The sequence below is a fragment of the Mastigoproctus giganteus genome, chromosome 9 (assembly GCF_048544385.1).
Source record: "Mastigoproctus giganteus isolate SK-2022 chromosome 9, ASM4854438v1, whole genome shotgun sequence".
Lineage (NCBI taxonomy): Eukaryota > Metazoa > Arthropoda > Arachnida > Uropygi > Thelyphonidae > Mastigoproctus > Mastigoproctus giganteus.
In genome coordinates this window covers 58,807,913-58,952,091 of record NC_143583.1, presented here as the reverse complement: position 1 = coordinate 58,952,091, position 144,179 = coordinate 58,807,913, and the positions used below count along the sequence as shown (strand labels likewise).

At 38.8% G+C, this 144,179-nt stretch overlaps 1 pseudogene across 1 annotated transcript; it reads right to left on the bottom strand.

The window, feature by feature from the left end:
- Nucleotides 1-25,567: 25,567 nt before the first annotated feature.
- On the bottom strand, nucleotides 25,568-135,068 carry LOC150080270 (ras-related protein Rab-11B-like; annotated as a pseudogene). The gene is made up of 5 exons (XR_016547424.1): nucleotides 134,850-135,068; nucleotides 87,732-87,927; nucleotides 61,922-62,115; nucleotides 52,781-52,862; nucleotides 25,568-26,492 (listed from the first exon to the last, which is right to left on the bottom strand). The product of XR_016547424.1 is annotated as a ras-related protein Rab-11B-like (transcript).
- Between the last annotated feature and the right edge of the window lie 9,111 nt (nucleotides 135,069-144,179).

Here is a 144,179-nt window from a genome sequence, read left to right as displayed (position 1 = left end):
TCTGTAGAAGAGGCATGCAGCAGAAACAGCACGTATATGAGAAAGCGAGTGGAGAGACTCTGTTAGAGATGAATCATTAATTAACCTAACTGCCCTCTTCTGAATGGAATCAAGAAGCCTGAGAGAGGTTTTGGGGGCACCACCCCAGATATGGGAACAATATTCCATGGCAGGGCGGATTTGCGATTTATACAGAGTGAACAGCTGTTTGGAAGAAAAGTAACGCCGAGAGCGAAAGAGAAAACCAAGTTTTTTAGATGCAGAGGAAGCAATATTTGTAATGTGCTTGTGCCAAGAGAGATTAGAAGTCAAGGTAATCCCCAACAGAGATATATCATGTTGCCTAGAAATCGGAGTGTCACTAAAGATAATCATAGGAGCAGAAGAATCCTTTTTGCGAGATATAGGGAATAACTTTGATATTATATACTTGGATCTTAGAAAGGCTTTTGATACTGTTGCACATGGAAGACTGCTACACAAATTGGAGCAGTGTGACATTGGAGGCAAATTGCTGCTATGGATAAAGGGGTGGTTGAGGGGGAGAAGACAGAGAGTGGTAATCAATGAACACTGCTCAACCTGGACTAATGTTATTAGTGGAGTCCCTCAGGGCTCAGTCCATTATTGTTTTCTGTATTTATAAATGATACTGATGATGGTATATCAAGCATAATGTCCAAGTTTGCAGATGATACAAAGGTTGGCAGGGTTGTCAAGGACACTACTGACACTATGCTGCTGCAACAGGATCTGGAAAGGTTGAGCAGATGGGCTGAGAGGTGGCAAATGAAGTTTAACATTGACAAATGTAAAGTACTACACATGGGAAACAGCAACCCCAGAGCAACGTATCAACTCTGTGGTACTACACTGACAGTGGTAGAGAATGAAAGGGACTTGGGGGTGATTGTGCAGGCAGATATGAAGTTCTCTGAGCAGTGCAGACGGGCTGCAAGAGTAGCTCATGGAGTATTGTCAATGATATACAGGAATTTTTCCAGCAGGGATAAGGAGGTGATTATTCCATTGTATAAGGCAATGGTCAGCCCACACCTAGAGTACTGTATACAGGTCTGGAGGCCTCATTTCAAGAAGGATGTAGAGCTGCTGGAACGAGTACAGAGAAGGGCAACAAGATTAGTGAATGGAACAAAGGGGTGCTCTTACGAAGAAAGGCTTAAGTTTTGCAAATTACAGTGTCTGGAGACTAGGCACCAGCGAGGTGATCTGATAGAGGTGTATAAAGCCTTGAATGGTTTAAGCATGCTCAATGCTGAAGGGATTCTTCCTCTAGCTCAGAAAAATCACCTGAGAGGGCAAAAATTCAAATTGAGGAAAGACAGATGTAGGATAGACGTGCGGAAATTTGCCTATAGCCAGCGGGTGGTTGGTTGGTGGAACAGACTGCCATCCCTTTTGGTGGAGGTTGATAGCCTAAATAAGTTTAAGGCTCAGCTGGACAGGTATTTTGAACGAACAGAGGGGTGAAGTGGAAGTGGGTTTTTTTTTTTTTTTTTTGGCTGATGCTGCATAAGCTTGCTTTCTTGCATCAAATGCCTCTACTAATGCTAATGCTAATATAAGACAAGACTGAGTTTTAGAAGGGTTGAAATCAACTAAGTTGTCTTTGCCCCACTGGAGAATTATCTGGAGATCGGCATTTAAGGAATTGGTAGCAGATTTTCGAGAAGTTGAAGCTGATTGAGCAGGATAAGGTTTCTCAAAATAGAAAGTTGAATGCAATGTGCTATCATCGGCAAAACTATGGACAGGATTTCCAGTCAATGGAAGAAGGTCATTGATATACAAGAGGAAAAGTTCTCGTTCTCAAACCTTTTGATATACAAAAGGTTTGAGAACGAGTGTAGCCTGTGCAGACGTACATTTTTGCCGCTCCTTGAACAGAGAAATTTTTTCTGATTTATTTTCTGTTTTATTAGCTTAAATTGGCATATTAACTTATTTTCTAGAGTAGTTTAATATTCCTATTTACGATACTTAGATTGAAGTAACTTAGATAGAGATTTTGATGGTATTACTTAGTATCGGAAAGGGCATCAAATCCACGTGTTTACCGTTCGTACTTGCCGCCATTGTTACACCATACAAAATATCTCGAAATGGATAGCATAAGCTTAATATAGTATAGTATAGTACATAATATTGTCAATTAATCAGATAATTAATCTTCTTGAACTTCATTGTCAATTAAATTGTACTTTTAACTATACATATAACAACTTGGGTTATGTAATATAAATAATTAGTAAAAAATAAAAAATTAATACTTACTTGATACGGAAGTTATATAAAGGGATTTAATAGATAACACACGATAAAAAAAAAAACGAAAGGTGCAGCCATTATCAACCCACTGCAGGATGGAAGCCTCCTCAACAATTCATGCTAAGGGGAATGGACCATAATCTGCCACGCTGGTCCAGTGCGGGTTGGCAGATCGACCGTATTCAGCAGTCAGGGGCTTGAACCCGGTCTACTCAAAGAGCGTGTGCTACTGCACTCCCGCCCCTGACCATTCGGCTACGGAGGACTTACTGAGATATAAATATAGCGTTGTAACTGTGTTGAGATATAAGTTTAGGGTTTTAATTGTGTACTGAAATTGAAATTTTATTGAAATTAAATCGAAATCATGACTCAGACCAGAGCAGCAAAGCAAAAGACTCAATTTAATGGGAGTGCTATGGCTCAGGGAGTACTGAGGGGGGGGGGCAGTTGCCCTCTGATTCACAGCCTATTAAAATGCACTACTTGCTTGATGTTTGTGGAGCACTCGGGTACGGGACATGATACTGCCGTGGAAGATGTCTTTGTATGTGCGCGATGCAAGGAGTGTAAGGAAATCAGGCGACAACTCAACGTTGTTATGGGCCTATATGAGAGCTTGAAGGATGGTGGATGCCCTCGAAGGATTAAAAGTGAGGGACCCATCAAGCTCTCAGCTGCCCACACCAATGCCAGAGTTTGCACTTGATTATCACGCGACACAACGGCAGCCCCCAAGGCAGAATGTGCTGGTCCCAAAGGAACTAGTAGTTGTTGGTGACTCTATTGTCAGGGAAACGGGAAACATGCTTTCTAACAAGGATATGTGAAACAGGACCAGGGTATCTCTGCCAGGGGCAAAGGTTGATGACGTTGTAGAGCGGATATCATCTTTTAAGGGCACAAAAGGTGATATAGTTGTACACGTTGGCACTAATGATATTAAGAGTAGGAGACCGGCGGAATTACTTAACAAGTAGAGGTCACCGTTGAAAAAAATCCGTGAATTAGGGTTGAATTTGAAAGTGTCTGCAATTCTGTCCAGACACGATACGAGGGAGTATGTGATGAGAGCCCTGTCGATCAATTCGGCCCTGGAAAGATTGTGCAAGGCTCAAGGGGTAGAATTTTTTTCAGCCTGGTCTGTACTTGTTAACAGGAGAGACTGCTTCTACAGGGATGGGATACACTTAAAGAGAAAGGGTGCAAGAATGTTTGCTGATGCTATCGAGGCAGTGTTAGGTGGGTCGGAAAACTGCTAGATTGGGAGGATACAAGGACTAATAGATTAACAGTATACACTGGCAGAGGTGAAAGTGATTCTCGCACTGCTTCTATTGGAATGAGCCGCAGCCAGGAACATAAGATACAGGATATTTCAGAGACTGCTGGGAATCATTGGGGTACAAGTAAACACACGGGTTGTGTTAGGGTAGCAAAGAAAAAAAACAGGTGCATGTATACTTGCGTGTACACCAATGCTAGGAGTTTAGTAAATAAATTTGATGAATTTGAGGTATTGCTCAAAACATCAAAGGCAGATATTGTGAGGATTTCAGAGACGTGGTGTCACACAGATATTAGCATTAGCATTACTAGAGGCATTTGATGCAAGAAAGCAAGCTTATGCGGCATCAGCCAAAAAAAAAAAAAAAAAAACCCACTCCACTTCACCCCTCTGTTCGTTCAAAATACCTGTCCAGCTGAGCCTTAAACTTATTTAGGCTATCAACCTCCACCACAAGGGATGGAAGTCTGTTCCACCAACCAACCACCCGCTGGCTAAAGGCAAATTTCTGCAGGTCTATCCTACATCTGTCTTTCCTCAATTTGAATTTATGCCCTCTCAGGCGATTTTTCTGAGCTAGAGGAAGACTCCATCAGCATTGAGCATGCTTAAACCATTCAAGGCTTTATACACCTCTATCAGATCACCTCGCTGGTGCCTAGTCTCCAGACGCTGTAATTTGCAAAACTTAAGCCTTTCTTCGTAAGAGCACCCCTTTGTTCCATTCACTAATCTTGTTGCCCTTCTCTGTACTCGTTCCAGCAGCTCTACATCCTTCTTGAAATGAGGCCTCCAGACCTGTATACAGTACTCTAGGTGTGGCCTGACTATTGCCTTATACAATGGAATAATCACCTCCTTATCCCTGCTCGAAAAATTCCTGTATATCATTGACAATACTCCATGAGCTACTCTTGCAGCCCGTCTGCACTGATCAGAGAACTTCATACCTGCCTGCACAGCCACTCCAAAGTCCCTTTCATTCTCTACTACTGTCAGTGTAGTACCACAGAGTTGATACGTTGCTCTGGGGTTGCTATACAGGGTGTTTCAGTTAAACGTTTCAGAACTTCTAAGAGGGGTAGGGTACATCCTGGCAACTCGAAATCATATAGCAATGTGGGGTCGGAAATGCTTTCCTGAAGCGGTGTTGTACACAGAAGCACCATAAAGAAAAGAGACCGTAAGTAAGAAATCGTTTTAATAATACATGAAAAGAAGCAAAAGGTACATGGATTAAAGTAAGTGTTCGAAGTTTCTTCCACGGGCTACAATGCACGCCTCACATCTCCGACGCATGGACATCCGAACATTCTGGAATACTCCAGGCGAATTTCGAATTTCTTGAACAAGAACGCCAAGTTAGTAGGATGGATTATTACACGAACGCAGAGTTAGCCGATATGCATTTGGCGTACGGGGCTGCAAATTGTAGTGGGCCAGCCGCACAGCGTTTGTACGTGGAACGATATCCGACGAGGCGTATTCCCAGTCATAATTTCTTTGCAAGACTGCACCAGAGGTTAGCTGAGAGAGGTTCATTTGAAAGAGCTGACAGGGACAGGGTAAGAACAGCACGGACTCCAGCCGTCGAACAGAATGTGCTGCAGCATGTACAGGGGAATCCAAGAACGAGTACACGAAGTCTAGCAAACGCAGTCGGGGTTTCCCATTGCAGTGTCTGGAGGATTTTCCGAGAACAAGACATGCATCCGTTTCACGTGCAGCGTGTCCAGACACAGCAACCGGAGGATTATGCACCTCGTATTGCTTTCGCACAGTGGTACCTTGGAAAATGTGCTACAAATCCCCTTTTTCCTGCTGAAGTGTTGTTTTCCGATGAGGCATCCTTCACAAGGGAAGGAATTTTCAACACGCATAACGACCATATCTGGGCGGTCGAGAATCCGCATGCAATACGACGTCGTGCAGCACAGATTCGATTTTCGGTCAATGTATGGGCCGGTATTATGGGAGATCACCTCATCGGACCTTACCTGTTACCGTGTCGTCTAACCGGACCTATCTACTTGATCTTTCTGCAGCAAGTATTGCCACAACTTTTGAGAGATGGACAGATTTCTGCATCGACGCAACAGACAATGTGGTTCCAACACGATGGAGCCCCTGTCCATTATAGCGGAGATGTTCGTAACTACCTGGATGTCACATTTGGTCAACAGTGGATCGGACGTGGTGGTCCCGTGCGTTGGCCTGCTCGGTCACCCGACCTATCATGTCTTGATTTTTATTTCTGGGGTCATATGAAATCCCTAGTTTATGACACCCCTGTTGACAATGCTGAGGAGCTGGTTGCAAGAATCGCAGTAGCTGCCGAAGAAATTCGAAATTCGCCTGGAGTATTCCAGAATGTTCGGATGTATATGCGTCGGAGATGTGAGGCGTGCATTGTAGCCCGTGGAAGAAACTTCGAACACTTACTTTAATCCATGTACCTTTTGCTTCTTTTCATGTATTATTAAAACGATTTCTCACTTACGGTCTCTTTTCTTTATGGTGCTTCTGTGTACAACACCGCTTCAGGAAAGCATTTCCGACCCCACATTGCTATATGATTTCGAGTTGTCAGGATGTACCCTACCCCTCTTAGAAGTTCTGAAACGTTTAACTGAAACACCCTGTATAAGGAATGCAGAACTGGAATTTGGGGAGTACAATGTCTACAGAAAGGATAGACAGGATGGGAAGGGAGGAGGGGTTATGCTATTAGTTAAGAAATACATAAAATCCAAGGAAGTGAAGCCAGTCGACATTGCTGGGCAATGCAGTGTCGAGTCAGTTTGGTGTGACATAAGCATTGGGAGATCAAAATTGAGAGTAGGAGTGTGCTATATGCCTAATAACTGTGATGAGTATAATAAGAAACTGTACAGGGAAATAGAGTGGGCCACTAAATCAGAGTGTCTTATAATGGGAGATTTTAATTTCCCAGATATTGACTGGAATTTGGGGGCTGGTTACTCACACGTTAGCAGGGCTTTTGTGGATTTATTGGATGATTGTTTTCTACATCAGCATGTTCGGGAGGCAACTAGAGGGAGTAATACTCTTGATTTGATTATCAGTAGTGATTCTTCATGCATTAAGAACCTGCAGGTAAATGAACCACTAGGTGGCAGTGAACACAGTGTGCTGAAGTGGGATTTACTCAAAGAGGTAACTACCATTAGGGGTAAAGGGAAGGGTTATTGCTTTCGTAAAGGCGACTACGATGGACTGAGACAGTATTTAAATTCTATACAGTGGGACCAACTGATGATGTTACCAACAGCAAATTCAAAATGGGAAGCATTCAAAGAACTTATCTTGGAAGCTACTAGGCTTTATATACCAACTAAGAAATATTGTTCAAAGTTTAGGCTTAAGTGGATGTCAGATGAACTAATGAGACATATGTCAGAGAAAAAAAATGCAGGGGATACATACAAATTAACACGTGAGAAGCCTATGATAGATACAAATTGATCTGTAACAAAGTTACAAAGGAGGTTAGGCAGGCGAAGGCAGATTACGAGAAATCATTGGCAAGGGATGCAAAGAAAAACAGCAAAGAGTTCTTTTCTTATGTAAACTCTAGAAGGAAGGGGATGAATCAGATTGGTCCACCTGATATCGATGGGTCAACTGTTGATGATCCTGCTCAGGTAGCTAACAAACTAACTAAATGAATATTTTGCATCGACATTCACACATGAAGAGTTATTCAGCGAGGGGAATTCCAGAGGTGTATTCAACTCTGGCAGTAAGCTAGAGAATCTTGTAATAACTGAGAGTAAAGAGGAGAAATTGTTGAAGATAAACACAAGAAAGGCACCTGGAGTGGATGGGATCTATCCAGTTATATTAAAGGAGGCAGCAAAGGAAGTAAGCAAACCCTTAGCCATAATTATGAGAGCTTCCTTGGACTCAGGAGAGGTACCATAAATGAACGTTGAAATTTTGATCCGCCTTTGATCAAAGGAGGATCGAAGGCCGACACAAGTAATTATAGACTTCTCCGTTTAACTTCTGTTCTCGAAAAATTAATGGAGGCACTGGTTAAAGAAGCACTGCAGAATCACCTAGATAAGACTTCAGTTATAGCTCAGACACAGCATGGTTAAGGGGATGTCTTGCCTGACCAATTTGATTGCATACTATGAGGCAGTCACAAAAGAACTGGATGCAGGGAATAACTTTGATATTATATACTTGGATCTTAGAAAGGCTTTTGACACTGTTGCATTAGCATTAGTAGAGGCGTTTGATGCAAGAAAGCAAGCTCATGCCGCATCAGCCAAAAAAAAAAATGAATAAATGAACATAAATAAAAAATAACCACTTCTTCACCCCTCTGTTCGTTCGAAATACCTGTCCAGCTGAGCCTTAAACTTCTTTAGTTTATCAACTTGCAGGAGAAGGGATGGAAGTCTATTCCAGCAACCGACCATCCGCTGGCTAAAGGCAAATTTCCTCACGTCGATACTACATCTGTCTTTCCTCAATTTCAATTTTTGCCCTCTCAGGTGATTATTCTGAGCAAGAGGAAGAATAACATCAGCATTGAGCATGCTCAAACCATTGAAGGCTTTATACACCTCTATCAGATCACCTCGCCGGTGCCTAGTCTGCAGACACTGTAATTTGCAAAATTTAAGCCTTTCTTCGTAAGAGCACCCCTTTGTTCCATTCACTAATCTTGTTGCCCTTCTCTGTACTCGTTCCAGCATCTCTACATCCTTCTTGAAATGAGGCCTCCAGACCTGTATACAGTACTCTAGGTGCGGTCTGACCATTGCCTTATACAAGGGAATAATCACCTCCTTATCCCTGCTAGAAAACTTCCTATATATCATCGACAATACACCATGGGCTACTCTTGCAGCCCGTCTGCACTGCTCAGAAAACTTCATATCTGCCTGCACAACCACCCCCACGTCCTTTTCATTCTCTACCACTGTCAGTGTAATACCACAGAGTTGATACGTTGCTCTGGGGTTGCTGTTTCCCATATGCAGTACTTTACATTTGTCAATATTAAACTTCATTTGCCACCTCTCAGCGCATCTGCTGAACCTTTCCAGATGATGTTGCAGTAGCATAGTGTCAGTAGTTTCCTTGACAAACCTGACAACCTTCGTATCATCTGCAAACTTGGACATTAAGCTTGATATACCATCATCAATATCATTTATAAATACAGAAAACAATAGTGGACCCAATACCGAACCCTGAGGGACTCCACTAATAACATTAGTCCACGATGAGCAGTGTTCATTGGTTACCACTCTCTGTCTTCTCCCTCTCAATCACCCCTTTATCCATAGCGGAAATTTGCCTCCATTGCCACATTGCCCCAATTTGTGCAGCAATCTTCCATGTACAACAGTATCAAAAGCTTTCTAAGATCCAAGTATATAATATCAATGTTTTCCCTGCATCCAGTTCTTTTGTGACGGCATCATAGTATCCAATCAAATTGGTGAGGCAAGACTTCCCCTTAACAATACCATGCTGTGTCTCAGCTATAACTGAAGTCTTGTCTAGATGATCCTGCAGTGCTTCTTTAACCAGTGCCTCCATTAATTTTCCAGGAACAGAAGTTAAACTAACAGGTCTATAATTACTTGTGTCGCTCTTTGATCCTCATTTGTGAATTGGCGTCACATTTGCACTTCTCCAGTCCATGGGTACTTCCCCTGAGTCCAAGGAAGCTCTCATAATTATGGCTAAGGGTTTGCTTACTTCCTTTGCTGCCTCCTTTAATATAACTGGATAGATCCCATCCACCCCAGGTGCCTTTCTTGTGTTTATCTTCAACAATTTCTCCTCCACTTTACTCTCAGTTATTACAAGATTCTCTAGCTTACTGCCAGAGTTGAATACACCTCTGGCATTCCCCTCGCTGAATAACTCCTCATGTGTGAATGTCGATGCAAAATATTCATTCAGTTAGTTTGTTAGCTACCTGAGCAGGATCATCCACAGTTGACCCATCGATATCAGGTGGACCAATCTGATTCATCCCCTTCCTTCTAGAGTTTACATAAGTAAAGAACTCTTTGCTGTTTTTCTTTGCATCCCTTGCCAAAGATTTCGCGTAATCTGCCTTCGCCTGCCTAACCTCCTTTGTAACTTAGTTACAGATCAATTTGTCTCTATCATAGGCTTCTGTGTCAAGTATTAATTTGTATGTATACCATGCATTTTTCTTCTTTGCCATATGTCTCATTAGTTCATCTGACATCCACTTAGGCCTAAACATTCAACAATATTTCTTAGTTGGTATGTAAAGCCTAGTAGCTTCCAAGATAATTTCTTTGAATGCTTCCCATTTTGAATTTGCTGTTGGTAACATCATCAGTTGGTCCCACTGTGTAGAATTTAAATACTGTCTCAGTCCATCGAGGTCGCCTTTACGAAAGCAATAACCCTTCCCTTTACCCCTAATGGTAGTTACCTCTTTGGGTAAATCCCACTTCAGCACACTGTGATCACTGCCACCTAGTGGTTCATTTACCTGCAGATTCTTAATGTATGAAGAATCACTACTGATAATCAAATCAAGAGTATTACTCCCTCTAGTTGCCTCCTGAACATGCTGATGTAGAAAACAATCATCCAATAAATCCACAAAAGGCTTGCTAGTGTGTGAGTGACCAGCCCACCCAAATTCCAGTCAATATCTGGGAAATTGAAATTCCCCATTATAAGACTCTCTGATTTACTGGCCCACTCTATTTCCCCATACAGTTTCTTATTATACTCATCAGAGTTAATAGGCCTATAGCACACTCCTGCTCTCAAATTTGATCTCCCAATGCTTATGTCACACCAAACTCGACACTGCACTGTCCAGCAATGTCGACTGGCTTCACTTCCTTGGATTTTATGTATTTCTTAACTAATAGCATAACCCCTCCTCCCTTCCTATCTTTCTGTAGACATTGTACTCCGCAAATTCCAGTTCTGCATCCCTTATATCTGTGTGATACCAAATCTCTGAAATCCCAACAATATCTGCCTTTGATGTTTTGAGCAATACCTCAAATTCATCAAATTTATTTACTAAACTCCTAGCATTGCTGTACACCCAAGTATACATGCACCTGTTCTTTTTCTTAGCTACCCTAACCCAACCTATGTGTTTATTTGTACCCCAATGATTCCCAGCAGTCTCTGAAATATCCTGCATCTTATTTTGCAGGCTGGGTCGCATTCCAATAGAAGCAGTGCAAGAATCACTTTCACCTCTGCCAGTGGCTACTGTTAATCTATTAGCCCTTGTATCACCCTAACTAGCAGTTTTCCGACCCACCTAACACTGCCTCGATAGCATCAGCAAACATTCTTGCACCCTTTCTATTTAAGTGTATCCCATCCCGGTAGAAGCAGTCTCTCCTGTTAACAAGTACAGACCAGGCTGAAAAAAATTCTACCCCTTGAGCCTTGCACAATACTTCCAGGGCCGAATTGATCGACAGGGCATTCATCATATACTCCCTCCAATCGTGTCTGTGCAGAATTGCAGACACTTTCAAATTCAATCCTAATTCACGGATTTTTTTCAACAGTGACCTGTACTTGTTAAGTAATTCCGCCGGTCTCCTACTCTTAATATCATTAGTGCCAACGTGTACAACTATATCACTTTTTGTGCTCTTAAAAGGTGATATCCGCTCGACAACAACATCATCAACCTTTGCCCCTGGCAGACATACCCTGGCCCTGGTCCACCTATCCTTTTTACAAAGCATATTTCCCGTTTCCCTGACAATAGAGTCACCAACAACTACTAGTTCTTTGGGACCAGCGCATTCTGCCTTGAGGGCTGCCGCTGTCTTGCACGATGACCAAGTGCAAGCTCTGGCATTCGTGTGGGCTCCTGAGAGCTTGATGGGCCCTCACTTTTAATCGTTCGAGGGCATCCACCCTGTCCTTCAAGCTCTCATATAGGCCCATAACAATGCTGAGTTGTCGCCTGATTTCCTTACAATCCTTGCATCGCGCACACACAAAGACATCCCCCATGGCAGTATCATGTCCCGTTCCTGACTGGTCCACAAACATCAAGCAAGTAGTGCATTTTAATAGGCTGTGATTCAGAGGGCAACTGTCCCCCTCAGTTCTCCCCTGAGCCACAGCACTCCCATTAGTTGCACAGGAAGACTGCTGAACAAATTGGAGCAGTGTGGCATTGGAGGCAAATTGCTGCTATGGATAAAGGGGTGGTTGAGGGGGAGAAGACAGAGAGTGGTAATCAATGGACACTGCTCATCGTGGACTAATGTTATTAGTGGAGTCCCTCAGGGCTCAGTGTTGGGTCCATTATTGTTTTCTGTATTTATAAATGATATTGATGATGGTATATCAAGCTTAATGTCCAAGTTTGCAGACGATACGAAGGTTGGCAGGGTTGTCAAGGACACTACTGACACTATGCTACTGCAACAGGATCTGGAAAGGTTGAGCAGATGGGCTGAGAGGTTGCAAATGAAGTTTAACATTGACAAATGTAAAGTACTGCATATCGGAAATAGCAACCCCAGAGCAACGTATGAACTCTGTGCTACTGCGCTGACAGTGTTAGAGAATGAATGGGACCTGGGGGTGGTTGTGCAGGCAGATATGAAGTTTTCTGAGCAGTGCAGACGGGCTGCAAGAGTAGCTCATGGTGTATTGTCGATGATATATAGGAATTTTTCTAGCAGGGATAAGGAGGTGGTTATTCCCTTGTATAAGGCAATGGTCAGGCCACACCTTGAGTACTGTATACAGGTCTGGAGGCCTTATTTCAAGAAGGATGTAGAGCTGCTGGAACAAGTACAGAGAAGTGCAACAAGATTAGTGAATGGAACAAAGGGGTGCTGTTTCGAAGAAAAGCTTACGTTTTGCAAATTACAGTGTCTGGATGCTAGGCACCAGCGAGGTGATCTGATAGAGGTGTATAAAGCCTTGAATGGTTTGAGCATGCTCAATGCGGATGGGATTCTTCCTCTTGCTCAGAATAATCACCTGAGAGAGCATAAATTCAAATTGAGGAAAGACAGATGTAGGATAGACGTGAGGAAATTTGCCTTTAGCCAGCGGATGGTTGGTTTGTGGAACAGACTTCCATCCCTTGTCGTGCAAGTTGATAAACTAAAGAAGTTTAAGGCTCAGCTGTACAGCTATTTCGAACGAACAGAGGGGTGAAGTGGAAGTGGATATTTTTTATTTATTTATTATTATTTTTTTTTTTTTGGCTGATGCTGCATAAGCTTGCTTTCTTGCAATAATGCCTCTACTAATGCTAATGCTAAAAGAGTGGGGGAAAGATCTGAACCTTGAGGGACAGCGGCATTAGTGGAGAAGTTAGAAGACAGAGAGCCATCTTCCATCACCCTCAGTAAGCGAACAGAGAGAAAACTGGATAACCAATTACTAAAAACAGTTGGCAAACCATAAGATGGAAGCTTGTTTAGAGGACTTTTATGCCAAACACGATCAAAAGCCTTTCAGATGTCGAGAGCAACTACTTGTGTTTCACCGAACCTTTCCATTGAATTAGTCCATAAATGGGTAACATAAGCCAGAATATCACCAGTGGATCGACACTGACGGAATCCATACTGATGATCGTTGATCAGACGGAGGGTTTCTAGGTAGTTGAAGAGTTGGCGGTTAATTGATTTCTCCATTACTTTAGAAAGAGTAGAAGTAATTGCAATGGGACGATAATTGGATGGAAGAGATTTGTCACCCTTTTTAGGAACTGGCTGGATATGAGGAAATTTCCAAGCAGAAGGAAAAACACCTTTGGAATAAGAAAGGTGGCAAAGAATAGGAGTAAGTTCAGTAGCACAAGTTTTGAGAACAAGTGGAGAAATACCATCGGGACCTGGAGCTTTCTTAGCATCAAGATTTATCAAAATCCTTCTGATATCCTTTTGGCGGAAGACCACAGGAGGCATTGAATGGAGCGTGTGGGGAATGGTGGGAGGTCTTTTACCAAGATAATTAATACATGAGCTGAAAGAAAAATGGGATGTTAGCAGGTCGGCTTTATCCTTGGCTGAAGTCACAACAGAACCATCTGGTTTGGACAGAGGTGGGAGCAGAGATGGGCAAAAGTTGCGGCCAATAGCTTTGGCAAGAGACCAGAATGCCCGGCTACCATTAGGGCAAGAAGCAAGGTTTCTACTCTTAGCCTTTTCAAACTCTAGTTTGGACTGATTAATAACTGGTTTATAATTGTTGCGAGCTTTGGTGTAGGCAGAAAATGGAACTAAAGAATTAGAAACAAGCCAATTACGATATGCAGCATTCTTCTCTTGAATAGCCATAGCACATTTATTGGAAAACCGAGGTTTAGATAAAGGACGAGATTTTAAAGTGGAGTGTGGGATTAAGTATTCCATTCCTGCAAGAATAATTTCACTGACACGATCTGAGCAAACGTTGACATCAGAATTTTTGAAACAGTAATCCCACCAAGGAAAAGAAGATAAGAAGTCTTGCAGGTCATCCCATTTTGCATTCTTGTAATGCCAAAGTAATTGCGACAGGTGGGATTGGTTATAGCCATGAGATAAAGGCTCCAATTAAGAAGAGACAAACAGCAAGTTGTGAACTGGGGTACCTAAAGGACCACTCACTGCGACCGTGTACTTAGAAGGGTTGTTTGTGAGAAAAAAATCAAGCATGTTGGTTAGGATTGTCCGGTATTCTTGTAGGTAAATGAACAATCTGCAAGGTCGTTAGTAATTGCAAAAGCATCAACATCTCAACGAGCTGGGTCCGTGTGACTAGAACACGGAAGCCAGCTCGAGTTTGAACATTAAAATCACCAAGGAAAATTACCTCACTGTTAGGAAAGTTGGACTGGAGGAAGTCAAGTTGCAAAGAGAGGAAGTCAAAGAGTTCCAGGTGATTAGTGGAGTTGGGAGAGCGGTAGAGACAACAGATGAATTTGACACAATGAGGTAGAGAGATTTTAAGCCAGAGAAGATCAAAGAGAGGAGATTCCAAATTGCCAAGTCTCTGACAGGGAATATCAGAACGGACATATGCACAAGTACCACCTTTGAGTCGAAAGGAATCATACAACGAATAATTTGGGCATCTGAGATAAGCAGTAGTTGAATCAACCCATAACTGAGATTCTGTCAGAAAACGTACATGGGGGTTTGGGAGACTACAATTGGAAATGGACATCGTTGAGATTAGAATTGAGACCACGTATATTTGTGAAATGAATTAGGAAGTCCTTGGGAGGTTTAGATCTTTTCGCAGATAAGCTTGTTCTATTAGTTTGACAATTCGTGGTGTATTCAATAGTAAGAAAAAGTGGGTGGGATATGCTGTATGAAGTAATGAAATTTTTGGATATGGCGTACACGTGGCAAGAATATGCCCAGATCCTTGACATAACGTGGCCTCGACGATGCTCCTTGCATACACACTACTCGGACTCTCTCCAGTCCCTATCTGGCAGAGTAGAGGTAGCACGATTATACACCAGCTGATCCGGAAACCTCCTAGAGTGTTACCAATAGGTTCGGTCCGGTGTACTAACTAGCGGCCGGCCTGCAAACACCGTTTTAGAGCTGTACCCTCGAAATGTAAGGAATATTGGATCTCGCCACGACGTTCATCATAACCTCAAAAGTCACCAATCATAGTCCATGATGGAAGAGATAGGGAAGGGCTGACCGGAACTTAGCTCTAGAGACTAAACATGGGTTCCACCACTTCAAGCCTCCAATAAGCAAAGTGGTAGTATTTCACCGGTTGATGTGAGTCATCTACCACCTAGTACTGCCTGGGAACAGAGAGGGGCCGCGTTCCTCCACGTGGTATGGGCGCCGCGGTCCATTTGACTTGAGTGTCACCCGAATATCAGTTCCATCAGCGTTTTAGACTCCCAGGTAGCAAGTACAGCTTGTCTGTGACAACCTCAAGGACCAGACATGCCGTTTTCCATTGTAAGGCTAGTAATGCATCAGGTGTACTATCCTTACAAGATGCACATGCTACGGCAGCTAAAGCATAGTGATCAGATATTCGTTTCACATACGCACTTCAGTTTCTGGCGCGAATGACAGTGGATATCACTTGGCCATGGAACATCCTATAGAGTGATGAAGCCCACTTCTTATATTGACAAGTGAATACACCCAAGTGTAGCATTTGGCAACAGAAAACCCTTGAGTTATCCAAGAAGTCCCGTTGCATTCTCCAAAAGTGACAGTGTGATGTGGATTTTAAGCCACATTCATGATTGGGCCATATTTTTTTTTAACAGGTAATACCGACTGGACCCTGCACCTGTTCCATCACTGAACAGCGATATGAAACGGCAAATAACAAATCACAATACTGGGGGGCTGCAACAACCCCAACCCCTTCAGGATACCATATCTGTGCAAGATGGTGTGCCACCTCACATCCAACATTGTGTCCAAAGATTGCTAGGGCAACACTTTACAGACATCTTGGTCATCAGCTGTTGTTTCCAGACATCTTGGCCACCCCCGTCACCGGACCTTACTCCATGCGACTTCTGGTTGTGGGGTTTTTTGAAGAACCGCGTATATCGGGAAGGATGTCAAACTCTGGCAGATCTGATGGACAGCATTAGACATCATGTGCTGGCTGTTCCAGTTGACATGTTACGTTCTGCTGTAGAAAATGCTGTTCTTCGAACGGAAACCGTTGTTGACCAAAATGGAGGACACATTGAAGAATTGTAGTGCTATTCGAGTTATTTGTATTGCCACAGCATTATATAGTGACAAATTTTGTAACTAATTTTTTTTTCCAATAAATGGCAAGCACATACTTTATTGTACCTGTTGTCCAAATTTCTCTTCAGTACGAGCCTTAAAACTCACTCCAGAGCCCTCTACGTGGGGATGCTTTAATTTTAACAACTGTGTATATTGGATCAATGTGTTTTAGACAGTCTGACAACACAGAGAATGTTTGAAGCCCCACAATTTAGTATTGGTACTAAACAGTGGAAAATAATGTAAGCACATGTGGCTTAACCATGCCTTATACAGTGGTATAATCACCTCTTCCTGCTGGCAAAATGCCATGAGCTGTTCTAGCAGTCCAACTGCACTGATCAGTGAACTTTGTCTCACTGTACGATTAACCCAGATCTTTTTCATTCCTCGTTACCCATATGTAGTACCCTGCAGTTGTCCACACTGAACTTCAATTGCCACCGAACCTAGTTTTTCCAGATCCTGTTGTCATATCATTAAATACCCTACAAACTAGTAAATATAGAAAAAAAGCAATGTGCCCAGCAGTGGAACGTGGGAAACTCCACTAATAACATTAGCCAAAGAAGAAGAGCAGAAGATTCCCATTAATAACCATTCTTTATTTTCTCCCATTCAACCATTCCTTTATCCATAGCAATAACTTATCTCAGTTTGTACAGTCTTTTATGTGGAACAGTGTTAAAATCTTTTCTGAAATCTAAGTATATCTTGTGAAAATTAATTTTTGCATCCAATTCCTTTGTTACATACTGTTATCATAGTATCACCTTAACCATTGTCTCATGAAGATCGACAGAATGAGAACTGATTATACAGTTGGTGTAAAGTGTTTTCAGGTCAAATGGCACCAGGGGTTTCCCTCATCTCCATGTAGTATACATTGTTATGCAATACAGCACACTGTACAGGCTAGAGATTTAAGTGTATGGATATTGTGATGTGTAATGTTTTTGTACCGTTGTTCATCTGGGCTTTAGCCGTTGGACTCCTAATGGGACCCCATAGAGGCAGACCAGGTGCACCAAGTATACTTATATTTACTGTGGAAGGATGTCACCTAATTTCCTGAGATTTCATTGACCTATCATAGGACTGTCAGGAGAAATCTTGTAAATAGACCTGGGTGGAACCAGGTGGGGCTCTAGGATACATGAGTCTAACTGTAGGCAGGAACTTCCTGTTAATTTCTTCTTTTGTTGAAGCAGACCACCTTTCCTGCTGCACGTAATTCTCAAGTCTGGTCCTTCCTGAAGGAAGTTCAGGCTTCCTTTCAACAGTATAGATTTAGTTTTTGTAGATGATATTTTTAAGAAGTGGACAGTGGCCCACAAATTTTAAAGGAATTTTATACGGAAATGGAACGTGCCCGGGCTATAAAAGACAGCTTGACACGTATTCACCCTCCTTTGAAGATGGTATTAACGAAAAGCCCCTCAGGTTTCAGGACATCATCTACCTTTATGCCTACAATTACTCCCCATGCAAGGATTTAGGACAAAAGCTGGCTTTTTCCTTTGTCCTTCTTCCATATAAATTGCAATTTCAGCACTTTCTGAATTACACCCCACCCAGATGCAGCTGTTACTGAAGGAAACCCCAGGTAAGAGTATTCTTCTGCCCTAAAATAAATTATATATTCCTTTAAAATTTCCAAAAATAGCCTATACTATCCTTTTCAAAAAAATCCAGTTTATTTCAAATCCACAATGAGGTCACAGATCCTCTACAAGGAAAAATTACAATAAATTATTAGCATTTGCCTGATTTTATGAAAATTAGCGGGTCTCGACTACTGTTGTTTTTTTTTTTTTTTTGGTAGTTGTTGGCGCATCAGCTTCTGTGGCCATAATGCACCTCCCAAGGTTTTTGCAGTACTTTGATCCAAGCCCGAGGCGGGATTCGAACCCGCGACCTTTGGGTTTCCAGGCAGGCACTTTACCCACCCGGCTAGCCCGATCGGCATACTGAAGTTGTCTGTCAAATAGTTTCGGGGTCTGCGCGGGTAGCACAGTGGTATCGTCACCGTCCTCCCCACACCGGGTGGAAAAGGCCTGGGTTCGAATCCCGTCGATGATGCGAGGAACTTTAATGGGCTTTTTTCACTCCGTGGCTGAGTTAGTCGGTCTCAGGCGTAGATAGCAAGGTTTTTCTCCCCAGTAACTGGGGTTTTTTCGTCCAGCAAAACAGGCAAATCGAACATAGAATATACGCAATTTACAGACACAAATACGGGTTAATGTATTTAATTACGGGCAACCCTAAAATAATAATAATAAATAGAGTTTCGGTACTTTATTACCTCCACATATTTTTTTACTCTAGGTGATTAATGGCTTGTGGATAACTGCACAATACACAATATGGCTCACCACAGTCATTACATGTACTGTGATCAACCTGCATTCCAAGTGGACAATTTTTTTGGACTCTCCTCTCAAAGGAGTCCAGCAAAACCTCTGCCAAAACTGTCACAAAATGACCTAGAAAACTTCAAAATTCTCTGGTTTTGGAGATTCACCATACAGAACAATTGCTTATGTGGCATCCTATTACCATTCCGTGCCAGAAATCTGTCGATCATGGCATCTTGCATTCCCAGTCATACTACTGTTTCCGTTACTTGAAGGCATACGGTTATAACACATGATGCTTTGATAGGACATGACCAACTATCAACAGGGAAGTGTCCAGACACTAATGGTAGAGCAGTGTACATTAACATGAATAAGTGTATTGCCCTCGATTCGAAGACTTTTTTTAGTAAACATATTTTCAAAAAGGCTGGACATTGTTGAGGGTGGATAAGTCGAAAATCTGGACCAAGGCTGATATGAAGTTTTACTCCAGTGCAAGACAGACTTTTAAAACAGCTAAGCATCATACAATATCCACAAACCTAAAAGCCATGCTGTAAAAAAGGCAGAACTGTCCGACAAAGATGTGAAATGAGTAGATTGAAGGCATACCAATCTTGTATGAAGGCCTTATTAACCAAATCCACAAGGGGAAAAAAATGCATGTTTATTCAGTTCACTGGTGATAACCAGATGAAGAACAATTTTGCCCCTTTTACTCTCCATAACAGGAATAATTTAAATATTAACAAAAATAAGTCAAGTTGATTCCGAAAATTTACCTCACAGATCAAGTTGCCAGTCAAGACTTCCAATCAATAAGCATTAATATAGAAATCTTCCATAGAGTTGTAGTCATATCAAAAATACTCGTCATTGTGAAACTTTCCTTAACCAGTGTTTGGCACCAAACTGTATTCTCCTGAAATTGTGCATTGCACACAGTCTTCCAACACTATGTGGTAAAGGCCTGGGTTTCAATCTCACTGATATGAGGAATTTTTCATGTGAATGAGTAAGTCTTAGACAAACACTGCATTTTTTTTTTTTTAAATCTAGAAAGTTGGTCCCCACACCCCAGCAAACAGACCATTACAGACAGTATATTGATGGCCTTCACTGCTCTGCAGCTTAGTGCACACACACACCTAACATAAGATTGTTCGGAATCAGAGTACTGATCTTACTGCAATGTTATTGTTTTTAAATCTGAAGCACAGATGGACACAAACCATGCAAAAGTCTTCAGGGTGTTCCTTGTACAAATTACTTGATCCTATCAAATAAAAATTTAGAAGGCAGAACTACCTAAACTACTCTATACTAATACTTGTACTGTTCATCATTGGTCCATGAGGTTGTCACAGACATTCTCTCAGATATGTCCAGACAAGCTGTAATTGCTATCTGGGAATCTAAAACGCTGATGGAACTGATATTCGGGTGACATTCAAGTCAAGTGGACCCAATTTCGGCAAAGTCCGGATGGACTCTGACAGTCAAATCCTCTGCTTGCACAAGCACACTGTGGGTGACCACCCAGCTGTGAACCAACGTAAGCAGGGGTCGAGGTGTGGCACCTACACGGAGGAATGCTGACCCTCTGTTACTAGACAATACTAGGTGGTAGATGACTCGTCAACCGGTGAAATTTTTTTTTTTTTTATGAAAACCCCAAACACAAAAGGTATCAAAACCTATAGTACTTAGTACCGTGCATGAGGTGAAGGAGAAGTATTGGGGGGGGGGGGGGAGAGATGCCGGAAACTTTGCTCTAGAGACTAAACATGGGTTTCACCACTTCAAGCCTCCAATAAGCAAAGTGGTGGTATTTCACTGGTTGATGAAAGTCATCTACCACCTTAAGTACCACCACTTTACTTATTGGAAGCTTGAAGTGGTGGAACCCATGTTTAGTCTCCAGAGCTAAGTTCGAGTCAACAGTTCCATCATGCATTATACGACTGATGACTTCTGAGGTTATGATGAACATCATGGCGAGATCCAATCTTTCTTACACTTCAAGGGTACAGCTCTAAAATGGTGTTCACAGGCCGGCCGCTAGTTCGTACACCGGACCGAACCTATTGTTAACTCTTTAGGATTCTTCCGGATCAACTAGTGTATAATCTTGCTACATCTACTCTGTCAGATAGTGACTGGAGGAAGTTCGAGTAGTGTGTATGCCGGGGGCATTGTCAAGGATCTGGGTATATTCTTACCATGTGTATGGCTTATCCAAAAATTTCATTACTTCATACAGAATGTCCCCCCCATCATGAATACACCATGAATTGTCAAACTAATAGAGTAAGCTTATCTGCAAAAAGATCTAAACATCCCAAACACTCCCTAGTTCATTTTACAAATATACGTATGCACATTTTCTGACAATCTTAGTTATCGGTTGATTCAACTACTGCTCATCTCAGTTGCCCAAATTATTTGCTGTATGATTCCTTTTGCCTAAAAGGTAATACCTGTGCATATGTCCGTTCCAATATTCCGTCAGAGACTTGGTAATTTGGAATCTCCTCTTTTCGATCTTCTCTGGCTTAAAATCTCTACCTCATTGTCAGATTCATCTGTTGTCTCCACCATTCTTCCAACTCCACTAATCACTTGAAACTCTGACTTCCTCTCCTTGCAAATTGACATTCTCCAGTCCAACTTTCATAACAGTGAAGTAATTTTCCTTGGTGATTTTAATGTCCACAACTCCAGTTGGCTTCCGTTTTATAGTCACACGGACCCAGCTGGTCGAGATGTTGATGCTTTTGCAATTACTAACGACCTTGCAGATTGTTCATTTACCTACAAGAATACCGGACAATCCTAACCAACATGCTTGATTTTTTTTTCTCACAAACAACCCTTCTAAGTACCGGTCGAAGTGAGTGGTCCTTTAGGTACCCCAGATGACAACTTGCTGATTGTCTCTTCTGATTTGGAGCCTTTATCTCATGGCTATTCCCGATCCCACCTGTCGCAATTACTTTGGCATTACAAGAATGCAAAATGGGATGACCTGTGACTTCTTTTCTTCTTTTCCTTGGTGGGTTACTGTTTCAAAACTTCTGATGTCAACGTTTGCTCAGATCGTGTCAGTGAAATTATTCTTGCAGGAATGGAATCCTTTATCCCACACTTCACTTTAAAATCTCGTCCTTTATCTAAACCTCGGTTTTCCAATAAATGTGCGAAGGCTGTTCAAGAGAAGAACATTGCATATCGTAATTGGCTTGTTTCCAATTCTTCAGTTTCATTTTCTGCCTACACCAAAGCAGCAGTTATTAATCAGTCCAAAATAGATTTTGAACAGGCTGAGCAGAAAACTTGCTTCTTACCCTAATGGTAGCCGAGCACTGTGGTCTCTTGCCAAAGCTATTGGCCGCAACTTTTGCCCATCTGTCAAAACCAGATGGTTCTGTTGTCACTTCAGCGAAGGATAAAGCTGACCTTCCAGCATCCCATTTCTCTTCCAACTCATGTATTAATGATCTTGGTAAAACACCTCCCAACTCCATTCAATGCCTCCTGTGGTCTTCTGTCAAAAGGATATCAGGATTTTGACGAATGTTGATGCTAAGAAAGCTCCAGGTCCTGATGGTATTTCTCCACTTGTTCTCAAAACCTGTGCTCCTGAAGTTATTCCTGGTCTTTGCCACCTTTTTGATTCAGCTTGGCAATTTGCTCATAACCAGCCAGTTCCTAAAAAGGGTGACAAATCCCTCCCATCACAATTATTCTACTCTTTGTAAAGTAATGGAGAAATCAATTACCTGGATCAATGATCGCCAGTATGGATTCCATCAGTGTTGATTCACTGGTGATATTCTGGCTTATGTTACCCATTTATGGACAAATTCAATGGAAAAGTTCGCTGAAATACCAGTAGTTGTTCTTGACATCTCATAGGCCTTTGATCGTGTTTGGCATAAAGGTCTTCTAAACAGGCTTCCATCTTATGGTTTGCCAACTGTTTTTTGTAATTGGTTATCCAGTGTTATCTCTGATCGCTCACCGACGTTGATGGCTCTGTCTTCTAACTTCACTAATGCCAGTGTCCCCCCCCCAAGGTTCAGTTCTTTCCCCCTTGTATATTAATGACATTCTTCCATTGACTGGAAATCCTATCCATAGTTTTGCTGATGATAGCACATTGCATTCCACTTTCCATTTTGAAAAACCTTGCCCTGTTCAATCAGCTTCAACTTCTCGCATATCTACTTTCAATTCCTTAAATGCCGATCTCCAGTGGGACAAAGACAACTTAGTTGATTTCAATCCTTCTAATACTCAGTCTTGTCTTATATCTCGCAAAAAGGGGCACCTCCGTAGCCAGGAGCAGCAGTGCGTAGCACACGCTTCTTGATTAGACCGGGGTTCGAGCTCGTGCCCACCAAATACGGAGGACGCGGAAAGCTCAGAGAATGACCACCGCATATCCTCAGAGCAATATGGCCTTAGTTGCTAATGCTCCAAAAAAAAAACCATAACAAACAGATCGCAAAAAGGATTCTTCTGCTCCTATGCTTATCTTTGGTGACAATCCGATTTCTAGGGAAAATGATATATCTCTTTTGGGGATTACCCTGACTTCTAATCTCTCTCTTGGCACAAGCATATTACAAATATTTCTTCCTCTGCATCTAAAAAAACTTGGTTTTGTCTTTCACTCTCGATGTTACTTTTCTTCCAAACAGCTGTTCACTCTGTAGAAATCGCAAATCTGCCTTACCACAGAATATTGTTCCCACATCAATTTACTTCTAGATTCCATTCAGAAAAGGGCAGTTAGGTTAGGTTCTCTAACAGTCTCTCCTCTGTCTGTTTCATAGACATACTGTTTCTGATGCATGCCTTTTCTACAGATACTTCCATGGGCAATGTTCTTCTGAATTGGCTTCTATAATTCCTGCTCTCTCTTTCAAAACAGTCCGAACCCATGCCACCAACATCCATTTAATGTCCAACTTCAAACTTTTCGTCGTCTTCGTTTATTCATTCAACTGGCGTTTTCTTGAACAACCTTCCTTCATACATATTTCCTGAAAATTAAGTTTACAGAAGTTCAAGTCTAATCAAGTCAAGAAATATCTCCTTTCATCTTCTCAACCTCCAACCCATGCACATTACTATAGGTTCTAATTCCTCTCGTGTTTGCGGTTTTCATAAAAAAAAAATAAAAAATAAAAAAAAATCATAAATTAACACTTAGGATTTAACAGAAATATTACTAAAGTATAATTTGTACCAGACTATAAAATAATGCATTATTATAGCACTATTCATATTCAGTTTAAAAAAAATGCCAATAATTCCACTAAGAAACACTTAACAATGATGCTAGGTGTTGTTCCCAAAAGCCCTGCTCAATCAAACAAGTATAACTTTTGAAAAACTTGCATGAATTAAAACAAAACAAAACTATATGATCAGCACAAAAAAACAGGTTAAATTCAAATTTACAACACAATTAAATGAAAAGACCACAAAAATTTACTAGAAGCTTACAAACTTATCTGGTTCTGGAAAACATTGTGGTTGGTGTACACCCAGTGATCCTGTCACCCTGAATCTACAGTGACGTTTCCATTGGGCAAGAGGCACAAGTAGAATACACTTTGTAAATGTACTGTTAGTATTAATAACTGTAAATAATGCAAGGAAGTGGATTCGTCCCGAGGTGGGGGGGAACCACCTCATCTGCACGAATCTTCTAACAATTTTATTTACCCCATTCAAACTGCCCATTTCCACAACACTAGATGGAAGTTTGTTCCAACGATCAAGCAAATTTTCACACATATATCCTGCAACCATATTTTTTCAATTTACATTCCCTTAGTGTGTTGTCTAATATTGAGTAAGGACACCATGAGCATTTAGTTTACTCAATCCATTTAAAGCCCTGAACATATCAAGCACTGCAATTTGCAAAACTGATCTACCTTGATAAGAGTGCCCTTTTATGTCCCTGATTTGTTGCTTTCTCTGTAGCAATTCCAACATATCAAAGGCTGGTATGCAGCCTAACCATTGCTTTATATTTTATACAAAATTACTTCATATCAATCAGAATCCCATTAGCTGTCCTAGCAGACTGTCTGCACTTGTCAGAGAACTTCATGTCAGACTGCACAACTAATCCTAGGTCTTTGTTGGGTGATACTACCTTGACTATGTCCTGGATCCTGAATTTTCTAAAGCAGCATCCAAGGGCACCATTAAGCTTTAATCATCATTTATGAATAAATTTAAAAAAAAAAAAAAAACATTATTTTGATCATAATGGGAGGGCTACTGACACTTTGCATTTATCAATGTTAAATCTCAATTTTCACTTCTCAGCCCATATATCTAATTTTTCTAGGTCATGTTGCAGTAATAATTATGTCTAAATAGGTTCTGTAACTTATCAATATAACACAGTATTTAATATTTTTGGCCAGTTTATACAAGGAAAATTACAGCTATAGGAGCCAGTTCTAATGCCTTGATTTGTGAAAAATTTATAGTGATTGCAATTTATGTTGCTCCTACCACATTATTTTGTATAAATGTTCAGCTATGCAATTAAAATTTGTTTCAATAAGTAGTTTGCTACTGTTCACTCTATAATATGTCAAAGGTTTGGAATTTACATAGAAACTTTAGAGTGATTCAGGATCTGTGTGGCAGAGGTGCCAGAGTGCAAAAATATAAGGGTTAAATGTTAGTGAGCTCAGCCAGATTGGTGAAAAGTGCATTTTAAATTTCAAGTTATCAGAATTGTCACAGTGAAGATATCACAATGATACACACAAAATACCTTTCACTGCTTTTGTTCTAGTTCCTACAGTAATGAGAATAAGAAGTGCTAGTGAAAGTATCAAGTTTTATTCTACAATAACAATTCTAGAGGGTGGAAAGAGGAAACATAAGATTTTTTTTTACTATCTTTTACATGCAACTTAATTCTTACAAATTACTGAAACATTTCTATGAAGCATAAACATAATCAATATAAAATATTTTAAATCAATGGTCTGAAATACAGTTTGTGAAACCTTGTCATTAGACTGGAGGTAGAAAAGTACATATTTATTTAAAGAAACAATGACATTTCTGATTAGCACCATCTTATTGAATATACAAATATTTAAAAGTTTATAAATTCTAAATAGATGCTTCCTATAATTCTGGGAGCTATTATGGGTAGGATTGTTAATTTCAAACTGCATCATCAATCTAATAATGGAGTTATTACATATTTGTTTCTGAAAGTTTATACTAAAAACCACACACAATATAAATAGGCTCCGGTTTAAAAAAATAATTTTCTCTTTGGCTGGAAGGTAATCAACATCCTAGGGCAGTATTTCGCAACCTATGGTATTTACACTGAAAATAAAAAAAATTTACCCTATTACACAATAAAAAAAAAATAAAATCATTCAATAAATCAAAATAGGTTGGGATCCCCTGCCCTAGGGCATTCAATGATAATTTCTTATTACCCAAACAGAATAATTTTACAATCAAAGAATGCTTTAAAATAACTTTATAAAATATAGAGCCATTTCCTATTAAAAAATTATAATCAGATCATCTGAAGTGCATATTATTTTAATAATTAAGGAGCGTCAGGTGCACATTTCCAATAGAAAAATTACTGACAACAAGTTTTACGTCGTGTGTCTGCATTTTCTGTAGGAAGAATGGGGGTAGGCCTAATGATGTCTCCTGCAGGATCGTCTACATCATTCCTGATTTGCTTCTGCGATACTATACGATAGATCTCTAAAAATAAATATATATCATATTAAGAATTTGAGTTGTAAGCCATTTAATACTGTTTAAATAACTTGATTATATAATTTTAACCCTTTTTTGCAAGTTAGTTTCCAGACACTAAATTTTTGAAAATCAAGGAATTTGTGTTTTGTAAAAATTGGGAAAACTATGTAAATAAAATGTTTTTAAATATTAATTTTTCCTATTTTGACTTAATAGCCAAACATTTTATAAATACTGGTAAAAAGGAAATAAAGGTTAAAAAAAAAAAAAAAAATATATATATATATAATATATATATATAAACTAGTTTCATTTGATTATCTGAATTATAGAGAATTTCTTCAATTTCAGCTTGTTAACCTAGTTTTGATCTGTTTTGTTGGCACTTCATTGAAACTGCCTTCTAAATATATAAACATGTTCACATCTACAGTGTCTACATAGGAAATTCTATATGTATATTTACACTTATGGAAGTGTTAAAGAAATATCTAAAGGAAAGTGAAACTACATAAACAGATTTTAATGGCATACATTTTACTGCTGGACTTCTCAAGCAAAAATTTGCAATGTTCACAAAGTTTTGAATGATTGGTGGGACATAACACTGCATTTTTCTTTTGAAATAATTTAGTATGCTCATCCTGGTATCGAAATATTTAATCAAGGGTGGTTGATAAACATAATAGCTATGTCCCTGGTGTAACTCACCAAAGGTATAGCTCTCCACAACAACCAGAGTTACAGTACGTTCAAAACAAAGATTTTTTTTTTAAAGTTTAGAAAGGACTGCGAATTCCTTGTAATACACTTAAGTACATTTGTGAGTTTTGTCAAAATTTAGTTTATCACAGAATTAATCTAATGATACAATATTCTAGCAAGCACATTCTGTGGAAAAAAAATGTGCTTTAATGCAGAGTGAACTGTGAAAACACAATGAGCCTCTACTGTATAAACTGCTGGTTTGGTTAATTTTGATTCTCTGTAAACTTATAATTTCATATTTGCAGAATAGATTTCCTTTATTAAGCTTTAAACTAAAATTGAAATATACATCTAGCTTCTACTGTTAATAATTGTTAGGCCAAGATATCAACTATGAGCAATTAATCAATTAAATTTATAAATCCTTGCAATTTTTATTGTTAATTAAATTGTATTTAAACAGAAATCATGCCTCAGACTAGAGCAGAAAAGCAACATGTGCAAAGTAGCAAAAGTGCTGTGGTTTGCGGGAGAACTGTAGGGGACACCTCTCCAATGCATCACAGTCTAAAAAAAATGTGCAAAATGAGACATGTTTGCAGATCTATCTCAAAAAGGACATGAACTAGCCATGGAGGATGTCTGTGTGTGTGCTAGCTGCAGAGAATGTGAAGAAATTAGGAGTCAACTCAGAGTTCTGATGGGTGTCTATGAGAGCATGAAGAGTCAGGTGGATGCCCTCGAAGAAATTAAAATGGAGAGGGGGGCATCAATCTCTCAGCTACCCAACTCAATGCCAGAGCTTACTCTTATGCACCAGACAACACATGCATCCTTCAGGGCAAAATATGCTGATCCTACAGGAGCTAGTTATTGCTGGTGACTCAATTGTCAGGGAAACGGGAACTATATTGTGCAAAAAGGATACGTAGAATAGAACCAAGGTACGTCTGCCAGAGGCAAACGCTGATGTCGTAGTAGAGCAGATATCATCTTTTAAGGGCACAAAAGGTGATGTCATTGTACATGTTGGAACAAATGACATTAAGTGTAAGAGATATGCAGATTTGCTTAGCAAGTATAGGTCAATGTTGAAAAGTCGCGAGTTAGGGTTTTGAAAGTGTTTGCAATCCTGCCCAGACACGATATGATGAGAGCCTTGTCAATCAATTGACACCTGGAGAGACTGCGCAGGGCTCATGGGGTAGAACATTTCTCAGCATGGTCTGTGCTTGTTGACAGGAGACTGCTTCTACAAGGATGGGATACACTTAAATAGAAGGGTGCAAGATTATTTGCTGATGCTATCGAGGCAATGTTAGGTGGGTTGGAAAACTGCTAGCTTGGGGGGGGTTTACAGAATAATAGATTAACAGTAGCTGCAGGTAGAGGCAGAAATGATTCTTGCACTGCTTCTATTGGAATGAGCAGCAGCCTGGAAAGCCAGTTGCTGGGGATTTCAGGAACTGCTAGGAGTCATGAAACAAGTAAATACATGGGCTGTGTTAGAGTAAACTAAGAGTAAGAACAGGTGCATGTACACCAATGCTAGGAGTATAGTAGATGAATTTGAGATGCTGGTTAGGACATCCAAGGCAGATATTCCTGGTATGTCAGAGACGTGGTGCCAATCATATATAAGGGATGCAGAACTGGGATTTGGGGAGTAGAATGCAAACAGAAAGGACAGGAAGGGAGGTGGGGTTATGCTGTCAGTTTGGTGTGACATAAGCACTGGTAAAGGAAAATTGAGAGTAGGACTTTGTTATACACCTAATGACTCTGACGAGTACAATGAACATTATAAAGAGAAATAGAGTGGGCCAGTAAATCAGTGTCTTATAATGGGAGATTTTAACTTCCCAGATATAGACTGGAATTTGTGGGTTGGTCACTCGCACACTAGCAAAACTTTTGTGGATTTATTGGATGATCGTTTTCTACAGCAGCAGCATGTTAGAGGCAACAAGAGTGAATAAAAGTCTTGATCTTAATGCATAAATAATCAGCAGTGATTATTTATGCATTAAGAATTTAGAGATAAAATGAACCGCTAGGTGGCAGCGATCACAGTGTACTGGTGTGGGATTTACTTAAAGCTGTAACTTTACCCATGGGGTAAAGGGAAGGGTTTTCACTTTCATAAAGGAGAATACAGTGATTTTTTAGGTTCTATACAGTGGGACCAATTGATGATGTTACCAACAGCAAATTCTAAATGGGAAGCATTCGGGGAAGTAATTTTAGAAGCTACTAACCTTTTTGTTCCAACTAAGAAATACTGCTCTAGGTTTAGGCCCAAATGGATGTCAGATGAACTAATGAGAATCGTGGCAGAAAAGAAAAATGCATGGGATGCACAGGAATTGTCAGGAAACACAGAAACCTATGGTAGATACAAGCTGGTTTGTAATCAAGTCACAAAGGAGGTTAGGCAAGCGAAGGCAGATTATGAAACACTTTGGCAAAGAAAAACAGCAAAGACTTCTTTACTTATATAAACTCTAGAAGGAAGGGGATCAATCTGGTTGATCTACTTGATATCAATGGTTTGACTGTAGATGACCATTCTCAGATAGCTGCGAAACTAATTGAGTATTCACACATGTAGATGCAAAATATTTAAGGAGGAGAGGGCCAGAGAGTTAAATAATTTTGTAATAACTGAGAGCAAAGTGGAGGAGAAACAGTTAAAGTTAAACATAAGAAAGGCACATTTGGTAGATGGGATCTATCCAGTTATATTAAAGGAGGTGGCAATGGAAGTAAGTAAACGCTTAGCCATAATTATGAGAGCATCCTTGGACTTGGGGGAAGTCCCCACAGATTGGAGATGTGTAATTACTCGTCACCTCAAAGGATGATGAGTAATTACAGACTGTTAATTTGTCTTGTGTTCCAGGGAAAATAATGGAGTCACTGGTTAAAGAAGCACTGCAGGATCATATAGACAAAACACAGTCATAATTTAGACAAGCACGGGTTTGTCAAGGGGAAGTCTTATTTGACCAATCTGATTGGATACTATGATGTGGTCACAAAGGAACTGGATGCAAAAAATAATTTTGATATTTACTTGGATTTGAAAAGAAAGCTGTATACTGTTGCACATGGAAGACTGCTTTACAAATGGAGAGGTATGGCACTAAGGGTAAGTTACTACAATGGATAGTTGAGTGGGAGATGACAGAGTGGTAATCAATGGACACTGCTCTTCGTGGACAAATGTTATTAGTAGAGTTCCCCAGGATCTATGCTCAAGCACATGGTGGGTGACCACCCAGGTGTGAACCAACGTAAGCAGAGGTCGAGGTGTGGCACCCACACCACATGGAGGTGTGCTGGCCCTCTGTGTTACCAGGCAGTACTTGGTGGTAGATGACTCATCAACTGGTGCAATATCATCACTTTGCTTATTGGAGGCTTGAAGTGGTGGAACCCATGTTTAGTCGCCAGAGCTAAGTTCCGGTGAACCCTTCCCCATCTCTTCCATCCTGCAGTATGATTGATGACTTTTGAGGTTATGACCACCATCGTGGGGAGATCCAATCTTCCTTACATTTCGAGAGTACACGGTGTTCGCAAGCCGGCTGTTAGTTAGTACACCGGACCGAACCTATTGGTAACTCTCTAGGAGGCTTCCGGATCAGCTAGTGTATAATCTTGCTACCTCTACTCTGCCAGATAGTGACTGGAGGGAGTCCGATTAGTGTGTATGCAGGGGGGCATTGCCGATGCCACGTTATATCAAGGATCTGGGTATATTCTTACCACGTGTATGCCATATCCAAAAAATTTCACTCCTTCATGCAGCATGCACCACCCACTTTTTCTTACTATTGAATACACCATAAACTGTCAAACTAATACAGTAAGCTTATCTACAAAAAGATCTAAACCTCCCAAACACTTCCTAATTCATTTCACAAATATACATGTTTCAATTCTAATCTCAACGATGTCCATTTCCACTTGTAGTCTGCCAAACCCCAGACACGATAGGAGGGAGTACATAATGAGAGCCTTGTCGATCAATTCGGCCCTGGAAAGATTGTGCAAGGCTCAAGGGTAGAATTTTTTTTCAGCCTGGACTGTACTTGTTAACAGGAGAGATTGCTTCTACAGGGATGGGATACACTTAAATAGAAAGGGTGCAAGAATATTTGCTGATGCTATCGAGGCAGTGTTAGGTGGATCAGAAAACTGCTAGTTTGGGGGGATACAAAGACTAATAGTTTAACAGTAACCGCAGGCAGAGGTGAAGGTGATTCTTGCACAACTTCTATTAGAATAAGAAGCGACCTGGAGCGAGGGGTGTTGGGGGTTTCAGGGACGGATGGCAGTCATCATGGAATAGTTGGGTATATGGGATGTGTTAGGGTAACAAGGAATAGGAATAGGAGCATGTATGCTTGCATGTATACCAATGCTAGAAGTATAGTAAATAAATTTGATGAATTTGAAGTGTTGGTCAAGACATCAAAGGCGGATATTGTTGGGATAGCAGAGACGTGGTGTCACAAAGATATAAGGAATGCAGAACTGGAATTTGGGGAGTACAATGTGTACAGAAAGGATAGACAGGACAGAAAGGGAGGGGGTGTTATGCTGTTAATTAAGAAAAACATAAAATCAAAGGAAGTGCACCCAGTTAATATAGATGAACAGTGCTCTGTTGAGTCAGTTTGGTGTGAGATAAGCACTGCGAAAGGAAAAATAAGAGTAGGAGTGTGTTATAGGCCTAATGACTTGAATGAGTACAATGAACAATTGTACAGAGAAATAGAGTGGGCCAGTAAATCTGAATGTCTTATAATGGGTGATTTTAACTTCCCAGATATTGACTGGAACTTGTGGGTTGGTCACTCACACACTAGTCAGACTTTTGTGGATTTATTGGATGATTGTTTTCTGCAGCAGCATGTTCGAGAGGCAACCAGAGAAAGTAACACTCTTGATCTGGTTATCAGCAGTGATCATTCGTGTATTAAGAATTTGCAGATAAAGGAACCACTAGGTGGCAGTGATCACAGTGTGCTGAAGTGGGATTTACTCAAAGAGGTAACTACCGTCAGGGGTAAAGGAAAGGGTTTTTGCTTCCGTAAAGGGGAGTACAGTGGTCTCCGACAGTTTTTAAGTTCTGTACAGTGGGATCAACTGACGATGTTACAAACAGTAAATTCTAAGTGGGAAGCATTCAAAGAATTAATCGTGGAAGCTACTAGACTTTATATACCGATTAAGAAATATCGTTCAAGGTTTAGGCCTAAATAGTTATCAAATGAACTAATGAAACTCGTGACAGAGAAGAAAAATGCATGGGATGCATATAAATTATCAGGTGACGCAGAAGCCTGTGGCAGATATAAGCTAGTCTGTAATCAGGTCACAAAGGAGGTTCAGCAGGCGAAGGCGGATTATGAGAAATCTTTGGCAAAAGATGCTAAGAAAAACAGCAAGGATTTCTTTACTTATATAAACTCTAAAAGGAAGGGGATGAATATGATTGGTCCACTTGACATCGATGGTTCGACTGTTGATGATCCTGCTCAGATAGCAAACAAACTGAATGAGTATTTTGCATCTACATTCACACGTGAGGAGTTATTACAATTTGAAAATGGAAGAAGGTTATCAAATTGTAGCAGTGTGCTTAATGATTTTGTAATAACTGAGAGCAAAGTGGAGGAGAAATTGTTGAAGTTAAACACAAGAAAGGCACCTGGGGTGGATGGGATCTATCCAGTTATTTTAAAGGAGGCGGCAAAGCAACTAAGCAAACCCTTAGCCATAATTATGAGAGCATCCTTGGACTCAGGGGAGGTTCCCACGGACTGGAGATGTGCAAATGTGTCCCCAATTCACAAAGGTGGATCGAAGGGTGACACGAGTAATTACAGACCAGTTAGTTTAACTACTGTTCCGGGTAAAATAATGGAGTCGCTGGTTAAAGATGCATTGCAGGATCATCTAGACAAGACTGCAGCAATAATTCAAACACAGCATGGGTTTGTTAAGGGAAAGTCTTGTCTGACAAATTTGATTGGTTATTATGATGTGGTCACAAAGGAACTGGATGCAAAAAATAATTTTGATATCATATACTTGGATTTCAGGAAAGCTTTTGACACTGTTGCACATGAAAGACTACTGTACAAATTGGAGCAGAATGGTATTAAGGGTAAGTTGCTACAATGGATAAAAGGATGGTTAAGTGGGAGAAGACAGAGGGTGGTAATCAATGGGTGCTGCTCTTCGTGGACTAATGTTATTAGTGGAGTCCCACAGGGTTCGGTGTTGGGTCCACTGTTGTTTTGTGTATTTATCAATGATATTGATGAAGGTATATCAGGCTTAATGTCGAAGTTTGCAGATGACACAAAGGTTGGCAGGGTTGTTAATGACAGTAATGGCAGTGTGCTAATGCAACAGGATCTAGATAATTTGGGCAGATGGGCTAAGAAGTGGCAACTGAAGTTCAACCTTGACAAATGCAAAGTACTGCATATGGGTAGAAGTAACCCCAGAGACACGTACCAACTGTGTGGTACTACACTTAAGGTGGTAGAAAATGAAAAAGACCTGGGAGTAATTGTGCAGTCAGATATGAAGTTTTCTGAGCAGTGCAGACAGGCTGCTAGGGCGGGTCATGGGGTTTTGTCAATGATATATAGGAATTTTGCTAGCAGGGAAAAGGAGGTGATTGTCCCTCTGTATAAGGCAATGGTCAGGCCACGCCTTGAGTACTGCGTACAGGTCTGGAGGCCTCATTTTAGGAAGGATGTAGATTTGCTTGAGCGTGTACAGAGAAGAGCAACACGATTGGTGAGGGGAATGAAGGGATTCTCTTACCAAGAGAGGCTTAAGTTCTGCAAATTGCAGTGGCTGGAGACTAGGCACCTGCGCGGTGATCTGATTGAGGTCTATAAGGCCTTGAATGGGTTGAGCACGCTGAATTCTGATGGGATCCTTCCACTTGTTCAGATTACCAACCTACGGGGACATAAGTTCAAATTAAGAAAGGACAGATGTAGAATAGATGTGCGGAAATTTGCCTTTAGCCAGCGGGTGGTTAATTGCTGGAACAAACTTCCATCTGTCGTTGTGGAAGTTGATAGGTTAAATAAATTTAAGGAGGAACTGGACAGGCATTTGGAGGGAATGGTGTGATTTTTTTTTTTTTTTTTTGGCTGATGCTGCATAAGCTCCTATACTTGCTTTCTTGCATCATGTGCTACTACTACTACTACTTTTTCTGACAGAATCACAGTTACCAGTTGATTCAACTACTGCTCATCTCAGTTGCCCAAATTATTCGCTGTACGATTCCTTTCGCCTCAAAGGTGGTACTTGTGCATATGTCTGTTTCGATATTCCTCAGAGACTTGGTAATTTGGAATCTCCTCTTTTGTATCTTCTCTGGCTTGAAATCTCTACGTCATTGTGTCAAATTCATTTGTTGTCTCTAGTATTCTCCCAACTCCACTAATCACTTGGAGCTCTGACTTTTTCTCCATTTGCAACTTGACTTTCTCCAGTCCAACTTTCCTAACAGTGAGGTAATTTTCCTTGGTGATTTTAATATTCACAACTCCAGCCGGCTTCCGTTTTCTAGTCACACCAACCCAGCTGGTAGAGATGCTGAGGCTTTTGCAATTACTAATTACCTTGCACAGATCGTTCATTTACCAACAAGAATACCGGACAATCCTAACCATACAGTCAACATGCTTGATCTTTTTCTCACTAACAATCCTTCTAAGTACACGGTCGAAGTGAGAGGTCCTTTAGGCACCTCAGATCACAACTTGGTGATTGTCACTTCTCCAATGGAGCCTTTATCTCATGGCTATTCTCAACCTCTTATTGTTTGGCATTACAAGAATGCAAAATGGAATGACTTGGAGATTGCTCAGATCGGGTCAGTGAAATTATTCTTGCAGGAATGGAATCCTTTATCCCACACTCCAATTCAAAATCTCGTCCTTTATCTAAACCTTGGTTTTCCAATAAATGTGCCAATGCTGTTCAGGAGAAGAAAATCACATAATCTACTTGGCTTGTTTCTAATTCTTCAGTTTCATTTTCTGCCTACACCAAAGCTTGCAACAATTGTAAAGCAGTTATTGATCAGTCGAAACTAGAGTTTGAACAGTCTAAGAGTAGAAAACTTGCTTCTTGCCCTAATGGTAGTCGAGCATTGTGGTCTCTTGCCAAAGCTATTGCACGCAACTTCTGCCCATCTCTGTTCCCACCTCTGTCCAAACCAGATGGTTCTGTTGCGACTTCAGCCAAGGATAAAGCTGACCTGCTAACATCCCATTTTTCCTCCAACTCGTGTATTAATGATCTTAGTAAAACACATCCCACCATTTCAAACACGCTCCATTCAATGCCTCCTGTGGTCTTCTGTCAAAAGGATGTGAGAAGGATTTTGACGAATCTTGATGAAGGTCCTGATGGTCTTTCTCCACTTGTTCTCAAAACCTGTGCTCCTGAACTTACTCCTGTTCTTTGCCGCCTTTTTTCACTTTCTTATTCCAAAGGTGTTTTTCCTTCTGCATGGAAATTTGCTCATATCCAGTCAGTTCCTAAAAAGCGTAACAAATCCCTCCCATCCAATTATCATCCCACTGCAATTATTTCTACTCTTCCTAAAGTAATGGAGAAATAAATTAACCGCCAACTCTTAAACTACCTAGAAACCTTCCGTCTGATCAACGATCGCCAGTATGGTTTCCGTCAGTGTCGATCCACTAGTGATATTCTGGCTTATGTTACTCATTTATGGATTAATTCAATGGAAAAGTTCGGTGAAACACAAGCAGTTGCTCTTGACATCTCAAAAGCTTTCGATCGTGTTTGGCATAAAGGTCTTCTAAACAAGCTTCCATCTTATGGTTTGCCAACTGTTTTTTGTAATTGGTTATCCAGTTTTCTCTCTGATTGCTCACCGAGGGTGATGGTAGATGGCAAGGTCAGCTTCCTACATGAGGTAGAAATCACAGTCTTCTAACTTCACTAATGCCAGTGTCCCCCAAGGTTCAGTTCTTTCCCCCATTATTTTCCTCTTGTATATTAATGACCTTCTTCCACTGACTGGAAATCCTATCCATAGTTTTGCTGATGATAGCACATTGTATTCCACTTTCCATCTTGAGAAACCTTGCCCTGCTCAATCAGCTTCAACTCAAAAATCTGCTACCAGTTCCTTAAATGCCAATCTCCAGTGGGGCAAAGACAACTTAGTTGATTTCAATCCTTCTAAAACTCAGTCTTGTCTTATATCTCGCAAAAAAGATTCTTCTGCTCCTATGCTTATCTTTAGTGACACTCCCATTTCTAAGCAAAATGATATATCTCTTTTGGGGATTACCCTGACTTCTAATCTCTCTTGCACATTACAAATATTGCTTCCTGTGCATCTACAAAACTTGGTTTTCTCTTTCACTCTTGGCGTTACTTTTCTTCCAAACAGCTGTTCACTCTGTACAAATCGCAAATCCACCCTACAATGGAATATTGTTCCCACATCTGGGGTGGTGTCCCCAAAACCTCTCTCAGGCTTCTTGATTCTGTTCGGAAGAGGGCAGTTAGGTTAATTAATGATTCATATCTAACAGTCTCTCTCCACTCGCTGTCTCATAGACATACTGTTTCTGCTGCATGCCTCTTCTACAGATATGTGGGGAATAGATTCAAATTGAGGAAAGACAGTTGTAGAATGGAAGTGCAGAAGTTTGCCTTTAGCCAGCAGGTGGTTGATTGGTGGAACAGATTTCCTTTTTTTTTGTGATTGATAGCCTAATTAAAACCAAGACAGAACTATACAAACGTTTGGAATGAATGGATCAGTGAAATGGGAAGTTTTTTTTTTTTTTTTTGGGGCGATGCTGTATAAGCTTGCTTTCTTGCATCATGTGCCTATGCTAATATTTCTGCTATTAATATATGGTTATTTTTGTATTATACTGTTTTTTTTTTTTTATGAGAACTGTGTTCGTACACCCTTGGTAGTAGTATTTATCATCAGTGTAACAGCCATATTTTTATCTCATGATAAAAACAGGAGATAAGGTGAAACTACAAATTCTGTCCCCACCCCCACAGATGCCAAACTGGCTTCACATGATCGTTAACAACCATACCAAACCAGTCATTGCCTCCCACCAGCCATGACAGACATGGCAGTATGTACCACTGGTTTGTATCCTTGCTCCAAGGATAAAGAAAACTGATAGTTACTATTGGTGCTACCAACAGTAGCTGGTGTATTGACAACAGAACAGAAGAGTAACAATAAAAAGAGGGAATTAAAAAATGAGTGAATGTAAGTATGAATTTAACACTTGTTAGTAACCATTCTGGGAAGGAAATCTAACAGGAATTTAATAAGGATCATTAATGAAGTTGACATTAATCACTTTATGAGTATAGCATGTTAAATGCCTAAAGTTATGCAAGGGGAGAAAAATTTATTTCTATGTTGTTTGGTGGCAGTTGCCTAAACAGTCAGTTGAAGCAACAAAAAAATTAATAAGCAAATAAAAGATAACACTACAGGAATATAAATCATAAAATTGCAGTTTTTACTATTTGAATGAAAATGACAAACAAGAAACAATGGATATATCTGCATGTTAAATAAGGAGTTGTAATTTAACTTAGTTTTTTTTTTTATTCCTAGTGTTAGTGATTCAAAAGGAAATGGAAACTCAGTGGTGTTTGAACATAATTTAGGGGTCACCTGAGGGATGACTCTTCAAACCAGCATGAACTGTTCATCAATGAGTAAATATCTGAAATATTTACTACTTTCCTAAATATAGTAACTTTTACTACAATAGTTTCCAAATTCATTTTATGATTTTTGTACAGAAATTGCATATGATAACCTGACAAGTGACTCACCATTGTCTTAAACTATTTGGCCTTAAAGAGTGACATGATACTGGGCAAACACCAGTGCTGTGTATGTTTATAGCTCCAATTTACTTGTTTTTCTTCTCCAACTAGTTTAATAAATATCTGTTCTTACCATAGCTGCTTTTGAAAGATGTATTATTGTTTTCACATATTAAAGATGAGAACATGAAGCATTATTGTTTTCACATATTAAAGATGAGAACATGAAGCTCTACATTCTCTCAAAATAGATGCAACTCTGTGGGAAGTAATGAATATGATTTAAAATTTTGAACACTGTGAAGCATGCCAAATTTGAAATAAACCTGTTAAAACAGAAATAATTAATAGTATCGCAAATGATATGCTTGTTTTTAATTTTTTAATAATATTTATATAAATATAAGCTGAAATACCAGCTGCCACTACACTTTAGGGATATTCAAAAAAGTTTCAAGTTTGTGGTATTAGTTCAAGTTTAAAAATATGATAGCCACACTATTTTTAAACTTCAACAGCAAAGAATATTTTTTATTTTTCAAGTAAAAAAATATGGCAGATTCTCTGTTAATAGAAATACAGAACTGTTCACTGCACATGATTCCTTCAAGTTTTGCTGTACTGGCTTTATTTTGTGTAATGATTTACAATACAATTAAATGAAAAGACCACAAAAATTTACCAAAAATTTACCAAAAACTTACAAACATATCTGGTCTTGAAAATTATTGCATTTGGTGTAGACCCAGTGAACCTATCACCCTGAATATATTGAATATGCAGTGAAGTTTCCAATGGGCAAGATGGTCTAGTGATTTCCCTTAATAAATAGGAATCACTAAACAGCAATATAAACATTAAGTATGACTCTGGTTACCCTTCTGGATTCTTGTGAAATCTTATCCTCAGATCAATATTGGGACTAGATGCTATAACGTGTGTGTGTGTGTGTGTGTGTGTGTGTGTGTGTGTGTGTGTGTGTGTGTGTGTGTGTGTGTGTGTGATTTCTGGATTTTGGCCATAACCGGAGTTCTCATGAGCTGCTTATTTGGATATTACCAGAGCATTCCAATAAATCATGAAAAACGTGGAATGTGTTGGGAACATAGGTAAGAGAAGATAAGATCCTTAGATGAATTGAGACAGAGGATTGTAATTAATGGTTTCTGTTCAAATTGGACTATGTATAAAAGTCGAGTCCCTCAGGAATTTTAAGAGCTGGAACCATTGTTTTTTTTTCTGAGTTTCTTAAATAACACTGATGAAGAGTTAGGGGGTGATGTAAACTTTTTCAGATAATATCATGATCAGGAGAGATGGTCATCAGGTCATCACTCCTTCAGGATGACTTGGATAGGCTTCGAAGATGAACAGAAAACTGGCAAACTATACAAGCAAGGTCTTATGCTTGGAGAAATAACAACCGAAAAATAACTTAACACTTGAAGGGGTGGAATTAAAAATGTTACAGAAGAAAGGGATTTGGGCATTACATTTTACAAAAAAGAAGAGGCCAAGCTTTCCAAAAAAGGTACAAAGATAGGTGAAGATCAGCAAAAAGGAGAAAAGATTTCACATAGGCAAGCTGCAGAACTTGGTAACCAGGTACCTTAGAGGAGGATAGTAAATTTAATGGTGAAATTTTCACATTTATAATTACATACTAGAACCAGCAGCCATATAAATTCAAATTACAGGATGAAGTACAGACTGATTGTAGGAAGTTTTCTTTTAGCCAGCAAGCTGTTAAATAACAGAATAAGTTACTTCTATGGGCAGTTGAAGATGACAACTTAGGTGGGTTTTTTAGGCCTCTGCTGCACCTACACAAGTTTTTTTTAGGCTGGTGCAGCAAAGGCCTGACCCAGGTTAAGTTAGGCCAAGCCAGAGTGTGTGAGTGAACCATGGTTCGTCTGTATCACTGCTAAATAAGTGTAACAATCACATTCATTGCCAAAATGATTAACTTTGAACTCCACTGACTTCACAATTAATGGTAACAGCTCAACTATTAGGGTTTACTGTACCTACCTTATGGTTTTGGAGGTAAAAAAGTGGTTACTCAAAGTTTGTCATGTTGGTGAGCTGATATTAGGAAATGAAATGTCTGTTACCTCTAGTTTATTATTCAATACATGTTTCAGAGTGAATGGTTCTTGAGATTCAGCCAGGGTCAGAAAAAACTGCCATATCCTGTCCATAACATATCCTGTTATGGACAGGGCAGTCAATAAGCAAGTGCTTGACAGATGCTGGACTTTAGGCACATCAGCAACTTATTCTATATTGCACCATTGTGTGTTACATCTGGCATGTGCTCATAGGCCAATTTGCATATTGTACAAGCTGAAAGATCCAGAATAACTTATGGGGAACCCTACTCCCTCTGCCTAAGATAAGCCTCAACTGGTGAGGACATTAAAATTTTCTGAAGTCATAGATGGAAACTGAACCAAGACCTCTCAAAACGAGTGACAAGTGGTGAAACCACTATACTGTGTGACAGTATAGGTGTTTCACAGAGAACACTGCAGTTGGTCTGAATAACTGAGAAATTCAGAAATTATTAAAGCTTTCTGATTTATAATTTATTATTTCAGATCTAAACAATCTTTCTAGTGGCACCAAGAAAGGCAAGTAATGCATAATTTAAACAATTTCCTGTTATGCTTCAAACTGCAATTTGACCAGTAAAACAACCAAGAAATGAATATTTTCAACTGTTTTTACTGACTGCTTTATATATTAGCTCAACTGTGCATTTATACCCTAGACCAGGGGTCTCTAAACTTTTAGAGAAGCGGACCACATGAATTTTTGGCAGGCCAGAAAAAATTCCTAATTACTGAAAATTACATTCTCCGCATAACTTTAATGTTATGCAGAGAAGCAAAATTTATACCTACCTATATCTACAGATTCAAAAATAAATCGATGGATATGTAATATAAAATATACTAGTTTGTTTATATCAAAATTTAATTAACTTATTTATTGTACTAATCACAAAAATAATCAGTAATACAACAAAATTATAATTAATGAAAAGAATGTGGTTGTAGAGTGCAATTAAGTTTTGTAATATCTGGTAGTAGTAGTAGTGGCATGTGATGCAAGAAAGCAAGTGTAATCAGAAAGCAAGCAACTGATGAGCTTATGCAGCATCAGCAAAAAAAAAAAAAAAAAAAAAAATCACACCATTCCCTCCAAATGCCTGTCCAGTTCCTCCTTAAATTTATTCAACCTATCAACTTCCACAATGACAGATGGAAGTTTGTTCCATCAATTAACCACCCGCTGGCTAAAGGCAAATCTCCGCATATCTATTCTACATCTGTCCTTTCTTAATTTGAATTTATGCCCCCTTAGGTTCGTAATCTGAACAAGTGGAAGGATCCCATTAGAATTCAGCGTGCTGAACCCATTCAAGGCCTTATACACCTCAATCAGATCACTGTGCAGGTGCCTAGTCTCCAGCCACTGCAATTTGCAGAACTTAAGCCTCTCTTGATAAGAGGATCCCTTCATTCCCCTCACCGATCTTGTTGCCCTTCTCTGTACACGCTCAAGTAAATCTACATCCTTCCTAAAATGAGGCCTTCAGACCTGTACGCAGTACTCAAGCCTGACCATTGCCTTATACAGAGGGATAATCACCTCCTTTTCCCTGCTAGCAAAATTCCTATATATCATTGACAAAACCCCATGACCTGCCCTGGCAGCCTGTCTGCATTGCTCAGAAAACTTCATATCTGCCTGCACAATTACTCCCAGGTCTTTTTCATTTTCTACCACCTTAAGTATAGTACCACACAGTTGGTACGTTTCTCTGGGGTTACTTCTACCCATATGCAGTACTTTGCATTTGTCAAGGTTAAACTTCAGTTGCCACTTCTTAGCCCATCTGCCCAAATTATCTAGATCCTGTTGCAGTAGCACACTGCCATTACTGTCATTAACAACCCTGCCAACCTTTGTATCATCTGCAAACTTCGACATTAAGCCTGATATACCTTCATCAATATCATTGATAAATATACAAAACAACAGTGGACCTAACACCGAACCCTGTGGGACCCCACTAATAACATTAGTCCAAGAAGAGCAGCACCCATTGATTACCACCCTCTGTCTTCTCCCACTTAACCATCCTTTTATCCATCGTAGCAACTTACCCTTAATACCATTATGCTCCAATTTGTACAATAGTCTTCCATGCGCAACAGTGTCAAAAGCTTTCCTGAAATCCAAATATATGATATCAAAATTATTTTTTGCATCCAGTTCCTTTGTAACCACATCATAATATCCAATCAAATTTGTCAGACAAGACTTTCCCTTAACAAACCCATGCTGTGTCTGAATTATTGCTGCAGTGTTGTCTAGATGATCCTGCAATGCATCTTTAACCAGTGACTGCATTATTTTACCAGGAAGAGAAGTTACACTAACTGGTCTGTAATTACTCGTGTCACCCTTTGTGAATTGGGGATACATTTACACATCTCCAGTCAGTGGGAACCTCCCCTGAGTCCAAGGACGCTCTCATAATTATGGCTAAGGGTTTGCTTAGTTGCTTTGCCACCTATTGGAACTAGTGGTTTTAAAGCACTAGTTCCAATTCTTAAAAAGTCATGTGAATGCAGGTCAGTTAGAAGTGATTGTATTTTTAATTTTACATATTTCATTTTTGAAAAGGTCTGCTCACATATATAAGTACTTCCGAAAATTGATGTAACCTTTCTTGCAAAATTTTTAAATTTTGCATAATCTTACTCGGATAATATTGAATAAAATTGAATTAAATTTTTGTTTTTAAATATTGTATTCAGTGCATCATTAGATTGAAGGTCTACCAGCTCTGTAAATTGTCATCAACATCGTTGACGGGTACGTAAAACAGGTTTTGAAAAAGTTCAACCACCTTTGAATTATTTTTAACATTAGAAAATCTAGCCACAAAAAATTTTTGTGCAACAAACTAATGTTAACAAAATTTTCAGTGTAAAAATTACAACTAAGCATATTTTTAGATAAATTATCGCAACATGGAAAATGTGAAAAATTATTCCGAAGTAGTTGACTTTTAAACAACTCCAGTTTTGTTTCAAATGCTTTGACATTATGATACAATTCATTAACATAAAAAAGTTTGTCTTGTCCTTGTAGTTTCATATTAAGAAAATTCAGGTGTTCACATATACAGTAGACTCCAGGATAGATGGTAAAAAACAAATCGCGGATAATCAATTTCCCGGTTAATCCAAAAATACAAAAGTCCTCGACATACATAAGAGATACGTTCCATGACTTCTTTGTCAAGTTTTACGTAACTCAGGAATGATTAATAACATATTGCTACTATATTATTATTAACAAATCTGAACTCCGGGCGATACTTGTTAATGTTTGGCCATTTTCATACATTAGTATTAGTTTAATTTTCTGATCCAAATCGATGGCTTTCCTTTCGTTGGTAGATTTACTAGTAGCGCTGTCACTTATTCTCTTAGTCGGTACCACGATAACGGTCAAAATAAAATTTTCTGAAAAGAACTTTACAGGGTTAAGGGGGAAACACTAATCACCTCACACGAACTCACATTTTACTAAAGCACATTTCTGGAGGTCACTGCCATTGAACAATTTGCATCTTCCAGGTTACTGGGCTTTTCTGTTCATGCATCTAATTATAAACGGGTAGTAAACTCGTTGCATTTGTGATAATACCGATAGCTGGAATTGTGTGGGTTTTTATGTTATTATGGTGAAATGTGTCCCCTTCACCGAAATCTTCAGTCATATATAAAAAAAAAAAAAAGAACCATAAATAAATTGTAAGAATCCTATTTCTTTGCTTGTTACTCCGTGTCTCACTTGTGCAATTTGTGAGTGCCGTGATCGTCATTATTGATTGTTTATTTTATTTATTTATTATTTTTGTTTTAAAATTTTACAATCCTAAAAAAAAAAAAAAAAAAAATTGGGCGAAAAAAATTTACATAAATCCGTAGTTGCGTAAGTCGGGGTCTTACTGTATCGAAAAATGTTCAGCAACCTACGTAAAAAATATGCCGATAAAAAAAAAAAAAAAAACTTACTACGTACTATTCACGTGTCCAATAACGACGCGTCCCTTTATTTTTTGCAATGTCGATTTTAAGTCTAACAGCTTTCCTATATTTTTTTACGATGTTGCGGTTTGGTCATCAACATTATAATGGTTCTTTAGAGATTTAACGGATGCACCGCTTTCAAACTTTTGAATAATTTCAAGTTTTTGTTTAACTGAAAACGCAACTCTTTTGCGTTTACCCATCATTTTCACAATTTCTAAACAAACAAAAAAAATTACTATAAAAAAAATTCTGACATCCCTGACATAAATAATGAAACAATTTGTCCTTTTGCGCTGCAACGGAACATAACAATCGACATGACGCACTAAAACAAACTAAACATTTGTCTCTTTTTTTTTTGAGCAGTGGGTGTGAAGACAGTGGGAGTTGCAAGATAATAGGCACACTAATCTCCCAATAATGACTTATAATGCCGCTTGTCGCTTATTTACGACTTGCAAAATATCTGTTTTGCAAGTCGTAAAAAAATAGATTTTTTGTATAAACAAAAAATCTGTTTATATCTATTCTAGTTATTACTTGAATTTTATGATTTCTGGTTGATATTTTAAAATTTTTTATTTGGAGTCTTGAAGTGTTCCAGTTAATCCAATCCCAGTTAATCGAGAGTCTGCTATATCTGTTAAAAAGGCAAGATTACACCACCATTTGAGACCTTACAGTTCTGGAACAGATTTCAATTTTTCATTCATAAATAGATCTATTTCAATCATAAGTTAAAAAAAAAAAGTAAATAAATAATCACTTTAACACGTTACCACGACTCAACCATCGTACTTCAGTGTGGTACAGCAAATCACCATATTCAGCCTCAATAGTTTCAAGAAAATTTTTGAATTGCCTAAATTTTAAACACAAAGACTGCTGGCGAATTTTAAAATGAAATTGCATTGCTTTTTTTTAATATTTTTACCCTATGAACCCAATTCTAGTACCGACCATATTTTTAGTGCCATCCATTGTAACCACTGATAGCAAATCCCAATTCAATTTGAGGCAGTCAATTGCTTCTGATGCACTCAAAAATATATTTTCACATGTTGTATCTTTCAAGCTTTTTAATGGAACTAGCTCTTCAGTTGTCGCAAAATTTTGATTTACATCTCGGATACAAATTAGTAATTGAACTGTATGGCATGTGAATTCATGAACTTTTTCTATGAGTTGATTTTGAACATCGGCTTCTAAATCATCAATTCTTCTCTTTACAGTTGATGAAGATAAACTTAGACACAAAATTCTTTACCTTCTCAGGACATACTTTTTCTGCAATTTCCAAACAAATTCTCCATACATAAAGGCCCTTCCTTCTTCAGCAATGATTTGGAAGGCTTGAAAACTAGCTCTAACTGCAGATAAATTTTGATGAGTAAAACTTCTAATCTTCTGTTGTTGACTGAAAAGTTTGGGTTAGTTCTTGGAGTTTTTTCTTCTGCAAAGCTCCTTGAAATTTATCGTAATTTGAAGCATGTTTTGTAGTGTAGTGATTTTTCACATTATATTCCTTGAAAACCAACAAGGCTTCATTGCAAATAAGACTCAACATGCAAAAAAGTAATTAATTGACCATCGCTCATTAAAAATGCAACACTCAGCATCAACTTTTCTTTTCTTTTTTTTTTTTTTAAATCAACTTCGGACATGATTTTTAGGGGGTAAACAAGATAAAAAAAATACTCATGAACATTGAAGCAAGCAAGCACTGAAGTGTCTTAAAATTTTATGAAATATATTAACATAAAGGTTATTAATATATTCATATTACTCATATAATGTGAAATTAATAATATAATTTATTAGGCTGTTTGCCTAATAAACTGCATTATTATAATATAAAACTTATAGTTTTATACTATAATATAAAATTATTATTAAGTATAATACAGTTTAATAAGGACATTTCGGGTATCTTACCGATACCCATTATCAGACCATGCTGTGAAGAAGAAAGAGTACAAATTTGAACATTTTTGGATATTACAGTTACAATTATCAATAATACAATTGCAATATTACGATTCTAAAGTATTAAGTTTTGAATTGCTGTTACAATAGAAAACAGGAAATCTAAGGTAATACAAAGAGATTAAATTCATATCTGCCGACAGCCTCCTCTTGTCGATGCTACCAGAAACTTTTATGTGCATGCAGGCTGCCAGCAGTTAATTTATAGTAGAGGGATTAACTTCATCAACCAATAGGATAGTGTCATGTTTTTATCCTGGATCCGAAGTTCTTGTATAGTAGAAGCCAGGGGCGACCTTTGTTCCCATACTCTGGACATTAGGGGTTCATGTGCAGGCTGGTTCAGGATCTTACCAATAGCAATCATCAGACAATGCTGCTAGTGGCAGATTTTATCCTGGATCTGGGATTCTTGTGTAGTATAAGCCTAGGGTGACCTTTGTCCACATACTCTACACATCAGGGTTGATCAGGGCTGGCAAGGGATTAGGAAATCCCTAATTACTGTCTAACGCCTATTGCTATTTAATGACAGGGTCCAGATTAACAGATTATTTTATCGATGTTTCAAAGAATAACTTTGTGTGGAAATAACAGAATTAATATCTAACAGACTAGGCTGACACAGAGGCATCAACACTATTAATTAACCAACAAATGTTAAAATAATCTGTAAACTGTGTTTTTCATAAATTTTATTGTGATCTAATATAAACATTAATTTTTACGATTTAACTGAAATATTTGCAGGCCAGATAAAATTCTTTCATGGGCCGGATCCATTCTGAGGGCTATAGTTTGAGGACCCCTGCCCTAGACAAATATACAAGCCCCAACAAAGGGAAGATGGGGGAAAAATTTATTAAATATTATTTTCTCAAGGCTTAACTTGAGTCCAGTTTTTATTTATAGATAGTATAATGCCATAGCACGTACTGTGTTTTAAAGAAACCTCTAACACATGCACGATTTCAAAAGATAATGCAATTAATTATGACAGCACTTGGATTGAGTATTATCATGAGCCTTGCCAAATTACTGGATCTAAATGGTTGTCTAGCTTGTCTAAGCATAAAGTTAACGTTTGAACATAAATTTTCTAAGAGATTCATGGTAAGGCTTGCAAACCGGTTAAATCCGGTTTTCATATTGAGTTGTTAAAACTGAAACCAAGCTTCTAAAACCAGATTCGAATATTTTTTTTAGTTAGCCCTTGAATATAGTTTTTTGTTACGCACATTTTCTTTTGTTTGTCTGGATCGTTCAACTGCTTTATGTTTTAAACATGTTTTTTATTTTATGTTTAGGTACGAATCTCACAGGCAAGTGGCCCAAATCTAGGAGGGGTACCTTTCATGGCACGATTCAGGTGTACTCATTTACGACTGAGTGAGTTGGAGCAATAGCGTAAAAGAAAATGCTCAACATTTCTCCATTCCATCTATCTTGTTCGCCAGGCAAGTTATGGAACGTGCCTTATTGATGGTTACCCACTAGAAACAGATTCGCTGAATATTGCATCAAATTTCAATCATAGAAAGTTTCTTGCTTCTTTATTCCTATTAAATTTGCCATCAAATGTTCTCCAAAAAGCAGCTTCACCAAATTTAGCTTTTATGTAATTTTGAAAATACAATAGATTTAATTGGGGGAAAAAAATTGCAAGTAAATAAATAAAAAAATTCTTTTGTGAAAATTTTGAAACTTACCTCGTTTAGACTCTTCATTCAGTGCTTGCGGGAGTGACGCATAGTATTGTGCCTTTGTTATCTTCAATATTTTTATTTAAAATTGTTGGCGATATAAATTCCTACTAATTAATATTTATTACTCTTAATATTTCTAAGATGAAATCAAATGTATGGAATTATTTTGCTCATAAAAAGCAAAGATGAAGCACAATGTTCGAAATGTCAGAAGATAATGAAGTTGTCTGGAGGATCTACATCATCTTTGATGTTGCATTTAAAGAAAATGCATCAGATTGACATTAAACAAGATAACAGTAAATCTCCCATAAAAATGGTAAGAACATTAGAAAACTTTATCGTTAAAAAATCTATGGAAGAGATTTCAAAATTAGCTGCTTCAGATGGATTTTCTTTTAATTCAATTGCCACGAGTGAGTTTATACAATCAAGCCTTCTCCTTCAAAGAAATAAATACGATAAATTACCACCAGCCTCAGTGAATGGAATTAAAAATATGGTTCTGAATTATTATAAAACTAAGAAAGAAGAACTCATTCAGCATTTCAAAAATTCATTGGTTTTGGGTGCACGGTATTTCATTGACTCTAGACGAATATATGTCTATACAAAATAAAGGTATATGGATGTAAATGTGCATTCAAAAAACAATCATTGGTCGTTAGGTCTTATTGAGATTAATGGTTCACTTGACAGCAGAAAAAATGAGCAAATTGTGAATGGACACTTGAAGGAATTTGGTTTGAACTTGCATGAGGATATTGTTGCCTGCACCACCACCAATGGAGCAGCAATGATGATTAAGTTTGGCAAGCAAATTACGCCTAATCATCAACAATTTATAGCCCATTGTATACATATGTCAGTTATAGATGTACTTTATGAAAAAGCAATCAATTTTTTTTTTTTTTTTTTTATGTGAACCCCAAACACGAGGTATTAGAACCTATAGTACTTAGTACTGTGCTTGGGTTGGAGGTTGAGAAGACAAAAGAAGATATTTGTTGACATTGGACTTGAACTTCTGTAGATTGTAATTTTCAGGAAATACGTATGGAGGAAGATGAAAAGTTGGTTCTGTGGGTTTGAAGTTGGACAGTAAATGGATGTTGGCTGGTGGTGGCACGTGTTCGGACTGTTTTGAAAGAGAGAGCGGGAATTATAGAAGCCAATTCAGAAGAACAGTGCCCATGGAAGTATCTGTAGAAGAGGCATGCAGCAGAAACAGTATGTCTATGAGAAAGCGAGCGGAGAGACTCTGTTAGAGATGAATCATTAATTAATCTAACTGCCCTCTTCTGAATGGAATCAAGAAGCCTGAGAGAAGTTTTGGGGGCACCACTCCAGATGTGGGAACAATATTCCATGGCAGGACAGATTTGTGATTTATACAGAGTGAGCAGCTGTTTGGAAGAAAAGTAACGCTGAGAGCGAAAGAGAAAACCAAGTTTTTTAGATGTAGAGGAAGCAATATTTGTAATGTGCTTGTGCCAAGAGAGATTAGAAGTCAGGGTAATCCCCAAAAGAGATATCATTTTGCCTAGAAATCAGAGTGTCACTAAAGATAAGCATAGGAGCAGAAGAATCCTTTTTGCAAGATATAAGACAAGACTGAGTTTTAGAAGGGTTCAAATCAACTAAGTTGTCTTTGCCCCATTGGAGAATTACCTGAAGATCGGCATTTAAGGAATTGGTAGCAGATTTTCAAGAAGTTGAAGCTGATTGAGCATGACAAGGTTTCTCAAAATGGAAAGTGGAATGCAGTGTGCTATCACTGGCAAAACTATGGATAGGATTTCCAGTCAATGGAAGAAGGTCATTAATATACAAGAGGAAAAGAGTGGGGGAAAGAACTGAACCTTGGGGGACACCATCATTAGTGGAGAAATTAGAAGACAGAGAGCCATCTACCATCACCCTCAGTGAGCGATCAGAGAGAAAACTGGATAACCAATTACTAAAAACAGTTGGCAAACCATAAGATGGAAGCTTGTTTAGAAGACCTTTATGCCAAAAACGATCAAAAGCCTTTGAGATGTCAAGAGCAACTACTTGTGTTTCACCGAACCTTTCCATTGAATTAGTCCATAAATGGGTAACATAAGCCAGAATATCACCAGTGGATCGACACTGACGGAATTCATATTGGCGATCGTTGATCAGACTGAGGTTTCTAGGTAGTTTAAGAGTTGGCGGCTAATTGATTTCTCCATTACTTTAGAAAGAGTAGAAGTAATTGCAATGGGACAATAATTGGATGGGAGGGATTTGTCACCCTTTTGACTTCACCTTTGGAATAAGAAAGTGAAAAAAGGCAGCAAAGAATAGGAGTAAGTTCAGGAGCACAGGTTTTGAGAACAAGTGGAGAAATACCATCGGGACCTCGAGCTTTCTTAGCATCGAGATTCGTCAAAATCCTTCTGATATCCTTTTGGCGGAAGACCACAGGAGGCATTGAATGGAGCGTGTTGGAATGGTGGGAGGTGTTTTACCAAGATCATTAATACATGAGCTGGAAGAAAATGGGATGCTAGCAGGTCAGCTTTATCCTTGGCTGAAGTGAACAGAACCATCTGGTTTGGACAGAGGTGGGAGCAGAGATGGGCAAAAGTTGCCGCCAATAGCTTTGGCAAGAGACCAGAATGCTCGTGACCAGAAATTATGGTGCCACAGTCTCTCTGAGTCTCTCAAAAGCAATGAAGAAAATGAAAATAATGAAGAAAGTAGTGATGATGAAGGAGTTGAAGAAAGACAGCAAGGCATGCTTTATCAAATTGACTTTACCGACGAGTTCATTTATTTCTTCAATCCAATGGCCAATATTGCACAAACTATTAACAAAGTCAGAAAAATTTGCAAGCTTTTTCGAAAATTGCCTACCAAAAAATGACATATTACAAAAATTTTGTTAAAGCAAAATTTAATGGGAAAGAATATAAACTTATATTAGATTGCAAGACTAGATGGAATAGCACATTCTATATGATTGAGAGATTTTTGAAATTGAAAAATTACATTCCAAATGCTCTATGTGCAGTACTGTCAACTGAAGCTGTGTCTGACGATAACTGGAAAACGGCGCCTCCGTAGCCAGGTGAGAAGGAGCAGCAGTGCATAGCACATGCTTCTTGATTAGACCGGGGTTCGAGCCCGTCACCACCAAATATGGAGGATGCGGAAAGGTCAGGGAATGACCACCACATATCCCGGAGCAATATGGCCTTAGTTGCTAATGCTCCTAAAAACCAAAAAACAACAACGACTGGAAAACACTTGAATTGCTATGTGAAACTTTGCAAACAGTTGAAATGATTCTGAAGGCTATAACCTCAGAAGATAGACTTACTTAAAGCAGTCTTCAATAGAATTTCTGCTTGCTAAGCTTGATACAGCAGAAAACCCATTTGCTTTAAAGATTCACCAAAGCCTTTTGCAGCGTTACAATGCAAGATAAAATTGCCAAACTGTGGCTTTGCTGAGCTATCTACACAACCCCAAAAAGTTTAGGAAAGAAGATTCAGGTTCAAGAACTTTTGATTTTCCAAGTAAGGAAGTTTTGAAAAAGCATACTGAAGAGATTTATCAGAGATTATTTGCAAAACATTCCGAAGGAGTCTTAGCATTGAATAAAGAAACTGAAATAAAACGAACTGTTCTTTTAGAAGAAAACAAAGACTCATCTAGTTCCGATGTTGGAGATACACTCATGAGCGAGTATGATAGTGTAAATAAAGAGATTAACTGAAGAGCCTTCAAAATATCTGAGTGAATTGGAAATCAGCAAAAGAATTTAAAATTTTGGAGGCAACTAGCAGTAGAAGTGAAAAACTGGAGAAAGTTTATAGAGCACTGCTGACCATTGAACCAACAAGTGTCCAATCTGAGAGAGTGTTTTCGATCACTGGTCTCTTTAACACAAAAATAAAGTCAAGTCTATCAGGAAAATGCTTAATATACTGTGTTTTTTAAAGGATCATTTTCAGAAAAAAGCTGAACAATAAATAGTAAAGTAATTTCCCCAAGCTGTTTTTTTTCCACATTATATTCATTTATTTATTATTATAGGGCTTATTTTTTTGTTTACTATACAAGAGGATAGTTTTTATCCAAAGGATTTGAATACAATTTGTAATTTTGTATAATCTCAAGCTGGTTACTTTTTTGGAACATTTTAATTTTTTTATAATAAGAGGTGATAGATTTTGTTTAAAAGATTTGATTACGATTTGTACAATCTACCCAAGATAAAAATAAATACCTGTGTTATAAGCTTTTAATTATTTTCCCTAAGTCTGAGAAAATCGGTTTTAAAAACTGGTTTTAAGAGTAAACTTCGGTTAAACTCGGTTTTGAAATTTCTCGGTTTTATGCAAGCCCTAATTCATGGAATGCACACAACATACTGTTATGTGCATTCCATGAATCTTATGCATGTATAAAATATATATAGACTAGCAACCTCTGATGCCCAATTCCTTAATTAGAGACAAAAAACAAAGTTAAGCAGAATTTTTTTAAATATTATGAACAATGGTAAAGCCAGTTTACTTTTTTTTATTGAAAAAGGTGGAGAAAATTCTTAGACTGTGAGTAGGAAAAGAATCAAAGGGATGGAACATTATCATAATCCTAAGAGCTGGCAAATCTGCCTGTGTGTAAAACTGTGTGTAAAACTCTGTAAAAACAAACACAATTTGTTTTACAGAGTATATTAAGTTGTCCTGTATTAAATATTCATATTTTCATTGTTAATTTCAGTATATTTGTAGCAGTCTACAGAAGTTTAGAGAATATCAATAAACACATAAACAGATAAAAATAAAAATTCAAAAACTGAAATGAAACTACTACAAAATCACCCAACCTGTTAAAATTGCTTTAAATGGCTTCTTCCACATTTGTTGAGTCAAGTGCAGATGTTTCAATAAATGACAAATGTTGCTGTTCTACATAGAGATGAAGGGGAAATTAACTATATTAGTCGTATTTCCATAATATGAATCTGCATATCAATTTTTAATATAGTTATAATATATTCAGTTAGACAGAGTTCACTCAAGCCGGGCACTAGGGGCAACTAAAGAAATGAGGTGTCAGTATATTGTGTGTAAAAGGTACATTCCAGGCCAGTTTGCCTGAATGGTCAATTTATTATGTACATCTACCTAATGGCAAGAAGGTCCCCATTTCGGCCTCAAGAACAGTCTAGTTTTGTTGTGACACAGCACCAACAACCATACATTCATGTGTTTTCTAACAGGAGCAGAACCTGGTTCAGTCATCAGCTATGATACCCCCACCAACAAGATATTAAAAGTTATTTGGCTGAAGATGTGCAAAAAGACTGCAGGCTTTCTGCACAAGTCTTGTCAGCCTCCACTTGCCTCTAACATCAACAAGCCATTTCTAACCAGAGGATCATCATTGGCTGGAAGTTATTTGATTAATGGGTCAATTTCAGTATACCTAATCACAAGTGGAAACACAGCAAGTTGGGTGTTTGAGATACTCATTGTGGCACATGCCATGTGCCACAATGAGTATCTCAAATGCCATGTTTTAGCCATTTAAATCTTTTACCTTTCCCATTCTTGCACTATTCACACATATAAACTTTCCTACATTCCTGCCCACCTACTTTACATTACATGGTACTAAACATGATGCTGTCATTGAAGGAAAACTATTTCATGAAAAGAATAAGTGAACCTTAACTACCACTCAGTGCATATGAAAAGAAAACCCAACACTGACAGAAACCAACAAACTATGTTACCAGTGAAAGAACCTATTGAACATAACTGGTTCGATAGGTTTCGGTTCAAAAAAATAACCTACTGAACATGCTGGTCGCAGAAGATAACAATCGGTGGATTTTTGGCTGCTGTAAAGGGATAAGTATTTAAATTGTTTTAATATATTCTTCATTAATTAACATACTACATTGTGTTTTACAAATATATTAAATGGGTTTAGTAGCATTCACTAGTTTCTTATTTTGAATTTAACTAGTAATTTTTGGAAATTACAACTCCCGGTGTTGGCGCTAATATCGTTGAACTAGCAGCCATGTTGTAATCTATAACAAATAGCGCAACGTATATATCTCGAACTGATAGCATAAGGTATAACGTAAAACTAGATAACATAATACAAAGCAGTGTATTAGGAATCTGTCAGCTTAGTATAGTATTACTAATTAATCAAAAATATTTATTAATCTTATTAAATTCCATTGTTAATTAAACTATATTTAAATCACAGACTAGCGAGAGTGCTGTCACTCGGGGGAGAAACGAAGGGGGCGAGATTCTCCAACGCATCAGTCTCAAAAAATGTGGGAAATGTGAAATGTTTGCCGAATTTTCTAAAACGGGACATGATCTAGCTAAGGAGGATGTATTTGTGTGTACTATGTGCCTAGAATGTCAAGAAATTAGGCACCCTCAGCATTCTGATGGATGTCTATGAGAGCTTGAGGTGTAGGGTAAATGCCCTTGAAGAAATTAGCATTAGCATTAGTAGAGGCATCTGATGCAAGAAAGCAAGCTTATTCAGCATCAGCCAAAAAAAAAAAAAAAAAAAAAAACCCACTCCCATTTCACCCCTCCGTTCGTTCGAAATACCTGTCCAGTTGAGCTTTAAATTAGTTTAGGCTATCAACTTCAACAACAAGTGATGGAAGTCGGTTCCACCAACCAACCACCCGCTGGCCAAAGGCAAATTTCCGCACATCTATCCGACATCCGTCCTTCCTCAATTTGAATTTATGCCCTCTGAGGTGATTATTCTGAGCAAGACGAAGAATCCCACTGGCATTGAGCATGCTCAAACCATTCAAAGCCTTAGACACCTCTATCAGATCACCTCGCCGGTGCCTAGTCTCCAGACTCTGCAATTTGCAAAACTTAAGCCTTTCTTCGTAAGAGCAACCCTTTGTTCCATTTACTAATCTTGTTGCCCTTCTCTGTACCCGTTCCAGCAGCTCTACATCCTTCTTGAAATGAGGCCTCCAGACCTGTATACAGTACTCAAGATGTGGCCTAACCATTGCCTTATACAAGGGAATAATCACCTCCTTATCCCTGCTAGAAAAATTCCTGTATATCACTGACAAGACACCATGAGCTACTCTTGCAGCTCGTCTGCACTGCTCAGAGAACTTCATATCTGCCTGCACAATTACCCCCAGGTCCTTTTCATTCTCCACCACTGTCAGTGTAGTACCGCAGAGTTGATACGTTGCTCTGGGGTTACTGTTTCCCATATGTAGTACTTTACATTTGTCAATGTTAAACTTCATTTGCCACCTCTCAGCCCATCTGTTCAACCTTTCCAGATCCTGTTGCAGCAGCATAGCGTCAGTAGTGTCCTTAACGACCCTGCCAACCTTTGTATCATCTGCAAACTTGGACATTAAACTTGATATCCCATCATCAATATCATTCATAAACACCGAAAATAACAACGGACCCAACACTGAACCTTGAGGAACTCCACTAATAACATTAGTCCACGTTGAGCAGTGTCCATTGATTACCACTCTGTCTTCTGCCACTCAACCATCCCCTTATCCATAGCAGCAATTTGCCTCCAATGCAACACTGCTCCAATTTGTGCAGCAGTCTTCCATGTGCAACAGTATCGAAAGCCTTTCTAAAATCCAAATATATAATATCAAAGTTATTCCCTGCATCCAGTTCTTTTGTGACTACATCATAGTATCCAATCAAATTGGTCAGGCAAGACCTGCCCTTAACAAAACCATGCTGCGTCTGAGCTATAACAGAATTCTTGTCTAGATGATCCTGCAGTGCTTCTTTAACCAGTGCCTCCATTAATTTACCTGGAACAGAAGTTAAACTAACAGGTCTATAATTACTTGTGTCAGCCTTTGATCCTCCTTTGTGAATTGGGGTTACATTTGCACATCTCCAGTCTATGGATACCTCCCCTGAGTCCAAAGAAGCTCTCATAATTATGGCTAGGGGTTTGCATACTTCCTTTGCTGCCTCCTTTAATATAACTGGATAGATCCCATCCACCCCAGGTGCCTTTTTTATGTTTATCCTCAACAATATCTCCTCCACTTTCCTCTCAGTTATTACAAAATCATCCAGCTCATTGCCAATGTTTACTTTACCTACATCATTCTCCTTCCTGAATAACTCCTCATGCGTGAATGTAGATGCAAAATACTCGTTTAGATTGTTAGCCACCTGAGCAGGATCCTCAACTGTTGAACCATCAATATCCAGTGGACCAATCTGATTCATCCCTTTCCTTCTCAAGTTCAAGTATGTAAAGAACTCTTTTCTGTTTTTCTTTGCATCCTTTGCCAGGGATTTTTCGTAGTCTGCCTTTGCCTGCCTAATCTCCTTTGTGACTTGGTTACAGACCAACTTATATCTATCATAGGCTTCCATGTCACCCATTAATTTGTATGTATCCCATGCATTTTTCTTCTCTGCCACATGTCTCATTAGTTCATCTGACAACCATTTAGGCCTAAACCTTGAACAATATTTCTTAGTTGGTATGTAAAGCCTGGTAGCCTCCAAGATTAGTTCCTTGAATGCTTCCCATTTTGAGTTTGCTGTTGGTAACATCATCAGTTGGTCCCACTGTACAGAATTTAAATACTGTCTCAGACCATCATAGTCTCCTTTACGAAAACAAAAACCCTTCCCTTTACCTCTGATGGTAGTTACCTCCTTGAGTAAATCCCACTTCAACACACTGTGATCACTGCCACCTAGTGGTTCATTTATCTGCAGGTTCTTAATGCATGAAGAATCACTTCATGATTCTTCATGAAGAAATCTTCAATTCTTCATGAAGATCACTTCATGAAGAAATTAATATATAAGGGGCCCATCAAGCTCTCAGCTCAATGGCAGAGATCACTCCTGTGCATTAGGCAACACAGAGGCAACCTCCAAGGCAGAATGCACTGGTCCCAAAGGAAGTAGTTATTTTGGCAACTCTATTGTCAGGGAGATGGGGAATATACTATGCAAGAAGGATAGGTGGAACAGGACATGTCTCTGCCAGGGGCAAAAGTTGATGATGTTGTAGATCAGATATCATCTTTTAAGGGCACAAAAGGTGATATTGTTGTACATGTTGGAACTAATCACATTAAGAGTAAGAGATCTGCAGATTTACTCAGTAAATACAGGTCAATGTTGAAAAAAAAGTCACGAGTTAGGGTTGAATGTGAAAGTGTCTGCAGTTCTGCCTGGTTTGTTATTTGGTTTTTAGGAGCATTAGCAACTAAGGCCATGTTGCTCCGGGATATGCGGTGGTCATTCCCTGACCTTTCCGCATCCTCCGTATTTGGTGGTGACGGGCTCGAACCCCGGTCTAATCAAGAAGCGTGTGCTGCGCACTGCTGCTCCTTCCCACCTGGCTACCGAGGCGCCGCAATTCTGCCTGGACACGATAGGAGGGAGTATATGATGAGAGCCTTGTTGATCAATTCGGCCTTGGGGGAGATTGTGCAAGGTTCAAGGGGTAGAATTTTTTTTCAGCCTGGTCTGTGCTTGTTGACAGGAGAGACTGCTTCTAGAGGGATGGGGTACAATTAAATAGAAAAGGTGCAAGAATATTTGCTGATGCTATCGAGGCAGTGTTAGGTGGGTCGGAAAACTGCTAGCTTGGAGGGGGGGATACACAGAATAAAAGGTTAACAGTGGCTGCAGGCAGAGGCAAAAGTGATTCTTGCGCTGCTTCTATTAGAATGAATAGCAGCAGGGAAAACAAGACAATGTTGATTTCCAGGACTGTTGGGAGTCATAGTGGAACAAATGAATACATGGGCTGTGTTAGGGTAACTAAGAGTAGAAACGGGTGCATGTATACTTGCATGTACACCAATGCTAGGAGTATAGTTAATAAATTTGATGAGTTTAAAGTGCTAGTCAAGACATCAAAGGCAGATATTGTTGGGATATTAGAGACATGATGTCACACAGATATAAGCAGTGCAGAATTGGAATTTGGGGAGTACAATGAGTACAGAAAGGATAGACAGGACAGGGAGGGAAGAGGGGTTATGCTATTAGTTAAGAAACACAAAAAATCTAAGGAAGTGCATCCAATTGATGTTGGTGAACAATGCAATGTTGAGTCTGTTTGGTGTAACATATGCACTGGGAAAGGAAAAATGAGTAGGTGTGTGTTATAGGCCTAATGAATCTGATGAGTACAATGAGCAATTGTGCAGAGAAAGAGTGGGCCAGTAAATCAAAATGTGTTATAATGAGGGATTTTAAATTTCCAGATATTGACTGGAAAGTTATTCATGCATTAAGATATTAACTGGAAGGATATTCATGCATTAAGAATTTGCAGATAAAGGAACCATTTGGTGACAGTGATCACAATGTACTGATATGGGAATTACTTAAAAAGGTAACTACAGGGGTCTCACACAGTTTTTAAATTCTGTACAGTGGGATCAACTGGTGAGGTTCAGGCCTATATGAATGTCAGCTGAATTAATGAGGCTCATGGCAGAGAAGAAAAATGTATGGGATGCATATCAATTACCAGGTGACACAGAAGCCTATGGCAGATATAAGCTTGTCTGTAATCAAGTCACAAAGGAGGTTAGGCAGCCTAAGGCAGATTAAGAGAAATCTTTGGCAAAGGATGGAATGAAAAACAGCAAAGAGTTTTTTACTTATCTACACACTAGAAGGAAAGGGATGAATCAGATTGGACCACTTAACATAGATGGGTTTACTATTGATGATCATGCTCAGTTACCTGATAAACTGAATGAGCATTTTGCATCAACATTTACACATGGAGTTATGCCAGAAGTTTATCAAACTCTAACAGGGAACTAAGTGATTTTGTAAAAACTGAGAGCAAAGTGGAGGAGAAATTGTTCAAGTTAAACATAAGGCACCCGGGGTGGATGGGATCTATTCAGTATATTAAAGGAGACAGCAAAGGAAGTAAGCAAACCCTTAGCTATCATTATGAGAGCTTCCTTGGACTCAGGGAAGGTCCCAATTGACTGGAGGTGTGCAAATGTATCACCAATTCACAAAAGGGATTCAAAAGGTGACTCAAGTAACTATAGACCAGTTAGTTTAACTTGTGTTCCGGGGAAAATAATGGAATCACTGGTTAAAGAAGCATTGCAGGATCATCTAGACAAGATGATCCTGCAATAGTTAAGACACAGCATGAGTTTGTTAAATTGAGGTCTTGTCTGACTATTTTGATTGGATACTATGATGTGATCACAAAGGAACTGAATGTCAAAAATAGTTTTGATGTCGTATACTTGGATTTCAAAGGAAAGCTTTTGATACTGTTGCACATGGAAGACTGCTATACAAATTGGAGAGGTATGGTATTAAGGGTAAGCTGCTACAGTGGATAAAGGGATGGTTGAGTGGGAGAAGACAGAGAGTGGTAATCAATGGACACTGCTTTTCGTGGACAAATGTTATTAGTGGAGTTCCCCAGGGTTCGGTGCTGGGTCCATTGTTGTTTTGTGTATTCATCAATGATATTTATGAAGGTATATCAGGATTAATGCTGAAGACCTTGTCATCCTGGTTTCAGGGCAATCATGTGCATCCATAAATTACTGGAATAAGTTACCTACATGGGTGGCTGAGGCTGACAGTTTGGGTAAATTAAAAGGTCAGCTGGATAGTTACCTACAGGAGAAGGGAAATACACATGTTGTCTATTTCCTTTTCTTTTATTAATTATTTATTTTATGTAATTTTATTATTATTATTTTACTTTTTTTTTTTTTTTGTACAGCATAAGCCTTAGGCTTCCTTGCACCATATGGCCATTACTAAAACTAATAAGCAGTGAGGGACACTCAAGATCCAAAAAAATATATATTTCATTAAACACAAAATTTCAATAGAGTCAGAGGATTTTCAGTGTACCAGAAGAACAGTTTAATAACAAAATAAACAGTCATACCAAGTGTATGACTGTTTATCTTGTCATTAAACATTATCTTGTTATTAGGCATGTATAATAGACAAATGGCAACAAAAAAAGAAATAATTAAGATGACAACACAATTAGAAAGTTCACTAGCAACTTTAGTTCCAAGTAAAAGAATTTCTTGTTAATTTACAACAAATGCACTTTCTCACAAATCACACTATTGTTCAAACTACTAATAACTATGGTAGCCACCATAATATAAAGCTAACTAGCTTAAAATTTACAATAATACTTTCTATTTCAGCTTGCTGTGTTTGTTAGAGTAGTGTACAAACGTTAACTTTCCTTTTAAGTATAAAAGTCCAAATCCTATTTTTGTTAGCAGTGTTTGGATACTCTTGGCTTTCTGACAGTTCTGGAATTTAACCCTGGCATTAAAATCCACTCCTGTTTTCAGGATGTCACAGAAAAAAAAAAAAAAAAGCAATCCCTTACCTCCTCTATCTTTAATCATGAAGACCTTGGAAAACTTTTATTTTTATTGTTAATAATTCCAGCAGTAGTAAGTCTATTACTCTTCCACTTAAATTTACAACAGAAGTTATTTCATTCGATTCCCTCTGAATCAAATTAACTGCCTCTATACTTTTCAATGAGTAGCTTAAAACAATAGGAAAATGCCTCTACTTATATTTTAATCTCCCTTAACATAAACTCATTGTTTACTAATGCCGTAACTTTAAACATATAAAATCATTATACAAAATTAATGTTACCATTTACATTTAACATTACACTATCTCTCCATACGGAATGCTTTCATCACCAAGGATATGCAGCATTCCATATGGAGTGCTGCATGTCCTCAGTGATGAAACAACAAATTATTGTTGGAAACTGCAAGTGCGGGAAATGTGAATATGCCAGTAGTTAACAACAGGAAATAGGCATGTATTAGTGAATGGAACAAAGGGTTTCTCTTACAAAGAAAGGCTTAAGTTTTGAAAATTACAGTGTCTGGAGACACGGCACGTGCGAGGTGATCTGATTGAGGTGTATAAGGCCTTGAATGGTTTGAGCATGCTCAATGCTGATGAGATTCTTCCTCTTGCTCAGAATAATCACCTTAGAGTACATAAATTCAAATTGAGGAAAGACAGTTGTAGGATTCATGTGCAGAAGTTTGCCTTTAGCCAGCAGGTGGTTGATTGCTGGAACAAACTTCCATCTGTTGTAGAAGTTGATAGCTTAAATAGATTCAAGGCAGAACTAGACAAATACTTGGAGCAAGTGGATGGGTGAAATGAGAAGGGGGTGTTTGTTTTTGGCTGATGATATATAAGCTTGCTTTCTTCCATCATGTGCCTTTGCTAATGCTAATGTGTGCAGATGCATGCACGCATGAGTTGAAATAAGTTATAATTCATCAGATGTAAGAAAACTAGAGCAGATTACCAAAAATTCAATGGTTAAATAGTTTTAAAACTCATTTAAAAACTAATTAATTATTTAGCATTCTTTGCTTGGATTGACTATATGAGTATCTATAGCAAAAGCATTCACTACTAAAATGGTGTATGCATAGATGGGAGAACTGAATAATAACATGGCAGTTTTATAGTCTTGAAGGCAAGAAAGTTTACTGAATAGGCTCAGTTTTTTCAAGTGAGAAAGTTCTAAATATTATCTTCAACTTCTACAAAGTGACAAATTTCTTTTCAGTGAAATAATATTAAACATTACTGCTCTCGTTAGTGTTAAACTCCTAAAAAAAAGAATAACACTTACATGAGCAGTGTGCCAACAGTGAGAGCATAGTTATTATCTGAAAAACTCTATGGATATGCTAATTCAAATTCAACACAATTAATAATGCAGGCTAAATGTCAAACATACTAAAGGATAATTAAATTTCACATTGATGTCACTAATAGTTACTTGTTCTCACTCATATTATTTTGTTCTACCACACATTGCGCAGCAATGTGCTCATTTTCAAAATTCTTCTAGTAATAATGGTGTCAATATATATATATACACACAAATTAATAAACAACCTGAAAATACTCACCTGCAAATATTTTTGCTTCATCAGTAGGAACTGCTCTGAGATGTCTCAGATCACATTTATTACCTATTAACATAATGACAATGTTCTGATCGGCATGCTCCCTAAGTTCCGTTAACCACCTATTGATGTTATCATATGTTATATGTCTTGCTATGTCATACACAACAAGTGCACCAACAGCGCCACGATAATAACTGAAAATATATGGTTTGGTATGAGAAAAGAATTTCTATTAAGGAAGAGAGAAACATTGAAATCTGACTGTTCATTTAAAATGACAGCATCAATATACTATTCATTTACTTTTATTTTAAGATTAAATATACACACTATATTAAAAAAAAAAAAAAAAAGTTCTTGTTTATACTCTGGCACAACCACCAGGTCATTGGAGTTTACAATAAATCATCAATACAAATGCTAATCATATTTAGCAGTCACGGGCTTAAACCTCAGCCCGTGACTGCTATATAGGAAATAATATTTATATAAAATAATTTATAAATTTTACAACAATCATAACAAACCTCAAAGTGCCTGAGGCTTATTTGTGAAAATTCTTCTAGTTAACATTGCCAATGGAAGTCTAAAACACTGACAAAGCTGATATTCAAATCAACTGTCAGTCAAATGCATCACTTTTTCTAGTATTGTGATGGCTGAATATTCCATTGTACCTTTTCACATCTTATTATTAATGGGGACTGTTAGTAACCATCAATACATACAATATGTATTAACGGTTCTGAAACATTGACTCTGCTGCATTTTTAGACTTGAATCGTTTAGGGCCTTGCAAAGGTGCAATTTATTTCATTTTACAATTCAATAACTTAATTTGCCAAAAATAAGGGGTTTTCATTTATCTATTTAGTGATATTATTTATTCTTATGTGTCTCTTTTACACAACATATTAAAATGTAGTTGAGAAAAATGGACAAATAAAAATAAGTATATAAAAAGATAAAACTTAGGTCGATAAAGATAAAGCTATCGCAGACATTCTCTCAGATATGCCAGACAAGCTGTGCTTGCTACCAGGGAGTCTAAAACGTCGATGGAACTGATATTCGGGTGACATTCAAGTCAAGTGGACCCAATTTCGGCGAACTCCAGACGGTCTGTGACAGCCAAATCTTCTGTTTGCACCTTCATAATGGTGGGACTGTAATCCTGGATATAACCCCTATGCGCAAGCACACTGTGGGTGACCACCCAGATGTGAACCAACGTAAGCAGGGGTCGAGGTGTGGTACCCACACCACACGGAGGAATGCCACCCCTCTGTGTTACCAGGCAATACTTAGTGGTAAATGCCTCATCAACCAGTGCAATACCACAACTTTGCTTATTGGAGGCGAGAAATGGTGGAACCCATGTTTAGTCTCCAGAGCTAAGTTCCGGTCAAACCTCCCCCCATCTCTTCCTCATGCAGTATGATTGATGTCTTATGATGAACATCATGGCGAGATCCAAACTTCCGTACATTTCGAGGGTACAGCACTAAAATGACGTTCGCAGGCCGGCCACTAGTTAGTACACCGGACCAAACCTATTGATAACTCTAGGAGGCTTCCAGATCAGCTAGTGTATAATCTTGCTGCCTCTACTCTGCCAGATTGTTGTTGGTATTGGTTTAACGACACAAGAGCTACTAAGGCCAAATTGTGTCTGTTCATCGTCTCTGTCAGACAGTAACTGGAGGCAGTCTGAGTAGTTTGTATCGGGGCATATTGTCGAGGCCACGTTATGTCAAGGATCTGGGTATATTCTTACCATGTGTACACCATATCCAAAAATTTCATTCCTTCATACAGCATGACACCCCCACACTTTTTTCTTACTATTGAATACACCATGAATTGTCAAACTAATAGAACAAACATATCTGCAACGAAAAGATCTAAACCTCCCATATACTTCCTGGTTCATTTCACAAATATAAGTGGTCTCAGTTCTAATCTTCTTAATGATGTCCATTTCCACTTACAGTCTGCCAAACCCCATGTACTTTTTCTGACAGAATCTCAGTTGATTCAACCACTGCTCATTTCAGTTACCCAAATTATTCGCTGTATGATTCCTTTCACGTCAAAGGTGGTACTTGTGCATATGTCCATTCCGATATTTCCTGTCAGACACTTGGTAATTTGGAATCTCCTCTGTTCGATCTTCTCTGGCTTAAAATTTCTCAACCTCGTTCTGTCAAATTCATCTGTTGTCTCTACTGTTCTCCCAACTCCACTAATCACTTGAAACTCTTTGACTTCCTCTCTTTGCAACTTGACATTCTCCAGTCCAACTTTCCTAACAGTGAGGTTATTTTCCTTGGTAATTTTAATATTCACAATTCCAGCTGGCTTCCATTTTCGAGACCCAGCTAGTCAAGATGCTGAGGCTTTTGCAATTACTAATGACCTTGCACAGTGTTTATTTACCTACCAGAATACCGGACAATCCTAACCATACAGCCAACATTGCTTGATCTTTTTCTCACAAACAACCCTTCTAAGTACATGGTCGAGGTGAGTGGTCCTTTCGGCAACTCAGATCACAACTTGGTGATTGTCTCTTCTCCAATGGAGCCTTTATCTCATGGCTATTCCCAACCTCGTGTTGTTTGGCATTACAAGAATGCAAAATGGGATGACCTGCGAGATTTCTTTTCTTCTTTTCCTTGGTTGGATTACTGTTTCAAAACTTCTGATGTCAAAGTTTGCTCAGATCGTGTCAGTGAAATTATTCTTCCAGGAATGGAATCCTTTATCCCACACTCCACTTTAAAATCTCGTCCTTTATCTAAACCTTGGTTTTCCAATAAATGTGCTAAGGCTGTTCAAGTCATAATTGGCTTGTTTCTAATTCTTCAGTTTCATTTTTAGAGTTTGAACAGGCTAAGAGTAGAAAACTTGCTTCTTGCCCTAATGTTAGCCGAGCATTATGGTCTCTTGCCAAAGCTATTGGCCGCAACTTTTGCCCATCTCTGCTACCACCTCTGTCCAAACCCTCTGTCCAAATCTAAAAAACTTGGTTTTCTCTTTCGCTCTCGGGTTACTTTTCTTCAAACAGCTGCTCACTCTGTATAAATCGCAAATCCGCTCTGCCATGGAATATTGTTCCCACATCTGGGGGTGGTGCCCCCAAAACCTCTCTCAGGCTCCTTGATTCCATTCAGAAGAGAGCAGTTAAGTTAATTAATGATTCATCTCTAACAGAGTCTCTCCACTTGCTGTCTCATAGAGGTACTGTTTGTGCTGCATGCCTCTCCTAGAGATACTTCCATGGGCACTGTTCTTCTGAATTGGCTTCTATAATTCTCGCTCTCTTTCAAAACAGTCCAAACACTTGCCGCCACCAGCCAACATCCATTTACCGTCCAACTTCAAACTCACAGAATCAACTCTTCATCTTCCTCATTTATTTATTCAACTGCCGTTTTCTGGAACAACCCTCCTTCATACCTATTTCCTGAAAATTACAGTCTACAGAAGTTCAAGTCCAATGTCATCATATATCTTCTTTCGTCTTCTCAACCTCCAACCCAAGCATGGTACTAAGTACTATAGGTTCTAATATCTCTCGTGTTTGGGGTTTACATATAAAAAAAAAAAAAAAAAGTTTTGGGCTGAAACCCCTCAGAGCACTGGTGGGGGGCACCCAGATGCAAAAGGGCCCTAGAACAACAGAGCAACTTTCTTTTGGGGGGTTTTGGGGTTGAAATACACAGTGGTAGTTTTTGGCAGTCAGATGCGCAGGAGGAGAGTTGGTTCTCCATGGAAAGTCTAAGGCAGAGGATGCACACAAAAATCATTGTTCCTCGCAGTATAGTCAACGTAGTATGTTGTTACTTTTTTAGGCAGAATCACTATCCAAGTTACTCTATTTGGGACACCTCTCCAGCCAAGGTGGCAACATGGCAGCCATGTCTGGTGAAGTGTTAGCAGGGTTTAATAGACAGCATATGATATCATCGGCATAGGCCATAAATGGAGGTATATCATTCATTAGCAATAGAAATATTGCCAGTAGTTCAGATGCAACATGGGTTTGTTAACTGGAAGTCTTTTCTGATCAATTTGATTGAATACTATGAAGTGGTCACAAAGGAACTGGATGCAAAATATAATTTTGATATCTTATACTTGGATTTTAGGAAAGCTTTTGATACTGTAGCACAAGGAAGCCTACTGTACAATCTGGAGCAGATGGCATTAACTGCAAAATGCTGCTGTTGATAAAGGGATAGTTGAGTGGGAGAAGACAGAGGGTGGTAATCAAAGGACACTGCTCTTTGTGGAATACTGTGGAGTCCCCCAGATTTCGGTGTTGGACCCAGTGTTGTTTACTGTATTTATCAATACTGATGAAGGTATATCAGGGTTAATGTTTAAGTTTGCAGACGATATGAAGGTTGGCAAAAAAGCCAAGTTGTTAATGACAATAATAACAGTACACAACTGCAACAGGATCTAGAAAAATTGAGCAGATGGGCTGAGAGGTGGCAACTGAAGTTTAACTTTGACAAATGTAAAGTGCTGCATATGGGTAGCAATAACCCCCCAAAAGTAATGTTCTAAATGAGTAGTATTACACTCAGGGTAGTGGAGAATGAAAAGGACCTGGGGGATAATTGTGCAGTCAGACATGAAGTTTTCTGAGCAGTTCAGACAATCTGCAAGAGTAGCTCGTGTCCTGCAATGATATTCACAAATTTTTCTAGCAGAAATAAGGTGATTATCTCCTTGTATAAGGCAATGGTCAGGCCACACCTTGACTACTGTATAGAGCAGAGTTTCCCAAACTTTTTGAAGTGTGGAACAGTGTTTGTAAGGTTTTTTTTTTTTTTCACAGCCCACATAAATTAATGTATTTTCAATATTAGCATTAGTAGAGGCATTTGATGCAAGAAAGAAAGCTTATGCAGCATCAGCTGAAAAAAAAAAATAATAAATAAAAAAAATAATAATAAATAAATAAATAAATAATAACCATTTCCACTTCAACTCCTCGGTTCGTTCGAAATACCTGTCCAGCTGAGCCTTAAACTTATTTAGGCTATCAACTTCCACGACAGGGGATGGAAGTCTATTCCACCAACCAACCACCCGCTGGCTAAAGGCAAATTTCCTCACGTCTATCCTACATCTGTCTTTTCTCAATTTGAATTTATGCCCTCTCAGGTGATTATTGTGAGCAAGAGGAAGAATCCCATCAGCACTGAGCATGCTCAAACCATTCAAGGCTTTATACACCTCTATCAGATCACCTCGCTGGTGCCTAGTCCCCAGACACTGTAATTTGCAAAACTTAAGCCTTTCTTCGTAAGAGCACCCCTTTGTTCCATTCACTAATCTTGTTGCCCTTCTCTGTACTCGTTCCAGCATCTCTACATCCTTCTTGAAATGAGGCCTCCAGACCTGTATACAGTACTCTAGGTGTGGCCTGACCACTGCCTTATACAAGGGAATAATCACCTCTTTATCCCTGCTAGAAAAATTCCTATATATCATTGACAATACACCATGAGCTACTCTTGCAGCCCTTCTGCACTGCTCAGAAAACTTCATATCTGCCTGCACAACCACCCCCAGGTCCCTTTCATTCTCTACCACTGTCAGTGTAGTACCACAGAGTTGATACGTTGCTCTGGGGTTGCTTTTTTCCATATGTAGTACTTTACATTTGTCAATGTTAAACTTCATTTGCCACCTCTCAGCCCATCCTTTCCAGTTCCTGTTACAGTAGCGTAGTGTCCTTGACAACCTTGCCAACCTTCTTATCGTCTGCAAACTTGGACATTAAGCTGGATATACCATCATCAATATCATTTATAAATACAGAAAACAATAATGGACCCAATACTGAACCCTGAGGGACTCCACTAATAACATTAGTCCACGATGAGCAGTGTCCATTGATTACCACTCTCTGTCTTCTCCCCCTCAACCACCCCTTTATCCATAGCAGCAATTTGCCTCCAATGCCACACTGCTCCAATTTGTGCAGCAGTCTTCCATGTGCAACAGTATCAAAAGCCTTTCTAAGATCGAAGTATATAATATCCAAGTTATTCCCTGCATCCAGTTCTTTTGTGACTGCATCATAGTATCCAATCAAATTGGTCAGGCAAGACTTCCCTTTAACAAAACCATGCTGTGTCTGAGCTATAACTGAAGTCTTGTCTAGATGACCCTGCAGTGCTTCTTTAACCAGTGCCTCCATTAATTTTCCAGGAACAGAAGTTAAACTAACAGGTCTATAATTACTTGTGTCGCCCTTTGATCCTCCTTTGTGAATTGGGGTTACATTTGCACATCTCCAGTCCATGGGTACTTCCCCTGAGTCCAAGGAAGCTCTCATAATTATGGCTAAGGGTTTGGCTACTTCCTTTGCTGCCTCCTTTAATATAACTGGATAGATCCCATCCACCCCAGGTGCCTTTCTTGTGTTTATCATCAACAATTTCTCCTCCACTTTACTCTCAGTTATTACAAGATTCTCTAGCTTACTGCCAGAGTTGAATACACCTCTGACATTCCCCTTGCTGAATAACTCCTCATGTGTGAATGTCTATGCAAAATATCATTCAGTTTGTTAGCTACCTGAGCAGGATCAACAGTTGACCATCGATATCAAGTGGACCAATCTGATTCATCCCCTTCCTTCTAGAGTTAACATAAGGAAAGAACTCTTTGCTGTTTTTCTTTGCATCCCTTGCCAAAGATTTCTCGTAATCTGCCTTCACCTGCCTAACCTCCTTTGTAACTTTGTTACAGATTAACTTGTATCTATCATAGGCTTCTGTGTCACGTGTTAATTTGTATGTATCCCATGCATTTTTTTTCTCTGCCATATGTCTCATTAGTTCATCTGACATCCACTTAAGCCTAAACTTTGAACAATATTTCTTAGTTGGTATGTAAAGCCTAGTAGCTTCCAAGATAAGTTCTTTGAATGCTTCCCATTTTGAATTTGCTGTTGGTAACATCATCAGTTGGTCCCACTGTATAGAATTTAAATACTGTCTCAGTCCATCGTAGTCGCCTTTACGAAAGCAATAACCCTTCCCTTTACCCCTAATGGTAGTTACCTCTTTGAGTAAATCCCACTTCAACACACTGTGATCACTGCCACCTAGTGGTTCATTTACCTGCAGATTCTTAATGCATGAAGAATCACTACTGACAATCAAATCAAGAGTATTACTCCCTCTAGTTTCCTCCCGAACGTGCTGATGTAGAAAACAATCATCCAATAAATCCACAAAAGCCTTGCTAGTGTGTGCGTGACCAGCCCCCAAATTCCAGTCAATATCTGGGAAATTAAAATCCCCCATTATAAGACTCTCTGATTTACTGGCCCACTATTTCCCCGTACAGTTTCTTATTATACTCATCAGAGTCATTAGGCCTATAGCACACTCCTACTCTCAATTTTGATCTCCCAATGCTTATGTCACACCAAACTGACTCGTCACTGCACTGTCCAGCAATGTCGACTGTCTTCACTTCCTTGGATTTTATGTATTTCTTAACTAATAGCATAACCCCTCCTCCCTTCCTACCTTATCTATCCTTTCTGTAGACATTGTACTCCCCAAAATCCAGTTCTGCATTTCTTATATCTGTGTGACACCACGTCTCTGAAATCCCCACAATATCTGCCTTTGATGTTTTGAGCAATACCTCAAATTCATCAAATTTATTTACTAAACTCCTAGCATTGGTGTACACGCAAGTATACATGCACCTGTTCTTTTTCTTAGCTACCCTAACACAACCTATGTGTTTATTTGTACCCCAATGATTCTCAGCAGTCTGAAATATCCTGCATCTTATTTTCCAGGCTGGAGCTCATTCCAATAGAAGCAGTGCAAGAATCACTTTCACCTCTGCCAGTGGCTACTGTTAATCTATTAGTCCTTGTATCCCCCCAATCTAGCAGTTGTCCGAACCACCTAACACTGCCTCGATAGCATCAGCAAACATTCTTGCACCCTCTCTATTTAAGTGTATCCCATCCCTGTAGAAGCAGTCTCTCCTGCTTACACTCGTAGGTTCAGGAAATAATGACACTACCATTAGGACATTTAATATACCAGTAATAATGCAATTAAGTATTCATTAACATAAGTAAATATAAATAAAATATAGGTAATTCATTTCTTTGTTTATTATCAAAAGTTTACATAAAATTGACATATTTTAGGAAAGAAAATTTTCTTATGGTTTTATGTAGGTATATTTCAAATAAGGTGTTCGCAGTCCGGTACCAGGCCGCAGGCTACACTTTGGGAAACTCCGGTATAGAGGCCTCAATTTAGGAAGGATGTAGAGCTCCTGGAACAAGTACAGAAAAGGGCAATGAGATTGGTGAATGGAACAAAGGGTTGTTCTGCAAATTGCAGTGTCTGGAGACTAGGCACCTGTGAGGTGATCTGATTGAGGGGTGTAAGGCCTTGAATGGTTTGAGCAAGCTCAATGCTGATGGGATTCATCTTCTTGTCCAGATTCATAATTGCCTGAAGGGACATAAATTCAAATTGTGGAAAGACAGTTGTAGAATTGATGTGCAGAAATTTGTCTTTAGCCAGTGGGTGGTTGATTGCTGGAAAAAAAAAAAAAAACTTCCATCTGTTGTTGTGGAAGTTGACAGCTTAATTAAATTCAAGGCAAACATTTGGCGAGAATTGGATGGGTGAAATGGGAAGGGTTTTTTTTTTTTTTTTTTTGGCCGATGCTGTATAAGCTTGCTTTCTTGCATCATATGCCTCTACTAATGCAGCGTTCTCCCCAGAAAATTTTGCCAGCCAGGTGGTGGCATTATGAAGTAGCTGGGTGGAGAAGTGTATATAGTTTGAGCATGCTCAATGCTGATGGGATTCTTCCTCTTGCTCAGAATAATCACCTGAGAGGGCATAAATTCAAATTGAGGAAGGACAGATGTAGGATAGACATGAGGAAATTTGCCTTTAGCCAGTGGGTGGTTGGTTGGTGGAACAGACTTCCATCCCTTGTTGTGGAAGTTGATGGCCTGAATAAGTTTAAGGCTGAGCTGGACAGGTATTTTGAACGAACAGAGGGGTGAAGTGGAAGTGGTTATTTTTTATTTATTTATTTATTTTATTATTTTTTTTTGGCTGATGCTGCATAAGCTTTCTTTCTTGCATCAAATGCCTCTACTAATGCTAATGCTAACTTCACAATATTATAACATTTTCTGTTATTTCTAAACATGCCTGAAGCAATCCAGAGCGAAAAATTAATTGCATAATTTAACATTATATGCTCCTGTCACATTCGCCTCTATCACATAGTACGTTCGAATTAATATTGATCGAGATCAGTGAGCAGTACCAAATGTTACCGCGAGAATTGCTTAAATTTTAGATGGGCGGTCAGTTAAATTCACTGGTGGTGCACCCATTCGATAGGTCCTGGGAAGAACACTGCAATGCTAATGCTTAGTTCTGCAAATTGCAGCATCTGGAGGCCAAGCACCTGCAATCGATAGGTCCTGGGAAGAACACTGCAATGCTAATGCTTAGTTCTGCAAATTGCAGCATCTGGAGGCCAAGCACCTGCAAGGTGATCTGATTGAGGTGTGAAAAGCCTTGAATGGCTTGAGCAGGCTCAATGCTGATGGGATTCTTCCTCTCATTCAGATTACATGCCTGGGGAGCATAAATTCAAATCGAGGAAAGACAGTTGTAGAATAGATGTGCAGAAATTTGCTTTTAGCCTGCATGTGTTTGATTGCTGGAACAAACTTCCGTCAGTCGTGGATAGCTTAAATAAATTCAAGGAAAAATTGGACAAACGTTTGGAGCAAATGGATGGGTGAAATGGCAAGTTTCTTTTTCTTTTTGGCTGATGCTGTATAAGCTTGCTTTCTTGCATCATATGCCTCTACTAATACCTCTTGTGTTTGGGGTTTTCCTTAAAAAAAAAAAAAAAAAAAACACACACACACAGCAAGAATATACCCAGCTCCTTCTCCTTGACATAATCTGGTCTTGACAATGCCCTCTACATACTCACTACTATGACTCTCTCCAGTCACTATCTGGCAGAGTAGAGACAGCGAGATTATACACTAGCTGATCCTAGAGAGTTACCAATAGGTTTGTCCTGGTTGAGTATGTAGTATTTACTGCCTCATACTGCCTGGTAACACAGAGGGTGGCATTCTATTGTGTGGCATTCACATTACACTACTGCCTACATTGGTTCACACATGGGTAGTAACCTCCAGTATACTAGGTGCTATATTTCAGGACTTGCATACCAGGGTTACTACCAGTCCCACCATTGTGAAAGTGCAAGTAGAGGATCTGGTTGTTGCAGAATAACCAGACTTCACTAAATTTGGTCCACTTGACTCAAGTGTCATGTGAATATCAGTTGTCATTTTAGACTGGTAGAGTCTAAAACACTGACACACAGAATGTCTGTGACAATCCTCAAGGACCAAGAGTAGTGGCATATGCTTTAAATAAATGGTAATATACTTCCCACTTGAAGCAGTTTTTTTTTTTTTTTTTTTTATTTAAAATAGTGCAATACCAAGACAACTCATAGTCGAACTTCCTCCACAATGAGATTAATTCACTGAGCTGCAAACTCAGTTTGCTCAAAACTACATTTTTTCGGTGTTTATGAATGATATTGATGATGGGATATCAAGTTTAATGTCTAAGTTTGCAGATGATACAAAGGTTGGCAGGGTCGTTAAGGACAGTACTGACGCTATGCTGCTGCAACAGGATCTGGAAAGGTTGAACAGATGGGCTGAGAGGTGGCAAATGAAGTTTAACATTGACAAATGTAAAGTACTACATATGGGTAACAGTAACCCCAGAGCAATGTATCAACTCTGCGGTACTACACTGACAGTGGTGGAGAATGAAAAGGACCTGGGGGTAATTGTGCAGGCAGATATGAAGTTCTCTGAGCAGTGCAGACGAGCTGCAAGAGTAGCTCATGGAGTCTTGTCAATGATATACAGGAATTTTTCTAGCAGGGATAAAGAGGTGATTATTCCCTTGTATAAGGCAATGGTTAGGCCACATCTTGAGTACTGTATACAGGTCTGGAGGCCTCATTTCAAGAAGGATGTAGAGCTGCTGGAACGGGTACAGAGAAGGGCAACAAGATTAGTAAATGGAACAAAGGGTTGCTCTTACGAAGAAAGGCTTAAGTTTTGCAAATTACAGAGTCTGGAGACTAGGCACCGGCGAGGTGATCTGATAGAGGTGTATAAGGCTTTGAATGGTTTAAGCATGCTCAATGCCAATGGGATTCTTCATCTTTCTCAGAATAATCACCTCAGAGGGCATAAATTCAAATTGAGGAAGGACGGATGTCGGATAGATGTGCGGAAATTTGCCTTTGGCCAGCGGGTGGTTGGTTGGTGGAACCGACTTCCATCACTTGTTGTTGAAGTTGATAGCCTAAACAAATTTAAAGCTCAACTGGACAGGTATTTCGAACGAACGGAGGGGTGAAATTGGAGTGGTGTGTGTGTGTTTTTTTTTTTTTTTTTTTTTGGCTGATGCTGAATAAGCTTGCTTTCTTGCATCATATGCCTCTACTAATGCTAATGCTAAGAGCCTATGCCAAACACGTACAATTAAATTAAATTAAATTAAATTAAAATAGAATAGAACTCGGATAAGAAATTCCCACATAAGAAGTTCCCCTTTACTAGGTTTGGTTTCCTAATTCCCAATTTCAACTCTATATATTGTAATGTATTATTTTCCCACGTAAGAAGTTTCTCGCATAAAAAGTACATGATAAAAATTACACGATGTATTATAATAATGACGTTTTCCCACTTAATTCATTTTTCGATTATAGAAATTCTTTATTTTTATATTAAAAAAATATAAAAACAATATAAACATTTTGGTAATCAAACAAGTTCGTGCATAGCATCATTTTAGTTCGTAGTGAACCATCGAAGTAAGTGAAATGGAATTTTTTTTTTTTTTTTTTTTTTTTTACATCTCATATTGTGAATGCCTTCACAACAAGTTGCCTGACATTGCACTACATGGAATAAGCAACAATTCACCAGTGAAGAAGACATGTTACTTGTTCTCGGTGGATACCACCACCCAGGCATGGTGCAGTGGTGATATCCGCTGAGAATCCAGTAGCAAAGTGTTGTCTATTTGAGAACCCATTGTCAAAGCATTGCTTATTTGAAGTAGTTCAATATCAGGGAAACTCGTGAAGGCATTCACAAAAATGATACTACACACTAACTTGTTCAATTACAAAATTTTCCGTAGTCTGAGGTTTTCAGACCCAAACCCCACACCTTTTTAGTATAAACATTTTGATATAATGGAAGTGACACATTGCAATTGTTTTCATCAATATCCATAAATGGATACATCGACCACGTGAAGCATTTGCCATTAAGTTCTGATGGTTCTGAACAGTTTGATTACTTAGTGGATTGTTGCTCTGTCTTAATGTAAATGTGACCTTTTAAGGTATGTTGAAACTCCAAAGGAGCTCATCCTTCCAACTTGGTAATGAGTTTAATGAACAGTGTTAAGCAATTAGAATATGTTAAAAATAGAAAATATCAGTTTAAAATTTCCCATAGGCAGAGTAAAATATTTATAAATTCTGAAATATTGCTTAAAAATCATCTTTAACTTATGTATGTGTTTCTTTTCATTTTTATTTGTGTAGTTATTTCATACCCTTAGTTCATTTTCCCTTCTAAGAAGTTTCCCCTCATAAGAAGCTCAAAACCCTTCCACTCCCTTGGAAAACTTCTTATCCAGGTTCTACTGTATATTGAAAATAATTTGTACTCTATAAAAACTAAGAGCAACCCGGACAATCACTTTTTGGCAAAGGGGAAGGTATGAGTAATTAAGAATTCCCCTCCCTTTTTTTTTTTTTTTTTTTTTTTTGGCAGAGGCAGAAAAATTCCGCTTCCTTGCATCATTTAGCCATTATAATACCAGTATTAACTAGTGCCCTTGATAGCAAAGTGGAATATTTTGTTATTAAGAGCTCTAATTTTTACACTGCAAAATAGGAATTCTTTACTTTTTTTATATATTTTACTGCATTATTCTATATCACTTTTATTTCGGACTATTTATTACTTACATTCTAGTCTACCTATATTCCATACATTGGTCTGATGGTTGATCACTATACTTTGCATTTCAATGATTTAGGTAATTTTTTTTTTATATGTCTTTTATTTTTTAATATACATATTCAAATACAGGTAGCCCTCGATTTACGTTGCGGTTAGGTTCCTGGGAAGACAGGCACAAATGGAACCCTTTATATAACATAGTCAATCAGAAATCACAGGGTTAGGTTCTGGGCACCAAAAATTTTACCTACAACTTTGCATCAATTGTTTTATTTTATTAGCTTCCTTCATAGTTGTAGTAATAGTCGATGGAGGCATATTCATAGCCCTACAAGCATTAGGGCAGCTTTCACCAGACATGGCGTTTCTTAATTCTTTTAAATTTAAAATTTTATAACACAATTGGCAAAAACTGCACACGGATATCACTATTATTTTTATTTAAATTTATTAATAGCACAATTAATAAAAAATGGTAGCGTAATAAATTTCCAACGTGTAAATAGCGTAAACACAACCAACTGAATATTTCACCGAGTGGACCTTTACTACCCGCATCCACGAGTGGTTACTTTGAGGGTAGGAATCTTTCTCGTCTCTGATACGGATGTGCTAATTGCTGATTGCCTCAGATTGTCCTAAGTCATGTGAACAGTGGATAGCACAGTATGATACCAATAAATTTGCAAAAAAAAAAAAAAAAAAAAAAAAAATTTGCAAAAATAAATAAATAAATAAAAATGGCATTGGGGTTAGTGATCAACGCAAATCGGACCAGCGCAAAATGAAGGCTACCTTTAAATATAGTTTAGAAAAAACATATATGTAACAGATATATCTTGTTATATATATCTGATTCTGTCAAACATGCTAATTTTAGAAAGTAGCTACTATGCATTACATTTTTCTGTCTCTGTCAACTACATTTATCCATGAATTAATCTAAACTACCATTTACGAATAAAAGTGTCCAGACACAGAAGACCAATGCAGAGTGGTGTGATATCCTCAAATTATAGTAACTGAATAAAACAGATATATAAGAACAGGTATATAAAAAATAAATCTTAGATAAGGTGTCAGATTTAATAAAAGTTAAACAAATGTTAGTGATCTTCTATTAGACCTAGATATGGAACACAGAGATTTAGAATGCAAAAAAATAAAAGTAATAAATATTATGAAATAAAAATATGCAAAAACTAGAGCCCTTGATAATGGCTCTAGTTTTTGCATATTTAATGAATAAGGGGTTGTCCAATTGATAATATTACTTCATTAAAAAAATCTGTTAGTAACATTCGGTCAACTTATGGATAAACAAAGTCATTTTTAAAGAGGACAAGTCCAAGCTTCATCATTGTCTGTGGACAATAAAGACAGAAAAACATAATGCAGGGTAGCATTTTTTCAAACTATTTCAACACATGCATTGAAATAACACCTGCTTCCTAACTAAACAATTACCCTGCCAACCTTTGTATCATCTGCAAACTTAGACATTAAGCCTGATATACCTTCATCAGTATCATTGATAAATACTGAAAACAACAATGGACCCAGCACTGAACCTGGAGAACTTCACAAATAACATTAGTCCATGAAGAGCAGTGTCAATTGATAACCATTCTGTCTTCTTCCACTTAACCATCCCTTTATCCATAGCAGTAACTTGTCCTTAATGCCATATTGCTCCAGTTTGTACAGCAATCTTTTATATGCAACAGTATCAAAAGCCTTCCTGAAATCTAAGTGTATGCTGTCAAAATTATTCTTTGCATCCGGTTCCTTGGTCACTGCATCACAGTAACCTAATCAGATTGGTTAGACAAGACTGCCCTTTGACAAATGCATGCTGTGATTGCAGTATAACTGCATGCTAGTACAAATGGTCCTGCATTACTTCTTTAACCAGTGTTTCCATTACTTTCCCTGGAACAGATGTTAAACTAACAGGTCTGTAATTACTCATGTTGCCTTTTGAACTCTCCCAATATGAATTGGGGATATATTCACACTTCTCCAGTCCATATGGACCTCCCCCCCCCCCAAATCCAAGGATGCTCTCATAATTATGGCTAAGGATTTGCTTACCATCTTTGCTGCCTCCCTTAATATAATTGGATAGATTGTATCTGCCCCAGGTGCCTTTTTAATGTCCATCCTTGACAATTTCTCCTACACTTTCCTTTCAGCTATCACAGTCATTTAGCACCTCCTTAGGGTTTGATAAACCTCTGGCATCCCCTTCTCTAAAGAATCCCTCATATGTGAATGTAAATGCAAAATACCTATTCAATTTTTCTGCAACCTGAGCAGGGTCATCAGTTAACCCACAGACATCAAATGTCTCAAAGTGATTCAACCTCTTCCTTCTACTATTAATATAAGCATAAAAGTCTTTGCTATTTTTCTTTGCCAGCAACTTCTCATAATCTGCCTTAGTTTACCTAAGCTTCTTTGTGACTTGATTACAGACAAATTAATATCTACCACAGATTTTTGTATCATCTGATAATTTATATGAATCCCCTGCATATAAATTTTCTTCTCTGCCACGAGTCTCAATAGTTCATCTTACATCCATTTAGGTCTAGGCCTTGAACAGTATTTCTCTGCTGGTATGAAAAGTCTAGTACAGTCAGTCCTCGTATAACACGTGTTTACACTATACGAATTCGATTATACACGATTTATAAATAGGCGAATGATATCTTATATAACACAAACGAATTCGCTTATGCACGAATCACCTTTGTTTTTGCAAGAAACGGCTGTCGAACACGGAATCACCCCCAACCGAACGCAACATGATAGGAATGAAGAGAAGATTCTGAAAATGTATTTGTTTTTTATATCAGTGAAGGGGAAACGCATTTCACCATAATAACGTAAAAAACAACACAATTCCAGCTATCGGTATAACGCATTTCACCATAATAACGTAAAAAACAACACGATTCCAGCTATCGGTATAACGCATTTCACCATAATAACGTAAAAAACAACACAATTCCAGCTATCGGTATAATCGCAAATGCAAATTAGATTGAATTTACTACCAGTTTATAACAGATTCCACTAGCAGAAACTCACAGAAATGTTCTTTAGTAAAATGTGAGGTGTTAATAGTGTATCTCTGCATTTACGGTGTTGTTTATTCAGTTGCCACACGCATGCAGCTTTGTTTATGTGTATCAAGCGTGCCTCCTCGTTTTGTAATTGTGCTTTATTCCCTAAAAATGAGTAAAATACTTAAAAGGTGTGAAAAGGAAGTGTCCTGGGGCACACTGCAGATTCAGATAGAAAACAAAGCAATATCGATAAACAGAGGCGGACTGGGTCAAAAATTCTTACCCGGGAAAATTTATAGTGGCCTCATACTATGGTTTATGGCCAAAACCACACCGGTCTCCGGCCCACCGGGGTTTCCCCGGTAAGGCTTATGGCCAGTCCGCCTCTGTGGATAGAGAAAAAATATGAAATTGTGAAACGCTTTGAGCGAAATGAAAAACCATGTGATATTGCACGTTCTACAGGCCTAAATGAGGCAACGCCGAGAATTACACAGAATGCAGAGAAAATAAAAAAACTTTCATAGCAAGAACAACTCAAAGTGTAATTAAAATCCATTTGATCAAGACACAAAGAATTGGAAGAGATGGAACGGCTGTCATCTTTTTGGATAGAAAATCAAACAAAAACAAGTTTGCTTAAGATAGAAGCAAAAGCAGCATTAGCAATATTTTATTACGTAATAGTCGTAATAAAATACTTACGTATTTTATTACGATTATTTATTGTGTTTGGTAATGTTTTGGTTACAAATGTGTGTTCAATCTTGGGTGGTCGGCACCTAACCCTATTTTTCCCACAGGGCCTGTTTATATTGCACGAGGGTTTCTAGGAACACAACTGTCGTGCTATACGAGGACTGACTGTACAGCGGTCGGCAACCTGCTGCTCTTTAACTTTTAGCCCACTTGTAAAACAAGCGTGGAGCACAGCGGGCACGGGTGGCGATGTGAAAATAGCATTAGTTTCAGCACAAGCCACAAACACTTCTCAGTTTAGCTTGCCTGCACATCACGAGCAGAGCACATATACTTCAAGGTGTCAAAGATTAATTGTTGCAGTGATAGCAAATATAAAATGGTCAAAACAGGAACAAAATAATATCTGTGTGTATGTATGTAGTGTTTGTGATAGGTACATGAATTCATATTATAAATCACTTGACTTTTTAAATCAGTGACATGGTATTATTAAACAAGAAATTAGAAGACTTTAAAATTGCTATCATTTTTAAGCTAGCTGTCAACTCAAAAGAGAAAGATTGATCAAGAAAACCTTTAAGAAGGAATGGACTGAGTCATAACCCCGGGGGCTCACATCTGGTGAGTATGGGCTTGGCACACCCAGGGTCCTGAGCTGGATATCATCATTCTTCCCTTTCTTGGTGATTCCCTTTTACTTTTGTCTCTCTCTCTCTCTCTCTCTCTCTCTCTCTCTCTCTCTCTCTCTCAGGGTTACTCGGGAACTTTTTTTTTTTCCTGGTGCAGCATAAGCCTCAGGCTTCCTTGCATCATATGAATATTAATAATAATAATAATAATATGCATTTGTGGCAAATTTTACAGGACTTCCATTGTGTTTAATATGTAGTGATAAACTTTCACACAATAAAAAAACAAACGTAGAAAGACATTTTTTGACTAAACGTGATACATTCACCAAAACATTTCCAGCTGGTGAGCCAAGAAAAAAAAAAAGGCTGTAAACGAGTTGCAACAGAAAATGTCATTAACGAAGAATTCATTGTCAAAGTGGATCAAATCACCAAACAATAGAAATGCTGCTAGTTTTGTAGTTGCACGTCAAATTATAACACGGGGAAACTGTTTACAGCGGCAAATACATAAAAGAATGTTTTATTAAAAAGTTGAAATATCTTTTCAGCAATTTTCAAAACAAAACAGAAAATTAAAGAGAATGCCAGTATCTGCAAAAACTGTGAGGGACAGAGCTTTATTAATGGCCAAAGATATAACCAGTCGGCAGATTATGGACCTAAAGTCAGTATCCAGATTTTCCATAGCCTGTGATGAATCATGTGATGTTGGTGATATCACGCAAGTTGTCCTCGTTTGTAAATATATAAATTCTCAAGGACTCAAGAAGAATTGCTTGATTTACTGCCACTTACATGACAGACAGGTGGAGAGGATATAGAAACTGCAATTACTGAATGCTTCAAAAATAAGAGAATTAATATGAACAAAATAATTTGTATCGTGACTGAGGGAGCCCCGAGCACGAGAGGCAAGAACAAAGGTTTCATTAATTTATTTAGAAAAAAAAAAAACATTTTGCATGATTTGTTTTCCTTTCACTGTATAATTCATCAAGAGGCACTTTTCTCACAAATGTTTCCAAAAGATATAACAGCAGTGATGGATTTGGTCATAAAGATAGTCAATAAAATAATCTCAAGACCACTATATCATCGACAATTCCATGAACTTCTTGATTAAGTCGATTGTCAATATACTGACTTTTATGCATAACAGCGTTAGATGGCTTTCTAGAGGTGAAGTGTCGAAGCCATTTGGTGCTTGTCTTGATGAAGCGAAATTATTTTTAAGATGGAAGGATATTAATGCTGAATATGAATAAGACTTATGGATTTACTGAATGACTGTTTACTATAGTGGAATGTTAAAGAGGCAAGAAGAGAGAGAGCAGTACCATTTATCTAATTATCAGAAATGAATCTTCATGCATTATGAATCTACAAATAAAAGAACCACTAGGTGGCAGTGATCACAGTGTATTGATGTGGGATTTACTTAAAAATGTAACTACCATCAAGGGCAAAGGGAAGGGGGTTTTTACTTTCATAAAGGAGATTGCAGTGGTCTCAGACAGCTTTTAAATTCTATACAGTAGAACCAACTGATGATGTTACCAACAGCAAATTCTAAATAAAAAGCATTCAAAGAATTAATCATTGAAGCTACTAGACTTTTCGTACAAGCTGAGAAACACTGTTCAAAGTATAGGCCTAAATGAATGTTAGATTAACTGATAATTCTCATTGCAGAAAATAAAAATGCATAGGATATACATAAATAAATTATCAGGGGACACAGAAGCCTATGGTAGATATATACTAGTCTGTAATCAAGTCACAAAGGAGGTTAGGCAACCAAAGGCAGATTACGAGAAATCTTTGGGGAAGGATGCAAATAAAAACAGCAAAGTCTTCTTTACTTATGTAAATGCTAGAAGGAAGGGGATGAATCAAATTGGTCCACTTTATATCAACGGTTTAACTGTTGATGATCCTGCTTAAGATGCTGACAAACTGAGTGAGTATTTTTAATTTACATTTATAGATGAGGAATTCTTTAGGGAGGGAGATGCAAGAAGTTTATAAAACTCTAACAAAGAGCTAAATTATTTTGTAATAACTGAATGGAAAGTGGAAGAGAAACTGTTGAAGTTAAACATAAGAAAGGCACTTGGGGTGGATGGGACCTATCCAATTTTATTAAGGGAGGCAGTGAAAGAAGTATGCAAACCCTTAGCAATAATTATGAGAGCATACTTGGATTCAGGAGAAGTTCACTCTGACTGGGGGTGTGTGAATGTATTCCCAATTCCCAAAGGGGGATCAAAGTGTGATATGAGTAATTTACAGACCTGGTAGTTTGACTTCTGTTCCATGGAAAATAATGGAGTTAATGGTAAAAGAAGTAATGCAGGGTCAAACAGACAAGGCTACAATTATATTTTACACACACAGTATGGGTCTGTTAAGGGGAAATCTTGTCTGGCCAATCTGATTGGATACTACGATGTGATCACAAAGGAGCTTGATACAAAAAATAATTTTGATATGTACAATAGAACGTCAATAATCTGAACTACCGTATTTCCCCATGTATAAGACGCACCTTAATTTTGGGGCCCGAAATTTGAAAAAAAAAATGTATTACATAAAGTTATTGAACTCAAGTTTTATTCATCATAAAATTCATACAACTCCTCATCACTGTCAAAACTCCCATCCATTAGCTTGTCCTCATCTGTGTCTGATGACGAATTACTGTCTTCATATATTGCAAGGCGCCTCCGTAGCCAGGTGGGAAGGAGCAGCAGAGCATAGCACACGCTTCTTGATTAGACCGGGATTCGAGCCTGTCACCACCAAATACGGAGGATGCGGAAAGGTCAGGGAATGACCATCGCATATCCATGGAGCAATATGGCCTTAGTTGCTAATGCTCCTAATAACAAACAAACAACTTTCATATATTGCCTCTTCCTCAGTTCCATCTATGGCATTTGAAATGCCACACTTCTTAAATGACTTGACAACGATCTCAATCTTGATATTATCCCAGGATCTTTTCACCCAGGTACAAACTTCTCCTATAGTTGGTTTCTTCACTCTTCCTGCTGGTGTCAAATTGTCCCCAGAAGACTTCATCCATTGGTTCCATTTGTCTCTCATGGCAGCTTTGAAGGGTTTGTTAATGCTGACATCAAGTGGTTAGAGTTGGGATGTCAAGCCTCCAGGTATGACGGCAAGTTTTGTTTTTTGCTCTGCAATCTTCTTTGTGTTTTTTGTTATGTGTGCCCTAAACTGATCAAGCACCAATAGGGCAGGTCTGCATAAGAGCCCACCTGGTCTCCTGCTCCAAACTTTCTAAAACCAGATCTTCATCCTATCCTGATCCATCCAACCCTTGTCATGAACAATCACTCCTCGAGGAATGTCTTCTTTTGGCATCGTTTTGCGTTTGAAAATCAGCATAGGAGGCAGCTTGGTTCCGTCGGCACAACAAGCTAGAACAACTGTATAATGGCTCTTTTCATGTCCACTTGTCTTCACAGTTAGTTTTCACCCCCTTCTTATCAACAGTTCTGTTACTTGGGACATCAAATTGAAGGGGGACTTCGTCCATATTTGCAATCTGTCCCAACTCAAACTGATGTGTCTTCCGACATTGAATAACAAAACGATGAAATTCAAGGACCTTCTGCTCATAGCTTTCAGGCATCTTTTGGGAAAGTCTGGTGCGTGTACGCATGCTCAGTCCATTCCATTTCATGAAACCGAAGCACCAATTGTGTCCTCCTTTGAAATCAGTAACTTCTTTTTCATCAGCAATTCTTCTTGTCTCATGCTGAACCATCTTTGTGGACACAGGAATTCCAATTTCCCTTTGCTCTTCAATCCATATCTTCAATTCCCTCTCTAAATCAGGCTATTTTGCTGACTTGCCTCTCATGGCCTTCTTCTACCGTAGGTGCCTCCGTAGCCGGGTGGGAAGGAGCAGCAGTGCGTATCACACGCTTCTTGATTAGACCGGGGTTCACCAAATACGGATGATGTGGAAAGGTCAGGGAATGACCACCGCATATCCCGGAGCAATATGACCTTAGTTGCTAATGCTCCAAAAAAAAAAACCAAAACAACAACAGCATCTTCCGCCGTGGCGTTTTCAGTAGGGTTTATTCTTCCCGTAGTCAGACTGATTGTTTTCTCAGTTGGAGGAGGACCAAACTTACGTTCAGCAGCACAATTTCCATTCACTTTTGCAAACTGGATCACTTTTAACTTGAATTCAGCACTGTAGGAAAATCTTTTCTGAGCCATTTCTGGGCAGAATGTGACAAACGTAACCTAATATACCGGTAACAAGTGTGAAACAATGAGTGCAAAGACAACAAGTGCGAAAAAGCGGGAAATGCAAGTAAAAAAAAATCTACAACCACTGTATAAGACGCACCCAGTTTTTAGACCCCAAATTTTTCGAAAAAAGGTGCGTCTTATACATGGGGAAATATGGTAACTGGGACTGGGGGGATAGTTCAGACTTCTGATAGTTCAGACTTTTGATAAGTTCAGATTTTTGAACTTATCAAAAATTTTTTTTTTACTGTTCTGGAAACTGGAAAAAAAAAAAAGGGGGGGGGGGGGGTTAGTTTAGAAATAAAAACACTGGATTTAAAATCTGAGGGACTGCCTAATTTTTTGTTAAAATCCAGTGCCTTTTCATACAACAAAGATCCAGATATGGGTTCTCCTAAACTTCATCTCTGTGTGAACCACAAATAAATGGAACCTTTGCGGGATGGGTCATTTAGCTGTTCTCATAGTTTTTTTTTTTTGCACCATCTGAATCAAGTTTCAAAGCAAACTTGAAAATATTTTCCTTGTTTTTAATGTCTGTTATGGTTGACTTTCCAACCTCATAAAATTTTGCTGACCTGCTTTTTCCCTTTGAAAGTCTGTTTAAAATTTCAATCTTCAATTCACTTATTAAAAATTTCTCCTTCCTTTTATAAAAGACAAAGAAAACGACAGTATGGTAAAATTAAACTGTAAAAACTCTGTTGAGGACCTTTTTACTATGTATCATGTTAGTTTCAATTTCTGCACGCCATGTTTTTTTTTTTTACTGTTTTAGATATTGAGTTAACCGAAAAAAAAAAAAAAAGTCAGTGAACAGAAACATCAGATTACAAAGTATGTTGAATAATATATTACAAAGTCTTACATTTAGTTAGTACTGTATGTATATTACTTAAGCTATGTACGTAAAGATAAATTTATTTTTATTTTGCTAACCTGTGAATTTCTTTTGATTTTCACATATCGTTTAATTTTGTTAATTGGTAAGGGAAAAAAAAAGGTGTAAATTTGTGCTTTATATCTTCATTTTTATAGCCTATGGATAATATTCCTCCAATTTTTGCTTATTAGAACTGCCATTTAATAGAATCAAAATTCAAGTCAAAAGTTATCACAATAATCAGCATTTACTGTAATTATTTTATGGCACTAGTATAAAAAAATAAATAAATGTTGGCTCACCCGGATTACTGACGTTCAGATTTTCGATGTTCTACAGTACTTGGATTTCAGGAAAGCTTTTAATACTGTTACACATAAAAGACTGCTGTACAAATTGGAGCAGTGTGGCATTAAAGGCAAGTTTCTGCTATAAAGGGATGGTTGAGTAGGAGAAGACAGAGAGTGGTAATCAATTGGACATTGCTCTTTGTGGACTAATGTTAGTAGTGGAATCCTTCAGGGTTTGGTGTTTGGCTCGTTGTTTTCTCTATTTATAAATGATATCGATGAAATCATTTATAAATAGATAAATAATACAAAGGTTGACAACGTGGTTAATGACAGGAATGATGGTATTCTATTACAAAAGGATCTAGAAAAGTTAGGCAGGTGGGCTGAGAAATGACAATTGAAGTTTAACATTGACAAATGCAAAGTACCACATAGGTTAGCAGTACCCCCAAGTAATGTAACAATTGTGTGGTACTACACTCAGGATAATGGAAAATATAAAAGACCTGCGGGTAATTGTGCAGTCAGATATGAAGTTCTCTGATCAATGCAGACAGGCTGACAGAGCAGCTCATGGGGTTTTGTCAATGATATACTGAAATTTTGCTAGGAGGGATAAGGAGGTGATTATTCCATTGTATAAGGCAATGGTCAGGCTACATTAAGTACTGCACGCAGGTCTGGAGGAGTCATTTTAGTTAGGATGTAGAGCTGCTGAAACGAGTAAGAGAAGGGCAATGAGATTACTGAGTGGAACAAAAGGGTGCTCTTACCAGGAAAGGATTCAGTTCTGCAAATTGCAGTGTCTGAAGACTAAGCACCTGCAAGGTGATCTGATTGAGGTGTTTAAGGCTTTGAATGGATTGAGCAAGCTCAATGCTGATGATATCTTTCTTCTTGCTCAGACTGCGCACATGAATGGGCATAAATTCAAATTGAGCAAGGACAGTTGCAGACCAGATGTGCAAAGTGGTAGATGACTTTCATCAACCGGTGAAATACCACCACTTTGCTTATTGGAGGCTTGAAGTGGTGAAACCCATGTTTAGTCTCTAGAGCAAACTTCATCTGTTGGTGTGAAAGTTGATAGCTTAAATAAATTCAAGGAAGAACTAAAACTATTGGAGTGAATGAATACGTGAAATGTAGGGGTTTTTTTTTTTTTTTGGCTGATGCTGTATAAACTTGCTTTCTTGCATCCTTGAGAGAGAGAGAGAGAGAGAGCCAAACCATCAGGAACAACAGTGGTCTTTATAACAAGTCCTAGAGAGAGAGAGAGAGAGAGAGAGAGAGAGAGAGAGAGAGAGAGAGAGAGAGAGAGAGAGAGAGAACACTGGAAATAGGATCTTAAGGACTGGTTCTAGGACCACTGTTGTTTCTGATTTTTCATAAAATGACAAAGTGACAGAAGGCATGGTGTCAAAATTTGCAGATGGTGTGAAGATTGAGAGTGGTTAATGATTAGAGCTTAGCAGTGCTCTGTCAGAATGATAGTCCTCAAAGATAGCCAGAAAAGTAGCAGCTATGTTTCAATGAAGCAAAGTGCAAGGTCTTACACTTGGGTAATAGCAATCCCAAAATGACTTATACACTTAGTGGGACTGAATTAAAAACTAGAGGGAGGGAGGGAGAGAATGCACCAAAGCTACTAAGGTTATGAGGCATTAGCATAGTCTCTCTATATTGTGTGCATATTCTGTGGTCGATTTGCCTGTTTACTGGACAAAAAAACCCAGTTTCTATGAGAAAAACCACAGACTCCTCGCCTGACACTGACTAACCCAGCCATGCTGTTAAAAGAAAGTCCATAAAAGTTCCTTGTGTCACTTACACAATTCAAACCAAGGCTTTTTTTCATGAAATGTGAAAACAGGGTTTACATTGTGCTGCAAGAAAGGGAGTTAACAATACTTTTGGACAAAGTTCCACGAGCAATGTAGACTGGTGGCAAAGAAGGCCTATGATGACCTACCAATGATTTATCAAATATTTGCTTGTAGGAAGAGGGAGGTCATAAACCTGTATAAGGCAATGGTGAGATTGAACTTGGAATACTGTTGAAGTATGGAAACTAAAACTGAAGGCATCAAGCTTCTTGAAAGAGCCAAAAATTAATGTATCTGCAAAAGAGCACCAAAAAAGGGGTAAGCCTTCAGATGTTTGGTTACAGAGTTTGGTAACAGGAGTCCTCACTGAGGTCTATAAAGCTCTGAGAGGGAGTAAAACGAACGAAGGTGAAACTTTCACAGTTACAAATGATTCCAGAACCAGATGTCATAAATTCAAATTACAAGGAAAGAAATTTAGACCAGATTGTAGGAAGTTTTCGTTTGCCATCAAGTTGTTAAATATAAGAGCTGGAATAAATTACTTCTGTGGATAGTTGAAATTGACAGCTTGGTGAAATTCAAAGGTCATCCGGAGAGTTAACTATGTGAAGAGGAAAAAACACACAGGTTGTGTATTTTCTTTTTTATTATATATATTTTAAAATTTTATTTATTTATTTTTTTTAAACCAATACAGCAAAAAGCCTGTGGCTTCCTTGCAATATATGGTTAATACAAATAATAAATTAATGATGCAACTGTTAATTTTATTATAGTTAGTTGCCAAGTAGAACAAAGAGAAGGAAAATAAAACCAAAAGAGAAAAAAAATGGAGGGGTGGGTGGGCCTTTTGAAAAACGAGAGCACACTATCAAGAAAATCAGAAAATCACAATATTTACACAAAATTTAACTGTGATTAAAAAAAAATAATAATAAACTGAACAGACATTTAAAGAATACTTACGCACTAGTTATTGCTCTATATCTTTCTTGACCTGCTGTGTCCCAAATTTGTGCCTTTATTGTTTTTTCTTCAACTTGGATGCTCCTAGTTGCAAATTCTACACCAATGGTGCTCTTACTTTCCAAGACAAATTCATTTCTAGTAAATCTAGACAAAAGGCTACTTTTTCCAACTCCAGAATCTCCTATTAAAACCACTGTTTAGAGAAAATAGAATAAAAAACACTGTAATGTCAAAACTGCACTAATTTTTACAGAGGTGTTAAAATTACTCAGATAAATATGCATGAATGGCATGACCAGAATATTTTAACAGCATATTGCTAGTCTTCAGGCCTAAAAAAAGGTAATTATAATATAGAGCATGATTTCGGTTGACAAATGGCAGAAAACTAAAATCTTTATTTTTGAATTAGCAGTGATACTCAAGAGATTTTATATCAACCACAATGCAGTACCTCTAAATGATTCATAAATTCATTTCTGATAGGTGGTAAGCACTGCTGGTTGATTTACCAAAAAAGCACAAGTGATGAAGGTTCATCCATTAAATCTGATGAACACCAAATAACAAGTGACAAATCAAGGCAATAAACTATAGTCTATGTCTGGCATTTAAACCAAATGAGTGTTCCTTCACCTGATTCTTAAAGAAATATACTTTCATTTCCCTCCATAACAGTATGGGGAGTTTGCCACTCATCACACATTTCAAGTTTCAAATCCCATAATGAGTAAAGAAAAACAATTTTCTCCTATTAGTTATTCAAATTCAATGTTTTTGTTGTTATGTTATTTGGTTTTTAGGAGCATTAGCAACCAAGGCCATATTGCTCCGGAGATACGCGGTGGTCATTCCCTGACCTTTCCCGCATCCTCCGTATTTGGTAGGCACGGGCTCGAACCCCAGTCTAATCAAGAAGTGTGCGCTACGCACTGCTGCTCCTGCCCACCTGGCTATGGAAGAATCTTCAATCAATGTTTTTCATTTAAGAAATGTGTACACATTTCTTAAATGAGCTCTGTATTGAGGCTTTCTGTATTCGAGTTTCAACAATTCACAACAGTCTCTACTGTAAACCAATTTCATAACTACAGAATAAAATTCTGGGTATTCACATAGTATGTATCACGTGAACACTGCACGTTGTTTACAGCATATTCTCACATAGAGAGTCAGTGCATATTCATTAATCATTTATTAAAGTTGGTTTCGATACACCAAAAACAGTAAAACTAACTAATGAAATTAAATATCTATTAAAATCACATAAGTGTGAATTTTAGTATTCGTTCAGTACAATATTCACTCTTGATCACCATCATTAATTATTTTTTAATTGGAAAAGTTTAGCCATAAAAAAAAAAAAAGATTCTTTACAGCATCATGTATGTCAAAAAAACACCATTGCTATGGTAACTTTGTTTCCTCTTTTCAGCTACTTTCAGTCTTGACCTTTGATTGTAGTTAGTTGAGAAATTTTTTTTTTTTTTGGATAGCAAGACTTGTTTTTAATGATTCTTATTTTAATATTATTATTATACAATCTAATGTTAAAATTAATAAAATATTTTTAAAGACTCCCCTTTAAACTTTTCCCCAGCTTTTCCCCCCTCAAAAAACTCACTTGCAAAATGAAGACAACCATGTGCCTGCTGGCAGCTAGGAAGTAAACAGAAACTGCACATTACTTTTTTAAAAAAATCAATTTTTATTGTTATTATCTGTAATCAACTTCATCTACTACTGTATCATAATTGACATTTTGCAAAAAAAAAAAAATGCTGATCCCAGCTTTCATTCTTTACTAATTAAGCTTGATAATAAATTTAACATGGAATTCAAAAACATCACCAGTTAGATGATGTAGTTTTATTGTGCGGGAGCTTCATTATTTAAATGTAACACTTCGTATATAACAGAATTGATCACTTGATAATGATTCACACAGTTCAATTAGTGTTATTTATATTTCATATAAATTCATTAGGAACCACCACGTAACATCTTTCTCTTCGCATATTAATTTTCTGTGATTTTTTCCCCCCCATTTGGGAATAAAATTAAATCATCCCATAGAACTTTTCTCATCGATATTCTATAAATGATAATAGATTTTTTTTTTTTTTAACCCTCCCCCTCCACACCTTGGAGAGGATGAGCAATTTTCATATGATCATATATATATTATCCCCGGGGGCTCACATCTGGTGAGTATGGGCTTGGCACACCCAGGGTCCTGAACTGGATATCATCATTCTTCTCTTTCTTGGTGATTCCCTTCTACTTTTGACACTCTCTCTCTCTCTCTCTCTCTCTCTCTCTCTCTCTTCCCCCCCCCTCTCTCTCTCTGTCTCTCAGGGTTACTCGGGAACTTTTTTTTTTTCCCCCCCTGGTGCAGCATAAGCCTTAGGCTTCCTTGCATCATATGGATAATAATAATAATATATATATATATATATATATATATATATATATATATATTTTTTTTTTTTTTTGTAGTTGTTGGCACATAGGCTTCTCTGGCCATAATGCACCTCCCAAGGTTTTTGCAGTACTTTGATCCAAGCCCGAGGCGGGAATCGAACCCGCGACCTTTGGGTTGCCAGGCAGGCACTTTACCCACCCGGCTAGCCGGTCGGCTATATGATCATATGAAAATTGCTCATCCAGATCATATGACATGTCCAGGTTTTAAGTGCAAATTTTGGTAAAAAATATTTTATTATAGATATAGATATATCAGAAACACAAATTTCATAAATGATAACTAAACAAAATATAAGTGTATAAATATAATCATTATAAAATCTCAAAAATCTGCTACTATCACAATATTCATTACCAGTGTTATGATCTGAACTTTTCACTTTCTTCAAAGAGAGCACCATCTTCAATACCATTAAGGGGACTGCTGAGTTTATATTTCATGAAAGACTTAATGAAATATAGGGGCCTTACTGACCTTTTCCTGGGAATAAAGAGCAAGTTGCTGCAGGATGTTGTTGCTGTTTAGATTTTTTTTTTTTTTTTTTAGCAAAAGAGCTTTATTTTCATATAGTGCAAATTTGAAAGGCACAATATATGTGCCTTTCACATTTGCAATATTGCTACTGTTGACATTTTTAAACTTCAAATGATATATTATATTTGTTGATAAAAATTCTATGTTTTGATTATGCCAAGTTTATCAAGACACCAATCATCTGCAAGAAGATCCATTAGAGACTTGTGCTGAACACTGGGTATAGTAATAGCATTTGCCATTCAGTGCAAGGAATGCCACAGGCTTTTACTGTACTGGCAAAAAAAAAAAAAACAAAAACACACAAATTATATGCTTCCTTCCTCACACAGATAACTATCCAGTTGACCTCCGAATTTATTCAAACTGTCAGCTTCAACTATCTACAAGGGCAACTTGTACCAGCTCTTCCCCTGTGATTTGAATTTGTGGTCCCTAGTTCTGGAATTTTTTATAATAGTGAGAATTCCACCATTCATTTTACTAATCCCTCTCAGAGCCTTGTAAACCTCAATTAGGTCACCTCTGAGGTGCCTGGTTGCCAAGCTCTGTTGCCCAGATAATCAGAGTTTTTCTTCATACAAATTGTCCTGCCAAATTCACCATTCAAGTTGCCAGTGTTCAGACCATTTCAAGAAGCTCAATGTCTTTTTTTCAGATGAGGTCTCCATACTTCAACACAGTATTCCAAATGTGGCCTTAAAATTGCCTTATATCTTGAAAGATTTTGAAAGGGTATTATGAAAGTTTGATTTCTTAATGTGTTTCATAAAATGGACAGTACATGCTGTACTATTAAGCAACACGGGGGGAAGGGGGTATCCACCCAACTCCACCTGGATGTACAGTGAAGCAAACGTCACATCATGAACATGTCTTGATCTGATTATCAGCAGTGATTCTTCATGCATTCAGAATCTGCAGATAAAGGAACCACTAGGTGGCAGTGTGCTGATGTGGGATTTACTTAAAGATGTAACTACCATGAGGGGTAAAGGGAAGGGTTTTTGCTTTTCTAAAGGTGACCACAGTGGTCTCAGACAGTTTTTAAAAATTCTATATAGTGGGACCAACTGATGATGTTACCAACAGCAAATTCTAAATGGGAAGCATTCAAGGAATTAATCTTGGAAGCTACTAGGCTTTTCCTACCAATTAAGAAATACCATTCAAGGTTTAGGCCTAAATGGATGTCAGATGACCTAGTGAGACTCATGGCAGAGAAAAAAAATGCATGGGATGCATATAAATTATCAGGAGACACAGATGCCTATGATAGATATAAGACAGTCTGTAATCAAGTCACAAAGGTTAGGCAAAGCAAATACAGGTTACAAGAAATATTTAACAAATGATACAAAGAAAAACAATAAAGACTTTTTTACTTATGTAAACTCAAGAAGGAAGGGGATGAATCAGATTAGTCCACTTGACATCGATGATTCAATTGTTGATGCACCTGCTGAAGTAGCTGACAAACTGAATGAGTATTTTGCATCTACATTCACAAATGAGGGGTTGAATGCTAGAAGTTTATTAAACTCTGGCAGGGAACTAAATGATTTTGTAATAACTGAAAGCAAAGTGGAGGAGAAATTGTTGAAATTGAACTAAAGAAAGTCACCTGGAGGGGATGGGATCTATCCAGTTATATTAAAGAAAGCAGCAAAGGATGTAAGCAAACCATTAGCCATAATTATGAAAGCTTCCTTGGACTCAGGGGAGGTCCCCATGGACTGGAGATGTGCAAATGTATCCCCGATTCACAAAGGGGGATCAAAAGGAGACACGAGTAATTACAAACCTGTTAGTTTAACTTCTGTTCCAGGGAAATCAATGGAGGTATTGGTTAAAGAAGCAATGCAGGATCACCTAGACAGACTGCAGTTATAGTTCAGACACAGCATGGGTTTGTTAAGGGGAAGTCTTGTCTGAATAATTTAATTGGATACCATGATGATGATGATGGTCACAAAGGAAATGGATGCAAAAAATAATTTTGATATCATATACTTGGATTTTAGGAAAGCTTATGATACTGTGGCACATGGAAAACTACTGTACAAGTTGGAGCAGTACAGCATTAAGGGCAAGTTGCTACAATGGATAGAAGGATGGTTGAGTACGAGAAGACAGAGAATGCTCTTCGTGGACTAATGTTATTAGTGGAGTTTCTCAGGCTTTGGTGTTGGACCCATTGTTGTTTTCTGCATTTTCAATGATACTGAAGGTATATCAGAGTTAACGTGCAAGTTTGCAGATGATACGAAGGTTGGCAGAGTTTTTAATGACAGTAATGATACTATGGTACTGCAACAGGATCTGGAAAAGTTGAGCTGAGAGGTGGCAAGCGAAGTTTAACATTGACAACTGTAAAGTACTGCATATGGGTAGCAGTAACCCCAGAGTAAAGTATAAAATGGGTGGCACTACACTCAGTTTAGTGGAGAATGAAAAGGACCTGGGGGTAATGGTGCAGTCAGATATGAAGTTTTCTTCTTCAATACAATAACTGAAGAGTAGCTCATGCAAGAGTAGCTCATGGTGTCTTATCAATGATATACAGGAATTTTGTTAGCCAGGATAAGGAGGTGATTGTCCCCTTATACAGGGTGTTTCAAAAATGATGGTCAATAATTTAAAGGTGAAAAGTACAAACTAAAATAAGCTAAAAAAGTCCCAGTGAACACTGGGCCGCAAATGAACTTTTTGAGATAATGCACATTTTCTGTTAAGATCTGCCACTGATTTTGGGAACATTAGTTTAGCAAAAAGCTGTGAATCCTTTGCTAAGGTTGGTTTTATTAAACATAAGATAATACATTTTTAATTTTTAGCTTCAACACCACAGGATTTTACAGATGTTATATGTTACAGGATGTTACAAAGGTGTTCAAAATGCTGTCCTTGCATCCATACACAGCTTTGCAGTCTTCTCTGCATTGAGTTGCAAATCCTCTCCGGCATTCCTGGGTCATTTCTGATTTGCTGAAAGGCTCCTTCAGCCAGAATACAAAATTTTTTTTGGCTGATGCTGCATAAGCTTGCTTTCTTGCATCATATGCCTCTACTAATGCTAATCCACAGGATATAAGTCTGGTGATCTGGGAGGCCACATTACAAGACCACCTCTACCTATCCAGCATTGACCATACCTTCTAGTCAGATACCGAGTCACAACTCAAGCAAAATGTGCCAGTGCACCATCATGCATAAACTACATTTTCTGGTGCTGCTGAAGTGGAACATTATTATCATCATCAAGGAGGTCTGGAAGAGCATTCTGCAGGAACTGAAGGTACAGCTCTCCTGTTACCCTGTTTGGCAGAAAGTGTGGTCCAATTAGACGATCTCCTAGTAGACCTGCCCTGACATTCAACAAGAAACGTTGCTGATGTCGTGACTCGTGAATTGCATTAGGATTTTCATCGGACCAAACATGACAGTTATGAAAATTAAAAATACCATCACGAGTAAACTCAGCTTCATCAGTAAACAAAATGTTGTTTAAAAATTGGGAGTTCAGGACATACTGTTGTTGCATCCACTGGCAGAAGTTCACTCTGGGAGGGTAGTCTGTATTGCTGAGACCTTGTACACACTGGATATGGTAGGGGTACAGTAATTGGCAATGTAAAATTTTCCACACAATGCTATGACTCAGTACATGATCTTGCAGAGTAACGCTCCTTGTCGAAATTCCTGGATTTTGTTCTATTCTTTCTTACACTCTTTCCTCAACATCAGGTGTTATGCTTCTGGGTCTACCTGCTTGTACTCCATGTGCGAAGCACCCATGTTCTCTAAGGCGTTGATGTACCCTGATGAATGTAGGCCTGTTGGGCTGCCTTCGGTGGGGAAATGCTTCTTGGTACAAATGTGCAGCTTCGAGTGCACTGCCGTTGGCTTTACCATACATGAAGTGCGTGTCCGCATACTCTTTGTTGCTGTAACCTCTCTGTGTTGACTATCTTTTGATAAGTACTAGTATGCCTGCTATGTCTCAGAGCATTGAGAGAGGGGAAAAGGAGAGAATGAGCATAACCTAACCTAAACAAACAAGTCAGTGGTGGATCCAACTAGAAATGTGCAATATCTCGAAAAAGATTCATTTAAGGACCCATGTTTACTAGGCTTTTTTTTGCATATTGTAGTCTGTACAGTTCACCTTTATATTATTGACCATCACTTTTGAAACACCTTGTATAAGGCAATGGTCAGGCCACACCTTGAGTACTGAATACAGGTGTGCAGGCCTCATTTTAGGAAATGTTGTAGGGCTGCTATAATGAGTACAGAGAAGGGCAACAAGATTGGTGAGTGGAACAAAGGGTTGCTGTTACCAAGAAAGGCTTAAGTTCTACAAATTGCAGCTTCTGGAGACTAGGCACTTGCGAGGTGATCTTATTGAGGTGTATAAGGTTTGGGCAAGCTTATTGTAGTTTGCTCGAATGGTTTGAGCAAGCTCAATGCTGATGGGATTCTTCCTTTCACTCAGATAACTCACCTGAGGAAACATAAATTCAAATTGAGGAAAGACAATTGTAGATGTGTGGAAATTTGCCTTTAGCCAGCGGGTGGTTGATAGTTGGGAAAAACTTCCATCTGTTGTAGTGGAAGTCAACAACTTAAATTCAAGGCAGAACTAGACAAATGTTTGGAGTGAATGGATGGGTGAAATAAGGTTTTTTTTTTTTTTTTTTTTTTGGCTGATGCTATATAAGCTCGCTTCTTGCATCATATGCCTCTACTAATGCTATTGTCGTTGGCTCTTCTTTTTTAAGTAAATATTCGTGTGTGCAATGTGTATGTCTAATAAGGAGGCTTGTATGAATAACTTCTTCATGTCTGTCTTTCTAGAAGCTTGATTTCTACGGTTGAGGTGCTTGTTTTATTTACTATAATTTATTATCCATTTGACACTTCCAGAAATGAGCCAATCTCTCAGTACTGGCTTTATGAATGACAAAAATATAATCATGATATGAGTTCTGAAGTTGTGATGTTAACCTTGATGATTTTTTCCAAGCAATTTGCTCACTCATTGTATAAAATCCATCCCTGCATGTCCTAGTTTCTTTCTCCTTAAGTATGCTAACCAAGCATGGATCTGACTTATTTGTGGATGGTTCATAGAATCTAAGCAGTGGATTCCAATGATTGCACTAGAGAGTGCAACAAGATAATGTTTTTAATGAAGGAATGATGTACAACATCAAATGATAATTGAATTGCAGTCAGCTCTACTGTATATATGGTAGATTGAGTTGGAGGCTCTTGGGAAATAATAGTGTCTAAATACTGCTATGCCTATGAGTGTGTCACATTTTGATCCACTGGTATAGATGTGATGATAATATGAAGTTTTCTACATAAAGAGCATGTTTATGTAGAAAACTCACTGGCTAAGGGAAAATTTCCGCACATCTATTCTGCAACTGTCTTTCCTCAAATTGAATTTATGTCCCCTCAAAGTACATAATCTGAGCAAGAGGAAGAATCCCATCAGCACTGAGCTTGCTTGAATCATTCAAAGCCATATACACTTCAATCTGATCACTTCGCAGGTGAGTTAGTCTCTAGATGCTGCAATTTGCAGAATTTAAGCCTTTCTTGGTAAGAGCAACCCTTTGTTCCACTCACCAATCTCACTGTCCTTCTCTGTATTCATTCCCGCAGCTCTACATTTTTCTTAAATGAGGCCTCCAGACCTGTATGCTGTACTCAAGGTGTGGCCTGACGTTATACAAAGGGTGTGGCTTTATACAAAGGGTTAATCTGCAAGCGAAGTTGCTGTATATCATTGACAAGACTCCATGGACTGCTCAGAAATATGACTGCACAATTACCCCCAGGATCTTTTCATTCTCCACTACCCTGAGTGTAGTATTGCATAGTTGGTACTTTAATCTGGGGATTACTGCTACCCATAGGCAGTACTTTGCATTTGTCAATGTTAAACTTCAGTTGCCACCTCTCAGCCCATCTGCCCAACTTTTCTAGGACCATGTTGCATTGGTGTACTAACATTACTGTCATTAACAACCCTGCAAACCTTCATATCATCTGCAAACTTGGACATTAAGCCTCATATACCTTCATCAATATCATTGATAAATACAGAAAACAACAATGGGACTAACACTCAACCCTGGGAGACTCCACTAATAACATTCGTCCATGAAGAGCAGTGTCCATTTACTCTGCTCTTTGTGAAAAAAGCTTTCCTGAAATCCAAGTACTGTATATGATATTAAAATTATTCTTTGCATCCAGTTCCTTTGTGACCACATCGTAGTATCTAATCAAATTAGTCAGGCAAGATTTCCCCTTAACAAACCCATGCTGTGTCTGAATTATTACTGCAGTCTTGCCTAGATGATCCTGCATTGCTTCTTTATCCAGTGACTCCATTATTTTCCATGGAACAGAAGTTTCTCTAACAGGTTAGTAAATAATCATGTCACCCTTTGATCTCGCTTTGTGAATTGAGGATACATTTCCACATCTCCACTCACCAATTGGGACCTACCCTTAATCCAAGGATGCTCTCATAATTATGCCTAAGGGTTTGCTTACTTCCTTTGCTACCTCTCTTAATATAACTGGATAGATCCCATCCACCCCAGGTGCCTTTCTTATGTTTAACTTCAAATTGTCCAGATGAATCTGCCATTCAATGTGCATGTTTTGCAAATGTATACTTGCTGGCTTATTGAATGCTGGTTTGTGATCATACAAATTTTTCCTCTTTGGTTCATGAAAATATTCATATTCTGGATGACTGGTGAGATTACAAATTTTTACTGTATAATTCAATAAAAGACTGTCTACATAAATGGTGAAGTAGTTCACAGGAATCTAGTTGATGAATTTGAAGCTGATGATGTCATCAAATGCAGACATTGTGGGAATATCAGACATATGATGTTATCTCAAATATAAGGGATGCAGAATTTGACTACAATATGTACAGACAGGACAAACAGGGGGGGAAGGGGGTATGCTCTTAGTTGAGAAGCATATTAAATCAGGAAGTGCATCCAGTTACCATGGATGGGCAGTGCAATGTTGAGTCAGTGTGGTAGACATGCACTGGGAAAACAAAAATGAAAGTAGGAGTATGCTACAGGGCTAATGGTTGAGATGAGTACAACGATCAACTATACAAACAAAGGTTAGCGCAAAAGCATAATTTTAACGTAGTCATCTACCAAAGTAGTTAAATTAATTAATTAAATTGGCTTCATTTTGGTTATATATCATTGTGAATGCCTTCAAAATGAGTTGCCATGGTATTGTACTACCTCGAATAAGTAACACTTCACCAGTGGAGAAGACTACTGTTACTTATTCTCAGCGGATACCACCACCCAGACGGCACCATTTCAAAGCTTGTTGGCTTCTCCTCGGTGGATGGGCAGATACCCTGGTGTTGCAATAGTGACAACCCAGTTATGAAGTACAGTTGGTCGTCGACTTACGACCGACTTCTGTTCTGACTGAACGGTCGTAAGTCGATCTGGTTGTATGTCGGCCATATATTTATTAACAGTATTTTTTAACCTTTCTAATCTTTTTATCATCTTTATAAATTATTTTTATAATCTTTTAAATTTTTATCATCTTTTATTTTTCATTTTAAATACAGCAATGTTTTTATCTTTTACTTAGCGATACTGTACTAGGCGTAGAAACGAAGGTATCTCTCTCTATGAGCTTAAATTCAAACGTTCTCTACATTTTAATTGGTTTATTATTCGTACTGTTTATAAAAAAAAAAAAAAAAAAAAAACTACAATCAATAATTATATTGTACATAATGTGAAAAATAATACTGTGCATAATGTACTGTAAACACTAAAATTAATGTAAAAATTAATACAAATGAAATTTACAAAATCAATTTTTAATCTTTGCTTGTGCTGGGTTGTGCATTGTCAGGGTCATGTTCTTGGGTTGAGGTAGAAGATGTTTATTTATAGAGACATTAATTATGCAAAGCAAATGTTTTTTTTAAAACGCTTAAACCACCCAGTACTAGCCTGAAAATCTTCAGCGTAATCGTCTCCGGGGCGTGATTTTAAACTCTGAAAAACAAACTTCTAGCCTTTGCTTGCACTGTGTGAAGGCTCATGGGTGTATTTTTTTTTGTATTAAATCTTCCATCCACATAAACAACAATTTCTCCATTTCATGGATGGGTTCCTGTCATTGTTTGGTTAAAATTGTAGACATAATAGGTGCAGTATCGTCGATACCATGGAATGTGATAATTTCAAGTCACGTGCTATCCTATTCACTTTCTTTCCGCTTTCATACTGCTGGATAATTTTCGTTTTACACTCTAAATCAATAGTTTTCCTTGACTTCTTAGCTGACGTATATGTAGATGAAGACATTTTCCTTTTACTAAACATATTATGCGTATTTCAGTGGAATTTTAATTAATACACCACACGCAACAGATGCTTAATAGCGACTGGGTGTATGTGAGAGAGAGAGAGAGCGACTGAGTGTATGTGCCTGGTGCTGTCCTCAGGCCTGCCGTCATCGACGTGCCTCCTCACCTGGGTTATGGGTGTCCTCAGTAGTGATTTCCTGATTTATTATTAATTTATTCATTATTTATTATATATATATTTTTTTTGTGGTCGTAAGTGCGGCCGGTCGTAAGTCGCATAGGTCGTAAGTCGACGACCAAGTGTATAACTTCACAATATGAGAGATGCCTGATAGTTTGCAGTGAAACAGACTATAAAATATTTAAGGGCAAAGGCCTCATGCTATGATATAACCAAAACGATGCCAATTTAATTAATTAAATTAACTACTTTGGTAGATGGCTACATTAAAATTGATGCTTATGCACTAACCTTTATGTTAGTCATTCTTCCTCGTAGCATGAAGCCTTTGCCGTTAAATATTTTATAGTCAACTACACAAAGAAATAAAGTGAGCCAGTAAATCAGAATGTCTTCTAATGAATAAATTTATTTTTCCAGATATTGATAAAGCAGCATGTTGGAGAAACAATACTCTTGATCTGATTGAGAACCTGCAGTTAAAAGATCCTCTTGAAGGGGCCCCTCCCCCTTTGATCATAAAGGGGGGCTTCAATGTCACTTCCCCCTGGGAAGTGACAATAACATGCTGATGCAGAATTTACTTAAAACAATAACTACTGTCAAGGGTAAAGGAAGAGCTTTTGCTTTCGTAAGGGTGACTACAGTGGCTTCAGAGATTTTTAAATTCTATACAATGGACTGTCTGATGATGTTACCAACAGCAAATTCTAAATGGGAAGCATTTAAGGAAGTAATCATTAGCAGAGGCATATGATTCAAGAAAGCAAGCTTATAGAGCATCAGTCAAAAAAAAAAAAAAAACAACCTTACCATTTCACCCATCAGGTCACTCCAAATGTTTGTCTCAAATCTATTGTTGTGGAAGCTATCAACTTCCACAACAATAGATGGAAGTCTGTTCCAGCAATCAACTACCCACTGGATAAAGGAAAACTTCCACACATCTATTCTACAACTGTCTTTCCTCAATTTGAATCTATGCCCCCTCAGGTTCTTAATCTGATCAAGCAGAAGATCCCATCAGCACTGAGCTTGCTCAAACCATTCAACACCTTGTACACCTCAATCAGATCACCTCACAGGCACCTAGTCTCCAGATACTGCAACTTACAGATTTTAAGCCTTTAGAGGAACCCCTTTGTTCCTCTCACCAGTCTTGTTGCCCTTCTCTGTACTCGTTCTAGCACCTCTACATCCTTCCTAAAATGAAATCTCCAGAACTGTATGCAGTACTCAAGGTGTGGCCTGACCATTGCCTTATACAAAAGGTATAATCACCTCCTTATCTCTGCTAACAAAATTCCTATATATCATTGAAAAAACTTCATAACCTGCTCTGGCAGCCCATCTGCACTGCTCAGAGAACTTCATATCCAACTGCACCATTACCCCCAGGTCTTTTTCATTCTCCACCTCCCTGAGTGTAGTACCACACAGTTGGTACGTTTCTCATGGGTTACTGCTACCCATATGCAGTACTTTGCATTTGTCAATATTAAACTTCAGTTGCCACTTTTCAGCCCATCTACCTAACTTTTCTGAATCCTGTTGCAGTAGCATACTGTCTTTACTATCATTAACAATCCTGCCAACCTTTGTATCATCTGCAAACTTGGACATTAAGTCAGATACACTGTCATCAATATCATTAATAGATATATAAAACAACAATCCTGCAAGTGCCGAACCCTTGGCGACTCCATTAATAACATTAGTCCACATAGAGCAGTGTCCATTTATTACCACTCTCTGCTATCTCCCACTCAACCATCCCTGTATCCATTGCAGCAACTTACCCTTAATGCTATACTGCTCCAATTTGTACAGCAGTCTTCCATGTGTAACCGTATCAAAGCTTTCCTGTAAGCCAAGTATATGATATCAAAATTATTTTTTGCATCCAGTTCCTTTGTGACCACATTGTAGTATCCAATCAAATTGGTCACACAAGACTTCCCCTTAACAAACCCATGCTGTGTCTGAACTATTACTGCAGTCTTGTCTAGGTGATTCCTGCATCACTTTTTTAACCAGCGACTCCATTATTTGCCCTGGAAGAAATGTTAAATTACCAGGTCTATAACTGAACCACCTTTGTGAATTGAGGATGCATTTGCACATCTCCAGTCCATGGGAACCTCCACTGAATCTAAGGATGCTCTCATAATTAAGGCTAAGGGTGTGCTTACTCCCATCTTTAGCTCCTTCAATATACCTGGATAGATTCCATCTGGCCCAGGTGCCTTTTTTTTTTATGTTTAACTTCAACAATTTCTCCTCCACTTTACTCTCCGTTATTACAAAATCATTTAGCACCCTGTTACAGTTTAGTAAACTTCTGTCCTTCCTTCCTTACAGAATTACCCAAGTGTGAATATACTCATTGTTTGTCAGCTATCTAAGCAGGATCATCAACATTCGAACCACCAACATCAAGTGAACCAATCTGATTCAACCCCTTCCTTCTAGAGTTTGCATAAGTAAAGAAGTCTTTGTTGTTTTTCTTTGCATCCTTTGTCAAGGATTTCTCGTAACCAGCCTTCGCTTGCCTAATCCCCTTTGTGACTTGATTACAGATTACATCTGCCATAGGCTTCTGCGTTGTCTGATAATTTATATGTATCCCATGCATTTTTCTTCTCTGCCACAAGTCTCATTAGTTCATCTGAAATCCATTTAGGCCTAAATCTTGAACAGTATTTCTTAGTTGGTATGAGAAGCCTAGTAGCTTCCAAGATTAATTCCTTGAAGGCTTCCATTTCACTGTTTTTAACATCAGTTGATCCCACTCAATAGAATTTAGAAACTGCCTGAGACCGTGTAGTGACCTTTATGAAAATAAAAATCCTTCCCTTTACAGAATTCCTTGATGGTAGTTACATTTTTAAGTAAATTCCACATCAGAAGACCATGTAAACCTTTACGAAAACAAAAATCTTTCCTTTTACCTTGATCGTAGTTACATCTTTAAGTAAATCCCACATCAGTAGACGGTGATTACTGTCACCTAGTGGTTCCTTTATCTGTAAATTCCTAATGCGTAAGTCATCACTGCTGATAATCAGGTCAAGAGTATTACTCCCTCTGGTTGTCCCTTGAACATGTTTCTGTAGAAAACAATCCTCCAATAAATCCACAAAAGTCTTGCTAGGTGCAAGTAACCAACCCACCTGTTCCAGTCAATATCTGGAAAGTTAAAATCCAATATTACAAGACATTCTGATTTACTGGTCGACTATTTCTCTGCACAATTGTTTGTTGCACTCATCAGAGTCATTAGGTCTATAACACACTCCAACTCTCATTTTCCCTTTCCCAGTGTTTATGTGACACCAAATTGACTCAATATTGCACCATCCACCCATGTCAACTGGATGCACTTCCTTATATTTTATGTGTTTGTTAACTAACAGCATTACCCTTCCTTCCTACCCTTGTCTATCCTTTCTGTATACATTGTACTACCCAAATTCCAAATCTGCACTGCTTATATCTGTGTGACACCATGTCTCTGATATCCCAACAATATCTGCCTTTGATGCCTTGATCAGCAGTTGAAATTTATCAAATTTATTTACTATACTTCTAGCATTGATGTACATGCACCTGTTCTTACTCTTAATTACCCTAACAGCCCATGTATTTACGTATTCCATGATGACTCTCAGCAGATCTTGAAATCCCGAGCAACTTGCTCTCTAGACTGCTGCTCATTACAATAGAAGCAGTGCAAGAATCGCACTTTCGTCTTTGCCTGCAACTACTTTTAATCTTTTACTCTGTGAATCCCCCAAGCTGGCAGTTTTCCGACCCTCCTAACACTGCCTCAATAGCATCAGCAAATATTCTTGCACTCTTTCTATTTAAGTGTATCCAACTCCTGTAGAAGTAGTCTCTCCTGTTAGCAAGCACAGACCACGCTGAAAAAAAATTCTATCCCACGAGCCTTGCACAATCTCTCTAGGGTCAAATTGATTGACAAGGCTCTCACATCGTATACTCCTCCTATTGTGTCTCGACAGAATTGCAGACACTTTCAAATTCAACCCTAGCTCGTGACTTTTTTTTCAACATTGATCTGTACTTGTTAATTAAATCTGCAAACCTCTTACGCTTAAGGTCATTAGTGCCAACATATACAACAATATCACCTTTTGTACCCTTCAAAGATGATATCTGCTCTACAATGTCATCAACTTTTGCCCTTGGCAGACATACCCTGGTTCTGTTCCACCTATCCATTCTGCATAATATATTCCCCATCTCCCTGACAACAGAGGCACCAACAATAACTAGTTCCTGTGGGACCAGTACATCATAGAGGCTACTAGGGCTTTTCATATCAATTAAAAAATACTGTTCCAGGCTTAGAACTATATGGATGTCAGATGAACTGATGGGACTTGTGGCTGGATTTTGTATGGATTTTAGATTTTTCTGGCACATTAGCAGCAGTGGCTATTATGCACCAGGACAAGATGGGATGTGGCAGAGAAGAGAAAGACATGGAATATCTAAATTATCAGGTGATATAGAAGCATCTTATAGATATAAAGTAGTCTGATCATGTAACAAAGGAGATTAGACAAGCTAAGGCACATTACAAGAAAATGCAGCAACGACTTTTTTGATTACATTAACAGCAGAAGGAAGGGGTTGAATTACATTTGCCCACTTGATGTCTATGGTTTAACTGTTGCTGCTGCCCAGGTTGCTGACACTAACTGAATAGGTATTTTGCAACTACGTTCATGCATGAGGTGTTCTTTAGGGAGAGGAATTCCAGAGGTTCATCAAAATCTAACAGAGAGCTAAATAACTCTGATAACTGAGAGGAAAGTGGAAATTGCTGAAGTTAAACATAAGAAAGGCACTTAGATCTATCCAGTTATATTAAGGGAAGCCCCTATGGCCTGGAGATGCACGAATGTATTTCCAATTCATAAATGGGGATCAAAATGTGACATTAGCAATTACAGACCTGTTAGTTTGTTGCAGAGAAAATAATGGAATCACTGGTTAAAGAAGTCATGTAGGACCATCTAGACAGGAGTGCAGTTGTACTTCGGTCACAGTATGGGTTTGCTAAGGGGAAATCTTGTCTGACCAATTTGATTGGATACACAAAAGAATAGGATGTAAAATATAATTCTCATATCCTATACTTGGATTTCAAGAAAGCTTTCAATACTGTTGCACATAAAAGACTGCTGTTCAAATTGGAGCAGTGTGGCATTACAGGCAATTTACTGCTATGGATAAATGGAAAAAAGAAAAAATTGGACACCTTAGCAGCACAGGCCAGATTTCTCATCTGTCTGTATGTCCAAAACAGAAGATCCTCACTGACAGATCTCAAAAGAGCAAGGAGTAATGGCAAGTACTACTACAGTATGTGGATGCTTTTCTCATCATGATTAGTAGCACATCAAGAAAAAAGTTAATTTTGATGTAAAAAAATTGAAAGCTCAGCTTCCAAAGTAGCAAAAGAGCATGTCAGTTGGTCTGAAGATCAGTTGAAATGCATTATTTTCTCTGATAAATCAAAATTCTGCCTGGTTCAGATAGCCACCAGACTGTTAGATGAAGAGGAATATCATCCTGACTGCATGTCGCCACAATGAAACATTCTGCATCTCGAATTATATAGGGCTGTATTTCATGTGGAGGAGTTGGTCGCCTTGAATTTATGAAGGATACCATGAATACCGAGGTGTACAAGATTTAATTGTGGAAGTAATCTTGAGACAAGATTACTTCCACAATTAAAGAACACTATGGGAATATTGCCAACTGCATTTTTCGGGACAACTGTGTTCCATGTCACAGAGCCAAAACCATAAGTACTACGTTATTAAATTAGCAAAAGTTATAAAATGTAGCACTCTTGCTTAAATAAATTACATTTATTTCACTGTCTTTACTGTCCACAGGCTCAAAAATAGTTGAAGGATAAATTAATTTGCACAATACCATGGCCTGGAAACAGGCCAGACTTCAATCCAACTGAAAATTTTTTTTTTTTTTTTATGAGAACCCCAAACACGAGAGGTTTTAGAACCTATAGTACTTAGTACCGTGCTTGGGTTGGAGGTTGAGAAGACGAAAGAAGATATTTGTTGATATTGGACTTGAACTTCTGTAGATTGTAATTTTCAGGAAATACGTATGAAGGAAGGTTGTTCCAGAAAACGGCAGTTGAATGAATAAATGAGGAAGATGAAAAGTTGGTTCTGTGGGTTTGAAGTTGGACAGTAAATGGATGTTGGCTGGTGGCAGCACGTGTTCGGACTGTTTTGAAAGAGAGAGCGGGAATTATAGAAACCAATTCAGAAGAACTGCCCATGGAAGTATCTGTAGAAGAGGCATGCAGCAGAAACAGTGCGTCTATGAGAAAGCGAGTGGAGAGACTCTGTTAGAGATGAATCATTAATTAACCTAACTGCCCTCTTCTGAATGGAATCAAGAAGCCTGAGAGAGGTTTTGGGGGCACCACCCCAGATGTGGGAACAATATTCCATGGCAGGGCGGATTTGCGATTTATACAGAGTGAGCAGCTGTTTGGAAGAAAAGTAACGCCGAGAGCGAAAGAGAAAACCAAGTTTTTTAGATGCAGAGGAAGCAATATTTGTAATGTGCTTGTGCCAAGAGAGATTAGAAGTCAGGGTAATCCCCAAAAGAGATATATCATTTTGCCTAGAAATCGGAGTGTCACTAAAGATAAGCATAGGAGCAGAAGAATCCTTTTTGCGAGATATAAGACAAGATTGAGTTTTAGAAGGGTTGAAATCAACTAAATTGTCTTTGCCCCACTGGAGAATTACCTGAAGATCGGCATTTAAGGAATTGGCAGCAGATTTTCGAGAACTTGAAGCTGATTGAACTGGACAAGGTTTCTCAAAATGGAAAGCTGAATGCAATGTGCTATCATCGGCAAAACTATGGATAGGATTTCCAGTCAATGGAAGAAGGTCATTGATACACAAGAGGAAAAGAGTGGGGGAAAGAACTGAACCTTGGGGGACACCGGCATTAGTGGAGAAGTTAGAAGACAGAGAGCCATCTACCATCACCCTCAGTGAGCGATCAGAGAGAAAACTGGATAACCAATTACTAAAAACAGTTGACAAACCATAAGATGGAAGCTTGTTTAGAAGACCTTTATGCCAAACACGATCAAAAGCCTTTGAGACGTCAAGAGCAACTACTTGTGTTTCACTGAACCTTTCCATTGAATTAGTCCATAAACGGGTAATAAGCCAGAATATCACCAGTGGATCGACACTGACGGAATCCATACTGGCGATCATTAATCAGATGGAAGGTTTCTAGGTAGTTTAAGAGTTGGCGGTTAATTGATTTCTCCATTACTTTAGAAAGAGTAGAAGTAATTGCAATGGGACGGTAATTGGATGGGAGGGATTTGTCACCCTTTTTAAGAACTGGCTGGATATGAGCAAATTTCCAAGCAGAAGGAAAAGCACCTTTGGAATAAGAAAGTGAAAAAAGGCGGCAAAGAATAGGAGTAAGTTCAGGAGCACAGTTTTGAGAACAAGTGGAGAAATACCATCAGGACCTGGAGCTTTCTTAGCATCAAGATTCATCAAAATCCTTCTGATATCCTTTTGACGGAAGACCACAGGAGGCATTGAATGGAGCGTGTTAGGAATGGTGGGAGGTGTTTTACCAAGGTGATTAATACATGAGCTGGAAGAAAAATGGGATGCTAGCAGGTCAGCTTTATCCTTGGCTGAAGTGACAACAGAGCCATCTGGTTTGGACAGAGGTGGGAGCAGAGATGGGCAAAAGTTGCAGCCAATAGCTTTGGCAAGAGACCAGAATGCTCGGCTACCATTAGGGCAAGAAGCAAGTTTTCTACTCTTAGCCTGTTCAAACTCTAGTTTGGACTGATTAATAACTGCTTTACAATTGTTGCGAGCTTTGGTGTAGGCAGAAAATGAAACTGAAGAATTAGAAACAAGCCAATTAAGTTATGCAACATTCTTCTCTTGGACAGCCTTAGCACATTTATTGGAAAACCAAGGTTTAGATAAAGGACGAGATTTTAAAGTGGAGTGTGGGATAAAGGATTCCATTCCTGCAAGAATAATTTCACTGACATGATCTGAGCAAACGTTGACATCAGAAGTTTTGAAACAGTAATCAGACCAAGGAAAAGAAGAAAAGAAGTCTCGCAGGTCATCCCATTTTGCATTCTTGTAATGCCAAACAATACGAGGTTGGGAATAGCCATGAGATAAAGGTTCCATTGGAGAAGAGACAATCACCAAGTTGTGATCTGAAGTGCCTAAAGGACCTCTCACTCCAACCTTGTACTTAGAAGGGTTGTTTGTGAGAAAAAAAGATCAAGCGTATTGGCTGTATGATTAGGATTGTCCGGTATTCTTGTAGGTAAATGAACAATCTGTGCTAGGTCATTAGTAATTGCAAAAGCCTCAGCATCTCGACCTGCTGGGTCGGTGTGACTAGAAAACGGAAGTCAGCTGGAGTTGTGAACGTTAAAATCACCAAGGAAAATTACCTCACTGTTAGGAAAGTTGGACTGGAGAAAGTCAAGTTGCAAAGAGAGGAAGTCAAAGAGCTCCAAGTGATTGGTGGAATTGGGAAAACGGTAGAGACAACAGATGAATTTTACACAATGAGGTAGAGAGATTTTAAGCCAGAGAAGATCAAAGAGAGGAGATTCCAAATTGCCAAGTCTCTGACAGGGAATATCAGAACGGACATATGCACAAGTACCACCTTTGAGGCGAAAGGAATCATACAGCAAATAATTTGGACATCTGAGATGAGCAGTAGTTGAATCAACTGATAACTGAGATTCAGTCAGAAAAAGTACATGGGGTTTGGAAGACTGCAAGTGGAAATGGACATCGTTGAGATTGAAATTGAGACCACGTATATTTGTGAAATGAATTAGGAAGTCCTTGGGAGGTTTAGATCTTTTCACAGATAAGCTTGCTCTATTATTTTGACAATTCATGGTGTATTCAACAGTAAGAAAAAGTGGGTGGGACATGCTGTATGAAGTAATGAAATTTTTGGATATGGCGTACATGTGGTAAGAATATACCCAGATCCTTGACATAACGTGGCCTCAACAATGCTCCCCGCATACACACTACTCGGACTCCCTCCAGGCACTATCTGGCAGAGTAGAGGTAGCAAGATTATACACTAGCCGATCCGGAAGCCTCCAAAGAGTTACCAATAGGTTTGGGCCCGTGTACTATCTAGCGGCCGGCCTGCGAACACCGTTTTAGAGCTGTACCCTCGAAATGTAAGGAATATTGGATCTCGCCACAACATTCATCATAACCTCAAAAATCATCAATCATACTGCATGATGGAAGAGATAGGGAAGGGTTGGCCGGAACTTAGCTCTAGAGACTAAACATGGGTTCCACCACTTCAAGCCTCCAATAAGCAAAGTGGTGGTATTTCACCGGTTGATGAGAGTAATCTACCACCTAGTACTGCCTGGTAACATAGAGGGGCGGCGTTCCTCCATGAGGTGTGGGTGCCACACCTCGACCCCTGCTTACTTGGTTCACACCAATTCACACTTGTGCATGAAGGTTATACCCAGGATTACTAACAGTCCCACCATCGTGAAGGTGCAAGCAGAGGATTTGGCTGTCATAGACCGTCCAGACTTCGCCGAAATTGGGTCCACTTGACTTGAGTGTCACCCGAATATCAGTTCCATCAGCGTTTTAGACTCCCAGGTAGCAAGAACAGCTTGTCTGGCATATCTGAGAGAATGTCTGTGACAACCTCAAGGAAAACTTGGAACAAAATGGGCGTTTCAGTAATGCAAAAGAAACCAAAAACACTTAGCTGTAGGAAACAATAATCTGTTTGGTACCATGAGATTTCCCAGGAATACATTCAGAACTTTATCCAGTCAATGCCACGATGATGTGCAGCAGTCATCAAAGCAAGGGGTCGGTCAATGAAACATTATTATGCATTTTGTCGTTCTTTGGTTATACAGGGTGTTTCGAAAATGATGGTCAATAATTTAAAGGTGAAAAGTACAAACTAAAATAAGCAAAAAAGTCCCAGTGAACATTAGACCACAAATGAACTGTTTTCGAGATAATGCCCATTTTCTGTTAAGATCTACCACTGACTATGAGAGCACTAGTTTAGCAAAAATCTGTGAATCCTTTGCTATGGGTGGTTTTATTAAACATAACACATTTTTAATTTTTGGTTTCAGCACCACAGGATTTTACAGATGTTAAATGATGTTCTTTCTAACACCCTTTCCTCAACATCAGGTGTTTATGCTTCTCGGCTGTTGTTATTTGGTTTTTAGGAGCATTAGCAACTAAGGTCATATTGCTCCAGAGATATGCGATGGTCATTCCCTGACCTTTCCGCATCCTCCATATTTGGTGGTCACGGGCTCGAACCCCAGTCTAATCTACAAGCGTGTGCTATGCACTGCTGCTCCTGCCCACCTGGCTAAGGAGACACACTGCTTCTCGGCCTACCTGCTCATACTCCTTGTGCAAAGTGCCCATATTCTATAAGGCGTTGACGTACCCTGATGAATGTGAGCCTGTTGGGCTTCCTTTGGCAGAGAAATGCTTCTTGGTACAAACGTGCAGCCTCAAGTGCATTGCCGTTGGCTTTACCATACATGAAGTGCATGTCCGCATAGTCTGTTGCTGTAACCTCTTTTTCATGTTGACTATCCTTTGACAAGTACTAGCATGCCTGCTACGTCTCAGTGCATTGAGAGAGGAAGCATAACCTAACCTAAACAAACAAATCAGTGGTGGACCCCAAATCTGTACAGTTCACCTTGTCAGTGGTGGATCCCAACTAGAAATGTGCAATATTTCGAAAACTATTCGCTAAAGGACCCATGTTTACTAGCCTTTTTTTGCATATTGTAGTCTGTAAAGTTCAGCGTTAAATTATTGACCATCACTTTTGAAACATCCTGTATGGCTACATGTCATCTTAGTATGAGCAAAGTAATGAAAAAAAAAAAAAAAAAAAAAATCACGTTTGAGAATGTTAGCTTCCTGGTAACTAAGCAGCCAGTCACCCGAAACCAGTCAAAGACCACCTTATACATTTATGGCAAGCAAATGTGCCTACTGGAGCTCTTCATAGAGATAACAAAGAAGTATACATAGGTGTTCAAAGAAAGTGTATCACCCCTTAAAATTGTAATTGTCGTCCGAATAACGTAAGTATATGGCAATATTTCTTACAGATTGCATCAGATAAGATTGACACATGTAGGTGGTGATGTAATATTGCATGAGCTGTTACTTTCAGCTATATAAGCACGCTCTGCAATGGTTGCCGTCAGGATGGAGAGTTACATGCAGCTGACGCCACGAAGAAAGAGTGCTATTGTTGCTTTACGTGAGGAAGGATGTTCTTCCCGTCATATTGCTTATATTGTCTTGTAATCAGTCGACAGTGAATAGATTTCTTTTCAAACTCAAGAATAGTTCCTGGAAAATTAATGGAGGCACTGGTTAAAGAAGCACTGCAGGACCATTTAGAGAAGACTTCAGTTACAGCTCGGACACAGCATGGTTTTGTTAAGGGGAAGTCTTGCTTGACCAATTTGATTGGATACTATGATGCAATCACAAAAGAACTGGATGCAGGGAATAACTTTGATATTATATACTTGGATCTTAGAAAGGCTTTTGATACTGTTGCACATGGAAGACTGCTGCACAAATTGGAGCAGTGAGGCATTTGAGGCAAATTGCTGCTATGGATAAAGGGGTGGTTGAGGGGGAGAAGACAGAGAGTGGTAATCAGTGGACACTGCTCATCATGGACTAATGTTATTAGTGGAGTCCCTCAGGGTTCAGTATTGGGTCCATTATTATTTTCTGTATTTATAAATGATATTGATGATGGTATATCAAGCTTAATGTCCAAGTTTGCAGACAATACGAAGGTTGGCAGGGTTGTCAAGGGCACTACTGACACTATGCTGCTGCAACAGGATCTGGAAAGGTTGAGCAGATGGGCTGAGAGGTGGCAAATGAAGTTTAACATTGATAAATGTAAAGTACTACATATGGGAAACAGCATCCCCAGAGCAACGTATCAACTCTGTGGTACTACACTGACAGTGGGAGAATGAAAGGGACCTGGGGGTGGTTGTGCAGGCAGATATGAAGTTCTCTGAGCAGTGCAGATGGGCTGCAAGAGTAGCTCATGGTGTATTGTCAATGATATATAGGAATTTTTCTGGCAGGGATAAGGAGGTGATTATTCCCTTGTATAAGGCAATGGTCAGGCCACACCTAGAGTACTGTATACAGGCCTGGAGGCCTCATTTCAAGAAGGAGGTAGAGCTGCTGGAACGAGTATAGAGAAGGGCAACAAGATTAGTGAATGGAACAATGGGGTGCTCTTATGAAGAAAGGCTTAAGTTTTACAAATTACAGTGTCTGGAGACTAGGCACCAGCGAGGTGATCTGATAGAGGTGTATAAAGCCTTGAATGGTTTGAGCATGCTGAATGCTGATGGGATTCTTGCTCAGAATAATCACCTGAGAGAACATAAATTCAAATTGAGGAAAGACACGTATGACAGATGTGCGGAAATTTGCCTTTAGCCAGCAGGTGGTTGGTTGGTGGAACAGACTTCCATCCCTTGTCGTGGAAGTTGATAGCCTAAATAAGTTTAAGGCTCAGCTGGACAGGTATTTCGAACGAAGAGAGGGGTGAAGTGGAAGTGGTTGGTTATTTATTTATTTATTTTTTTTTTGGCTGATGCTGCATAAGCTTGCTTTCTTGCATCAAATGCCTCTACTAATGGTAATGCTGGTTCTGCTGATAGGACAAAAGGAACCGGACGTAAACAAGTCTATACGCCAAAACAGGACCACATTTTGAAGTGTGCCTTAAAAACCATAACACTTCTTCATCTGAGCTGAAAAGAGAATGGGAAGAGTGGAGTGGTAGCAAGTGTGGTAACAGTCAGAAGATGCCTCTTCAAAAATGGACTTGTAGCCAGTCATCCTAAAATGCCCTATTAAGGGCATTTTAGGATGACTTTTAGGATTTTAGGATGACAACGATTTGCCGTAGAAGTGGTGAAGAATACCATCCAGACTGTATGGTGTCTACAGTGAAATTCCCTACCAGCCAAATGATATGGGGGCTACATTTCATATCGCAGAGTAGGTCACCTGCAGTTTATAAAAGGTTCCGTAAATGCCAGTGGATACCTGGCTATATTGGAAGGCAAATTGCTGCCAACCATTAGAGACCATTTCAACCTACCAAGTAACTGCATCTTTCAAGATGACTCTGCCTCTTGTCATCGGGCAAAAAGTGTAAGCAGGCACTTCTGTAGTTACTTTAGCTGCATTTCTGCATTAGAGGTTCGACAGTAATGTGTTTACATTAGTTACAAGTGAAAAAATGGTTGGAAGAACGGTCCATTACAGCTCTTAGCTGGCCAGGAAACAGCCCGGACCTGAATCCTATAGAGAACTGTTGGCATCGTGTGGAATCTGCAGTTGCCAGAAAGAAACCAAAGACCCTTCGTGAACTTCAGGAACCATAATTCGTGTTTGGAACCACGAACTATCAGTTGATTATCTTCAGAAATTGATCTTGTCAATGCCTCGACGGTGTGCTGCTGTCATCAGGGCCAGAGGCAGTTCAACTAAATATTAGTTTGCACCTGGTGAACTTTTCATTTTGTTTTCCATTTAAAATGATAAACTGAAACAAACTGAGGGCTTCTGATAACATTTCAGCCATAATTGTCGTGTTTACCAAAACTGTTGTATAAAGGTTGCAAATGCTCATTTTGGAATATTTTGAGAGCACCTGTCAAATATTACTTAGCTTTGCCTTAACTATTAATAAATATCTTTTGTTTATATTTCTTGTGATACTAGTCATTAATGTAACATACCATTGTGAAAAAGGGTTAAAAATGTGAAATTTCTAGGTGGTGCACTTTCTTTGAAAACCAGTGTAGATAAGAGCAGGTTAGTGGAGTAGAGCAAAGGTTATTTAGTATATTGCAAAGTTTATTTTGATAAGTTTTTTTTTTTTTCCCTGTAATAGTTTGATTTTTTTAATATCATAATTTTTTGAAAGTTTCTTTTGTTAATAATTAGTTTGTTGTTTGTTTGTTATTTGGTTTTTAGGAGCATTAGCAACTAAGGCCATATTGTTCCGGGGATATGCAGTGGTCATTCCCTGACCTTTCCGCATCCTCTGTATTTGGTGGTCACGGGCTTGAACCCCAGTCTAATCGAGAAGCGTGTACTACACACTGCTGCTTCTGCCCACCTGGCTACGGAGGCGCCGTTAATAATTAGTAAATTTTACAATGGTTATTACAAGATCCATCTTGAACACTTCGTTAGAGGGTACCATGACCCATACGGAAATAGCCGATGGCGATTTCTGGGTGAGTCATGATTTTATCCTTTGCAGAACTTGTGACATGTATTCCAAGGTTGGCCCTGTATATAATCTTAGCTCACTTGGAGATTCTTTTCTTTGTCACCATTGTAAGGAGTGCATCGATCTTAAATCTAAATTTGGAGCATTGTTAGAACAGTTTGAGTCATTGAAAAAAACGGGTGCTTGCCCACAAGGTTAATGTAACTGGGAACTCAGAGACTCAAGACTAGTAATCTACCATGTGGTGCAATCCTGATTCGTACCACAGAACAGAATAACCAAATGCAATCTACTATGGCTCAAAAAGACAGTTTTATTAGGAGACTACATTGTCAGTGAAATATTTTCTGTAATAAGGATAGGTGGACTAGAACCAGGGTATGTCTGCCGGGAGCAACTATTAATGGTGTCACCAACAGACTGTCAGATTTTAAGGGGTTGTAAAGAGAATATTATTATTCATGTGGGGGACTAATGACATTACGCATACACGATCTGGCAATTTGTTAGACAAATATAGGACCATGCTGAAGAAATGTCTGCAATTCTGCCTAGGCATGCTGAAAGCTTTCTGGATTAACTCAAGACTTGAAGGACTCTGCAAGGCTTTTGGGAGGGGGAATTTCTTTGGGGAAGGTAGAAGGAATCTGTTTTGTAGAGACTGGATACATTTAAACAAAGGTGGTGCAAGAATTTTTGCCAATATTATGACTCAGACCAGAGCAGCAAAGCAAAAGGCTCAAGCTAATGAGAGTTCTGTGGCTCGGGGCAGAACTGAGAGTGACAGTTGCCCTCTGAATCACAGCCTTTTAAAATGCACTGCTTGTTTGATGTTTGTGGAGCAATTAGGTACAGGACACATATTGCCAAGGGGAATGTCTTTGTGTGGGCATGATGTAAGGAGTGTGAGGAAATCAAGCGACAACTCAGCTTTGTTAGGGGCCTATATGAGAGCTTGAAGGACAGGATGGATGCCCTCGAAGGATCTAAATTGAGGGGTCCATCAAGCTCTCAGCTGCCACACATCAATGCCACAGCTGGCACTTGATAATCACACAACACAGCGGTAACCCCCAAAGCAGAATGCACTGGTCCCACAGGAACTAATTGTCGGTAACTATTGTCAGGGAAACAGGAAACTGTGTGTAAAAAGGACAAAGGTATGTCTGCCAGGGACAAAGGTTGATGACATTGTACAGCAGATATCATCTTTTAAGGGCACAAAAGGTGATACTGTTGTACATGTTGGCACTAAAGATATTAAGAGTAGGAGACCGGCGGAATTACTTAACAAGTACAGGTCACTGTTGAAAAAATGTTGCGAATTAGGGTTGCATTTGAAAGTGTCAGCAATTCTGCCCAGACATGATGGGAGGGAGTATATGATGAGAGCCTTGTCGATCAATTCAGCCCTGGAAAGATTGTGCAAGGCTCAAGAGGTAGAATTTTTTTCAGCCTGGTCTATGCTTGTTAACAGGAGAGCCTGCTTCTATAGGGATGGCATACACTTAAATAGAAAGGGTGCAAGAATATTTGCTGATGCTATCGAGGCAGTGTTAGTTGGGTCGCCAAACTGCTAGCTTGGGGGAGGGATACAAGGACTAATAGATTAACAATAGCTGCTGCCAGAGGTGAAAGTGATTCTTGCACTGCTTCTATTGGAATGAGCAGCAGCCTGGAAAACAAGATGTAGGGTATTTCAGAGATTGCTGGGAGTTATTGAGGTACAAGTAAACACATGGGTTGTGTTAGGGTAGCTAAAATAGGAACAGGTGCATGTATACTTGCATATACACCAATGCTAAGCGTTTGGTAAATATATTTGATGAATTTGAGGTACTGCTCAAAACATCAGAGGCAGATATTGTTGGGATATCAGAGACGTGGTGTCACACAGATATAAGAAATGCAGAACTGGAATTTGGGGAGTACAATGTGTATAGGAAGGATAGACAGGATAGAAAGGGAGGAGGGGTTATGCTATTAGTTAAGAAACACAAAATCCAAGGAAGTGCAGCCAGTTGACATTGCTGGACAGTGCCGTGTCGAGTCAGTTTAGTGTGACGTAAGCACTGGGAGATCAAAATTGAGTAGGAATGTCATATAGGCCTAATGACTGATGAGTATAATAAGAAACTGTACAGGGAAATAGAGTGGGTCAGTAAACCAGAGAGTCATAATGGGTGATTTTAATTTCCCAGATATTGACTGGAATTTCTGGGTTAGTCACTCACACTAGCAAGGCTTTTGTGGATTTATTGGATCATTGTTTTCTATATCAACATGTTTGGGAGGCAACTAGAGAGAGTAATACTCTTGATCTGATTATCAGTAGTGATTCTTCATGCATTAAGAATCTGCAGATCACAGTGTGCTGAAGTGGGATTTACTCAAAGAGGTAACTACCATCAGGGGTAAAGAGAAGGGTTTTTGCTTTCGTAAAGGTGACTACGGTGGTCTGAGTTTGTTGTTATTTGGTTTTTAGGAGCATTAGCAACTAAGGCCATATTGCTCCGGGATATGCGGTGGTCATTCCCTGACCTTTCTACATCCTCCGTATTTGGTGGTCACGGGCTTGACCCCGGTCTAATCAAGAAGCGTTTGCTAAACTGCTGCTCCTGCTCACTTGGCTACGGAGGCACCACGGTGGTCTGAGACAGTATTTAAATTCTACACAGTGGGACCAACTGATTATGTTACCAACAGAAAATTCAAAATGGGAGGCATTCAAAGAATTAATCTTGGAAGCTACTAGGCTTTACATACTAATTAAGAAATATTGTTCAAGGTTTAGACCTAAATGGATGTCAAATGAACTAATGAGACATGTGGCAGAGAAGAAAAATGCATGGGATACATATAAATTAATAGGTGACATAGAAGCCTATAATAGATATAAGCTGGTCTGTAACCAAGACAAAGGAGATTAGGCAGGCAAAGGATGCAAAGAGCCTTTAACCTATATAAACTCTAGAAGGAAAGGGATGAATCAGATTGGTCCACTGAATATTGATGATCCTGCTCAGAGGGCTAACAAACTAAATGAATATTTTGCATCAACATTCACACATGAGGAGTTATTCAGGGAGGGGAATGCCAGAGGTGTATTCAACTCTGGCAGTAAGCTAGATAATCTTGTAATAACTAAGAGTAAAGTGGAGGAGAAATTGAAGATAAACACAAGAAAGGCACCTGGGGTGGATGGAATCTATTTAGTTATATTAAAAAAGGAAGGAAGCAAACCCTTAGCCATAATTATGAGAGCTTCCCTGGACTCAGGGGAGGTAACCATGGACTGGAGATGTGCAAATGTGACCCCAACCCACAAAGGAGGATCAAAGGGAGAGACAGGTAATTAGAGACCTGATAGTTTAACTTCTATTCCAGGGAAATTAATGGAGGCACTGGTTAAAGAAGCATTGCAGGATCATCTAGACAAGACTTCAGTTATAGCTCGGACACAGCATGGTTTTGTTAAGGGGAAGTCTTGCCTGACCAATTTGATTGGATACTATGATGTGGTCACAAAGGAACTTGTTTGTTTGTTATTTGGTTTTTAGGAGCATTAGCAACTAAGGCCATACTGCTGTGGGGGGGGATATGCGATGGTCATTCGCGGACCTTTCCGCATCCTCCGTATTTGGTGGTCACGGGCTTGAACCTCAGTCTAATCAAGAAGCATGTGCTACGCACTGCTGCTACTGCCCACCTGGCTACGGAGGCTCCACAAAGGAACTGAATGCAAGGAATAACTTTGATATCATATATTTGGATCTTAGAAAAGCTTTTGATACTGTTGCACATGGAAGACTGCTGCACAAATTGGAGCAGTCTGCCATTGGAGGCAAATTGCTGCTATGGATAAAGGGATGGTTGAGTGGGACAAGACAGAGTGGTAATCAATGGACACTGGTCTTTGTGGACTAATGTTATTAGTGGAGTCCCTCAGAGTTAAGTGTTGGGTCCATTGTTGTTTTCTGTATTTATAAATGATATTGATGATGGTATATCAGGCTTAATGTCCAAGTTTGCAGACGATACGAAGGTTGGCAGGGTTGTTAAAGACACTAATGACAGTACGCTGCTGCAACAGGATCTAGAAAAGTTGAGCAGACGGGCTGAGGTAGCAAATGAAGTATAACATTGACAAATGTGAAGTACTACCTATGGGAAGCAGTAACCCCAGAGTAACATATCAACTTGGTGGTACTACACTGACAATGGTAGAGAATGAAAAGGAACTGAGGGTAATTGTGCAGGAAAACATGGTTTTCTGAGCAGTGCAGACAGTCTGCAAGAGTAGCTCATGGTGTCTTGTCAATGATATACAAGAATTTTTCTAGCAAGGATAAAGAGGCGATTATCCCCTTGTATTTTTTTTTTTTTGGTAGTTGTTGGCGCATAGGCTTCTGAGGCCATAATGCACCTCGCAAGGTTTTTTTGTAGTACTTTGATCCAAGCCCGAGGCGGGAATGGAACCTGCGACCTTTGGGTTGCCAGGCAGGCACTTTACCCACCCGGCTAGCCCAGTCGGCTCCCCTTGTATAAGGCAATGGTCATGCCACACCTTGAGTACTAGATACAGGTCTGGAGGCCTCATCTTAAGAACGATGTAGAGCTGTTGGAACAAGTACAGAGAAGGGCAACAAGATTAGTAAATGGAACAAATGAATGGGTTGCTCTTATGAAGAAAGGCTTAAGTTTTGCTGGTCAAGACATCAAAGGCAGATATTGTTGAGATATCAGAGATGTGGTGTCACACAGACATAAGGAATGCAGAATTGGAATTTGAGGAGTACAATGTGTACAGAAAGGGTAGACAGGATAGGAAGGGAGGAGGGGATATGCTGTTAATTAAGAAAAACAAAATCTAAGGAAGTGCATCCAGTTGACACATATCAGTGCTTCTCAACCTTTAATTATCGCCCCCTAAAGGGCTTTTTTAGCCAATTTTTTTTCCCCTAATCACCCGTAAAAATGTTTAAACAAGAAAATACTTTATATTTACTCTTTTTATTCAAATGGGATCCCTGAGCCTGATGATTCTCAGCTAAAAGTTTAATGTTCGGTATGATATTCGTAAGTTTAATTATAATGTCTCCTCTTGAGCATATATCAATTCTGTTTCTTTCCTTTGCTAATAGTTTATTTATTGAACTAAAACCACTTTCGACCACATAAGACGTTGAAAAACAAAAAAAACATTTTGACCATTTCAGACCACATTGTTGGATAAAGAAGTTTAGTTGTTTTTGATCACCACAACTCAGACATTCCACCTGTATCAAATTTATATTTGCATTCTTCGTTACATTTTAATTCAATGAGTTCTTGAATTTTTTCACAAGCAGACCCAGCATCGCGTCCAATTGGATCTAACATCAATGGCTTCACTTCAAAAGAAAATAAATCTGGAAATCTATTTTTAATTTCATCTTTTAAAGAATGCAACTGATCTGAATAATTCTTAAGATCATTCTCAGTAAGAGATTCATTAATTTCAGCTAACTCTTGCATATCATGAAATTGTTTTCTCATTAAATTGATTTCAAATAGTTTCAGTTTTTCAGTGAACGCTTTTAATACACGTTTGCAGTCTGTCACCATAATGAATTTCCCTTGAAGTTCAAATGATACTTCATTAAGTTTTCGAAAAATCAAATGCCACATAGCATATATTGTTTTTTTTTGTGTTTGCCGATCTCCTTTATAAAATCTGTCTCCTTTGTTTTCTAAAAAACTAATTATCATATCAAAAATGTTTACAAACCTTGTTAGACAGTTTCTTTTAGAGCGGTGTTTCCCAACGTGGGTCCCACGCCCCACATGGGGGAAATTTGATTGTTCAGGGGGGCAATTCAAAAATTGCTCGTCTAGAGTTTAAAACAACCGCCTACTATGACTTAACTTGAACAAAAGAAGAATTGTTGGTAAAGTCTCTGTTTATTGCTCATACTGCAACTATCAATCGTACTCTTGACGCTAGTTATGAAATTTCTTTACTCATTGCTAAATCTGGGAAAATCATACTATAGGAGAGAATTTATGAGAACTTCTTTGGACTCAGGGGAGGTACCCATAGACTGGAGATGTGCAAATGTAACCCCAATTCACAAAGGAGGATCAAAGGCTGACACAAGTAATTATAGACCTGTTAGTTTAACTTCTGTTCCAGGTAAATTAATGGAGGCACTGGTTAAAGAAGCACTGCAGGATCATCTAGACAAGAATTCAGTTATAGCTCAGACGCAGCATGGTTTTGTTAAGGGCAGGTCTTGCCTGACCAATTTGATTGGATACTATGATGTAGTCACAAAAGAACTGGATGCAGGGAATAACTTTGATATTATATATTTGGATCTTAGAAAGGCTTTTGATACTGTTGCACATGGAAGACTGCTGCACAAATTGGAGCAGTGTGGCATTGGAGGCAAATTGCTGCTATGGATAAGGGGATGGTTGAGTGGCAGAAGACAGAGAGTGGTAATCAATGGACACTGCTCAACGTGGACTAATGTTATTAGTGGAGTTCCTCAAGGTTCAGTGTTGGGTCCATTGTTGTTTTCGGTGTTTATGAATGATATTGATGATGGGATATCAAGTTTAATGTCTAAGTTTGCAGATGATACAAAGGTTGGCAGGGTCGTTAAGGACACTACTGACGCTATGCTGCTGCAACAGGATCTGGAAAGGTTGAACAGATGGGCTGAGAGGTGGCAAATGAAGTTTAACATTGACAAATGTAAAGTACTACATATGGGTAACAGTAACCCCAGAGCAATGTATCAACTCTGCGGTACTACACTGACAGTGGTGGAGAATGAAAAGGACCTGGGGGTAATTGTGCAGGCAGATATGAAGTTCTCTGAGCAGTGCAGACGAGCTGCAAGAGTAGCTCATGGTGTCTTGTCAATGATATACAGGAATTTTTCTAGCAGTGATAAGGAGGTGATTATTCCCTTGTATAAGGCAATGGTTAGGCCACATCTTGAGTACTGTATACAGGTCTGGAGGCCTCATTTCAAGAAGGATGTAGAGCTGCTGGAACGGGTACAGAGAAGGGCAACAAGATTAGTAAATGGAACAAAGGGTTGCTCTTACGAAGAAAGGCTTAAGTTTTGCAAATTACAGAGTCTGGAGACTAGGCACCGGCGAGGTGATCTGATAGAGGTGTATAAGGCTTTGAATGGTTTGAGCATGCTCAATGCCAATGGGATTCTTCATCTTTCTCAGAATAATCACCTCAGAGGGCATAAATTCAAATTGAGGAAGGACAGATGTCGGATAGATGTGCGGAAATTTGCCTTTGGCCAGCAGGTGGTTGGTTGGTGGAACCGACTTCCATCACTTGTTGTTGAAGTTGATAGCCTAAACAAATTTAAAGCTCAACTGGACAGGTATTTCGAACGAACGGAGGGGTGAAATGGGAGAGGGTTTTTTTTTTTTTTTTTGGCTGATGCTGAATAAGCTTGCTTTCTTGCATCATATGCCTCTGCTAATGCTAATGCTAATTTAATCAAACCACCAATATCAGCATTTCTTAAAGCAGTTCTGGAAAAAGATGACAAAGACATGAAAGCTATGCCACTCAATAACAATACTGTTAGCGAAAGAATAGATGAAATGAGTGAAGATATTGAAATACAACTTGTTGGAAAGCTGAAAACAAGAAAATTCTCAGTGCAAATGGATGACTCAACTTTGAGAGACAGAAGCCGTACTGATAACTTATGTAAGATATATTGATAAAGGTAATTTTGCTGAAGAAATGTTATTCTGTAAATCGTTAGAGAGCACCACTACCTCCAAAGATATATATAATAAGCTAAAAAATTACTTAGATGACAATAATATACCAATGAAAAATATAACCTTGCGCTGCAGATGGTGCTCCTAATATGATGGGCAAGAAAAATGGCTGCTTAAAACTGATGAAAGATCAGAATCCAGAAATGCTTCTTGTGCATTGTGTTAGGGAAAACTTGTCTCTTCAAGCTTTTTTGTGAAGAACAAAATGAAGACCATGTGAGACTTTTACTTCACACTGAAGTAAGGTGGCTCTCGAAAGGGAACTGCTTGAAAAGATTTATGGAACTATTTGATACTATTAGTGACTTTTTAAGTGACAAACCTAAAATGAAGCATCTGTTAACGGTCGATGGTAAAGCATTTGTGAGTTATTTAGCCGATATCTTTGAAAAACTGAATATATTAAATAAACAACTTCAAGGAACAAATAAAACTCTCGTCGATGCAAAAGCGAAGACATTTGGTTTCATTACATTTATTAAATTATGTCAAAAATATATTTGTAAAAAAAGTTTGAACAGTTTCGTTGTCTGCAAAAATGTGAAGTGACTGATACCGCTGTATTTGTTATTGTTGATCATCTGAAAATTCTGTCCGATGATTTAAAAGAAAGGTTTTTTGATTTAAAACAAATTGATTTTCCAACCTGGATGATGCAACCAATGTTAGTGGATTTGTCTGATGTATCAATGCAGTACCAAGAAGAATTCTCAGAAATGCAAAATGATGAGTCAGTTAAAACTTTATTCAATATAAAAGAAGTGATGGCATGGCTTTGTGATGAAACAGAAATAAAATACCCAAATTCAACCAACTTTGCAAGAGCTATTGTTACCGTTTCCATCTTCATATTTAGCTGAATGTGGATTTAGTTCCATAAATGATTTGTTACTAAAGAAAAGAAATCGACTGGATATCACAATGTCTATTATATGTTTTGAAAATTTACTTCCTATTTTTTTCTTAATTTTTCCTAATGATTTCTTCCTAAAACCTAAGTCTCGTGTCCTGAACAAGTTGTAATTAGGCTTCATTTAGGGAATAATTCAATTTTTGAATATAAAAAATATATATATCGGTGTTTCCCAACGTTACATAGGGGGCATCAGAAGTTTAGAAAGACTTAGGTGGGGCATGGTAAAAAAAAGGTTGGGATACACCGCTTTAGAGAGTCATTTGACTACTGTATGTAAAAGAACCTCACATACTGTTATTCATTATCAACACAAAATTTGCTGAAAATGCAATCATATTTGCAATATGACTTGATTTTATTGATGGTTTTAATAACTATATTGAGAGATTGATAAAGAACTGGACTAATATTTTTTGCAACCAGATGATGTCTGTGCACAATGCAGTGTATTGCAAGAATTCTGGAATATACTTCCTTTAGGTGGGCTATAAAACCTTTGTCTTCCAACCATGGAGTTAGCACCATCAGTGGCACAGGATATGAAATTTTCCAATGGTACTAGTTTTTTGTCAAACCATGTTTTTACAGCAGCAAAAATGGATACTCCAGTATGGTCAGTTTCTATAAATTTTACAAACATACCTTCTTGCAATTTACAATCATCATTGAAATAATGAATGTATGCCATTAGAAGGGCCTTATTGTCAGTAACTGTGGATTCATCAATCTGAATAGAAAATTTTCTCGTTTTTAGTTTGTCAAATAGCTGCTCTTCAATGTTAACTGACATCTCACTGACTAGTCTTCGAACTGATTGTTGCTCAATAGCAATGCTTTTAAAATACTGGAAGGATTTTGATGCATCTCTGTTGAAATTACAGTCTCTAATACGGTCGTATAACAGTCTCAGCAACTATATGAGCAGTACCAGTTTTTGCAATGATTTCTGCAAATTTATTCCACCGTTATTTGTTTGTGTGTTCTTCTTAAATAAGAAAGTAAGTGTTACATTGCTCAAAATTCTCTTTTAAATATTTAAAATATTCAATATGTTCACCAACTTTATCAGCATGTTTCTTTTTTGTTTTTAAGTGATCTAAAAGTCTTGATAGTTTCATAGCCTCATTTTAAAAAGAACATTTGAAGATCATATCCTCACTTGAAAAATTACACAAAAGACAAAGGCTGTCTTGAGTAGAATGGACTTTCAATAAAACCACAAGCTAGATATTCATCCAGATACTGTCAACACCTTTTCTTTTCAGCACTTGACATGATGATGGGTGGAATAACTATAAAGAATTAAATAATAAAATATAAACAATTTTAATAATAACTCTCATAGCCCATGTCACTTGCAAAAGCACTGGGAATAAAAAATAAACAACTTCCACAAGAAAACAATAAATCAATACTAATTGTCGCTTAGAAAATAGAAACAATAGGCAGAAATATTTCCTCATCCCATCCATGCCTCATATATTCACCAATGAAACAAAGGAATAAATAAACCATGCCCACTATGGTGCTGCCAAGGTCACAGCTGTCGGAAAGGTGCAAATGCCAAGGATTGCAGAAATATTACCTCTGAAAGCACTTAGGGATTAAATGCCTATGAAAAGCAAAGGTCATTGAGTTAAATCACTCCCACTATTTTCCTTTTATCAAAATTTCTCACTCACTCCTAATATAATACACCTATATGTTAAAAATCAGTTGTCTCAAGGGAAAAGAAAACCCAATGAGAGAAATTAAACACGTATTAAGGAATAAGATGCCTTCGGGTAGGATTTAACTTTGGAGGAGCACAAACCATTGTAATACCCATGATTTTTTCGTCCCCCAAAAAACCAATTTTTGCCTAGATGACATAGATGGACAGTGCAATGTTGAGTCAGTTTGATGTGAAGCACTGGGAAAGCAAAAAATGAGAGTGGGAGTGTGTTATAGGCCTAATGAGTACAACAAACAATTGTACAGAGAAACAGAATGGGCCATTAAATCAGACTGTGTTATAATGGGTGATTTTAACTTCCCAGATATTGACTGGAACTTGTGAGTTGGTCACTCGCACACTAGCAAGACATTTGTGGATTTATTGGATGATTGTTTTCTGCAGCAGCATGTTCGGTAGGCAACCAGAGAGGGTAATACTCTTGATCTAGTTATCAGAAGTGATTATTTGTGCATTAAGAATTTGTCGATGAAGGAACCACTGGGTGGCAGTGATCACAGTGTACTGATATGGGATTTACTTCAAGATATATTTACCATCAGGAGTAAACGGAAGGGTTTTTGTTTCCGTAAAGGTGACTACAGTGGTCTCCGACAGTTTTTAAATTCAATACAGTGGAACCAACTGATGTTACCAACAGCAAATTCTAAATGGGAAGTATTCAGTGAATTAATCTTGGAAGCTACAAGGCTTTTCACACCAACTAAGAAATACTGTTCAGGGTTTAGGCCCAAATGGATGTCAGATGAACTAATGAAACTCCTGGAAAAGAAGAAAAATGTGTGGGATGCATATAAATTATCAGGCGACACAGAAGTTTGTGGTAGTTATAAGCTAGTCTGTAATCAAGTCGCAAAGGAGGCTATGCAAGCGAAGCCAGATTAAGAGAAATCTTTGACAAAGGATGCAAAGACTTCTTTAATTATATAAAAACTCTAAAAGGAAGGGGATCAATCAGATTGGTCCACTTGATATCGATGGTTTGACAGTTGATGATCCTGCTCAGATAGCTGATAATTTGAATGAGTATTTTGCATCTGCATTCACACATAAGGAGTTAAAGGAGGAAAATGCCAGATGTTTATCAAACTGTAACAGGGAGCTTAATGATTTTGTACTAACTGAGAGCAAAGTGGAGGAGATATTGTTGAAGTTAAACATAAGAAAAGCATCTAGGGTGGATGGGATCTATCCAGTTATATTAAAGAAGGCGACAAAGTAAGCAAGCAAACCCTTAGCCATAATTATGAGAGCATCCTTGGGCTCAGATAAAGTCCCACGGACTGGAGATGTGCAAATGTATCCCCAATTCACAAAGGAGGGATCTAAAGGTGACAGAGTAATTACAGACCAGTTAGTTTAACTTCTGTTCTAGAGAAATTAACGGAGTCACTGGTTAAAGATGCACTGCAGGATCATCTCGACAAGACTGCAGTATTAATCCAGACACAGCATGAGTTTGTTAAGGGAAATCTTGTCTGACAAATTTGATTGGATACTATGATGTGATTTCAAGGAACTGGATGCAAAAAATAAATTTAATATCATACACTTGGATTTCAGGAAAACCTTTGACTCTGTTGTGCATGGAAGACTTCTGTACAGATTGGAGCAGTATGGCATTAAGAGTCAGTGGCTACAATGGATAAAAGTGTGGTTGAGTGTGAGAGGGCAGAGAGCAGTAATCAATGGTAGTTGCTCTTCATGGACTAATTTTATTAGTTGAGTCCCCCAGTGTTAGGCACACTGTTGTTTTTGTATATTTATCAATGATATTGATGAAGGTATATCAGGCTTAATTTCGAAGTATGCAGATGATACAAAGGTTGGCAGGGCTGTTAATGACAGTAATGGCAGTGTGCTACTGCAACAGGATCTAGAAAATTTCGGCAGATGGGCTGAAGTTTAACATTGCCAAATGCAAAGTACTACATACAGGTAGAACCCCAGAGAAACTTACCAACTGTGTGGTACTACACTTAAGGTGGTAGAAAATGAAAAAGACCTAGGAGTAATTGTGCAGTCAGATATGAAGTTTTCTGAGCAATTGAGACGGGCTGCCAGACCAGGTCATGGGTTATTGTCAATGATATGCAGCAATTTTGCTAGTAAGGAAAAGGAGATAATTATCCCTTTGTATAAGGCATTGGTCACGCCACGCCTTGAATACTGCATACAGGTCTCGAGGCCTCATTTTAGGAAGAATGTAAAGTTGATTGAGCATGTACAGAAGAGCAACAAGATTGTTGAGGGGAATGAAGGGGTCCTCTTAACTAAGAAAGGCTCAAGTTCTGCAAATTGCAGCAGCTGGCACCTGTGGAGTGATCTGATTGAGGCATATCTTGATGCTAAGAAAGCTCCAGGTCCTGATGGTATTTCTCCACTTGTTCTCAAAACTTGCGCTCCTGAACTTGCTCCTTTTCTTTGCTACAGATGACTTTCATCAACCGGTGAAATACCACCACTTTGCTTATTGGAGGCTTGAAGTGGTGAAACCCATGTTTAGTCTCCAGAGCAAAGTTTCCGGCATCCCCCTCCCCCCATACTTCTCCTTCAACCCATGCACGGTACTAAGTACTATAGGTTTTGATACCTTTCGTGTTTGGGATTTTCATTAAAAAAAAAAATAAAAAATAATATATATATATATATATATATATATATATAAGGCTTTGAATGGGTTGAGCATGCTGAATTGTGATGGGATTCTTCCACTTGATCAGATGACGAACCTGAGGAGGCATAAATTCAAATTAAGGAAAGACAGTTGTAGAATAGATGTGCAGAAATTTGCATTTAGCCAGCAGGTGGTTAATTGCTGGAACAAACTTCCATCTGTCGTTGTGGAAGTTGATAGCTTAAATAAAGTTCAACAAAGAACTGGACAAACTTTTAGAGTGAATGGATGTGTGAAATTGTTTTTTCTTTTTTTTTGGCTGCTGCTACATAAGCTCACATGCTTAGTTTCTTGCATCACATGCCTCCATTACTATTACTAATATGATGAGGAAAGGAAATTGGAGATTTTGAGTTTGAGTGAAATTAAGGGGAACAAAGAAGTGTATGAGAGAAGGGTACATATTATATTGGAAAGGTGCAGAAGGTATTATTGTTATCAACAAAATAAATATTTGCAAGAATCAAAGAATCAATAATGAGATTTACCTTTGAGCGTGAAGGAACAAATATGACTAGTGCAAATTCATGGCCCCCCAACAATGAGAAGATCGAATTTGAAGAACAGGTGGAAAGGGTTATCCTAGGAATGAGTGTGGTAATTATGGGAGATTTAAATGCACCGGTAGGGAGAGAAAGAGTAGGGTTGGAGAGTTATTGGAACTTATGGATTAGACATAGAAATGAAGAAGCCCAAAAGCTCATGGATTTGTCCTTGGGAAATGGATTAAAAATAAGTAATACCTGGTTTAACAAGGAGCAAAGCCAAAAGATAATGAGATATAGTTGGGATGGTAGATATCAAACAGTAATAGATTATTTTATTATTGATAGAATATGGAGCAAGAAATTGATAGCTGTAAAGGTTATACCTTCAGTAAGTATAGACAGTGACCAAGAATGTTGGTGGCCAAATTTAGGATAAGAGTTGAGAATAAAAATGAAAAGAGTATAACTGGACAAAAGACAAATATTTGGAAACTGCAGGATCAAGAGATGAGAGGAGTTTGAAGAGAAGATGAGAGAGAGAGAGAGAGAGAGAGTACCATGACAGAAGATGACAACGAAGAATGGGAAAAATTTAAGAAAGTGGCGGTTCAAACAGCTGTAGGGTATGGGAGAACTGGAGGAAAAGGAAAGAGAGAGAGACATGCTGATGGAATGACAAAGTTAAAAGGGCAGTGAAACTGAAGAATGATACATTCGGGAAATTTATGAAAACAAAATTGGAAGAGGCCAAAGAGATCTGTAATGAGAATAAAAAAAGAAGCAAAGAGAATTGTAAAAGAAGAAAAGGACAAAAGTTGGACAGAGTTTACACATAAACCAGAGGAGTCTATTAATGGAAATAAAAATATGATATATATGAGTTGTTGAGGAATAATGAAGAACATGTGTTCCTTGTCAATACAGGTGGAAAATTAGTCACGGATGAGAAGGAAATCAGGAAACAATAGCAGGGCTATTTTGCAACCCAGCTTAATGCTAATGTCAATGAAAAGGACGATGGTGTAACAAGAGCAGAATCCACAGTGGGAAAAGAGAGCCCAAAAGTTGGTCTTGATGAAGTAAAAGAAGCAATGAAAAAGATGAAGAATGGAAAATCACCTGTAGTAGATGAGTTATCAGTTGAAGTTATTAGGGCTGAGGCAATATTGGACTAAAATGGCTTTATGATATTATCAGCCTAGATTGAAAAGAATACCAGATGATTGAAAAGGGGAATCATTATACTAATTTTTAAGACAACTATAGGGGAAAATCACCCTATTGTGCCACTGTGCTAAAATCTTTGATTGAATTTTTGAAACAAGATTGAGGAATAAAATAGAAGAGAGAATGAGGGAAGAACAGTATGGATTTAGAAGAGGAAGGTCAACGATTCACTTGATATCTGCCTTAATGGAACGGGTAGGTATATGGGATGTATTAGGGTAACAAAGAATAGAAGGAGCATGTATGCTTGCATGTATACCAATGCTAGAAGTATAGTAAATAAATTTGATGAATTTGAAGTGTTGGTCAAGACATCAAAGGCGGATATTGTTGGGATATCAGAGACGTGGTGTCACACAGATATAAGGAATGCCGAACTGGAATTTGGGGAGTACAATGTGTACAGAAAGGATAGACAGGATAGAAAGGGAGGAGGTGTTATGCTGTTAATTAAGAAAAACATAAAATCAAAAGAAGTGCATCCAGTTGATATAGATGAACAGTGCACTGTTCAGTCAGTTTGGTGTGACATAAGCACTGCGAAAGCAAAAATAAGCGTAGGAGTGTGTTATAGGCTTAATGACTCGAATGAGTACAATGAACAATTGTACAGAGAAATAGAGTGGGCTAGTAAATCGGAATGTCTTATAATGGGGGATTTCAACTTCCCAGATATTGACTGGAACTTGTGGGTTGGTCACTCACACACTAGTCAGACTTTTGTGGATTTATTGGATGATTGTTTTCTGCAGCAGCATGTTCGAGAGGCAACCAGAGAAAGTAATACTCTTGATCTGGTTATCAGCAGTGATCATTCATGTATTTGGAATTTGCAGATAAAAGAACCACTAGGTGGCAGTGATCACAGTGTACTCACGTGGGATTTACTTAAAGATTTAATTTCCATCAGGGGTAAAGGAAAAGGTTTTTGCTTCCGTAAAGGCAAGTACAGTGGTCTCCGACAGTTTTTAAATTCTGTACAGTGGGATCAACTGACGATGTTACCAACAGTAAATTCTAAGTGGGAAGCATTCAAGGAATTAATCGTGGATGCTACTAAAAGTTTCATACCTATTAAGAAATATTGTTCAAGGTTTGGGCCTAAATGGTTGTCAAATGAACTAATGAGACTCGTAACAGAGAAGAAAAATGCATGGGATGCATACAAATTAACACGTGACACAGACGCTTATGATAGCTACAAGTTGATCTGTAACCAAGTTACAAAGGAGGTTAGGCAGGCAAAGGCAGATTACGAGAAATCCTTGGCAAAAGATGCTAAGAAAAACAGCAAGGATTTCTTTATTTATATAAACTCTAAAAGGAAGGGGATGAATCTGATTGGTCCACTTGACATCGATGGTTCGACTGTTGATGATCCTGCTCAGATAGCAAACAAACTGAATGAGTATTTTGCATCTACATTCACACGTGAGGAATTATTAAGGTTTGAAAATGGCAGAAGATTATCAAATTGTAGCAGGGTACTTAATGATTTTGTAATAACTGAGAGCAAAGTGGAAGAGAAACTGTTGAAGTTAAACGTAAGAAAAGCACCTGGGGTGGATGGGATCTATCCAGTTATATTAAAGGAGGCAGCAAAGGAAGTAAGTAAACCCTTAGCCATAATTATGAGAGCATCCTTGGACTCAGGGGAGGTCCCCACAGACTGGAGATGTGCAAATGTATCCCCAATTCACAAAGGGGGATCGAAGGGTGACATGGGTAATTACAGACCAGTTAGTTTAACTTCTGTTCTGGGTAAAATAATGGAGTCACTGGTTAAAGATGCATTGCAGGATCATCTAGACAAGACTGCAGCAATAATTCAGACACAGTATGGGTTTGTTAAGGGAAAGTCTTGTCTGACAAATCTGATAGGATATTATGATGTGGTTACAAAGGAACTGGATGCAAAAAATAATTTTGATATCATATATTTGGATTTCAGGAAAGCTTTTGACACTGTTGCACATGGAAGACTATTGTACAAATTGGAGCAGAATGGTATTAAGGGTAAGTTGCTACAATGGATAAAAGGATGGTTAAGTGGGAGAAGACAGAGGGTGGTAATCAATGGGTGCTGCTCTTCTTGGACTAATGTTATTAGTGGAGTCCCACGGGGTTCGGTGTTGGGTCCACTGTTGTTTTGTATATTTATCAATGATATTGATGAAGGTATATCAGGCTTAGTGTCGAAGTTTGCAGATGATACAAAGGTTGGCAGGGTTGTTAATGACAGTAATGGCAGTGTGCTACTGCAACAGGATCTAGATAATTTGGGCAGATGGGCTAAGAAGTGGCAACTGAAGTTTAACCTTGACAAATGCAAAGTACTGCATATGGGTAGAAGTAACTCCAGAGAAACGTACCAACTGTGTGGTACTACACTTAAGGTGGTAGAAAATGAAAAAGACCTGGGAGTAATTGTGCAGGCAGATATGAAATTTTCTGAGCAATGCAGACAGGCTGCTAGGGCAGGTCATGGGTTTTGTCAATGATATATAGGAATTTTGCTAGCAGGGAAAAGGAGGTGATTATCCCTCTGTATAAGGCAATGGTCAGGCCACGCCTTGAGTACTGCGTACAGGTCTGAAGGCCTCATTTTAGGAAGGATGTAGAATTACTTGAGCGTGTACAGAGAAGGGCAACAAGATTGGTGAGGGGAATGAAGGGATCCTCTTATCAAGAGAGGCATAAGTTCTGCAAATTGCAGTGGCTGGAGACTAGGCACCTGCGCGGTGATCTGATTGAGGTGTATAAGGCCTTGAATGGGTTCAGCACGCTGAATTCTGATGGGATCCTTCCACTTGTTCAGATTACGAAACTAAGGGGGCATAAATTGAAATTAAGAAAAGACAGATGTAGATTAGATGTGCGGAAATTTGCCTTTAGCCAGCGGGTGGTTAATTGCTAGAATAAGCTTCCATCTGTCGTTGTGGAAGTTGATAGGGTGAATAAATTTAAGGAGGAACTGGACAGGCATTTGGAGGGAATGGTGTGATTTTTTTTTTTTTTTTTTTTTTGGCTGATGCTGCATAAGCTCATACATTTGCTTTCTTGCATCACATGCCACCACTACTAATACTACTTAAGAGAATTGCTAGAAAGACATTGGGAGTTTACCAATAGCCTTTTTCTGATATTCTTAGACCTTGAAATGGCATATGATAGTGTGCAAAGGGAAAAAGTGTGGGAAAGTTTGGAGAAAATGGTAATAGATAGGGAGGCAGTAGTGGTGATTAAAATGTATTTAAAGTGTGAAAGTTGTGTGAGGGCAAAATTTAGGGATTCAGATTGGTTTTAATTGTCCAATGGACTTCGACAGGATAGTGTATATTGTCACCACTACTTTTTATTATTGTCATGGACGATATCCTTGCAGTGGTGGATGATAAAAAAGGTGGAACAGTAGTGTTTGCAGATGTTGTCCTCTGAGCAAACAAGGAGGAAGAACTTCAAGAGAAACTAACACATTGGGAAAGAATAGTTAGTGAGTATGGTCTAAAGATAAGTGGCCAGAAAAGCAGAGATGGTGATGGACAGAGGGGAAGAGGTGAGTGTAAAAGGTGTAAAACTGGGGAAGGAAGTGGTGGATAATTTTAGGTACCTAGTAATGTTAATAGCTAATTATTGGCTAGGGAAGTTCCAATGAAGTGTAAAAAGCTGATAAATGGGGTATATTTGGTCCCTATTCTGACTTATGCTGCTGAGACGTGGAGGATGAACAAAAGAATTCTAGCAGAATCCAAGCAATGAAAATGAAGGTGTTAAGGACTATGCTAGCTAAACTAGAAGAGATAAAATAAGAAATACTGACATAAGAATAAATTTGGGAAGTCTGAGGGAGATTATTACATCATATTTGCAATGGTTTGGACACATGAACTTGTACAGATTAACAAGAAGAATGTTTGAGATGAAAATGGACATGAGGTCGAGAGAGAGACCCAATAAGCAATGGAAAGATCAGATTAGAGCAGATGTGGAAACAAAAGGAATTGAGTGGGAGAGAATGATAGAAGACAAGATCTGGGGAGATAAAAAAAGATGGAAGGCTTTGACTCACCTGACCCAACCTTAGGTTGGAACAGTAAGGAAGATGAAGACTCCTATCAAAATGATCAGAGTTCTAGGAGTATAATTACTCCTAGATCTCTGACATACTCAGTTTGGTACCACCCATATAATAAATTATTGAGATTACTGCTACCCAAATTCCATACCTTTCATTAAATCTCAATTGCCATTTTACAACCCATTTGCTAAATTTTTATAGATCCTCTTGAAGGAGCATACACTAATTACTGTCATTAATCACTGTGCCCACCTTCGTATCATCAGCAAACTTGAAATACGTACATCAATATCATTAATAAATAGTAAAAACAGTAAGGGGCCCCAACATGAACCCTGGGAAACTCAGCTCATTACATTAGTCCATGAAGAATAGTAGTCATTTATAACTACTACTAACTCTCTCTCTCTCTCTCTCTCTCTCTCTCTCTCCCCTAATGCTTTCTCCATAGTAGTAGTAGTAACTTGTCCCTAATGCTACGATGTTCAAATTTATACAATTGTACATGTGGTACAGTAGCAAAAGCTTTACTGAAATTTAAGCATATGATGCCTAAATTACTGTGTCCAGTTCCTTTCTAACAAGCTAATCATACTGGCAGGGCATGATCTCCCTTTAACAAATCACCGCTGTGATTATCTAATGCCTCCTATCAAAATGATCTTGTTATGTCTGTTAACCCTAGATTCCATTATTTTCCTAGTTAAACTTACATATATGGTGTTACCCATATTACCTTTTCAACCATCCTTGTTAATAGGTGATACATTTGCACATCTACAATCTGTAGATACCAACGGTGAATCTAAAGTAGTAGTAGTAATAGTAGTGGCATGTGATGCAAGAAAGCAAATGTATAAGCAGCATCAGCCAACAAAAAAAAAAAAAAAAAAAAACACACCATTCTCTCCAAATGCCTGTCCAGTTCCTCCTTAAATTTATTCAATCTATCAACTTCCACAACGACAGATGGAAGTTTGTTCCAGCAATTACCCACCCGCTGGCTAAAGGCAAATTTCCACACATCTATTCTACATCTGTCTTTTCTTAATTTGAATTTATGCCCCCTTAGGTTCGTAATCTGAACAAGTGGAAGGATCCCATCAGAATTCAGCGTGCTCAACCCATTCAAGATGCTCTCATTATGATGGCAAAATCAGTTGTGCATCTAATTTTAATGTAACTGGAGAAATTCTATCAGCCCTGGCCACTATGTTCACTTTTAGCTGAAGCAATTCCTCTTCCACCTTAGTTTCTGTTATAAAATAATTTAAACTCCCAATCAGTATTAGGCAGACTTGTGCTAACCACATCTCTAAAAATTTCTGCATGTGCAAATGTAGATTCAAGTTATTTATTAGCAATCTGTACAGAATCAAGTTATAGAAATATATCTGACTGTTACCTGTTTTATTTCTGTTAAAGAAAAAAAAAAATTATTTTGAGACTGGAATTTTTTCACTAATTTCTATGAATGCTGCATGTGGCTTGTGGGTAAGTTTTGTCACATCTGGCAAATTATATATCATTTTCAATTATACCAGGTTCTACTAAGTTTACTGCTTTAATCTTGAGACCACAGTGGAAGTTCTACTGTCATATTTTATCCTAGTATTCCTAATTCCATCTAGCTTTAAACCGTTCTTTGTTTAAAAATGCTCTAGTTTTGTGAAGTTTATATACAAATAATTATGTAATCTGTCATGCCATTCTGAAATTATAACATATTTTACTATAAGAGTATTGCATCATATCCTTCACACCCTTGCAAGGGAAGTGACAAGTCGAAAGCTGTCATTTCTCAGGAAGTATGCTTTAGGAATTTTTAATTTACATATATTACCTAAATTCGAAACCTGTTGTTGTTTAATAACTTGCTTACAATAGCACCGGAAAATGAGAAAGAAATTCAAAACATATATGGGTGCTTATTAAAACTGAATTCGTTTTAAACTTAAATCGGATTGCTACCTGGTCAACTCCCCGCCACTTTTAAAGGAAATAAAATAAAAATACAACAAACTTAACCAACTGTTTTTAAAGACTTTAATGCTGTTTCCCAACTGTTATAATTCGTCATTTTTCAACTATCAAAGAAATCCTAAATAAATGATAAAACAACTAACTCACCTTTAAAAAGATAATCATACTCATCATCTCTAACACCCATTTTCACTTGAAGGAAAACGATTATTCAACCAAAGACGAATAGTACCGTAAACAAGTGAATCTCAATCTAAGTTAAGATTTCAAAGGTATTTATAATTCTGAGGGGAATAATTGAAAACAAGTTTCTATTTTCCCTATAAATTTAAAATTCTCAATTATCAAAAAAAATTCAAAAACAAGAGAGGAAAAATTACATATAAATTATAGAAGCGAAAAAATTTTATTAATTAGCTATTATTATTAAATTACACAGATTTACCATGACTTGTCTTAAACTACACCACACCCGCCAATCTCTAAAAATGGTTAACAAGAGAAAAATAACGAAAATAAATAAATAAAATTATCACAATTAAAAATAAACTACAGTAGTTTTCTTTTGGCTACAATACGAAAATAAAAAATAAACCTTTCATTATCGGGGGTAGGGGGGCGTTGGTCGACAGAAAGCCAACGTGAACGAAACGCAAAGACAAGTACAACCGCTTTATTTCCTTACCAGTTCCATAAAGGAGCAGAGAGCCCAACTCAAGCAGTGAAAACAGCAGAACTGCGGAGTGATTTGAAAATAACCATCCATTTTTAGAAAACTATTATTGTAATATTGTGGAATATACAATATTTAATCATGTAATATTTGTTAGACTATTTTATTCTATTTACTTTTCACATTTTCAAATATAAACATAGATATAGCACTGTCAATAAACATAGATATAGCATTGTCAACAACTACTACGTTTCTCAGTGAATGTCAAACGAGTCCACAAAAACATTGTCTACCTAGAATATTTGCTAAGAATATTTGCTGATGCTATCGAGGCAGTGTTAGGTGGGTCGGAAACCTGCTAGCTTGGGGGGAGACAAAGACCAATAGATTGACAGTAGCCACTGGCAGAGGTGAAAGAGATTCTTGCACTGCTTCTATTAGAATGAGCAGAAGCCTGAAAAACAAGATGCATGGTATTTCAGAGACTGCTGGGAGCCATTGCGGTACAAGTAAACACATGGGTTGTGTTACGGTAGCTAAGAATAGAAACAGGTGCAGGTATACTTGCGTGTATACCAATGCTAGGAGTTTAGGAAATAAATTTGATGAATTTGAGGTATTGCTCAAAACATCAAAGACAGATATTGTTGGGATATCAGAGACGTGGTGTCACACAGATATAAGGGATGCAGAACTGCAATTTGGGGAGTACAACGTCTACAGAAAGGATAGACAGGATAGGAAGGGGGGAGGGGTTATGCTATTAGTTAAGAAACACATAAAAACCAAGGAAGTGAAGCCAGTCGACATCGCTGGACAGTGCAGTGTTGAGTCAGTTTGGTGTGACATAAGCATTGGGAGATCAAAATTGAGAGTAGGAGTGTGCTATAGGCCTAATGACTCTGATAAGTATAATAAGGAACTGTAGAGGGAAATAGAGTGGACTAGTAAATCAGAGAGTCTTATAATGGGAGATTTTAATTTCCCAGATATTGACTGGAATTTGGGGGCTGGTTACTCACGCACTAGCAGGGCTTTTTTGGACTTATTGGATGATTGTTTTCTACATCGGCATGTTCTGGAGGCAACTAGAGGGAGTAATACTCTTGATTTGATTATCAGCAGTGATTCTTCATGCATTAAGAATCTGCAGATAAATGAACCACTAGGTGGCAGTGATCACAGTGTGCTGAAGTGGGATTTACTCAAAGAGGTAACTACCATTAGGGGTAAAGGGAAGGGTTATTGCTTCCGTAAAGGCGACTACGATGGACTGAGACAGTATTTAAATTCTATACAGTGGGACCAACTGATGATGTTACCAACAGCAAATTCAAAATGGGAAGCATTCAAAGAACTTATCTTGGAAGCTACTAGGCTTTACATACCAACTAAGAAATATTGTTCAAGGTTTAGGCCAAATGGATGTCAGATGAACTAATGAGGCATATGGCAGAGAAGAAAAATGCATGGGATACTTACAAATTAACACATGACACAGAAGCCTATGATAGATACAAGTTGATATGCAACCAAGTTACAAAGGAGGTTAGGCAGGCAAAGGCAGATTACGAGAAATCCTTGGCGAGGGATGCAAAGAAAAACAGCAAAGAGTTCTTTACTTATGTTAACTCTAGAAGGAAGGGAAATGAATCAGATTGGTCCACTTGATATCGATGGGTCAACTGTTGATGATCCTGCTCAGGTAGCTAACAAACTGAATGAATATTTTGCATCGACATTCACACATGAGGAGTTATTCAGCAAGGGGAATGCCAGAGGTGTATTCAACTCTAGCAGTAAGCTACAGAATCTTGAAATAACTGGGAGTAAAGTGGAGGAGAAACTGTTGAAGATAAACACAAGAAAGGCACCCGGGGTGGATGGGATCTATCCAGTTATATTAAAGGAGGCAGCAAAGGAAGTAAGCAAACCCTTAGCCATAATTATGAGAGCTTCCTTGGACTCAGGGGAGGTACCCATAGACTGGAAATGTGCAAATGTGACCCCAATTCACAAAGGAGGATCAAAGGCTGACACAAGTAATTATAGACCTGTGAGCTTAACTTCTGTTCCAGGAAAATTAATGGAGGCACTGGTTAAAGAAGCACTGCAGGAACATTTAGAGAAGACTTCAGTTATAGCTCAGACACAGCATGGTTTTGTTAAAGGGAAGTCTTGCCTGACCAACTTGATTGGATACTATGATGCAGTCACAAAAGAACTGGATGCAGGGAATAGCTTTGATATTATATACTTGGATCTTAGAAAGGGTTTTGATACTGTTGCACATGGAAGACTGCTACACAAATTGAAGCAGTGTGACATTGGAGGCAAATTGCTGCTATGGATAAAGGGGTGGTTGAGGGGGAGAACACAGAGAGTGGTAATCAATGGACACTGCTCATCGTGGACTAATGTTATTAGTGGAGTCCCTCAGGGCTCAGTGTTGGGTCCATTATTGTTTTCTGTATTTATAAATGATATTGATGATGGTATATCAAGCTTAATGTCAAGTTTGCAGACGATACAAAGGTTGGCAGGGTTGTCAAGGACACTACTGACACTATGCTGCTGCAACAGGATCTGGAAAGGTTGAGCAGATGGGCTGAGAGGTGGCAAATGAAGTTTAACATTGACAAATGTAAAGTACTACACATGGGAAACAGCAACCCCAGAGCAACGTACCAAATCTGTGGTACTACACTGACAGTGGTAGTACCACAGAAAGGGACTTGGGGGTGGTTGTGCAGGCAGATATGAAGTTCTCTGAGCAGTGCAGACGGGCTGCAAGAGTAGCTCATGGAGTATTGTCAATGATATACAGGAATTGTTTCAGCAGGGATAAGGAGGTGATTATTCCATTGTATAAGGGAATGGTCAGGCCACACCTAGAGTACTGTGTACAGGTCTGGAGGCCTCATTTCAAGAAGGATGTAGAGCTGCTGGAACGAGTACAGAGAAGGGCAACAAGATTAGTGAATGGAACAAAGGGGTGCTCTTACGAAGAAAGGCTTAAGTTTTGCAAATTACAGTGTCTGGAGACTAGGCACCAGCGAGGTGATCTGATAGAGGTGTATAAAGCCTTGAATCGTTTGAGCATGCTCAATGCTGATGGGATTCTTCCTCTAGCTCAGAAAAATCACCTGAGAGGGCATAAATTAAAATTGAGGAAAGACAGATGTAGGATAGACGTGCGGAAATTTGCCTTTAGCCAGCGGGTGGTTGGTGTTGGTGGAACAGACTTCCATCCCTTGTAGTGGAGGTTGATAGCCTAAATAAGTTTAAGGCTCAGCTGGACAGGTATTTTGAAAGAACAGAGGGATGAAGTGGAAGTGGTTTTTTTTTTTTTTTTTTTTGGCTGATGCTGCAGAAGCTTGCTTTCTTGCATCAAATGCCTCTACTAATGCTAATGCTAAAAGTACAACCTAAAATAACCAAAAAGCCCTAGTGAACATGCCTGTTTTGCTAGACAAACAACCTGATTAGCCAGGGGAAAAACTTTACTATCTATGCCTGAGACCGACGAACTCAGTACGGAGTGAAAAAGGTCTCTAAAGTCGACAGGATTCGAACCCGGGCCTTTTCCACCATTGGGGGGGGAAGACGGTGACGATACCACTGTGCTACACGCGCAGACTCATGAAGACAATCAGGCGATCATTAGCCCCAATAGGTTATGGGGGAATATTTGTTGAGCTGACGGGAAGCTATGCACCCGTCAGCTCAACAAAGAACTGTTCAGGCAGGTGCACGGTCCGTAATGGTCTGGGACGTGTTCAATTGCTACACGTTTGGACCTCTGGTACGTCTAGAAGCATCTCTGAACCGTCCCCAAGTTAGAGTGTATTTAGTGTCAAGCAGCACCAGGAGTTTTCCCCCATCTCCATTGCTTTCATTGTAGGTGAGCCAGTTCACTGGAAAGGCCGGAGATTTAAAAGTGTGTGGATACTGTATGCGTATAGTGTTATGTACCGTTGTTCTTCTGGCCGTTTACCCGCTGGGCCCCTGCTGAGGCACAACGTTGTCCACACTCAGCCCCGTGGAGGCAGGCCAGGTATACAAGCATTATAATTATTAACTCTGGCAGATCCTGCCACCTAATTTCCTGAGATTTCAGTGGCTAGGACCTTAAAAAAAAAAAAAAATTTGGTGGGGAGGGGGTAAGAGCGCTAGGATTTGAAAGGCCGAAACTATTGGCAAACAGTAATTTGGACATGATTAAATTTGGACGTGTAGGGCAATCGCTTGAGTACAGATAAAGTAGGGAAGGGAGACTAAATACTGGGGGGAAGAGAGACAGACAGAAATATGGAGTCAATAGGGAAGGCTACCCCAATAGGTGTCAGTGGGGCATGCCCATGCCCCCACAAGAAGGAAAAATGGGGGGGGGGGGTGGCGGGGAAGGGAGGAGACAAGAGGACAGGCACCTCCCCCTGCCAGGGAAGTGGAGTGGAAAGAAAGCCAGGAAAGAGTGCCGAGCTCGGTCGCCAATTGGCGCACTGGCAGCAAATCTGCTATTCAAGGTGGGAAGGGAAAAAGATATGGGTCCAACAAAGCAGTCGGAACCAGTTCCCCGAAGTCAGCCCATGAATGACATCGGGGAACCAGTTCCCCGATGTCATTCATGGGCTGTGTCCATCCAGGTAGGTTGAGGTCAGTCACGTTTATGGGTTATATACCCGACCAGGGTAGTGTCTCGTGGAGTGTCTCTTTTGCATCCCGGATGGGTCTGTTCTGTTGATCCTGTTTCCATCATCAGGGAGGGCGGTCCAGTGCCTTTTTCATCCAGTGAGTCCATCGTTTCTGTGGTGTACGTCCTATTCAAGTAGGTTGGTAGGGTCAGACAATTTGGGTTTCAGTGCTGGTGTATTTGCTCATAGTCCAGTGTTGTCGAAGTTTAATGTCTGCTACAAGGCATATTGTGCCCTTAGTTCCTGATCGCAGAACAGGTTCTTCTTCTGGCAAAGAATTCTTGTGCAAATCTCGTGATGTTCTTATATTCTTCACTTGGTCCAAGAGATGATGCTCCTGGCCTCGCGGCACGTAGGTCAATCTTGTTATTAGATTTCTATGTAGGTCCTCGTAGTTTGTACATTCGTGCATGAGGTGGGTCCAGCTTTCCGGTTCGCCGCATGAACAGTTTGGGTCTTGGAGGAGGCCCAGAGATGTTAGTTTCTCGTTGAAGGGGCCGTGACCCGTCAATAAGTAGGTGGCATATGGGCCTGGGTGGAACCATATAGGTAGTTTCGGGAAAACCCTGTCTACATCAGGTATGAAGCGTCGTGTCACCTCCCCTTTGGTTGAGTCTGTCCACCTGTTTTGCCATTCCTGTTTTAAGTGTGCCAAGAGCCGAGCCTTTTCCATTTTTATATTGTTTGTGGGTTCAATCGTAAAGCCCGAGTATGTCACAGAGAACCTGGAAGAACCTGGTTCTTCCAGGTTCTCTGTAGTAAGAACTCTGCAGTAAGAACCTGGAGCGCCTCCGTGCGCTCACAGTATTGCAGGCTCGGGTGGTTTTGAGCAATATTGTTCGTTGTGTCGAGTCCAGTATTCTTTTGTTGGTGGTCAGTCTGGTTCTATGGTACCATATTGGTGCACCGTATGTGATCGCCGGGAGAAAAGTAGTCTTGTAGTATAGCAACATGGTTTGTTTACTCAGCCCCCAGTCCCTGCGTGGACTCGCATAATCAGGCCCGAGTAGTTCCTAATCTTGGTCCTGAGTTGCCTGAGATGCAGTTGGAATGTGAGCTTGCTGTCAAAAATGATCCCGAGATATTTCATTTGTTGGGTGAATTTGACTGTAGCGCGATTTATTTTAATTTGCGGTGGCCTCCTTATGTCCAATGTTCCCTTAAGCAAGATGGAAGTCGTTTGGCAGGCGAGATCTGTAGAAAGTTCTCCGTAGCCCACGCTGAAGAGCTTGATTTGCTCTAGTCTCAAGTTGTGTCCTATTATCTGCCGTCAGAGTGAGAATTAAATCATCGCAAATGCTTCGGTTACCACCTCCCCAAGGCCAGTGTTCAGAAAATCATCAAATACAGCAGTGGTCCAAGCACGGAACCCTGGGGGAATCCCCTGTGAATGTTCCTGCTGATCTGTTGGTATGGTACATTCACTTCTATTTTTCTGTGTGAGAGGTAGCTTTTGATATTATTATAAAGGATGCATGCGACCTGTGCCATTCTGAGCCTGCCCAAGACGCTCGGCCACTAAAGTGAGTCGAACGCGCGGCCAAAATCCACTGCAATAGCGAGAAAGTACTTCTGTTGGCAATCATTCACTGATATCAGTAGGTTTCTCATTGCATCGACAGTCGAGTGACCTAGCTTGAATCCGAATTGTTTTTTTGCCTCAAGGTTGGTAGTGGAGTAGTAGTGTTGTATCCGTCTATGATGGAGCCGTTCATATAGCTTACTTAAAACTGTTAGGAGCGCTATGGGTCGATATGATTCCGGGAGTACCGGATTTTTGCTTGGGGCTTTGAGAATTAATTTCACATTTGCTGTTCTCCACTCCATAGGGAAGTAGCCAGCCTCCAAGCAGCAATTGTACAACCTTAAGAGAAGTTGCGGTTCTAGGTCAGCAACCTTCTTTATGATTTCAGGTTCAAGCATATCTCTTCCAGGGCATTTTTTGGGCCTAATCCGGGCAGCCGCTTCTTGGAGTTCCTCCATTGTAAATGGTTGTTACCTCTGTTCCGTGAGGTATTCTTCATTTTCTTTGCACAGCTTGAGTTGTTGTTCACTGGATGGCTGTGCTGGTTCCTTCAGTATTGGGTTTAGGAGGTTGTTGACTGATTCCTCCGACATTGTTGTTAGAGTGCCTTGTGGAGTTCGAGTCGTCGTGAGGACTTCTCCCCTGGGGAGTTTGTTCGTAGTTACTTTGTGTATAACCCCCCAGGGATCCGCGTTTCGAGCTGTGGAGGCAAGCAACTCCCAGGATTTTCTTTTACTCTTTTGGATTTTGTTTGTGTATAGATTTCTTGCCTCCCTATAGCGTTGTCTTAAGGCCTCCACCTCAGCCTGCGGCCAAGACCTGCGGGCTCTTTGGAATTGTTTCCTTCTATTTGCGACCTCCTTCCTAAAAGTCCGCAGCCCCCGGGTCCACCATGGGACCATTCCTGGGGAGGGTATCTTCTTCTTTATGGTTGCACTGCTGGACTCTGTGATTATGTTAGTCACTGTTCTTTGCAGGATGTCTGGATCAGTTTCCTTCTCTATTTGCTGTTGTCTAGCTTTGATAGCTGTGGCCAGGTGATCCGCAAACTGATTCCAGTCTGCTTTGTGGATTGCAAATCTGTTGGTGGGATATCTGGTGATTGGAGTTCTGGTTAGCGTTCTTGAGATTCGGTACGTGATCACCCGGTGATCGGATGTTGTCCAGGAATTTTCGACCGTCCATCCGTCGCTGTGCGCGGCCATATTGGCTGTGGCTATTGTAATGCCTATGTCTGCTTCCCAAAGCAGGTTGCAAAAGGTGGGCAGGTTACGTGTCTATCCTTGCAGATCATCTGTATCCCTTCGTTATCATTGTGCACCCATAGAGCAATGGACTCTTCCAGCAGGACAATGCGCCAACCCACAGAGCCGTGGTGACTAGATCATGGTTCTAAGAGCATTCCGCACATTTTACCACTATGGTATGGCCTCCCTGTTCATCGGATATGAACCTTGTGGAGCATCTTTGGGATGCTTGGAAAGGTCCGTTCGAACTTTGGATCCTCCACCCAGGAATGCGACGAAATTATGGACAGCGTTGCAACAAGCATGGACGGAAATACCTGTAGAACGTTTTCGTGAACTAGTGGACTGAATGCCTTGCTGTGTGACTGCCCTTAGGCGGGGAAAAATGGACCTACCCGTTACTAAATAAATAAATTTTCTGTTTATACTCCGGCACGACAACCAAGTCAGTTGAGTTTACAATAAATCTTCAATACAAATATTTATCGTATTTAGTAGTCACGGGCTTGAACCCCGGTCCACTCAAGGAACGCGTGCTATGCACTCTCGCTCCTGACCACTGGGCTACGTCAGGCCTCTCCCATGATTTCTGTCCACTCAGCGTAATAATGGATTTATAGTCAGTGTTGGGCATTTTCAGTTCAGAGGAATATCCAGTCTCAAGATGTTTAGCAGCAGCATCCGCACGATTATTACCTGGAATACAGCAGAAGGTAACCTTCTGGTTGGCAGTTTGATAGTAAAATAGTGTATATATCGAAGATTGCTTGATATGGTGGTTGGTTGTTTATGTTATATAGAGCTAGTTTTCTTGCGAATAATTCTGCGATATAGATACTGCATTCAGTAGAAAGAGCCACAACTACTAAGTCGGAAGAAATTGATGCAGCACCTACAGCTGCATCTGTTTTTGAGCCATTAGTATAGATATGTACTTTCTCTGAGTTTTCCAAGGAATTCGCTTTATGGAGTGGTTTAAAGTTAGTGTTTGCCAACGAGGATTTTCCCCATCTTAAAAAGAAATTGTAGCAGAGAGGTGAGAATTCAGTCCAGGAAAGTTCAGGAATAGTAAGTTCTTGGAATATATTCTGGAAGTTCATATCCAAACTGAGCATGAGCTCTTGCAGTCAAAGCCCGGCGGGGCGGTTTTTATTAGGTTTATTGTGATATAGCATGCCGCATTGGGGATCAAACAGATACTGCCAGCTGGGGTGGGATGGAATACTGTTAATCTTTTCTGTATAATTACGCAATAAACATTTTCTCATGAGGTGTAGAGAAGGTTCATTTGCCTCAATATACAGGATGTGGGCCAGAGATGTTCTGAAGGCTCCC